The sequence below is a fragment of the Eumetopias jubatus genome, unplaced genomic scaffold (assembly GCF_037043125.1).
Source record: "Eumetopias jubatus isolate StellerSeaLion01/CBP00866 unplaced genomic scaffold, mEumJub1_p1.0 scaffold_11, whole genome shotgun sequence".
Classification (NCBI taxonomy): domain Eukaryota; kingdom Metazoa; phylum Chordata; class Mammalia; order Carnivora; family Otariidae; genus Eumetopias; species Eumetopias jubatus.
In genome coordinates, this window is record NW_028274817.1 from 94,770,344 (window position 1) to 94,914,522 (window position 144,179).

Consider the following 144,179-nt stretch of genomic DNA (forward strand, 5'->3'; position numbering starts at 1 on the left):
TGAATGGATTTGTACACATTTGATTATTTTACTGGCAATGCCCTATAGGTAGAAGGGCTCCCCTCTTGGAAATTGAGAGAAATTGCCTGGACTGGCAGCAACTTGGGTCACATGTAATGACAGTGACTTGGGCCCTGGTGTCTAATAGGGCCACAAAGGACTGTGTGTTTTTATTGTCCCAATGGACCCTCAGGGTGGTGTAGGGGCAATTGTCCTTGGGAGATGGGACAAGCTCTAGGGAGTCACCAATTTTCAAGGGCAGGGCTTAAATGGTTGCCAGTCCTTGAGGTGAGAGAAAGGGGCAGAGGGAATAGTGGAGATCGGGTTGGGGCCAGAGGGGTTAAAGGGCAGCTATGTGGCAAGAGGATGGATGGCCGAAGAAGGTTGTAGTTGGGAAATTGCTAGTTTGGGGGCCTGCAGTTTAGAAACCGGCTGTCTACAGATTAGGTGTCAGGAACCAAGAGATTTTATAACTTCCAGTAGAAATTTGCCTGTGTATTCCCCTAAGGGGCAAAATTAGATCAGAGTTCATTGGGGAAGGAGTGGGGAACCCTTTCTATTGAGGGAAATTTGTTGAGTGAGACCTTTCTGGGGCAGTGGGAGCAGAGGGGCATGAATCTGAAGTATCTGGGTGAGACTCTCCTTTAGGTCTATCAACCATGTCAGTGCCCTCAGGGCCTTTGGGATGGTTTCAGCAGTTCCAATAAAATATAGTAGTGCCATCCTGTAATTAGGGGGAGTGCCCTGTAAAAAGAATTCTCTGGACTCCGTGTCAAAGGAGGCCTCTTCATGGTGAGAAATGAAGGTGGGAAATGAAGGAGGGGGTCATGATGATCATGGAAATGATAAACCCATTGGACTGTGCCAATTTTGTACAAGAGATGAGCCTCATCTAATGTTTTCCGTTCTTTGTGAGCCTTAGCAGTGATTGCTATGATAGAAGGACGGGCATAATGCCAGGCAGTAAATAGTCCAAATGAGGAAAGGGAGAGCCCTCATACAAATATTGGTGGCTCGAGAGGCCTTTGCCTTCCTTTTCCCTCCTTCTCCTTACAAGAGGCCCCCATAACACTGTCAGCCTTTCCCTTGGTGGCAGAGATGCATTGTGAAGCACATTTCTTGGTTCTGCCCCATTCAGGGGAAAGCTGAGGGGCCTCAGGATCTGTAGTATCTCAGAGGAAATAAGCATATAGCCCAGATGGATTTTTTTTTAATTTTATTATGTTAGTCACCATACAATACATCATTAGTTTTTGATGTGCTGATCCACGATCCATTGTTTTCGTGTAACACCCAGTGCCCCATGCAGTACGTGCCCTCCTTAATATCCATCGCCGGGCTAACCCATCCCCCCACCTCTCTCCCCTCTAGAACCCTGTTCGTTTCTCAGAGTCCATAGTCTCTCATGGCTCATCTTCCCCTCCAATCCCCCCCGCTTCATTTTTCCCTTCCTTCTCCTAATGTCCTCCATGCTCTTCCTTATGTTCCACAAATAAGTGAAACCCTATGATAATTGACTTTCTCTGCTTGACTTACTTCACTTAGCATAATCCCCTCCAGTTCCATCCATTCCGATGCAAATGGTGGGTGTTCATCCTTTCTGATGGCTGAGTAATATTCCATTGTATATATGGACCACATCTTCTTTATCCATTCGTCTGTTGAAGGGCATCTCGGCTCTTTCCACAGTTTGGCTATTGCGGACATTGCTGCTATGAACATTGGGGTGCATATGGCTCTTCTTTTCACTACATCTGTGTCTTTGGGGTAAATACCCAGGAGTGCAATTGCTGGGTCATAGGGGAGCTCTATTTTTAAATTTTTGAGGAACCTCCACACTGTTCTCCAAAGTGGCTGTACCAACTTGCATTCCCACCAACGGTGTAAGAGGGTTCCCCTTTCTCCACAACCTCTCCAACATTTGTTGTTTCTTTCCCTGTCCGTTTTTGCCATTCTAACTGGTGTAAAGTGGTATCTCAATGTGGTTTTGATTTGAATTTCCCTGATGGAGAATGATGATGAACATTTTTTCATGTGTCTGTTAGCCATTTGTATGTCTTCTTCAGAGAAGTGTCTTTTCATATCTTCTGCCCACTTTTTGACTTGATTATTTGTTTTTTTGGGTGTTGAGTTTGAGAAGTTCTTTATAAATCTTGGATACCAGCCCTTTATCTATAGTGTCATTTGCAAATATCTTCTCCCATTCTGTGGGTTGTCTCTTTGTTTTGTTGACTGTTTCCTTTGCTGTGCAGAAGGTTTTTATCTTGCTAAAGTCCCAAAAGTTCATTTTTGCTTTTGTTTCACTAGCCTTTGGAGATGTATCTTGAAAGAAGTTGCTGTGGGCGATGTCAAAGAGGTTACTGCCTATGTTCTCCTCTAGGATTTTGATGGATTCCTGTCTCACATTGCGTTCTTTCATCCACTTTGAGTTTATCTTTGTGAATGGTGTTAGAGAATGGTCGAGTTTCATTCTTCTGCATGTGGCTGTCCAATTTTCCCAGCACCATTTATTGAAGAGACTGTCTTTTTTCCATTGCATGTTTTTTCCTAGTTTGTCAAAGATTATTTGACCATAGAGTTGAGGGTCCATATCTGGGTTCTCTATTCTGTTCCATTGGTCTATATGTCTGTTTTTGTGCCAGTACCATGCTGTCTTGGTGATCACAGCTTTGTAATAGAGCTTGAAATCGGGCAACGTGATGCCCCCAGCTTTGTTTTTCTTTTCCAACATTTCCTTGGTGATTCGGGGTCTTTTCTGATTCCATACACATTTTAGGATTGTTTGTTCCAGCACTTTGAAAAATGTCATTGGAATTTTGATTGGGATGGCATTGAAGGTATAGATTGCTCTGGGTAGCATAGACATTTTAACAATGTTTATTCTTCCGATCCATATGCATGGAATATTTTTCCATCTTTTTGTGTCTTCTTCAATTTCTTTTATGAGTGTTCTGTAGTTCCTAGAGTATAGATCCTTTACCTCTTTGGTTAGGTTTATTCCAAGGTATCTTATGGTTTTTGGTGCTATTGTAAATGGAATCGTTTCTCTAATTTCTCTTTCTACAGTTGCGTTGTTAGTGTATAAGAAAGCAACTGATTTCTGTGCATTGATTTTGTATCCTGCCACATTACTGAATTGCTGTATGAGTTCTAGTAATTTGGGGGTGGAATCTTTTGGGTTTTTCACATAAAGTATCATGTCGTCTGCGAAAAGAGAGAGTTTGACTTCTTCTTTGCCGATTTGAATACCTTTTATTTCTTTTTGTTGTCTGATTGCTGTTGCTAGGACTTCTAGTACTATGTTGAACAGTAGTGGCGAGAGTGGGCATCCCTGTTGTGTTCCTGATCTTAAGGGAAAGGCTCTCAGCCTTTCCCCATTGAGGATGATATTCGCTGTGGGTTTTTCATAGATGGATTTTACGAACTTGAGGAATGTTCTCTCTATCCCTATACTCTGAAGAGTTTTAATCAGGAAAGGATGTTGTATTTTGTCAAATGCTTTTTCTGCATCAATTGAGAGGACCATATGGTTCTTCTCCCTCCTGTTATTAATGTGTTCTATCACCTTGATTGATTTGTGAATGTTGAACCACCGTTGCATCCCGGGGATAAATCCCACTTGGTTGTGGTGGATGATCCTTTTAATGTGTTGTTGGATCCTATTACCTAGGATTTTGTTGAGGATTTTGGAATCCATATTCATCAGGGATATCGGTCTGAAATTCTCCTTTTTGATGGAGTCTTTGCCTGGTTTGGGGATTAAGGTAATGCTGGCCTCATAGAATGAGTTTGGAAGTTTTCCTTCTGTTTCTATTTTTTGAAACAGCTTCAGTAGAATAGGTATTATTTCTTCTTTGAATGTTTGGTAGAATTCCCCAGGGAATCCATCAGGCCCTGGACTCTTGTTTTTTGGGAGGTTCTTGATCACTGCTTCAATCTCGTTACTGGTTATTGGCCTATTCAGGTTGTCAGTTTCTTCCTGTTTCAGTCTTGGCAGCTTAGAGGTTTCCAGGAAGGCCTCCATTTCATCCAGATTGCTCAGTTTATTGGCATATAGTTGTTGATAATAATTTCTAATAATTGTTTCTATTTCCTTGGTGTTAGTCGTCGTCTCTCCCCTTTCATAATTTTATTAATTTGGGTCTTTTTTCTTTTGGATAAGTCTGGCCAGTGGTTTATCGATCTTATTAATTCTTTCAAAGAACCAACTTCGAGTTTCATTGATCTGATCTACTGTGTTTCTGGTTTCTAATTCATTGATTTCTGCTTTAATTTTAATTATTTCTCTTCTAATGCGTGGCTTAGGCATTGTTTGTTGCTTTTTCTCTAGTTCTTTAAGGTGTAGAGTTAGTTGGTAAATTTGGGATTTTTCTATTTTTTTGAGTGAGACTTGGATGGCTATGTATTTCCCCCTTAGGACTGCCTTTGCAGTATCCCATAGGTTTTGGACTGATGTGTTTTTGTTCTCACTGATTTCCATGAATTATTTAAGTTCTTCTTTGATTTCCTGGTTGACCCAAACATTCTTGAGCAGAGTGGTCTTTAGCTTCCAAGTGTTTGAATTTCTGCCAAATTTTTTCTTGTGATTGAGTTCCAGTTTTAAAGCATTGTGGTCTGAGAATATGCAGGGAATAATCTCAGTCTTTTGGTATCGGTTGAGACCTGATTTGTTACCCAGTATGTGGTCTATTCTGGAGAAAGTTCCATGTGCACTTGAGAAGAATGAGTAAATATTCTGTTGTTTTAGGGTGCAATGTTCTGTAAATATCTATGAGGTCCATCTGGTCCAGTGTATCATTCAAAGCTCTTGTTTCCTTGTTGATTTTCTGCTTAGATGATCTGTCCATTGCTGAGAGTGGAGTATTGAGGTCTCCTACAATTAACGTATTGTTATCAATAGGACTCTTTATTTTGGTGAACAGTTGGCTTATGTAGATGGCTGCTCCCATGTTGGGGGCATAGGTATTTACGATTGTTAGATCTTCTTGTTGGATAGACCCTTTAAGAATGATATAGTGTCCTACTGTGTCTCTAATTACAGACTCTAGTTTAAAATTTAATTTGTCTGATAGAAGAATTGCTACCCCAGCTTTCTTTTGAGGTCCACTGGCATGGAAGATGGATCTCCATCCCTTCACTTTCAGTCTGGATGTATCTTTAGGTTCAAAATGAGTCTCTTGGAGACACCATATGGATGGGTCCTGTCTTTTTATCCAATCGCAACCCTGTACCATTTTATGGGAGCATTTAGGCCGTTCATGTTGAGAGTGATTATTGAAAGATATGAATTAATTATCATCATGCTGCCTGTGAAGACGTTGTTTTTATAGATTGTCCCTGTAAATTTCTGTTGTATATCACTCTTGGGGTCTTTCTCCTTTAGAGAACCCTCCTTAATATTTCTTGCAGGGCTGGCTTAGTGGTCACATATTCTTCAGTGTCTGCCAGTCTTGGAAGCTCTGCGTCTCTCCATCCATTCTAAATGACAGCCTTGCCGGATAAAGTATTCTTGGCTGCATGTTCTTCTCATTTAGTACCCTGAATATGTCTTGCCAGGCCTTTCTGGCTTGCCAGGTCTCTGTGGATAGGTCTGACGTTATTCTGATGTTCCTCCCTCTGTATGTAAGGAATCTCTTCCCCCTAACTGCCCTTAAGATGGTTTCCTTTGTTCTAAGATTTGCAAGTTTTACTATTACATGCCAGGGTGTTGGCCTGTTTTCCTTGATCTTGGGAGGAGTCCTCTCTGCCTCTAGGATGTGAATGTTTGTTTCATTCCCCAGATTAGGGAAGTTCTCAGCTACGATTCGCTCAAATACATCTTCTAGTCCTCTCTCTCTCTCTCCACTCCCTCCTGGATTCCAATTATTCTGACATTGGAACGCATCATGGTGTCACTTATTTCGCTGATTCTATTTTCATGGATTCTGAGTTGTTTGTTTTTCCCTGGCCTCCTCTTTTCCCTTTTTATCTATTATATTGTCTTCCAGGTTGCTTATTCGTTCTTCTGCCTCACTTACCGTAGCTGTTAGATTATCTAGATTGGATTGGATCTCATTGATAGCATTTTTAAATTCTGCCAATTCAGCTTTCATTTCTGCCCTTAGAGACTCTATGTTGCCATTAATTGATTTCTCCATTCTAGCCATTGTCTTCACAATTGCTAGCCTGAATTCCATCTCCGACATCTTGGTTATATCTGCATCCATTTGTAAATCTGCAGCATAAGTCATAATCTCTGAGTCTTTTCTATTTTGGGGGTTCCTCCTCCTAGTCATTCTGTTGAGGGGTGGTTGAGGCAATGTATAGAGTCCAAATTATTGACCAGAACCCAAGCAAGATGCACCTGTTTTCCTGGGACCTTAGGGTTGCTGGCCTCTTGTTTTCCCAGCCTGTCTTCTGGGGGAGGGACCTGCCGCGCTGTTACTCAGGCAACCCTGTTTGGGCGGAGTTGCCCTGGCCCCCTGTGGCGGGGGATGGGCTCCGCGGGAATCAGTTTTGGGGGCTTTTGTTCTCTGGCAGCTTTCCCTGGTGGCTTTCTGCGTCTCTTCCGCGAGTCAGAGCAGAAGAGACCGTTTCCAACCCTCTGCCTCAGAGCAGAGAGACCGCAGTCTGTTCTTCAGTGAGCTCTCCAGGCCACACTGTCTCCATTTCTGTCTGTGCTGCTATAAACTGCAGCGGCCTGGGTTGTGTGCCCCTCCACAGCGCCCCCAGTCCTGCCTCCAGGTCGGGGCACGTCTCTGCCCTTTGTGCTTCTAAAACCGCCAGCCGCCCCCAGTTCGCACTCGCGACCCTGCCACTCCAGGTTTCCACCCCGGGGGCTGCCCTAAAGTCCTTTCCCTGCCGCTACTGGTCTGCGAGTCTGTGCCCCATCCCTAGCATGCGAGGCTGTCACTCACCGGCGGTGTAGGATCCCCAGGCTCCCTCCCACTGCTGTTTATCCTCCGATATCTGCCCATGGAATCAGGGCTCCCCACTTCGTACCTCGAAACCAACTGCCTGCGATATTCTGTTTGTAGAGATCCAGATCTTCTTCCATCTCAGGCTGGTTTCATGGGTGCTCAGAGTGGTCTGGTAGATATCCAGCTTGATTCCAGGGACCAGTTGAAATAGGGTCCCCTACTCCTACACCATCTTTCCTTCTCCCCAGATGGATCTTTTACGAGATTGTGGATTTTAGATCTTCAGGGATACTGGCCAGGTTAATGCATGTTGGCAACCATGAGTAACAATTCAGAGCCTGTTCTGAAGACGCAAAATGGCCTATTAGCTCCCTTCTCTCCTTCCTGCTGCATGTAAGGTTTGAATTTTTCAGATACACTTTTTTTTTTTCAGATACACTTTCTGATTGCAGTTTCTACTTTCTGATTTTCTCCTGCCACCTTAATCTTACATGTTGTTACCAGAAAAAAAAATTGTGGATGATACCCTATGAAGCCGTCTTCATAGGTGGCCACATTCCTTTCCCAGGTTATCCTAATTGACATTCCCAGGATTGGGGTCTGCCTACACTAGCACAGTATTTATAGGGTCTGTGAGAAAAGCCCCTGGGGCCTCTGGAGTGTAATGCCAGAGCCTTGGCATGTTAGTATGCATTGGCACTGAGCAATGCCCAGGAATTTTCCAGGGGGTTCTACATTTATCAAAGAGCTAGTGCACTTCCTCGAGGTTCTTAGGCGGTGCTGGCAATAGATATTCAGGACACTTACATTTGTCCATTAATTTTTTTTAGCAACATTGCCGCAGGAATTGGACCCATGATATCCTATCAGGTCAGGGTATAAAAAGTGACAGCAACGAGCGAAGTGATGACACAGACATGAGGCCTCTGTTGTATTTGTATTTCCCCTTTCACAGTGCCATTGGTTTCCTGTTACAAGGTTATGACTTTTGGGTTAAGACTTACAGTCCAGGCACAACCCACTGACACAGAGGTCTCTGGTGGGAGTTTCCTTACCTATGGAAACATCCTTACATTGTGCCTTTAGCCAAGAGCCTTTCCTGGGACAGTGACAATAGGCTTGAGATTCAGTCCATCCTCCTTAGCTCCGCTTGGCCTCGAGGTATGAAGGACCCTCAGGCACATTAATAGTCAATTAAGGCATTTATAATTAGTGGTCTAATTGTCTCATTAGACCATATGGCCTTGATCATGCTGCTCTGGGGAGATTGTTGAATTATTAGAGCAGCAGTGACATTTTAGGATGGATACTACAGGCAACACACAGCAGAGGCAATATGTGAAAGCATAGAGCAGTGTGACAGACCGGTAATAGACAGTGCTCCTTTCGCAGGTAGTGTTACCCACCTGGGTTAGTCAGTTAGTAAGCCAATTGTAGCTAATGTGCATTCCCTTCAGTTAATTGCAACAGCAATCATGCAATCCTACCAACTACTCCAATTGTTTTGTGCCAATCTCAGCCTACCAGTAGTGATGTTATGAAATGCCTGGAGGCACTCACCTGGGCCTGAGATGATCCCTCACAGACATTTCCCCTTTCAGAGCCAATGTTGTAGCTGGATCAGCCCTTGTGGTTCTTCTTATGATTATAAGGCCTACCTAGGCAACAGGCATCAGGGAACTTGGAAAAACAACACAATTTATTACTCACAAATCCTGGAGAATACATGGTATGCCTGGGACCACACAGTGGGGTTGCAGTAGAGAGAGAGAGAGAGAGAGAGCGCATGAGAGTGTGAGAGGATGCACATACAAAGATCTGGGGTTCTGCTTTTATTAGGGCTTAGGGTGCCTAGAGTTTTGCAGGTTTACTAGTGGTGAACTTATTATTTATTTATTTATTAAATTCAATTAGCCAACATATAGTACATCATTAGTTTCAGATAACTGTTCAGTAATTCATCAGTTGCGGATAACACCCAGTGCTGGTCACATCAAGTGCCCTCCTTAATGCCCATCACCCAGTTGCCCCACACCCCGACCCACCTCCCCTTCAGCAACCCTCAGTTTGTTTCCCAGAGTTAAGAGTGTCTCATGGTTTGTCTCCCTCTCTGATTTCTTCCCAGTTTTCCCTCCCTTCCCCTATTGTCCTCTGCACTATTCTTTATGTTCCACATACGAGAGAAACCATATAATTGTCTTTCTCTGATTCACTTGTTTCACTGAGCATAATCCCCTCCAGTTCCATCCACACTGATGTAAATGGTAGGTATTGATATTTTCTGATGGCTGAGTAATATTCCATTGTAGATATAAACCTCATCCTTTTTTTTTTTTTTTTTTTTGGTGCAAAATGGTGGTTTTATTAAAGCATGGGGACAGGAACCGTGGGCAGAAAGAGCTGCTGCCCCAGGGTTGTGAGCAGTGGCTGAGTATATACTACGGGGTTGGGGGAGGTAAGGACAAAGGGGGGTTTCCAAAAGGACTTTCATATGCTAAAGAGGACTCACAGGATACCGGAGGCCTCACCATTGTCAAGTTAAGGTTGTTTACCCCTCTAGTAAGGCATTAACATGAAGATAGTTGGGAACTTCCTAGAGGAACATTACACTCTGCCCACTTCAAGTGTCTGTCAGTGGGCTGCAGGTTATAACGTCTTTTATTGTATCTACATTTCCTTCTGGAAGCTAGGTTAGTATCGAATGGTTTGTTCTTGTAGATTGCTAAGACTTGTAAACTGAGGGAGACTCTATAAGTTAGTTTTTCCTTTAGGGCAGCCAGAAGTGCCTGAGGAATGTCACATATATATCCAATGGGGAGGTGGGTTGTGGGGTGTCAGTTTCTGCTTTGTCCTCAGCTTGCCTTCTGTTCCCTCATTCTCCCCTGAACAATTTGACCCTTAAATCTTTAAGATTGTTGAAGGTGGAAGGTCTCATCTTCTGTAATGTCTTCCTGCTGAACAGGGGCATAGAGATGTACCTACCTATGGGTCAATATTGGTCAGTTGGGGAATGTATAGGGGAGTTACAAAAGGGGGAGGGAGCTGAATCCAACACGGTCAACATCGTTGAACCTCCTTGAGTAGAAAGGATCATCTGTTAGCTGGAAGTTATGGCAGTGAAGAAGTCTTGACACTGAGACACTGGTGGGGAAATCTGGAGTAGGTCGTGTTAGGTCCAGGAGGTGCTCTTCTTGCTCCTTGACAGTGAAGGGAGGTGCCTGAGACACAATTTTCCACCGAAGCTCAGAGTCCAGATGTAAGGCTCAAAGTCCTATGTTTGGGCACCATATGATGGGGTTTTGAGATATAGGTGAGGTTCATTGGAGTCCGGAGCCGACGACTAAGAAAGAATTCTTGAGATGTCTGGTGCAAAATGGTGGTTTATTAAAGCATGGGGACAGGCCCCGTGGGCAGAAAGAGTTGCTGCCTAAACCACATCTTTATCCATTCAACTGTTGAAGGACATCTCGGCTCTTTCCACAGTTTGGCTATTGTGGACATTGCTGCTGTGAACATCGGGGTGCAGGTGCCCCTTCATTTCACTACATCTGTATTTTTGTGGTAAATACCCAGTGGTGCTATTGATGGGTTTGTAGGGTAGCTCCATTTTTAACTTCTTGAGGAACCCCCATACTGTCTTCCAGAGTGGCTGCACCAGCTTGCATTCCCACCAGTAGTGTAAGAAGGTTCCCCTTTCTCCACAAACTTGCCAACATTTGTTGTTCCCTGTGTTGTTAATTTTGGCCATTCTAACTGGTGTGAGGTGGTATCTCATTGTGGTTTTGATTTGTATTTCCCTGGTGGCAAGTAATGTGGAGCATTTTTTCATGTGTCTGTTGGCCATTTGGGTGTCTTCTTTGGAGAAATTTCTATTCGTGTCTTTTGCCCATTTCTTGTCTTGATTATTTGTTTTTTGGGTGTTGAGTTTGAGTTCTTTATAGATCTTGGATACCAGCCCTTTATCTGATATGTCATTTGCAAATATCTTCTCCCATTCTGTGGGTTGCCTTTTAGTTTTGTTGACCGTTTCCTTTGCTGTGCAGAAGCTTTTTATCTTGATGAAGTCCCTATAGTTCATTTTTGCTTTTGTTTCCCTTGCCTTTAGAGACATGTCTTGCCAGGAATTGCAGCGGCCAAGGTCGAAGAGGTTGCTACCTGTGTTCTCCTCTAGGATTTTGGTGGATTCCTGTCTCACATTTAGGGGTTTCATCCATCTTGGGTTTATCTTTGTGTAAGGTGTAAGAAAGTGGTCCAGTTTCATTCTTCTGCATGTGACCGTCCAATTTTCCCAGCACCATTTATTGAAGAGACTTTCTTTTTTCCATTGGATATTCTTTCCTGCTTTGTTGAAGATTAGTTTATCATAGAGTTGAGGGTCCATTTCTGGGTTCTCTACTCTGTTCCATCGATCTATGTGTCTGGTTTTGCGCCAGTATCATGCTGTCTTGGTAATCACAGCTTTGTAATATAACTTGAAGTCTGGCATTGTAATGCCACCAGCTTTGGTCTTCTTTTTCAATATTACTCTGGCTATTTGGGGTCTTTTCAGATTCCACACAAATTTTAGGATTGTTTGTTCCAGCTCTGTGAAAAATGTCAATGGTATTTTGATAGGAATTGCACTGAATGTGTAGATTGCTCTGGGTAGCATAGACATTTTAACATTCATTCTTCCAATCCAGGAGCATGGAATGTTTTTCCATTTCTTTGTGTCTTCCTCAATTTCTTTCATGAGTGTTCTATTGTTTTCTGAGTATAGGTTCTTTGCCTGTTTGTTTAGGTTTATTCCTAGGTATGTTTTTTGGTGCAATTCCTTAATTTCCCTTTCTTCAGTCTCATTGTTAGAGTATAGAGATGCCACGGATTTCTGTGCATTGATTTTGTATCCTGCCATGTTGCTGAATTCCTTTATGAGTTCTAGCAATTTTGGAGTGGAGTCTTTTGGGCTTTCCACTTAAGGTATCATGTCATCTGTGGAGAGTTTGACTTCTTTGCCAATTTGAATTCCTTTTATTTCTTTTTGTTGTCTGATTGCTGAGGCTAGGACTTCTCGTACTGTGTTGAACCACAGTGGTGAGAGGGGGCATCACTGTGTGTTCCTGGCCTTAGGAGAAAACTCTCAGGTTTTCCCCATTGATAATGATATTCAATGTGGGCTTTACATAGATGGCTTTTATGATATTGAGGTATGTTCCCTCTATCCCTACACGATGAATAGTTTTAATCAAGAAAGGATGCTGTATTTTGTCAGATGCTTTCTGCATCAATTGAGAGGATCATCTGGTTCTTTTCTTTTATTGATGTGATGTATCACATTGATTGATTTGTGAATGTTGAACCACCCTTGTATCCCTTGCTTTTTTTTGAGGTCCATTAGTTTGGTAAATGGTTCTCCACCCCCTCACTTTTCAGTCTGGAGATGTCTTTGGGTCTAAAATGAGTCTCTTGTAGACAGCATATGGATGGGTCTTGCTTTTTATCCAATCTGATACCCTGCGTCTTTTGATTGGAGCAGTTAGCCCATTTACATTCAGAGTAACTAAAAATATAAATTTAGTGCCATTGTATTGCCTGTAAAGTCCTTGTTTCTGTAGATTGTCTTTGTTTCTTTCTGATCTATGTTACTCTTGGGCTCTGTCTTTGCTTACAGGATCCCCCTTAATACTTCTTGCAAGGCTGGCTTGGTGGTCACATACTCTTTCAGTTTCTGTCTATCCTGGAAGCTCTTTATCTCTCTTTCCATTCTGAATGACAGCCTTGCTGGATAAATTATTCTAGACTGCATGTTCTTCTCATTTAGTACCTTGAATATATCATGTCAACCCTTTCTGGCCTGCCAGGTCTCTGTGGTTAGGTGTGATGTTAGTTTGATGTTCCTCCCTCTGTAGGTTAAGAAACTCTGGTCTTGAGCTGCTTTCGGGATTTTCTCTTTATCTCTGAAATTTGCAACTTCACTAGTATATGTCGGGGTGTTGATCTATTTTTATTGATTTTGGGAAGGGTCCTCTCTACCTCTTGGATTTGAATGCCTGTTTCCTTCCCCAGATTAGGGAAGTGCTCAGCTATGATTTGCTCAGATATACTTTCTGGCCCTCTCTTCACCCTCAGGCACCCCAATAATTCTGATGTTGGATCATTTTATGGCATCACTGATTTCTCAAAGCCTCTCCTTATTGGCTGTTAGTTGTTTTCCTCTCTTTTCCTCAGCTTCCTTCCTTTCCATCAACCTGTCTTGTAGATCACTTACTCTCTCTTCTGCCTAATTTACCCTTGCTGTTAGAGCATCCAATTTAGACTGCATCTCAGAGCATTTTTATTTTTGGCCTGATTAGATCTCATTTCTGCACTAAAAGATTCTCTAGTGTCTTTTATGCTTTTTTTCAAGCCCAGCTATGAACTTTATAATTGTTATCCTGAATTCCATCTCTCACAGCTTACTTATATCCATATCGATTAGATCTGTGTCAGAGAGCATTACCTCTGGTTCTTTCTTTTTTGTTAATCCTTCCTTCTAGTCATTTTGTCCAAAGAAGAATGGATGAGCGAGTGAGCAGAATCAAAAATATCACCCATGACCCAAGCAAAATACACAAGAGACAAATGTGAAGAGGTCAGAAACCAAAACAGAAAAACAAAAACGAAAGACAAAATAAAGAGGGGGGAAGGGGGAATACAATCTCACAGGGTGGACAAAACGGGGTGATCCACTTGTTCCTCAGTGCATTTTGGTCTCAGTGTTAGAAGACACTAAATCCCAAAATTGCAAAGAAAGTAAAACTTATATATATACAAAAATAAAATTGAATAGAGTGAAAGGAGGCCAAAAATAAAGAATATACCTATAAAATGTAGATATAAAAAAATCAAAGTTAAAGAGTGACTTAAGGCGTCATTTCCAGGCGGCATGGGACAGAGTGGCCAGCGGCCTGCAGAGCAACATGCCTAAATTTTATTGTGACTACTGTGACACGTACCTCACCCATGACTCTCCATCTGTGAGAAAGACACACTGCAGTGGTAGGAAACACAAAGAGAATGTGAAAGACTACTCTCAGAAGTGGATGGAAGAGCAAGCTCAGAGCCTGATTGACAAAACAACCGCTGCATTTCAGCAAGGAAAGATACCTCCTACTCCATTCTCTGCTCCTCCTCCTGTAGGGGCAATGATCCTACCTCCCCCCAGTCTCCTGGGTCTTCCTTGCCCTGGTATGATGCCAGCGCCCCATACAGGGGGCCCTCCCATGATGCCAATGATGGGCCCTCCTCCTCCTGGGATGATGCCAGTGGGACCTGCTCTTGGAATGAGGCCACCTATGGGAGGCCACATGCCAATGATGCCTGGGCCCCCAATGATGAGACCTCCTGCCCATCCCATGATGGTGCCCACTCGGCCAGGAATGACTCAACCAGACAGATTAGAGATAGGAACCTCTTTATATTCATTTGATATTACTTGTTCTACTTCACCAGGAGATCATGGTGCTGTGACTCTGGGTGTTTTCTCACAGCAGGACAAGGAAGACTTGCTCCCCCTTCCTATCAAAGAAAGAATAGTTTTTGCCGGGGAGTAGTGGGACCAAAAAAAAAAAAAAAAAAACAATTTTCATTTGTTTTGTGAAATGTGAAAATAAAATTGTCAACTGTTTTAGTTAAAAAAAAAAGTGACTTAAAAACAAGAGTTGTTAAAATAAGAAACTAGTTGAAATGGGAAAAAAGCAAAAAAAAGAAATGGAAAATTTTAGACTGAAAGATAAATGAATCATGAGAAAAAACTTCAAGTTCTATTCCCCTAGCACCAGAGTTTTACAGTCTTGTGGGATCCCTAAACTAGTTGTGCACCTGTTCTTCCAGTTGGTCTCCTGAAGGAGGGGCCTGCTGCACTGCTTCTCAGGTGTCTTTGCCAGGGCAGAATTGCTCCGCCCCTTGCCAGGGGGCCCAGGCTCAGTGTAAGCTGGTCCTCTCTGTGGCTTTTGTTCCCTGAAGGCTTTCTGTGCCTCTTTAGGGTATCAAAATAAAAATGGCCATGCCCAATCTCAAGCCCCAGAGCTGAAAGATCGCGGTCCCCTCTCTTTAGTAAATCCTCTGGGATAAATGGTCTTCACTTTTGTGCGTGCCAAACTCTGTAGACTCCCGTGGTGCATGCCCACAGCGATCCTCCCAGGGGAAGGCAGAGGGTCACCCTGTACTGTCCTTTACAGGGCCACTGCCCTGAGAGCTGTTACCCGGTCATGGGCTCACCCCTCCTGCCCCTCCCAGGGGATGGCGGAGGGTCCCACATTCCAGTCCACTGCAGGGTGCCCAGCCAGAGAGCAGTCACCTGATCAGGCCTGGCTCTTGGTTTATGGCAAACCGAGCTGAGAGCTCCCTTCTGGGCTGCTCAATTGCTTGGGAACTCTAGCGGCTCAGGCACCCCCATTAGTTCTGTGACTCCTGGGATTCTGAGACCACACTGACCCGCCTAGAATTCTACCCATTTTATCCCCTGAGCTCCTTTCAGGCAGGGATGTCTCTCACTGGAACAGATTACTAAGGGTTCCGATTTTGCCCTCTGGTGCTCTATCACTTTCCGGTAGTTGGCTTACAGAGGCTCCCTTCCCCCTCCATTTATCTTCTGATATCTCCCTTCAGATTCACTTCTTTGAACCTCTTACCTTACAAAAAGTGGTCACTTTTCTACTTGTAGAGTTCCAGATATTTTTTCTTACATCTCAGGATGAATTCATGGGTGTTTGGAATGGTTTGATAGTTATCTAGCTAAATTCAAGGGACCAGATGAAGTGAGGTCCCCTACTTTTCTGCTAGCTTGCCTCCTCCCTACTTGTGAATTTAAAACGTAAGAGCAGCAATTAAAATATGGGAAGGAACAAACAAGTGTCAAATGGACAGTTATCTCAGTCAACCAGAAATCTCTAAAACAAAGGAAACTTCAGGGGTAGGTGGCATGGCTCTTTATCAGTGTGGCTGGCAATGTGTTTATTCAAGATAGGTGTCTTTGAAGTGGATGCCTCAGCAATCAGAAGCTTGATGTGAGGCACGTGCATTACAATAAACAAGACTGGCCCTTACTTGCCACATCTTATTTTACATCCTCTAAGGCAAGGATTGGTCACAGAAATGGCTGAGGGAAGGGTATGCTTCAAATGCATAAATGCTGTATAATTTTTCCCCAGTTTTACTTATATATAATTCACATATGGCATTGTATAAGTCTAAGGTATATAGCATGATATATATATATAATGATATATGTATATAAAATATATATAATATATACATGTAATATATATAATATATATATAAAATGATACCACTATAAGTTTAGTTAACATCCATCATCTCATATAAATACAAATACCAAAAAAAAAAAAAGAAAAACATTTTTTCCTTGCGATGAGAACACTTAGGATTTACTCTTAACATCTTTCTTATATATCCTACAGCAGTGTTAGCAATAGTCATCATATTGTACATTACATCCCTAGTAATTCTTTATCTTACAACTGGAAGTTTATACCTTTTGACCCGCTTTATACAGTCCCCACTTTCCTGGCCCCCCACATCTGGCAACCACAAATCTGATGTCTTTTTTTTAGGAGTTTGTTTTTGGATTCCCCATGTAAGTGAGATCATACAGTATTTGTTTTTCTCTGACTTAGGTAATTTAGCATAATGCCCTCAAAGTCCATCCCTGTTGTCATAAATGGCAGGATTTCCCTTTTTTATGGCTGAATAATATTTCATTGTGTATATATACCAAGTCTTCTTTATCCATTCATCCATTAATGGACATTTAGGATTTTTCCATAACTTGGCTATTATAAATAATGATGCCATCAACATGGGGGGCAAATATCTCTTCAACATAGTGTTTTCATTTCCTTCAGATATATCCTCAGAAGTGGGATTGCTAATCATATTGTAGTTTTATTTTTTATTTTTTGAGGAACTTCCGTACTATATTCCACAATTGTACCAATTTATATCCCACCAATAGCGAACAAAGATTCCCTTCTCTACACATTATTGCCAGCATTTGTTATCTTTGTTAACTTTTCTCTTTGTGATGCTAGTCATTCTAACAGGCATGAGGTAATATTTTGCTGTGGATTTGATTTGCATTTTCCTAATGATTAGTGATGATGAACATCTTTTCACGTAACTGCTGGTCATTCATATATCTTCTTTGGAAAAATGCCTAAAAATGTCTACGTAGGTCCTTTCCTAATTTTAAATTAGATGATATTTTGTTTTGTTTGCTATTGAGTTGTATGAGTTATTTATATATTTTGGATATTAACCCCTTATCATATATATGGTTTGCAAATATTTTTTCCCATTCTGCACATTTTCTGCTCATTTTGTTGATTTTTTAGTATTGCTTTGCAGAAGCTTTTTAGTTTGATGTAGTCTCAGTTGTTTATTTTTTGCTTTGATTATGCTCTAGGTTTTAGAGCATTCTAAATGCTCTAGAGCATTTAGAGCAAAAATTCATTACCAAGACCCATGTTAAGGATCTTTTTCCTATGTTTATTTCTAGTAGTCTTATGGTTTCTGGGCTTATATTTAAGTCTTTAATCCATTTCTAATTCATTTTTTTGGGTGGTATAAAATAGTCTAATTTCATTCCTTTTTTTTTTTTTTTTTGGTATAGTTGCCACACAATGTTACATTAGTTTCAGGTGTACAACCTAGTGAATCAACAAGTCTATACGTTATGCTTTCCTCACCGCAAGTGTAACTACCATCTGTCACCATACAACACTATTACAATACCACTGACTAAATTCTCTATGCTGTATCTTTTATTCCATGACTTACTCATTTCATAATTGGAAGCCTGTATCACCTTCTCCCCTTCATCCATGTTGCCCATCTCCCTACCCCTCTCCCCTCTGGCAACCATCAGTTTGCTCTCTGTATTTATAGGTCTAATTCTGCTTTCTATTTGTCTATTCATTTGTTTTTTAGATTCCACCTATATTCTGCTTTCTATTTGTCTATTCATTTGTTTTTTAGATTCCACCTATATTCCACCTATATTCATTTGTTTTTTAGATTCCACCTATATATACATATTCCAAGTAAAATCATACTGTTATTTGTCTTTCTCAGTCTGACTTATTTCACTTAGCATATTACCTTCCAGGTTTACTTATGTTGTTGCAAATGGCAAGGTCTTATCCCTTTTCATGGCTGAGTAATATTCCATTGTGTATATCTACCACTTCGTTTTTTACTATCAGTGAACACTTGCTTCTGTATCTTGGCTATTGTAAATAATGCAGCAGTAATCACAGGGGTGCAGATGTCTTTTCAAATTAGTGTTTTCATTTCCTTTGGGTAAATACCCAATAGTGGAATGATCGGATCCTATGATATTTCTATTCTAAAATTTTTTGAGGAAACTCCATACAGTTTTCCACAGTGGCTGTACTAGTTTACATTACTACCAAGAGTGCATGAGGGTTCCTCCTTTCTCTTCATCCTTGTCTTTTTGATTCTACCCAATCTGACAGGTGTGAGGTGATATCTCATTTTGGTTTTGATTTGCATTTCCCTGATCACTAGTAATGCTGAGCATTTTTTTCATTTGTCTGTTGGCCATCCATATGTCTTCTTTGGAAAAATGTCTCTTCAGGTCCTCTGCTCATTTTTTAATTAATTGTTTAATTTGGTGTTGAATTGTGTAAGTTCTTTATATATTTAGGGTATTAACCCCTTATTGGATATATCATTTGAGAATATCTTCTCCCATTCAGTAGGTTGCCCTTTTGTTGATGGTTTCCTTTGCCGTGTGGAAGGAAATTTTTTGCTTCCTTTACCTTAAGAAACATATCTAGAAAAATGTTTCTATGGCTGATGTCAAAGAAATTAGTCTGTGTTCTCTTCTAAGAATTTTATGGTTTCAGGTCTCACATTTAGGTTGCTAATCCATTTTGAATTTATTTTTGTGTATGGTGGTAGGAAGTGGTCCAGTTTCATTCTTTTTCCATGTAGCTGTCCAGTTTTCCCAGCACCATTTATTGAAGAGACTGTCTTTTCCCCATTGTATGTTCTTGCCTTCTCTGTCATAGATTAATTGGCCATATATGTGTGGGATTATTTCTCTATCCTGTTCTCTTGGTCTGTGTGTCCATTTTTGTGTTAGAACCATGTTTTGATTACTACAGCTTTGTAGTATATCTTGAAATCTGGGATTGTGATACCTCTAAGTTTATTCTAGCTCAAGATAGCTTTGATTATTTGGGGTCTTTTGTGGTTTCATAAAATCTTAGTATTATTTGTTCTAGTTCTGTGAAAAATACTGTTGGTATTTTGATAGGGATTGCATTGGATCTATAGATTGCTTTAGGTAGTATGGACATTTTAACAATGTTAATTCTTCCAGTCCATGAGTATGGTATATCTTTCCATTTATTTGTGTTGTCTTTAATTTCTTTCATCAGTGTTTTATAGTTGTTAGACTACAGGTTCTTGCACCTGTTTGGTTAAATATATTCCTAGGAATTTTATTCTTTTTGGTGCAATTGTAAATGGAATGATTTTCTCACTTTCTCTTCCTGCAACTTTGTCATTAGTATATAGAAATGCAATTGATTTCTCGGTGTTAATTTTGTATTCTGTACTTTACTGAAGTAGTTTATTCTTAGTTTTTGGGTGGAGTCTTTAGTTTTCTGTGTATGGTATCATGTCACCTGCAAATAGTGACAGTTTAACTTCTTCCTTTCCAACATAGATGGCTTTTATTTCTTTTTCCTCTTTGATTGCTGTGGCTAGGACTTCCAGGACTATGTGGAATAAAAGTGGCAAGAGTGGACATCCTTGTCTTATTCCTGATCTTACAGGAAAAATCTCAGTTTTTCACCATTGTGTATGCTGTTAGCTGTGGGTTTTCATATATGGCTTTTATTATGTTGAGATATGTTCCCTCTAAACTCCCTTTGTTGAGAGTTTTTATCATGAACAGATGTTGAATTCTGTCAAGTGTTTTCATCTTTTGAAATGACTATATGATTGTTATTCTTTGTTAATGTTAATGTGTATCGTGTTCATTGATTTGTGACTATTCAACCATCTTACACCCCTGGAATAAATCCCACTTGACTGTGGTGAATGATCCTTATAATGTATTGTTGAATGCAGTTTACTAATATTCTGCTGAGAATTTTTGCATCTGTGTTCATCATGAATAATTGACCTGTAGTTTTCTTTTTTGTGGTGTCTTTGCTTTTGTTTTCAGGGTAATGATGCCCCTGTAGAATTTGGTTGGAAGCTTTCCTTCCCCTGCTATTGTTGGAATATTATGAAGAGTATAGATAAGAACTATTCTTTAGGTGTTTGGTAGAATTCACCTGTAAAGTCATCCGATTCTGGATTCATATTTTTTGGTAGATTTTTGATTACCAATTCAGTTTCATTACTAGTAATCTTTAGATTTTTTTATGTCATCCTGATTCAGTTTTTTAAGGTTGTATGATCCTAGAATTTTATCTATTTCTTCTAGGTTGTTCATTTTGTTGGCATACAATTTTTCATCGTATTCTCTTATAATCCTTTGTATTACCGTGGTGTCAGTTGTTACATCTCCTTTTTTGTTTCTGACTTTTTTGTTGAGGACTTTTGCATCTGTGTTCATCAGAGATATTGGCCTGTGGTTCTCTCTCTCTCTCTCTCTTTTTTGTTTTTGTGGTATTTCATCTGCCTTTGGTATCAGGGTAATACTAGCCTCATAGAGTGAATTTGGAACTTTTCTTTCCCCTTCTACTTTTTGGAATATTTTGAGAGGAATACACATTAACTCTTTAAATGTTGGGTAGAATTCACCTGTGAAGCCATCTGGCCCTGGACTTTTGTTTGTTGGGATTTTTGATTACTGACTGAATTTCATTGCTGGTAATTAGTTTGTTAAAATTTTCTATTCTTGATTCAGTTTTATATTTTTCTAGGAATTTATCCATTTCTTCTAGGTTGTCCAATTTGTTGGTGTATAATTTGTCATGATATTCTCTTACAATCTTTTGTTTCTTTGGTGCTGCTTGTTATTTCTCCTTTTTCATTTCTGATTTTGTGTATTTGAAGAACCAGCCCCTGGTTCTGTTGATCTCTTGTTTTTTTAGTTTCTGTGTCATTTATCTTTGCTCTAATACTTATTATTGCCTTCTGATAGTTTGGGGCTTTGTTCTTTTTCTAGCTCCTTTAGGTGAAAGTTTAGGTCGTTTATTAGAGATTTTTCTTCCTTCTTGAGGTAGCCCTGTATTGCTATAAACTTCCCTCTTAGAATCACTTTTGCTGCACCCCAAAGATTTTGGACCATTGTATTTTCATTTTCATTTGTTTCCATGTACTTTTTAATTTTTTTTCCTTTGATTTCTTGGTTGACCCATTCATTGTCTAGTAGCATATTATTTAATTTCCACGTATTTGTGCTCTTTCCAGACTTTTTCTTGTGGTTGATTTCTAATTTCATAGCATTGTGGTCAGAAAAGATGCATGGTATGACTTTGATCTTTTTGAATTTGTTGAGACTTGTTGTGGGTTTCTGGACACGTCTGCTGGTAACATCCTTGGGTAGGTGAGGCTTCCTGTCAGGGTCTATTTTTGGGTGAGAGGCCACTGCCCAAGCTCTGAGGTTGGCATGGGGGCAGGGGATGCCCCTAGCTGAGAACATTTGGACTGCTGGCTTGGTTTCCTTCCTAAGCAAGCTGTAGTCTAGGCTCTGTGGTTTCCTAGGTTCTCTGGTCAGGCTTCTAGATGTTCAGGGCTGGGTACTATTCTCAGTAGTGCATAGGGCTATGAATTAATATTATATAACGGCAACTCTGGAAAACCAATTTTCCTTTGTCTCCAGGGTTAGTTTTGCTGCCTGTTTTAGGTGTTGGTTGGTTTAATGACGTTTTTAACTCATTTTGTAGTGTGTGTTCTTTGTCACATGTGACCAGTGTGGTCTTGCTTGTGTTACTGTGGTGGTCGGCTAGTGATCTGACAGAGTTTGTTAGACGCCTGGCGCCCCCTCTCCTCAAAAGTATCCTATTTTTAGCAGATGGGCTCTCTTGGGTGTTGGGGAAAACCTTCAACTTTCAGCCAGGCAACATACAACTCCTACCATAACCTTCACTTTCTGCTTTTGGAGAATCTGAAGGTCCAAGCTGAGAGTTTAGAGCCTCTCAGATTTTTTTTTTTTTTTTTTTATGGAGCATTCCCTGAGCTCTTTAAGTGTGTTTAGCCGTCTAGATTCCTATGTGGAAGTTTTTCCCAAAGTACTTATTCTTTTTATTCCCCAGCCTTTCCTCCCAAGCTTTTCAGTTTGTTGTTTATTTCAGGTGTTAACCCTTTCCAGGTGGTAGCAGCTAATGCATTTACTTTCAAGCGTTTTTGAAAAACACCCCCAACGTAGTTGCCTCCATTTTGGGAGAGTTCCCAGTAAGAAAAAATAAAGGCAAGCCTTAGAGCTGGTACTTCAGGAAGCCAAAATACAGGACTAAACAATCAACCTCGGCTCTTTGATGATAAGGGCCATTTTCCTCCCTCTTGTACTAGGAACTTAAGCCTAGAATGTGGGCAGTTGTCTTCCAAGATGTCACTGAGAAGGGAAGCAAGGTATAAGGCGAGGCTGTTAAAGGCTTTTTTTCTTCTCTGTTTGCTATAAACTGTAATTAGTTTCTAGAACTCTGATGAAGTTGATGCTGACAGTTTTTGTCAGTTTATTTGCTGCTTTTGTGGAAGGACATGCTTTTGGAATTCCCTACTCCATACTGTTTTCATTGACAGCACTGTATGCTTATTTTTAAATATGATTTATGAATATGTTAAAACCATCATTAACCACAAATGCAACTGAGTACTGAAAATGTAGCAAAAAGTATGGTGATGTTGAAGTGATGTAAACAAAGAATCAGAACTATTAACATTCCATGGCTCTCTCTTCAAACATCATTTTTATAGATAGTGTATGTTAGTGGCCAGTGCAGTATACTTACGAATTAGCAACTGGACTAAAAAGAGCATTTTGAACCCTAAGCAGTCTGTTGGTGGAAGGGATTCTATAGATTGTGTGTGTGTGTGTGTGTGTGTGTGTGTGTGTGTGTGTGTGTGTGTGTGTAAAGATGAGCTATGAAGTTGGACATCAATAGATGTTATAGTCCAGTGGTTGTCTAATTATGTTCATAAAGTTCATGTTTTCTGTGACTTGGAGTGACTTGAAGTAAGGGGGATTGACAAGAAAAGGTCACAGATGGTGAGGTTCCAAGCTTCCCACTTCTGTAGTCAACCACCACTATAATTCTGTAGATTACAGTTCTACGAACTTTTTTGCAAGTTAGCTTCCATTGCTAAAAACTTATAAAAACAACAAATAGACTAATATACAGGACTGCATGATAAATATGCCTGGTTGCAAATACCATGGAACTTTGGGCAAAAAGAACCTCTGAGCTGGAATGGAATTAGGGTTACACTATATTAAAAATTTATCCCAGTCTTAACCTGGTTGCAAAATCCCCAGAGATGATGTCTATAGGCACCATTATTTTCTTACCACCTTAGCTTCACACAAAATAGGCACTTTGTAAATATCTATTCTTAGCTATGTAAGGAAATAAGGTTAGATAAACCTGTGAGACCAGATTATAGGGGATTTTGAAGCTTAAAAAAAAGGTAGATAAAATTACTGAGAACAAAATGTCATCATACAAAGTTTAAGGAAATGGTAGGTGATAAGAATTACAGCAGAAAGAAGCATTAAGACAGAAAACTACTGCTCTTTTGGTCAATACATAGACTTAAAAAAGCCCTCACTTTTACGTATTTGATGTATTGGTGGGGAGGGAGTTAAAAGGATTAAACATAATTCTTGACGTCAAAGAGCTTCAGGTATGTAGAAAAGGCTTAGGGAGGAGTAGGTTCAAGGAGAGCCAAGAGATGGATGGGCAGCTCTGGAACTTCTACCTTGAAGTTTTCCGAAATCATTTAAAAAGGGAGAAGAGTTGAGTCTTTTGGCTTATGGTTAAAGCTAAGTATGAAATTTAAAAACTTGCTCTCTTATGATAGATGTGAGAATAGTGTTATCTTTAGGGAGAGGTGTGTGAGGGAGCCTTCTGGGGTACTAGAAATATCTTGATCTAGGTGTTGGGTTTCATGGATGTTTAAATCCAAGTTATATCATTTTTAGAACTTGCTATATATTTTTAAAAATTATCTTTTTATGATGTTTTGGACAACTCTCTGGGATTTATGCTTACAAAATGGATACTCACAGTCAAGGAGAATTGTTTAGATTATAAGTAAATCATTTTAATTTTTATACCATAAAGATCAAGTCATATTTACATTTGCTTAGTCAATGACTCATCACATCACCTTCTAGTCTGGTGACTAAGGAAGATGTCCTGTGGTCATAAATGTTTCCATCTTATGCTTTCCTTTCTCATCTCAAATGTTAAATGCAAGGTGTTGAGGGAAAAAAGTAGCTCCTTGGTATCTGCAGACAACACTATACTCTATACTTGCCAAACTACACTACAGCAGGGAGGTCCCTTTGGAGTGAGTGTTCCCATTTTGTATCATGCCAGCATCATTCAAAAAGTTAATACAGAAAATTCTTTCTTATGCTGAGAACACCCTGAAGTTTTCACCAGATAATTTCTGATTGCTGAGCAATATTTCTTAAATTGATAAGAAAAAAAACGATTTTTCCCTTGTTGAAAAGACCATAATAAAAGCTTATGACGCATGTTTATTACCTAACCATAATATAATTAATACATGGCAGAAAAAAAATCTCTTGGGTTTAAAAATAGCTTTATTTAGCATACCAAAAACACAGAAACATAAGAAAAACCTTACCTAGTATAAACATAAAAATAGTTAAATACCATAATTTAATGTAAACCAAGTGTTTAAAAATGTGAATTGTAATAAAATACATGCTATTTACACAGAACCAAGTTATTGTATCAGATCATCAATCTTGAAGTCATTAACAATGAATCAAACACAGCATTTGTATTTGTACTGGTCAATAAAAAAAAAAAGAAATCCTTTAATTCACTTTAAACAGATAATATAATTAATTCCAAGCAGAAAGGCAAAGTGCCAGTTCTAGGATTCCAGACACAGCCACTGCATGTGGAGGCCTGGAAATCATTCCACTGGAAGACCATTAAGCCCAGTGTCTCATTTAAATGCAAACTGGTTGATTCAATTTAGTTACTGCTTAAGAAAGGTACTAAATATATCTGCAAAAATAAACCTTTACTAAAAATGACCAAAGGTGAATGTAATATCCATCATGTAAGAAAGGCAAAAGCATAAAAAATATATATTATTCCGGACAAGCCCCTTTAATTATAACAAATGTTAAGAAACTCAGTTTATAAAACCAGATGGGGCAGCAAAAGGGTTTTGAAAAATGTAAAACTAAGTCAAAATCAAACAAACCAAACCTAAGAGGATGTTTCTTGAAGAAAGTGGTATTGTTGTTTATCCTGTCATTATCTCATGAATGCTGCCATGAGATTTATGGCTGGTGTCAGTTATCACTACAGAGTGGTGTGTTTTCTTTGACCAACAGATGAAAAAGCTGTAGCCATTGATGAGATTAAGCATTTGGCTTTTGCTTCAAGAACCAACATCCATTCTCATATTGTAATGCAGCTATCTCTAAGAGGCAGCATTAAATCCAGTATCAGGACTTTAAAATATAAAATAAAGTTGCAAGAATATATACATAGTAATAGAATATCCTGCTCCTTTCTCCTGTGAAACTTTTGATTTCCAGACCCGTTTACACTCCTTAAAATTTATTAGAGACCTGGATGTTAAAGAGCTTTTGTTTATATAGTTTATATCCATCAATATTTGCCATATTAGAAAATAAAACTGAAAAAAATTTTAAGTATTCAAAAATTAAAGTTTATTACATGCTAACATAACATGTTTAAGAAAATAGCTGTATTTCCTAAAACAAAAAAGATTTGTGGGAAATGGCATCATTTTACATTTTCAACTACTTTTTGAGATACGGAGTGAAAAGACAACTAATGCCTTTGTATTATTATGAAAATAGTTTTGATCTCACAGGTGCCCTGAAAGGCTCTCAAGGACTCCCAGGGGTTTATGGGCCAGCCACAGTTTAAAAACTGCTGGTTTAATCTAAGGCCTAATGTTAATGACCAAAAAAAAAAAAATCTACACAAAAGGAACCTTAATTTTCCTTTAAAAATAAACCAAAATAGTCATGCATGCACACAGAAGTCACTGGATCAAACACTCCCACTTTTAGCTGTAAGAAGCCAAAAGTCACCATGTGCTCACAAATTCAAAATAACAGTCATTTCTACTGAGACCAGAGTCAAGATTTATTAATTTTTAGTTCATGAAAGCTACAAAACCTATTAACATATACATCTTGGTTCCCTTTCCAACATCTGCTCAGTCCTGTTTGTGTGTGTTGGACTGGCACAGCACTTGTATAGGCCGCCGAGTGACAGGAGTATAAGATAGCCCAGACACTCAGGTCAGGAGCATGTTAGCCATTAATGGAGCGGCTACTCTATTTCTCACTATGTGAACGCTCTGATAAATTTTAGGGAAACAGAGAAAATTCTCCCTTAAGCACAGTAAGAGCAATGCTATGACATCACACGTAGACAGCTCTTCACATCTTACAAATTACTTTCATACACACCACCTCATTAGATCCTTTTAAAGCCCCTGGAGACAGGCCAAATGACATTATCCGTTTCCGAGTTAAGGAATCTGAGGTGCAGATATGGGCCTTCCCCAGGGCACCATGGCAAGTACCTTTTTTACAGAACAGGATGAGAATTCAGGTCATCTGACTCCTAGTTCAGGGTTTCCCGCCAGCACTTCTCCTTTTTGGGGTTCCAGGGCAGGACTGGGGGACGGGCCTGTGGGGATGGAGATGGAGGCAGCAGGATATGGCTGACGCTTCCAGAACCTGTGTTCCTTCTGCCTCAATGAACCATTTTCTCCAACATTAAGGAGGCTTGGGAGTGGCACAGCCATTTCCCTGGCCAATATAATAAATTTTCCATCAACTTCTGAGTCAGTTTATGTTGGCAGTTAATTCATAGCCTGTTCCCTCTACTCCACGGGAAAAGAAAAATCCTGCACTTAAAAAAAAATGATGAAAATACAAAATGAAATAGCAACAATGAGATCTATGTAAAACTGTAACAGATTTATTGTGCACCTGGCACAACATAGACTTTGCAGTTTTCCTCCACCAACTGAAGAGCAATATAAAATCACAGTTCTTAATTTAATGGAAAAACGCCTCCTAACCATCTTGAGGCAAAGACTCCAGTCTATACAAAAACTTAAGAAAATAATTTCAAGAATTTTAACTAAATTCTTAGGTTCTTATAGATTCTGTGGCGGTAGGAGAGGGAGGAGACAGTAGAGTAAAAGGCAATAAAACAGCAAAAAGAAAATTTTCTCACAAATGAGCAAAGGAGAAATGTGTATCTATTCCCTGTCATTAATACATATAACTACTTTAGAAACTATTATGTTACCAGGAAATCCTCTCTACCAAGATGTTAATACAAATAGCATCAGACATTCAAAGACACTAAGCAAACACTGTTTAATTTGGGGGTGAGGGGGTGGAGAAAGGCAGTCAACAATAAAATCCTTCCTCCAAAATTAGCCAAATGTCACTAATGACCAATGATATTCTTGCTATACACTATAAATAAATAATTTTTGCCTTCCTTCTATCTCTGTTTCTGAGACGTTCCTAAAATCAAGATGGAATACATGCATTTATTTAAGGTAGTTGAAGAAAAAGGGATGTTAACAAAATCCAGTAAGAATTAGAAAACATGCTAAGTTCATCTTATTTTCAAAATTCAACAGCATGTGGCTGTTACACAAATTGTTGGTCTCTCTCCCCACCCCCAATTTTGGAGAGTGATATTTTCTTTATAAGTGATTTAGACAGAAGTTAATGGCTTTTTAAGACACTTGCACGTATACTGGGCTGATACACACACGTCTCATCACATCACGTGAAGACCTCTACTAAGATTTTTCCCTCTTCACATATTTCCATTAGAGATAATGAGCATGGATAATGATTTTATAGTAGGAAACAAAACTAATGAAAATCAAATCAGAAAATGTGAAGTGGTATGCTGTCAGAATCCAATAAGATAAGTCAATGCGCATTTATGTAGTGGTAAAGTGCTAGAAAGTTCTTTCATTAGTATTTTAAAAATGATTATAGTAAAAAGAAGGTTGCAGTTTCATTTGATGGTGGTGACCACAGGCACCATAGCAATGGCACTGGCTGAGTTGGAATTAATGATGTCCTCATACTCTGGGGGTGGGTCTAAATGAGGTTCTGTTTCACTCCTCCGGAGGTTCACCTGGCCAGTGGCTTCCTCATAGGTGGGTGGGGGATCACAGTTGGATAGGCGAGTGGAGACAGAATCGGAGCGCCCAACTACATATTCCAGAAAGCCTGGTGACAATCCACTGCTATCAAACACTTCCTCTGCTGGGGGAGGCGGAGTGATAATATTAAGGTGCTGTGGGAAAGGAATGTGGCCTTCAGTTACTGTCTGTCTGCGAGTTTTGTTTCTGAGGAAGCATCTCCAAATTAGAAAAATGACAAGAAGGATAATGAAGAGACCAAAGATTAATGGAAAGGTAAGGTAAAACTGAAACCAGTCACTTCCTCTGTTACTCTCTCCTTGTTGTGCTTTTGTGTAGGTGTTCCAAAACTCCTTCTGAAAATAAAAGATAAAATAAAAATCAGTATGATCAAAAGATGGGAAATAGCAAATGAACAAATGTCTGGGTTCTATTAACATAGTGAACCAAAAACCAAAACCAGATTTGTTGGTTTAAATGACCGACTGCCTATATTTTCCATGACAAGAAATTACAAATAAATCATGTTATGATGTTCACTCTGGATCCTTCCTAAAATGGTCAGTGAGAACCCAGGAGTCTTTTTCAAGACTTGGGAGTTATTTATATTTTCAGCTATGACATTTTAGAAGGAAAAACAAAGCGTGAGAGATTTCCTGTTTTTCAATTAAACCAAATAATATTCCCTTAAAAATGTCAAATATTTTCCATGTCCAATTATGAAGTTTCTGATCCCTAATCCCCATCATCAATGGTATGTGCTATTTTAGGCTGTCATAGGCCTTCAGTAGTCAAACGCTTTACAGATGAATGCTTTGTTTTCTAATGGTTCTGTTTGAGGTCCCCTTCCACCAGACCTTACCCCTCAACTCCCTCTACAACCCCCAAAATTTAGTACACAGATGTTCACTGAATGTCGTAATTACACATTGCCCCTAGTAGAAAGCTCAGGCTAGTGAAGAGATTGTGTTAGGTTATTTCCAAACACAGAGTATAATCCCAAAAGGCATGAGACCTAGTAGTTCAAATCTTTAATATTTGTATGGGGGGAAATACTGAAAACATAAAAAGGTCACCTGACCCAATTACTAGCTATGAGACCTGAACAGGTTACTCTTTTGAGTCTTAAATTTCCTCACTTGAAAAACAGGATAATACTAATCTGTCTTTATAGGCTATCTAAGCATCATATGAAATAACATATATAACACGTCTAATTAAATCTTTGGCATATACACAAATAGTAATTATAATTTTTGTGTATCATAATCAAGTCACTGCGTCAAATTCACTGATTAATCTATCCCATACCTTGGTATGGAGACCACCTCCAATCCCAATGCTACTGACTCTTTTTTCAATGTTTATACCTAACCAGTAAGTGCTTTTCTTACAATCCTATTTATTTGCAGGCACTACACATCACTGATAGTAAATATCTGGCACCAAGGAAGGGAACCAAGTCATTATCCAAATGGGCAAATAGAAGGAGTTGGACTAGATTGGGAATTGTAATGCCAGACATCCCATGATAGCATGGCGTTTACATAAATCTGCGAATCTGGTTAAAAGTAAGACTCTGGGCACTAAAGCTGGTTGTTTTATAGTCATATATTTTATTAGTCACACAGGCTTTTTTTTTTTTTTAAAGAAATAATATTTAGCATTTACAACATTACCAATTCCTAGTCACTATATCATTATCTATTCAGACTTAGACATACATTGCATGAGTCTTTGCTTATTACTATTTGTTCTCTTCATCTTCCCTGATTTTGAAGTTGAATAGTCCTTTTTGAAGAATTTTCCATAGGTGAGGCACATGGAAATAGTCTATAAAATTTTGCAGCTCTATGAATAATTTTCCTTCACCCTGATTGGTAAATGTCATCATAATGATATTTCAGACTTTTAGGTGGTAGCTTTTTCCCTAAGAAGTCTAGGTAGTGTTCCATGGTACTACAGTTTCCAATGTGCAACTAAGAAATCCTATACTTGTTCGTTGGACTTTATTATTTATTTCTTATTTGTGAGATTTTATTTTCATACTTCTTTTTACCAGGCTGAGGCTTTTGGTTTTTGTTTTCTATCAACTCTTATTTTTTATTAGATTATAACTGATATACAATATTATATTAGTTTCAGGTATACAATAATGAGTTGATATTTTTATATATTACAAAATGATCATTTAGATCTAGTTACCATCTGTCACCATACGAAGTTATTACAATATTATTGACTATATTCCCTCTGCTGTACACTACATCCCCATGACTTACTTTGTAACTGGAAGTTGTAAAATCTATTAATCCCCTTCACCTATTTCATCTGCTCCCCTCCCCTCTGGCAACCACCAGTTTGTTCTGTTTCTATGAGTGTTTCTGTTTCTTTCTTTCCTTGATTCCACATGTAAGTGAAATTTTATGGTATTTGTCAATCTCTGACTTAGCATACTATCATCTAGGTCCATCCATGTTGTCACAAATGGCAAGATTTCATTCTTTTCTATGGTTAATAGTCCATTGTGTGTGTGTATGTGTATACACACACCACATCTTTATCCATTCATCTATGGATGGACACTTAGGTTACTTCCACATCCTGGCTATTATAAATAATGCTGCAATGAACATAGAGGTCCGTATATGTTCTTGAATTAGTCTTCTCATTCTCTTCATATAAATCCCCAGAAGTGGAATTGCTGGATCATATGGTAGTTCTATTTGTAATTTTTTGAGAAACCTCCCTATTGTTTTCCATAGTAGCTACATCAATTTACATTCCCAACAACAGTGCATGAGGGTTCCTTTTTCTGCACATCCTCACCAATACTTGTTAACTCTTACATTTTTGATACTAGCCATTCTGGCAGGTGTGAAGTGGTATCTCATTTGTAGTTTTGATTTGCATTTCCCTGATGAAGAATGTTGTTGAACATCTTTTCATGTGTTTTTTGGCCATCTGTATATCTTTGGAAAAATGTCTATCCAGGTCATCTGCCCATTTTTTAATTGGGTTGGTTTTTCTTTGCCATTACTGAGTTTTAGGAGTTCTTTATATATTTTAGATATCAACTCCTTATCAGATTATCATTTCCATGTATCTTCTCCCATGTAGTAGGTTGCCTTTTCTTGATAGTTTCCTTCGCTGTGGGAAAGCTTTTTAGCTTGATGTAGTCCCATTTGTTTATTTTGCTTTTGTTGCTCTTGCCAGAGGAGACAGATTCCTCCCCAACCAGAAAAAACTGCTAAGACTGACGTCATAGAGCTTACTACCTATGTTTTCTTGCAGTCTTATGGTTTCAGGTCTTACATTCCATTCTTCTTTTTTAATTAAGTAGGCTCCTCACCCAGCATGGACCCCAACACAGGGCCCAAACCCATGACCCTGAGATCGAGACCAGAGCTGAGATCAAAAGTCAGACACCCAACAGACTGAGCCACCCAGGTGCCCCACACTGCATTCTTTAATCCACTTTGAGTTGACTTTTGCATGTGGTGTAAGAATGTGGCCCAGTTTCTTTCTTTTGCATGTAGCTGTCCAGTGTCCACAACACTACTTATTGAAGAGACTGTCGTCTTACCACTGTATGATCTTGCCTTCTTTGTCACAGGTTAACTGACCATGTAAGCGTGGGCTTATTTCTAGGCTGTCTGTTCTGTTCTGTTGATCTATGTGCCTGTCTTCATGCCAATTCCATACTGTTCTGATTACTATAGCTTTATAGTATAGTTTGAAATAAGAGATCATGACACTCCAGCTTTGTTCTTCTTTCTTAAGATTGGCTTTGGCTATTTGGGGTCTTTTGTGGTTCCATACAAATTTTAGGATTATTTGTCCTAGTTTCTTGAAAAATGCCATTGGCGTTCTGCTGTGGGTGGTATGGACATTTTAACAGTATTCTTCCACTCCATGAGCATAGTATATCTTTCCATTTATTTGTGTTGTCTTCACTTTCTCTCAGTTTCTTAAAGTTTTCAGAGTCTAAGTCTTTTACTTCCTTGGTTAAATTTATTCATAGGTATTTTATTCTTTTTGATGCAATTGTAAATGGGATTCTTTTCTTAATTTACTCTTTCTGCTACTTCATTAGTAGTGTATAGAAATTCAACAGACATCTGTATATTAATTTTGTATCCTGCAACTTTAGTTTTTTGGTGGAGTCTTCAGGACTTTCTATATATAGTATCATGTCCCCACTGCAAATAGTGAAAGCTTTACTTCCTCCATTCTAATTTAGATACCTTTTATTTCTTGTCTAATTGGTATGGCTAGGACTTCCAATACCATATTGAATGAAAGTGTTGACAGTGGGCATCCTTGTCTTGTTCCTGATCAAGAGGAAAAGCTTTCACCTTTTCACCATTGAGTATAATGTTTGCTGTGGATTTGTCATATATGGCCTTTATTATGTTGAAGTATATTTCCTCTATACAAACTTTGTTGAGAGTTTTAAATCATAAATGGAGTTGAATTTTGTCAAGTGCTTTTTGTCTATTTTAATAATCATATGATTTTTATCCTTCATTTTGCTAATATAGTGTATCACATTGATTTGTGAGTGATAAATCATCCTTGCATGCCTGGAATGAATCCCACTTGGTCACACTGTGTGATCTTTTTAGTGTGTTGTTGAACTTGGTTTGCTCATATGTTATTGAGGATTCTTGCATCTATGTTCATCAGAGATCTTGGTGTGTAATTTTGTGGGTTTTTTGTAGTGTCATCTGATTTTGGTATTAGGGTAATACAGGCCTTGTTAAATTAGTTTGGAAGTGTTTCTTCCGCTTCAATTTTTTGGAATATTTAAGAAGGGAAGGTATTAACTCTTCTTTAAATGTTCGCTGGAATTCACCTATGAAGCCATCTGGATATGGAATTTACTGGGAGTTTTTTGATTACTAATTCAATTTTGTTACTAAGAATCAGACTATTCAGATTTTATATTTTTTCTTGATTCAGTCTAGGAATATTGGATGTTTCTAGGAATATAGCCATTTCTTCTAGGTTGTCTAATTTGTTGGCATATAATCGTTCATAGTATTATCCTTTTTATATCTGAAGTATTGCTTGTAATTTCTCTTTTTTTGATGAGTCTGGCTAAAAGTTTATCAATTTTGTCTATCTTTTCAAAGAACCAGGTTTTAGTTTCATGGCTCTTTTCTATTATTTTTTTAAGTCTTTCATTTATGTCTGCTATGATCTTTATTTCTTTCTACTAACTGTGGGCTTAGATTAAGATTTTTCTTTGTTCTTTAGGTTAGCCTGTATTGCTGTGAACTTCCCTCTTAGAACTGCTCTTACTGAATCCCAAAGATTTTGAAACATTTTATTTCCATTTTCATTTATCTCAAGGTATTATTTTTTCCTCTTTGATTTCTCCATTGACCCATTAGTTGTTCAACAGCATGTTAAGTCTCCATGTGTTTGTGCATTTTCCACTTTTCTTCTCATAACTGATTTCTAATTTATTGAGAATGGTTTTGTGGCCCACCAGGTGACCAATCTAGAGAATGTTCCATGTTTACTTGAAAAGAATTGTGTATTCTCCTGTTTGGGGATGGAATGTTCTATATATACCTCTTAAGTCCATCTTGTCTAACATGTTATTTAAGGCCAAATGATTCCTTATTAATTTTCTATCTGGATGATGTATCCATTGATGAAAGTGAGGTATTAATGTCCCTTCCTATTATCATACTGCTATTTCCCCTTTTATTTCTGTTAAAATTTATGCATCCAACATCAAGGCACCTAAATGTATAAAGCCAATAATAACAAATGTAATATCCTGTTGTTGGATTGACTCTTTACGCTCTGTTACGCCCTTCTTTCAGTCTTTGTTTATTGTCCATTTAAGTATTGCTACCCCAGCTTTCTTTTCATTTCCACTTATATAGTAATTATATTATCCCATGCCTTCATTTTGAACCTGTGTCTTTAGGTTTGAAAGGAGTCTCTTATAGTAAAGACGGATCTTGTTTTTTATCCAGTCACCCTGTGTGTTTTGGAGAATTTAGTCCAGTTACATTTTAAGTAATGATTAATAGGCAGGTACTTACTGCTTTTTGTTGTTCCTTTCCTTCTCTTTCTCTTTTCCCTTTTGGCTTGATTATATTCACTAGGGTCATGTTTAGATTCCTTTCTCTCTTTGTGTTTTTATTTTATGTTTATTCTTTGTGGTTACCCTGAGGTTCACATAAATACATAAGATGTTCTAACAATCTCTTTTAAGTTGATAGTAACTTAATTTTGAACACATTCCAAAGCTTTATACCTTTAATTTTATGTATCCCTTAATTGCTGTTTCAAATAAATTTTACTTTTGTCTTCTATTCCTCATACAAGTGGTTGACCCACTACCTTTCCTATTTACTTTTTCAAGTGAGATTTTTACTTTTGCATATTTTATTAACATTTCTTGTAAGGCTGGTTTAGTGGTGACAAACTCCTTTAGCTTCTGCTTATCTGAACAACTCTTTTAATCTCTCCTTCAATTGTGAATAATATTGCTGGGTAGAGAATTCTTGGTTGGCAGCTTTTTCCTTTCAGCACTTGGAATATGTCATACCCCCTACCTTCTGGCCTGAAATAACCCCAGATCATCTGTTCCACCCCTGAACTAGATTTTCTAAAAGGTACATTATTACTCCAACATTCTGTGATTCTAATATAAATTTGCACGTTATAATATTGTATGATCTCCTAAAGGCTATATACAGATGCAAATATGCAAGATTCAATATTAAAATAAGCCAAAAGTAGAAATAGCACACTCAAGAATACAGCATTTATTTTAGGACAATACCAAAAACCTTATATTGTCAAGTGATTCACTTCACTAATAAAAATTTTATCACAGGTCCAAACTAATGACACTTAGAAAAAAGTAAATATGCTTCTAAAGGTGTACACTATTAACTTTTTGTATAAAATTGTCACTTTTAGGATGGCCAACTTCAAACATCTAAAAAAGAATACAAATCATTTGCAAAAATATAAAGATATAATCACTATGAACATTTGTTTTATAACTTAAAAATGTTTTACATCTACTTTTATCAACTCAGTTGAATCCTTACACAAACTAAAAATTTTATTCTAATTTAGTAATCAAATATCTGATTAGTAGTAAATTTTCTTTACCTGCAGATGACAATTTCCTGTTTCCTCCTAATCTCTCAAATCACACGTATTTGCTTTTTGTGGATAATATTAAGTGGGGCAAAAGGTGATTTCAAATAATTATATAATGCTAGCCTTAGGTGAATACAATTAAAAGTGGCTTTTTTAATATTGTCCTATCACTTTGAGATAAGCATCAACAATGCACATGAAAATAACCTCTTTTTCATGCTTGGCTTGTATAATTAAATTTTTCTGGCTTATTTGGCATCCTAGTAAATAATCCACAGACTAAAACAATCAGCTTTTATTTTGAAGTGTCACGAAGCTTAGACAAAGATGGAAGTATAAAATCAGATTTTTTTTTTTTTTTTGAGAGAGAGAGCAAACAGGGAGGGGCAGAAGGAGAGAGAGAATCTTAAGTAGGCTCCACGTCCCACACAGAGCCTGACACAGGGCTCATCTCATGACCCTGAGATCATAATCTGATCAGAAATCAAGAGTCTACACTTAACCCTCTGAACCACCCAGGTGCCCCCATAAAATCAGATTTTTACTTTATCTATAGTATAGTAACTCAATTAATCCACACCCAATAAAGGCATAATTATCCACACCTGAAGATGCGAAAATGAAGGCAGAGAGAGGTTACCTAATAATAAACCAAAGGTGGGGTGCCTGGGTGGCTTAGTTAAGCACCCGACTCTTGATGAGATTCTCAAATAATATCTTTTAAAAATAATAATAAAACCAAGGTCATTTCAAATATAAACGTTAGAACTGGGACTTGAACAGAACAGGCCAGGCATCAGAGCAAGCCAAAAGGCAATCTGCCTTGATCTATTAGATATTTTGGACCTGATTGGCATCTTCCTAGGCATCATGTTAAATGTGTAGTCAAAAGCAAGTGGGCTCATTTTATAAATTAAAGTAACATCATCTGAATAAAAGGGTAATTATCACACTTATTTCTTTGGGAACTAGACTTATTTTGTATGTGAAGCCAGAGAATCAGGTGAAAATTCACATGAAATAAAGACTAATATTATGATTGTTATTCATAAAAAGAATCAAGTTTATATCTCTGTAAGCTATTTAAGTACTCCTTTATCTCACGGAAAGCAGCCAAAAGATATCCAGAAAGAACATATGATTTCAAGCCTTGGTAAAGTAGTGCTTTTAGAGGAAATGGAAATTTGTTTAATGAATAAAATATCATTAAAGGATCTCAGTAGTTTTAGATAAGGTTAAAATTATATAATAAATGTAGACATTTTAACGATGTTTATTCTTGCTCTCATGTGGCTCCTTCCTTTTCTGATTAAGTACAGTCAATATCTTGTTGTAATGTACATTGCTTTATTAATTATTTCATAGATACTGTGTTTTTTACAAATTGAAGGTTTGTGGCAACCATGCATGGAGCAAGTTTTCAACAGCAGTTGTTTCTAACTTATTAATATATTTGTTATGGTAATCTTTGATATCACTATTGTAATTGTTTTGAGGTGCCACAGACTGTGTACAAAAAGACTGAGATTATACCATGGATATTTTCAGACCACAATGCTTTAAAACTTGAATTCAATCACAAGAGAAAATTTAGAAGGAACACAAATACATGGAGATTAAAGAACATCATACTAAAGAATGAATGGGTTAACCACAAAATTAAAGAAGAATTACAAAAATACATGGAAGCAAATGAAAATAAAAACATGACAGTTTAGAACCTCTAGGAGGCATCAAAGGCGGTCCTAAGAGGGAAGTATATAGCAATACTGGCCTTTCTCAAGAAATAAAAAAAAAAAAAAAGTCTCAAATATACAACCTAACCTTACACCTAAAGGGAACTAGAAAAGAAACAAGTAAAGCCTAAATCCAGCAGGAGGAGAGAAATTATAAAGAGCTGAAATAAAAATAAACAGTAGAACAGCTCAACAAAACTAGGAGCTGGTTCTTTGAAACAATTAACAAGATCGATAAACCCCTAGCCAGACTTATCAAAAAGAGAAAGGACCAAAATAAATAAAATCATGATCAAAGAGAGCACAACCAACACCAAAGATGTACAATTATAAGAGAATATTATGAGCAATTATGTACCAACAAATTAAGCAATCTGGAAGACATGGTCAATTCCTAGAAACATATAAAATGCCAAAACTGAAACAGGAAGAAACTGAAAATCTGAAGAGACAAATAACCAGCAAGGAAATCAAAGCAATCAAAAATCTCCCAACAAAAAAGAATCCAGGGCCAGATGGCCTCCCAGCAGAATTCTATCAAACATTTAAGGAAGAATTAATACCTATTCTTCTGAAGCTGTTTCAAAAAATAGAAATGGCAGGAAAACTTCCAAACTCATTCTACGAGGCCAGCATTACCTTGATTCCAAAACCAGACAAAGACCCCACCACAAAGGAGAATTACAGACCAATATCTCTGATGAACATGGATGCAAAAATTCTCACCAAGATACTGGATAAAAGGATCCAACAGTACATTAAAAGGATTATTCACCACGACCAAGTGAGATTTATTCCTGGGCTGCAAAGGCAGTTCAACATCTGCAAAGCAATCAGTGTAATATACCACATTAATAAAAGGAAGGACAAAAACCATGCGATCCTCTCAACAGATGCAGAAAAAGCATTTGACAAAATATAGCATCCTTTTTTTTTTTTTTAAAAGACTTTATTTATTTGACAGAGAGACACGTGAGAGAGGGAACACAAGCAGGGGGAGTGGGAGAGGGAGGAGCAGGGAGCCCGATGTGGGGCTCGATCCCAGGACCCTGGGATCATGACCTGAGCCAAAGGCAGACGCTTAACAACAGAGCCACCCAGGCGCCCCATTGATAAAAACCCTCAACAAAATAGGGATAGAAGGAACATACCTCAATTTCATAATTCACCACTGTTGTTCAACATAGTATTGTAAGTCCTAGCCTCAGCATTCAGAAAACAAAAAGAAATAAAAAGCAACCAAATCACTCTTCACAAATGACTTGATACTTTAGAAAACCAAAAGACTCCACCCCAAAATTGCTAGAACTCCTACAAGAATTCAGCAAAGTAGCAGGATATATAATCAATGCACAGAAGTCAGGTGCGTTTCTATAGACTAACAATGACGCAGAAGAAAGAGACATCAAGGAACTGATCCCACTTACAATTGCACCAAAAACCATGATACCTAGGAATAAACCTAACCAAAGAGGTAAAGGATGAAAGAAATTGAGGAAGACACAAAAGAGATGGAAAAACATTCCATGCTCCTGGATTAAAAGAAAAAAATATTGTTAAAATGCCTATGCTACCCAAAGCAATCTACACATTCAGGGCAATCCCTAGCAAAATACCATCAACTTTTTTCACAGAGCTGGAACAAACAATCCTAAAATTTGTATGGAACCAGAAAAGACCCTCAATGGCCAAAATAATGTTGAAAAAGAAAACCAAAGCTGGAGGCATCACAATTCTGGACTTAAGCTCTATTACAAAGCTGTAATCATCAAGGCAGTATGGTACTGGCACAAAAATAGACACCTAGATCAAGAGAACAGAATAGAGAACCCAGAAACGGACCCTCAACTCTATGGTCCACTAATCTTTGACAAAGCAGGAAAATAACCAATGGAAAAAAGACCATGTGTTCAACAAATGGTGTTGGGAAAACTGGACAGCACATGCAGAAGAATGAAACTGGACCACTTTCTTATACCATACACAAAAATAAACTCAAAATGGATGAAAGACCTAAATGTGAGACAGGAATCCATCAAAATCCTAGAGGAGAACACAGGCAGCAACCTCTTTGACCTCGGCCACAGCAACTTCTTGCTAGACACGTCTCCAAAGGCAAGGGAAAGAAAAGCAAAAATTGGGACTTCATCAAGATAAAAAGCTTTTGCACAGCAAAGGAAACAGTGAACAAAACTAAAAGGCAACCTACAGAATGGGAGAAGATATTTGCAAGTATCTTATCAGATACAGGGCTAGTATCCAAAATCTATAAAGAACTTTCCAAACTCAACATCCAAAAAACAAAAAAGCACAGTCAAGAAATGGGCAGAAGATATGAACAGACATTTCTCCAAAGAAGACATACCAATGGCCCATAGTCACATGAAAAAAATGCTCAAAATCACTCAGCATCACGGAAATATAAATCGAAACCACAATGAGCTACCACCTCACACCAGTCAGAATAGCTAAAATTAACAACTTAGGAAATGACAGATGTTGGAGGGGAACCTTCTTCCACTGTTAGTGGGAATGCAAACAGGTACAACTACTTTGGAAAGCAGTACGGAGGTTCCTCAAAAAGTTAAATATGGAGTTACCCTATGACCCAGCAATTGCACTACTAGGTATTTATCTAAAGGATATAAACTTAGTGAGTCGAAGGGGCATATGCACCCCAATGTTTATAGGAGCAATGTCCACAATAACCAAACTATTGAAAGAGCCCAGATGTCCATCAACAGATGAATGGATGAAGACGACACACACACACATATATATACACACATACATACAATGGAATATTAGCCATCAAAAAAAATGAAATCTTGCCATTTGCAACGACATGGATGGAACTAGAGGGTATTATGCTGAGTAAAATAAGTCAGAGAAACACAAGTATATGATTCCTTCATATGTGGAATTTAAGAAGCAAAACAAATGAACATAGGGGAAGGGATGGAAAAATAAGACAAAGTCAGAGATACAAACCATAAGAGACTCTTAACTATAGGAAACAAACTGAGGGCTGTTGGAGGGAAGGGGGATGGGGTAACTGGGTGATGGGCATTAAGGAGGGCACTGATGTAATTATATGCAACTGATGAATCACTAAACTCTACCACTGAAACTTAAAAAAAAAAATTCTGGAAAGGAATCCCCATTCTAGATGCCATTAAGAACATGTGTGATTAATGGGAAGAGGTCAGAATATCCACACTGATGGGAGTTTGGAAAAAGTAGATTCCCACCCTCATGGATAACTTTGAGGAGTTCAAGACTTCAGTGGAGGAAGTAACTGCAGATATGGTGGAAATAGAGAACTAGAATTAGGAGTGGAACCTGAAGATGTGACTGAATTGCTGCAATCTCATGATAAAACTTTTAATGGATGAGGAGTTGCTTGTTATGGATGAGCAAAAAAGTGGTTTCTGGAGATGGAATCTACTGCTGAAAGGGCTAGGAAGAGTGTTGAAATGGCAAGGGATTTAGAATATGACATAAACTTAGTTGATAAAGCAGCACTAGGGTTTGAGAGGACTGACTCCAATTTTGAAAGTAGTTCTGTGAGTAAAACACTATGAAACAGCACTGCATACTACAGAGAAACTGTTCATGAAAGGAAGAGTCAATCAGTGTGCCACAACCACCATCCTGATCAGTCAGCAGGCATCAACATCAAAACAAGACCCACCAGCAAAAAGATTATGATTCATTGAAAGCTCCAATGATGGTTAGCATTTTCTAGCAATAATGTATTTTTAAATTAAGGTATGCACATGATCTCTTTATACATAATGCTATTTCACACTTAATAATAAACTACAGTATAGTGTAAACATAATTTTTATATGGACCTGGAAACGAAAATATTCCTTTGTCTAGCTTTATTGAACAGAAGTATTCACTTTATTGTGGTGGTCTGGAACTGAACCCACAATGTCTCTGGGTTATGAAAGGGAAAGACTATCAGAGAGGTGGGACAAAAATCACAATCCTAACTCCAAAAGTTGCCTCAGGTGAGAACAAGTTGGGACATTCCAGCGAGAGATTCTTTACCTAGATGATGGATGTTCTACAGAAAACAGCTGATGTTACACAAAAGTCACTTAACATCTTTGCGTTAATTCCTTCATCAGTAGGGTAGGAATATGTGGATATAACTTCTGAGAAAAGATAGAACATTTATAAAATGTAAATTACATTATGAAAAGTAAGGCATTATCTTGAAACTGCCACTAAGGTGCAAACTGTTCAGAAACAATATTTATGCTGAGTATGGTGTCAATTCAGTTTTTTAAAAATTTATTTATTTACTTATTTGAGAGAGAGAGATTGAGAGAGAAAGCATGAGTAGGGAGAGGGAGAAGCAGGCTCCTCACGGAGTAGGGAGCCCGATGTGAGGCTCGATCCCAGGACCCTGGGCTCATGACCTGAGCCGAAGGCAGATGCTTAACCGACTGAGCCACCCAGGCACCCCAATTGAGTTTATTTTACTATGAGTTGAAAATGGTCTAGCTGAGGGAGAAAGAAGATGGTACAGTTTTGTTGTCTTTTTAATTATGGAGACTATTATTTTGCAAGGTGGCAAACAAAATAAGACCCTCTTTAATTTATATGTAATTATTTGTAAACTGTTATGGTTGAGAGTCGGGATACTTGAGGAAGAAATAAATAGTTGTCCTGGTGTATGAGGCAAGAGGAGCAATCTCAAGATCCAAAATACCCCTAATGCCCAGTATTAAAAGTTGATTGTTAAAAATTTACTCAGCGTTCTGGTTCAAGATAGCAACTTAGCAAGATTCTGAACTCACCTCCTTCCAGAGACACACTGAATCTATAGCTACATATGGAACAAACACAAATTCCTATGAAAAATACCTAAACTTGTACACATTGGGCAAATGAGAAAAAACCCACATTGAAGCACTTAGGAAAGGCTGAGACATAATCTCACCATAAACCCCACCCCTGGTGTGATGACCCACAATCAAGAGTGAGGGAACGCAAAACCATGAGCTGCTTTTCCCTGAGGAGTGAAAAGTCTGAACCCTACATCAGATACCCAATTTTTAAGACCTGAGATCTTTGAAAGCTAAAGGGACTTATATCCACAAGACCTATAAGTCTATGGAAAACTGAGAAAAGGTTTTGAAAGGGCTCATATGAATAGACTCACCACTGAGTATAGATGCAGCCAACTGAAAAGTGCCCAGACTTTCTTTGAAAGAGACCTACTTGCTTAATCTTAATGCACTGGCAGGAGGGGCAGGCATCTAATTTAAGATGCATCTAGGGGCTTACTGAAATACTCTAGGAATGGAGGATAGGAGACACCATCTTTGCATGCTCCCTCTGCCTTGTTTCAACTCATCAGTATTGCCTGAAAAGGAGACAGTCCCTTTTTCTGGTGCTCTTTGGTGGCTTCTGCCCAAATGACCCCTCTATATTGCCTGGCACTGGTGGCCAGCAGGACTTACACTTGTGGTCCCAAAGAACTATGTCTGCATACTTTAAAAGCTGCTGTCTGAGGTTCTGCTTACAGTGAGCTTTAGTCATGATCCTGGCTGACATCCTGCCCTTAGGGACACTGGCATGTCTTGGCACATCCTCAACTACTGGGAGGCACTAAAAATAGGCTGCTTGGATAACCTCAAAGATTTGAGAGGCATCAAAAGCTTGTGCAGGGTTGAATGATGTTTCAACTCCTTCACAAGGCCACTTCTTTAAGACTGGAAGGGGTGGCCATTTCATCTCATGCATAGAAATCAACATAGAGAGTAAAGCAAAAGAGAGAAAACAGAGGAGTATGTTTCAAATGAAGAAACAAACAAACAAAAAAAAACAAACCTCAGAACAAGACCTTAATAAAGCAGAGTTGAGTGGTGTACCTGATAAAGAATTCAAAATAACAGTCATAGATGCTCACAGAGCTCAGGAGAGGAATGGATGAACAAAGTGAGAACTTTGACAAAGAGGCAGAAAATAGAAGTACCAAATAGAAGTCAGAGTTAAAGATTACAATAATTGAACTGAAAAATACACTAGAGAGGTTCAAGAGCAGACTGGATAGAGCAGAAGAATGGATCAGTAAGCTGAAATATAATGGAATTCACCCCATCAGAAAAACATAAATACAAAAATATAGTCTACTATCTACAAAGAATGTGATATATGAACCTCGTGGTTACCACAAACCAAAAAAACCTGTAACAGATATGCTTGGATTCCTTTATATTTTTTTGTGTAACACTAAAGAAAGTCATCAAATCACAAGGGAAGAGAGGAAGACAAAAAGAAAGCAGAGAAGAACTCCAAAAACAACCAGAAAACAATTAGTAAGAATGCATTAAGTACATATGTATCAATAATTACTTTAAACGTAAATGGACCAAATGCTCCAATCAAAAGACATGAGGTAACTGAATGGATAAAAAAAAAAAAAAAAGATTTATCTATATTGCCTATCAGAGACTCACTTCAGATGTAATCACACACACAACGGAAAGTGTAGGGATGGAAAAAGATATTCCATGACATATTAGACCAGATGGACTTAACAGGTATATACAGAACATTCCATTCAAAAGCAATAAAATACACATTCTTCTGAAGCACACATGGAACATTCTCCAAGATCACATATTAGGCCACAAAGCAAGTTTTAATAAATTTAAGACGACAAATCATATCACCCATCTTTTCCAACTACAATGGTAAGAAACTAGAAATCAATTAAAACTGAATAATTCACAAATAGGTAGAGATTAAACATGTTCCTGAACAATCAATGGGTCAAAGAAGAAAAGAAATTAAATTTAAAAATATCTCTAGACAAATGAAAATGGAAACACAACATACCAAAAGTTATGGGATGCAGCAAAAGCAGTTCTAAGAGGGAAATTCATAGTGATAAATGTGTACATTAAGAAACAAGAAAAAAATCTAAACAACCTAACCTTATACCTCAAAGAATTAGGAAAGAAAAAGCCCAAAGTTAGTAGAAAGAAGGAAGTACCAAAGATCAGATAGGAAATAAATGAGACACTAAAGACAACAGAAAAGATCAATGAAACTTAGAGGTGGTTTTCTGAAAGGATAAAGAAGAGAAGTTAAAACCAGATAACACAAAAATACAAAAGATCATAAAAGAGTACTATGAACAATTATACATCAACAGACTGGCCAACCTAGAAGAAATGGATTATTTCCTAGAAATATACAACCTACCCAGATTGAATCATAAAGAAACAAAGTCTGAACAGATGAGTTACTAGTTAGAAGATTGAATCAGTAACCAGAACCTCCCAACAAACAAAAATCCAGGACCAGATGGTTTCACTGGTGAATTGTACCATTTAAAGAAGAATTAATACAGATCCTTCTCCAACTATTCTAAAAAACAGAAGAGAACACCTCCAAACTCATTTTACAAGACCAGCATTATCCTCATACTAAAACCAGACAAGGACATCACATGAAAAGAAAATTACAGGCCAATATCCCTAATAAGCATAGATGTAACTCCACTCAACACAGTATTAGCAAACAAGATTAAACAGTACATTAAATGGACCATACACCATAAATAAGTGGGAATCATTCCAGGGATGCAAGGATGGTTCAGCATCCGTAAATGTGTACCTCAATCAATATGATATACCACAATTAAAGAATAAAAACCTTATGTCATCTCAAGAGATGCAGAGAGCATGTGACAAAATTCAATATCCATTTATGATTAAAAACTCTCAACAAAGTAGGTACAGAGGGAACTTACCTCAACTTAATAAAGACCATATATAAAAAGCCCACAGCTAACATCATACTCAATGTTGAAAAGCTGAAAGCTTTTCCTTTAAGATCAGGACAAGGATGACCATTCTCACTATTTTTACTCAAGGTAATTTTGGAAGTCCTAGGCAGAGCAGTTAGGCAAGAAAAAGAAATAAAAAGCACCCAAAATGGAAAGGAAAAAGCAAAACTGTCAGTATTTGGGGCGCCTGGGTGGCTCAGATGGTTAAGCGTCTGCTTTCAGCTCAGGTCATGATCCCAGAGTCCTGGGATTGAGTCCCGCGTCGGGCTCCCTGCTCCTTCGGAACCTGCTTCTCCCTCTGCCTCTCTCTCTCTTTCTCATGAATAAATAAATAAAATCTTTAAAAAAAAAAAACAACTGTATTTGTAGATGACATATTATATATAGAAAACTCTAAAGACTGCCAAAAACCATTAGAACTAGCGAACAAATTCAGTGTAGTTGCAGGATACAAAATCAATATACAAAAATCTGGTGCATTTCTATACACTAATAATTATCAGAAATTAAGGAAACAATCCCATTTATAATTTCACTGAAACGAATAAAATACCTAGGAATAAATTTAACCAAGGAGGTAACCTGTACTCTGAAACCTTTAAGATATTACAGTGTAAGCCCTGACAGTTTTTCCTTTCTATGATGCAAGGATCTGACTTAAGGTTTGACTGCAGAGGGATCCCCTTTAAAGATGGCTATCTTGAATAAATATATTGCCTGCTACACAATTAGATAAAGAGCCAGGCCACCCCCACAACTCTGCTCCTGCTTTCTTTTAGAGATGTTCTCTGATTAGACAACTGACCATTTGGATGGCTTGTTTTCCACTTCCTATGCTTTAAATTCATACTCGTATGTTTTAAATTCGCAGATAAAGAGTGAACACACAAAATCCTAGTCCTGTATTCTCTCTCTCTTCCCATGACCTTGCTGTGTGCTTTCCAGAATCTGTAAGCAATAAATCTTGTTTGTTTCAAAGTTTCTTGATGGTATTGCTGAGGGCGTCTTGCAATCATAATAAAAACCACAAGGGCTGGTCCAGCCTCAATATTACTGATAGGCTGAGATCTGCACACAATTGAGGTAGTCAGCAGGACTTCGTGTTTGCCCGTGCAGTTAAGAGAATGTCCTTTAGCTGCAACTTGCTTAAAAACCACCTAACTCAAGTGGGGAATCTCATCTGAGAAAGGAACACTGCTTCCTGGAGGTCTGCTGCACTGCTCTGTGCTTTCACATATTGCCTCTGTCATGTGTCGCCTGTGGTATGAAACCCAAAATATCACAGCTGCTATAATAATTCAGTGTTCTTCCCAGAGCAGCCTGATGAAGGCCATATGGTCTAACAAGATGATCAGATCATTGATTATAAGGGCCTTAATTGACTATTAATGTGCACAAGGGTCCTCCATGCCTCAGGTCCGAGGAGAGCTAAGTTGGGTGGAGTGGACTGCAAAGCCATTGCCACTGCGCAAGGAGAGGCTGTGGAATAAAGCAGGAGGAAAGGATTCCCGTAATTGAAGAGGATGGGCAGCCTCTGCCTGTAACAGTTGAGTCAGTGGGTTGTGCTTAGAATCTAAGTCCTAACCCAGAGAGCGAAAGAGCCTTGCAACAGGAAACCAGTGGCCCTATGAAAAGGCAAATACAACAGAGGCCTATGGTCTCTATGCTGCCACTTAACACAGTGCTGTTGTTGCTCTTTGTCCTCTGACCTGATGAACTATCACGGGTCAATCCCTGGTTCAAAGTTGCTAAAAAAAAAAAAAAATTTTCCTGAACATCTATTGCCAGCACCCCCTAAGAACCTCGAGCAAGGAGGTGCATGAGCTCCTTAATAAATGTAGAACCCCATGGAAGATTCCTGGGAATTGCTCAGTGCTCCAGCATACCAACATGCCAAAGCTCTGGCATTACACTCCAGAGGCCCAGGGGCTTTTCCCAAAGACTTTGTGCATATCAGGCTAGTAGAGGTGGACCCAGTTCCTGGACAGGTTGATTGGGACACCCTGGAAAGCAACTGCCTATGAAGGGAGTGCACAGTAACATCATCCAAAACTTACTGGTTAACAACACATAAGATTAAGGGAATGGGAGAAAATGAAGAAGTGGGAACAGATCAGAAACTACCTTAACTGAAATTCAAACCTTTTAAAATATTTTATGCAGCAGGACTGCATAAGACAGAGGGAAGCTGATTGGCTCTTGCAGGTTGTCTTTTGTTTTGGAAGGGGCTATTAATTGTTATTCATGGTGGCCAAAATGTGCCAAATGCTCAGCATCTCTAAAGACCTTAAAATCCACAATCTTCTTAAAGGTCCATCTGAGCTATATGCTTGTTTCCTCTGAGATACCACAGATCCTGAGCCCCTCAGCTTTCCCATGAACGGGGCAAAAAGCAAGAAATGGGATTCATAAGGGGTCCCTAAGACCAAGGAAAAAGCTGACAGGGTTATCAAAGCCTCCAGTGAGAAGGAAAAGAGAAATGAGAAGGCAAATGTCCCTGGAGCCAGAAATTTGTACCAGGGGCCTTCCTCTCCTCACATAGATAATTTACTGCCTGGTGCTATGCCCATCCTTCCAACAGTGATCACTGCTAAGGATCACAGTGAAGGCAAAACACTAAGTGAGGTCTTGTCTCCTGTGGTGCAAAATTGGCATGATCCAATGGGCTTACCATTTCCCTGACTTTAATGACCTAAATAACCCCCTCCTTCAGTTGCAACCCTAAAGATGCCCTATTTGACCCTGAGTCCAGAGAATTCCTTTGACAAGACACTCCTCCTAATTATGGGTCTTCACTACTACATTTTATTAGGACTGCTGAGGTCATCCAAAAGGCACTAAAACTTCTCCCTTGAAGATGTAAATTTTACATGTCTTTGAAATGTAAATACCCAAGGAGGAAAATAAGACACTGCCCTCAATCACCCAAGAATGGAGAGAGTGGAGGAAAGAGGCCTTTTAAAATACAAACTGCTATAAAAGCTCCCTTGCCCAAATCTAGTCCATAGCTTCCATAAGATTGCTTGTGAAGGAAAAATACAAATCTTAATAATTTTCTCCACAGGGGCGCCTGGGTGGCTCAGATGGTTAAGTGTCTGCCTTCGGCTCTGGTCATGATCCCAGGGTCCTGGAATCGAGTCCCACTTCAGCCTCCTTGCTCAGCGAGGAGCCTGCTTCTCCCTCTCCCTCTGCCTCTCTCCCTGCTCATGCTCGCTCGCTCTGTGTCTCAAATGAATAAATAAAATCTTAAAAAATAATAATTTTCTCCACAAATATTAGTAAAAAGCTTCAGCCACTGATGCAGGTAACTTTAACTTGTTTTGTCTGCCTGAACATAATTTGCATTCAAGTGTTATTATCAGTTAGTGGAGTTTGTATTGTACCTGATTCATAGCTAAAAATTTTTTTAAAATATTTTATTTATTTATTTGACAGAGACAGACATAGCGAGAGAGGGAACACAAGCAGGGGGAGTGGGAGAGGGAGAAGCAGGCCCCCCGCTGAGCAGAGAGCCTGATGCAGGGCTTGATCCCAGGACTCTGGGATCATGACCTGAGCTGGAGACAGATGCTTAACGACTGAGCCACCCAGGTGCCCTCATAGCTAAAATTCTGAATGTAAGCTATAGGGTGTCTGTGTTTCTATCTATGTCTGTGGATGTATGATACATATGTGACATATTTTTCTTCCCCTGGATGCTATTGCTAAAATTACTTTTTAAAAAGCTTGATTTAATTGACTCAGAATAAGCAATTATCAAATTTAATATTTCTAAATTCTCCAGAATACAGAAACAAACCCAAATGCTTTAAAATTCATGTGATCTGGGATAATATTTGGTAAATAAAGGCTAGTTTAACTATATTGGTTTAATTAAAATAGAGATGTCATCAGAGTTGTCAGCACTGAATATAATGTAGTCATATTGCTTTTATTTTACCTGAGTTGGTAAGTCAAATAAGCTCACTCTGTATGTTTTGCAAACTTTGTCATGATGGCTGTTTTAATCTCTCAGGAAATTTGCATAAGTAATCTGAATATGACTGTTCAAAACTATGTTAAACATATAATTGGGATAAAAGTTTATAAGTGTACTTTCCAATAATAATGTTTTATGGTATGCCTACTGAAAAATACCCAAATATTTTTGGTAACCTGGAACTTTAGAGTTTTTCTGGGTTAAGTGATGGAAATTCATTGAATATCTAGATCATTTCCAAATAAGATAAAATACTGAAACATTAATTACTAAACATAGATGTATCTACTTTTGGCTCTTGTTACCAAAAGATACTTGGATATGTCAGCAAACATGTCTTGTGCCACATTTTGTCCTCTGAGAAACCACATGCTACCAAAAATAATGAAATCTACTTATAAATTTGCCAATCTATTAAATGTGGTATAACAGTTCACAATTTCTTCTTAGTTTTTTTAGAAGTTAAGGTTTCTAAGGGTTAAGAATTCTAATATATGTAATTAGATCTACTAAAAATAATACAAGAAACATCTCTATGCAAAGACAGTAGGATGTGTATTAGCTAAGAAATGGTATAAAGTATGGGATTAGGGGGAAGTTGGTAGAGTAGGAAGACCCTAAGCTCACCTTGTCCCATGGATACAACTAGATAACACGCATATCAGTGTAAAAACCCAGAAAATGACCCAAACGCTAGCAGAACAAACTCCACAACCAAACGTAGAGAAGAAGCCACATCAAAGAGGGTAGGAAGGGTGGAGATGTGGTAGGGAGCTAAACAGACTGCAAGTGGACCATGGGAGGGAGGGACCCCCAGGCACAGGGAAGGGAGAGAAGGTTACTATACCAGGGAGGCTGTGCAGCAAAAATGATTCTTTATTACATCTGACTTTGAAAACCAGAGGGGCCAAATTTCCTGAGTTTGTAACAATCAGTGGGACCTAAAGCCTAGAATTTTAAAAATCAGTAGGCTTGGCTCTGGGAGAGCCTGGAGGATAAGAGGAAGCTGAGTCCCCACCCTTAAAGAGACAGAACAACAAACAGCCCCCTGAAATACAGCACAGAAGAACTAGTTTGAGAAAAACACCTGAGTCATACAGGAGGGAGAGCTGTTTCCTCATCTCAGAGCATGCCTTGGAGGGGCAGGGATCCCTGAGGGACTTTTCCAAGAACAAAGGAGCTTGGCACGCACCATTTCCCTCCCTCGCCCCCTGGAATAAAACAGCAGGGAGCTGACATTCACTACCCAACTTACTTATACCATGCCCCCAACCCACAGATCCACCCCTTCAAGACAGGCCCACCTCAGTCTGGGGTCTACAAGGCCCCTCCCACAGAACACCTGGGGAGTGCAGAGCTTGCTAACATGGCTGCCCAACCAACCCCCACCTCCCCACACATTGCAGATCTGCCTCTTCCGAAATGCTCCTGGCCAGAGACCATTCAAACCAGGGCCAGAAGCCTGGCAGTGTGCAGGAAGCCCTGACAGGGGCCAATACCACTACAAAGTAACTCCTGCCCTAGGGAGAGGGAAAGACAACTACACATACCAGTCAGACTGTGGACCCAGCAGTGGGCTAGGAGCAGACAGCTGGTCTGATAAAAGCTTATAATGAAAGCTTCTCAGAGGACAATACAGGGTAAACACCCTGCAGTTTGGCGCTACTGCATCTCTGGCAAATGCTTGGTCTGACTCAACTCAAGCCCCAGGCAGCTCCAGACTGTTCCACTAACACCACAGGGACAAAACACTGTCCACAATGGGCAAAGAAAGCCACTGCAGACAACTGGACTGAAGGAGAGCACGGGTCACAAAAGCACAGCATATGCTACACACATAGGAGGCACCCCTGAAGTGTCAGGTTCCAGTAAACAGGGGACAGTGCACTGCAGGGCACTACAAGACCCCTTTTTCATAAGACCACTACTTTCACGAGCAGGAGACATAGCTAACTTTCCTAACAGAAAGAGACCCAGAAAGAGACAAAATGAGGAAACATAGGAATATATCCCAAATGAAAGAACTAGACAAAAGCATAGAGATAAGTAATATGTCTGATAATTTAACGATCATAAAGATACTACTTGATTTGAAAAAGAGTGGAAAAAAATCAGTGACACCCTTAATAAAGAGATACAAAAGAATCAATCAGAAATGAAGAACATAATAAATAAAATTTAAAATACACTAGATGGAATAAACAGATTAGAAGAAGTGAAAGAACAAATCAGGAACCTGGAGGACAGAGTAATGTGGAAAGTAATCAAGCTGAGCAGATGAGGGAAAAAAAAAACTAGGCAAAATGAGAATAGACAGGGAACTCAGTGATTCCATCAAGGGTAATAACATTCACATTACAGGGATGCCAGAAAGAAAAGAGAGAAAAGGAGGCGGAAAATTTATTTGAAGAAATAATAGCTGAAAACTTCACAAATCAGGAAGGAAACAGAAATTCAGATGCAGGAAAGAACAGAGAGCCCCCAACAAAATCAACCCAAGGAGTCCACACCAAGACATATAGTAATTAAAATGGCAAAAAGTGGTGATACAGAGAGAATTCTAAAAGCACCAAGAGAAAAGAAAATAGTTAAATACAGGGGGAACCCCATAAGACTATCAGCTGATTTGTCAGCAGAAACCTTGCAGGCCAGAATAAAGTGGCATAATATATTCAAAAAAGCTGAAAGGGAAAAATCTGCAGCCAAGAATATCCAGCAAGGCTACCATTCAGAATATAAGAAAAAGAGTTTCCCAGTCAAACAAAAACTAAAGGAATTCATGACCACTAATCTAGCCATGCAAGAAATGATAAAGGGGACTCTTTGGAAAGGAAGGACTATAAGTAAAAGAAAGGTAGGAAGTACAGAGGCAGTAAAAATAAGTATGTCTATAAAAATCAGTGAAGTGACTCACAAAAGGGTATAAGGTAGGACACCATATACCTAAAACATGGTGAGAGGGAGAGTACTAAAAAATGGGTTCAAACTCAAGCAACCACAAACTTAATACAGACTGCTACAGAAGATGTTATATACTAACCTAATGGTAACACAAATCAAAAACCAGTAATGGAGATGCAAAAAATAAAGACAAAGGAATCCAAGTCTATCATTAAAGAGAGCCAACTAATCATGAGAGAAGCAAGGGGAGAATCGGACAGAGAAGAACTACAAAAAACAACCATAAAACATGTAACAAAATGGCAATAAATACATACCTATCAGTAATTACTTTGAATGTAAATGGACTGAATGCTCAAATAAAAGACAGGGTGATGAAATGGATAAAAAAATAAGATCCATTTATACACTGCCTACAGGAGACTCATTTCAGACCTAAAGACACATGCAAACTGGAAGTGAAATGATGAAGAAATATTTACCATGCAAATGGCTGTGAAAAGAAAGCTGGGGGTAGCAATACTTATATTGGACAAAATAGACTTTAAAAAAAAGACCCTAACAAGAGACAAAGAAGAATACTATATACTCATTAAGGGGACAATCCAACGAGAAGATATAACAATTTTAAATATTCATGCCCTCAACACGGAAGCACCCAGTACATAAAATAGTTAAATATAAAGGAATTAATTGATAGTAATACAATAATAGTAGGGGACTATAACACCCCACTTATATCAATGGACAGATCATCCAAACAGAAAATCAACAAGGAAAACAGTACCTTTGAATGACACATTGGACCAGATGGATTTAACAGCTATACTGAGAATGTTTCATTCTAAAACAGCAGAATACACCTTCTCTGCAAGTGCACATGGAACATTCTCCATAATAGATCACATAATAGGCCACAAAACAAGCCTCAACAAACTCAAAAAGATCAGAGTCATACCATGCCTCTCTTATGACTACAAGGCTATGAAACTAGAAATCAACCACAAGAAAAAATCTGGAAAGAGTACAAATACATGGAGGTTAAATAACATGCTACTAAACAATCAAGGGTCAACCATGAAATCAAAGAAAAAATAAAAAAATACATGGACACAAATGAAGATGAAAACCCAACAGTCCAAAAATCTTTCAGATGCAGCAAAAACCATAATAAAAGGGAAGTTTATAGCAATACAGGCCTACCTCAAGAAGAAAAATCTCAAAAATCCTAACTTTACACCTAAAGGAGCAGAAAAAAAAAAAGAAAAAGCAAAACCCAAAACCAGTATAAGGAAGGAAATAATAATGATTAGAGCAGAAACAAATTATATAGAAACTAAAAAAAACCCCAACAGAACAGAGCAACGAAACCAGGAGCTGGTTCTTTGAAGGAAAAAAAAATCAACAAAACTGACAAACCCTTAGCCAGACTCAACAAGAGAAAGAGAGTAAAGGACTCAAATCAACAAAATCAGAAATGAAAGAGGTGAAAAAACAGACACCAGAGAAATACAAAGGGTTGTAAGAGAACATTATGAAAAATTATATCCCATCAAATTGGACAAACTACAGGAAATAAATTCCTACAAACATAAAACCTACCAAAAATGAAGTAGGAAGAAATAGAAAATTTGAACAGACCAATTACCAGCAAGGAAATTGGATCAGTAATCAAAAAACTCAACAAACAAAAGCCACAACAGATGGCTTCACAGGTGAATTCTTTTTTTTTTTTTTTAAATATTTTATTGGGCGCCTGGGTGGCTCAGTTGGTTAAGCGACTGCCTTCAGCTCAGGTCATGATCCCAGAGTTCCCAGATCGAGTCCCACATCAGGCTCCCTGCTCAGCAGGGGGAGAGGGAGAGAGAGAGAGAGAGAGAGAGAGAGAGAGAGAGAGAGAGAGAGAGAGAGAGAGACTGTGAGCAGGAGGAGGAGCAGAGGGAGAGGGAGAGACTCTCCAGCAGACTGAGCACAGAGCCCATTGATCCCACGACCACGAGATCATGACCTGAGCCGAAACCAAAAGTCGGACACTTAACCAACTGAGCCACCAAGGTGCCCTGGCTTCACAAGTGAATTCTACCAGACATTTAAGGAAGAGTTAATACCTATTCTTCTCAAACCATTCCAAAAAATCGAAGAGGAAGGAAAACTTCCAAATTCATTCTATGAGGCCAGTATTACTCTGATACCAAAACCAGATAAAGACACCACAAAAAAAGAGAACTACAGGCCAGTATCTCTGATGAACATATATGCAAAAATCCTCAACACAATATTAACAAACCGAATCCAACAATGTATTAAAAAAAATCATTCCCCATGATCATGTGGGATTTATTCCTGGGTTGCAAAAGGGTGGTTCAATATTCGCAAATCAAAGTGATACATTACATCAATAAGAGAAAAGGATAAAAACCATATGATCATTTCAATAAATGCAGAAAAAGCACTTGCCAAAGTACAACATTAATTCATGATAGAAACCGTCAACAAAGTAGGTTTAGAGGGAACATACCTCAACATAATAAAAGCCATCTATGAAAAACCCACAGCTAACATCAAACTCAATGGTGAAAAACTGAGAGTTTTTCCCCTAAGATAAAGAACAACACAGGGATGTCCACTCTCACTTTTATTCTACACTGTACTGGAAGTCCTAGCCATAGGAAGGAGACAAGAAAAAAGGAATAAAATGCATCTAAATTGGTAAGGAAGAAGTAAAGCTTTCACTATCTGCAGATGACAAGATACTATATATAGAAAACCCTAAAAACTCCACCAAAATACTACTAGAACAGACATGAATTCAGTAAGGCTGCGGGATACAAAATCAAAGTACAGAAATCCATTGCATTTCTATACATTAATAATGAAATATCAGAAAGAGAAATCAAGAATGGATAAAGAAGATGTGGTATATATATACAATGGAATATTTTGCAGCCATCAAAAGGAATGAAATCTTGCCATTTGCAATGACATGGATGGAGCTGGAGAGTGTTATGCTGAGTGAAATAAGTCAATCCGAGAAAGACATGTATCATATGACCTCACTGATATGAAGAATTCTTAATCTCAAGAAACAAACTGAGGGTTGCTGGAGTGGTCGGGGGGTGGGAGGGAGGGGGTGGCTGGGTGATAGACACTGGGGAGGGTATGTGCTACGGTGAGCACTGTGAATTGTGCAAGACTGTTGAATCACATATCTGTACCTCTGTAACAAATAATACATTATATGTTAAAAAAAAAAAAAGAGCAGGAGGGGAAGAATGAAGGGGGGGAAATTGGAGGGGGACATGAACCATGAGAGACGATGGACTCTGAAAAACAAACAGAGGATTCTAGAGGGGAGGGGGGTGGGGGGATGGGTTAGCCTGGTGATGGGTATTAAAGAGGGCACGTTCTGCATGGAGCACTGGGTGTTTTATGCAAACAATGAATCATGGAACACTACATCAAAAACTAATGATGTAATGTATGGTGATTAACATAATAAAAAAAATAAAGGGTATAAAAAAAGAAAAGAAAGAGAAATCAAAACAATCCCATTTATAATTGCACTAAAAATAGTAAAATACATAGAGATAAAGTTAAACAAGGAAGTGAAAGATTTGTGCTCTGAAAAATATAAAATATTTATGAAAGAAATTAAAGATGACACAAATGGAAGGACATTCCATGCTCATGGGTTAGAAGAACAAATATTGTTAAAATGTCCATTCTACCCAAAGCAATGTATAGATTTAATGTAATCCCTACCAAAATACCAACAGTATTTTTCACAGAACTAAAACAAACAATCCTAAAATGTTTATGGAACTAACAAAAGACCCCAAATAGCCAAAACAATCTTGAAAAGGAAGAACAAAACTGGAGGTATCACAATTACAGATTTGAAGTTATATTATATAGCTGTAGTAATCTTAACAGGATGGTACTGGCATGACAACAGATACATAGATCAATGAATAGAAAGCCCAGAAATAAACCCATGTTATGGTCAATTACTCTTTGACAAAGGATGCAAGAATATGTAATGGTTCAACAAATGGTGCTGGGAAAACTGACCACTTTCTTTCACCATATACAAAAATGAACTCAAAATGGATTAAGGACCTAAATCTGAGACCTGAAATCATAAAAATCCTAGAAGAGGGCACAGGCTGTTATTTCTCTGACATGGGCCATAACGTCTTTCTAGATATGTCTCCTGAGGCAAAGGAAATAAAAGCAAAAATAAACTATTGGGACTATGTCAAAATAAAAAGCTTTTGCACAGCAAAGCAAACAACCAACAAAACTAAAAGACAACCTACTGGATGGGAGAAGATATTCACAAATGATGTATTTGATAAAGGGGGAGTATAAAGAACTGTATAAAGAACTTACACAACTCAACACCAAAAAACCAAGTAATCCAGTTAAGACATGAACAGACATTTCTCCAAAGAAGACATCCAGATGGCCAGCAGACACATGAAAAGATGTATAACATCACTAGTTACCATGGAAATGCAAATCAAAACTACAATGAGATATTACCTCACACCTGTCAAAATGACTAAAATTAAAAATAAAAGAAACAAGTGTTGGTGAGGATGTACAGAAACAGGAACCCTCATGCACTGTTGGAAATGCAAACTATTGCAGCCACTGTAGAAAACAGTATGGAGGGTCTTCAAAAATTAAAAATAGAATTACCATATGATCCAATAATTCCACTATTGGGTATTTACAAAAACATTATTTCAAAGAGACATGCACCCCTATGTATTGCAGCATTATTTACAATAGCCAATATATGGAAAAAACCCAAGTGGTCACTGACAGATGAATGGATAAAGATGTGGTACATAAATAATAGGGTATTACTCAGCCATAAAAGAGAATGAAATCTTAGGGCACCTGGGTGGCGCTGTCAGTTGAGCATCTGACTCATGATTTCAGCTTAGGTCATGATCTCAGGGTTGTGAGATCAAGCCAAACAAAAAAAACCAGACTCTTAACTATAGAGAATAGATAGTTACCAGTGGGGAGGGGGAGGGGGAGGATGGATGGAATAGGTAAAGGGGGATTAAGAGTATACTTATCGGGATGAACACTGAGTAATGTATGAAATTGTTGAATCACTATATTATACACCTAAAAATAACATTGTATGTTAAATATACTGGAATTAAAAAAAAGTTAAAAAGTGAGTGTGTGTGCACATATCCAACATCAATGGAAATTAGATAAGGTTCTCAAGTCTTTCTAAATATTTGTTAATTCAATGATAGTTTCTGAAGTTACAGTAAGTTTTTAGTGTGTTTCTTCCAGTACGTTCATAAGGATATAACTGGGTAAGTTGTTTAAGTCTGAGCATGAGTATTATTTTCCAGCATCCCAGGTTATCCCAATGTATTGCCATAGTTGAAAACCGGGATGATAAAGCAGTGATTCAAAAACATCAGGGTGCATATTCATTACCTGCGGTCTTATTAAAATGGAGATTCTGATACTGTAGGTCTGGGATGGGGCTTGGGATTTTGCATTTGTAACAGGCTCTCAGGTGATTGCTTGCCATAGAGCATACTTTGAGGAGCAAGGTGCTCACACTGGTTTGACTGCCTGGAATGCCTAGGTACTGCCCCCAGAGGCACGCAGTTGGTCTGGGATGTAGCCTGGTGGTAATTCTAATGTGTAATGAAGCTTGAGAATCTCAATGGCAACGTGCATTATGATTTATCAGTTTTAGTTATAATTTTGTCAGTAGCTCTAATGTGATCCCCTTTGCCCACTGCCCAACCTTCCTCTTATGTCAAACTCTTTAATCCATTTTCAGTTGATTTTTGTCTCTGGTGTAATACAGAGTTCCATTTTCATTCAACCCATATGGATGTCTAATTTTCCAAACACTATTTCCCAGACTTTCCCAACACTATTTCCCAGACTATACATTCCCCACTGTGTATTTGGGCACCCCTGTTGAAGATCATTTGAGTGTGTATCTGTGGGTTTATTTCTGGGCTCTCAATTCAGTTCTATTGTTTATCTGTCTTTATGCCAGTACCATACTGTTTTTATTACTGTAAGTTTGTAAGATGTTTTTATTTCAGGAAGTATGAGGCCTCCAGCTTTGTTCTTTTTTCTCAAGATTGTTTGGCCATTGGGGCCTTTTGTGGTTCTAAATGAATTTAAGAGGAATTAATACCAATCCTTCTCAAAGTCTTCCAAGAAACTGAAGAAGAGGGGACCCTTCCAGACTCATTTTATGAGGCCAGTATTATTCTGATTGCAAAGCCAGAAAAAGACACTACAATAAAAGAAAACTACATGCCAATATTTCTGATGAATATAGATGCAACAAACCTCAACAAGTGGGATTTATCCTTGGGGCATGAGGATAGTTGAACATATGATAATCAATGTGAACAAAACATTACTGAAAAAATTAAAGAAACAAGTAAATGTAAAGACAGATCATGTTCATGGAATAGAAGGCTTAATACTGTTAAAATACCTGTGCTACCCAAAACAACCTACAGATTCAATGTTATCCCGATCAAAATCCCAAAGCCATTTTTTTACAGAAATAAAAGCATCTATCTTTAAAAAGAGAGGAGACCCAGATAATTTTAATGTGAATTCTACTAAATCTTCTTAGAACAAGAAAACCTATAATATGAAAACTATTCCAGAGCATATAAAATGAAAAAAAAAAAAAAAAAAAAAAAAAACAAACCTCTCAATTTGTTTTACAGGGCCAGAATAACCCTAATACCAAAACAGGACAAAGATGGTACTCACACACCTGAAAAGAAAACTATGTGTTAAGGTAGAGAAATGCGAAATCCTAAATAGAAATATTAGCAAGAGTGATGTCAGCATCATGGTGTAGTAAGACAGCTCTTATTTTTGTACTGCCCCACCCCAACCATCATTTGGCATCCATCCACAGACAGAAGTGCCTTTGTGGGAGCTATGGAATGATCCAGCTCCATATGCCAAATGACTCAGAAGGAATCTGGAATCTCAACCACTTGTGCACTGGGTAAAGGCATATAGACTTTGTTCCCAGCTATGGAACATGTAGTGGCCTGTAAACTGGTTCCAGTCCATCCTGGCTAGAGTTCAGGAGACCCTGGAAAACAATGATTTACATAAGCATCCACAGATTAGAAAGGCTTTGTATAAGTTCAGGTTTCCAGAGAACTTCTGTACACTACTGGTACAAAATACAAATTTGGGACACACTGGGGAGAAGTACCCAATTTTCAGCTTCATGACTGGGAATCAGGAAGAAGCTGGGAGAGCCAGCAAATAAGACTCTCAGAGGGTATTAAGGGGACATGGGTCAACCAACCATGTCTTACATTTCATCAAGAAGCCTGCCCATGAGTTGCTGATAAAACCCACAGATGACCTCAACTGGCCCATGCATACCCCTAGCACTCAGAATGCCTCCACCACAAACCTCTGCCACACTGTGGTCAGCTTCCTGTGTACGCTCCTCTCACTTTGGTCTTCCAAAAAGTGGCACTATAGCTCAAATTTGTGGTCTCTGACTTGCAGATTCTGGTGGTTTTCTGTGCCTCCTCATTAGCACATTCATGTCAGCAGTGACAAAAGTGAGCTTTGGGAAATGGCTAGTTACCACAAACTTAAGCTTTAGTACCAGTCTTTGGAAAACAAAAGTGAGAATGTCAACTCCTGGCCTGGTGCATTGCAGGATGGAGAGAAGGCATAAGAGAGAGCTTAAGAATTCTGCCACAAGAGGGAGTAAGAAGTGGAGAGCAGCTGTATCCATAGAAAGTCTGAGAAAGTCTCAGAATCACTATCAAGACTAATGGCAAGTATTTCTCTCCTGAAGGCAGTTAGTAAAGACTGTAAAAGATTGCTACTTCAAATGAGAACAGAGCAATGCAAAACTTCAAGGAACGTGACAAAAATCAAGGAAACATGACACAACCAAAGGATACAATAATCTTCCAGCAACCAACCCCAAAGACACAAAGGAAAAAACTGTATTAGATACAAAAAAAAAAAATTATGATAAGAGTCAAAGGATACCACTACAAATAGTCATCAAATTACAAAGGAACACACCAAGAGAGAAAACAAGGAACAAAGGATCTACAAAACAGAAAACAATGAACAAAATGGCAATAGTAAGACCTTACTTATCAATAATTATTTTAAATTTAAAAGGATTAAATTCTCTAATCAAAAGACACAGAATGGCTGAAGGGATAAAAAAAAAAAAACAAGGTCCAATGATAAATTGCCTATAAGAGACTTATTTTAGGGGTGCCTAGCTGGCACAGTCAGAGGAGTGTGCAAGTCTTGATCTCAGAGTCGTAAGTTTGAGCCCCACAATGGGTGTACAGATTACTTAAAAATAAAATCTTTTTTATTCTTTCATTTATTTTTGAGAAGAGAGAGCATGTGCACAAGAGTGGGGAGGAGGAGGGGCAGAGAGAGAGGGAGAGAGAATCTTAAGCAGGCTCCACGCACAGTGCAGAGACTGATGTGGGCTCGAGACCACGACCTGAGCCAAAATTAAGAGTTGGAAGCTTAATGAACCACCCAGGTGCCCCCAAAATAAAACCTTTTTTTAAAAAGGCTTATTTTAGCCTTAAGGACACATGTAGAGAGTGAATAAATGGAAAAAAGACATTTCAAGCAAAAGAAAGCAGGGACAGCTATACTTCTATCACACAAAACAGATGTGAAGCTAAAAATGATCAACACAAAGAAAGTCGTTATAAAAAGATAAAGGGATCAATCCATAAAGAAGATATATGTAAATATTTAGGCACCCAACAATAGAACACCTAAATATATAAACCAAATACTAACAACTAAAAGGAGAAATAAACAGCAATACAAAAAGCTGGGGATTTTAAGCTTCTATCAAAAATGCATAGGTCATCCAGACCAAAAAAAAAAAAAAAAAAAAAAAGATGGACTTGAACTACACTTTAGACCACATGGACCTAACAGAAATCTACAGAACATTCCATCCAAAAACAATATACATTCTTCTCAAGTGCACACAACATTCTCTGAATAGACCACGTGATAGGTCATGTAACAATTTTTAGCAAATTTAAGACCAAAATCACACCAAGTATCTTTTCTTTTTTTTTTTTAAGATTTATTTATTTATTTTAGAGAAAGAGAAAGAGAGAGAGCATGAGCAGGAAGGGGAGAGGGAGAGAGAGTCTCAAGTGGACTCCCTGTTGAGCAGAGAGCCCAATGCAGGGCGCGATCCCAGTACTCTGAGATCATGACTTAAGTCGAAACCAAAGAGTTGGCTGCTTCACCAACTGCGCCACCTAGGCGCCCCACCAAGTATCTTTTCTGAACACAACTGTATGAAGCTAGAAGTCAACAAAAGGAAAGCTGGGAAATTCACAAATATGTGGAAATTAAAAAAACATACTCCTTGGCGTGCCTGGCTAACTCAGTACGTGGAGTGTGCAACTCTTGATCTCTGGATTGTAAGTTCGAGCCCCACGTTGGGTGTAGAGATTAATTAAAAATAAAAACTTAACAACAACAAAAGAACACACTCCTGAGCAACCAGTGGGTCAAAGGAGAATTCAAAAGGGAATCAGAATAAGATCTTGAATTAAACAAAAAAGGAAACACAACATACAAAAAAAATGGGATGCAGGAAAAGCAGTTCTAAGAGGCAAGTATATACTGATAAATGCCTACATCAAGAAAAAAAATCAAGATAAAAAGATCTTAAATAAACAACTTTACATACCAAGGAACTAGAAAAAGAACACACCAAGCCCAAAGTTAGCACAAGAAAGGAAATAAAAAAACACCATAGGAGAAAAACATGAAATAGAGACCAGAAAAAAAATTTAAAAAGATCAAGAAAATTAACAGCTGGTTTTTGAAAGGATAAATAAAATCAAAGGGTCAGAAGACCTCTCTGGCATTCTTCAACCACCTTTGATTTTCTTAAAATTCACTTGCTCATTCATTCATTCATTAATTCATTCATCTATACTTGCAGTTTTCAAGCCTTTGGGGGAAAAGTGCTCATCCCTTCTGTCAGGAGATCTTCAAGCAAGAACAATTGCCCGTTGCATGGAGTCGGTGGCAACAGTTGCTGTCCGTGGTGATGCTTACTTTGAGTCCCTGCTAATACTCCTGTAGTTGGCTTCAGTTGGGCACCTTCTCACAGAAGTACTTTCTATGGATTTAGGAAAGACTGGTCCCAAGTGCAGGAAATAGGTTTTGTTGCTGGAATATTAGATGTATCTGAGATCACGAGGCCCATTTTCCACATTCAAATCAGTACTTACAGATCAACATGAACTTTGTCCTCCAATAGTTACTCGGCAGGACACTCCCAAGATACTGCTATTATTCTGAAAGTTAATAAAAATTGCCTTTTTATTTATTTTGGAATGTTATTTATTTTGGAATGTTTTTTGAAGATTTTTTAAATTTATAAATGTAGATATTACATTATAGAATGTTCAGAAAATAAAGAAATGAAAAATTTTAAAAAATCAATAAACTTTGGCTAGACTAAGAAAAAAGAAGATTCAAACAAACAAAATCAGAAATAAAAGAGAAAATTACAACAGAAATACAAATGAACTGAAGAGACCGCTCCAAACAATTACAGTTGACACTTAAACATAAGTTTGAACTGCAAAAGTCCACTTATATGTGGACTTTTTACAGTACTAAGTGTAATTTTCTCTTCCTTATGATTTTCTTAGTAACATTTTATTTTCTCTACCTTATTGTAAGAATACAGCATTATAATGCACATAGCATAAAAATATGTGTTAATCAGCTATTTATGTTATTGGTAAGGCTTCTGGTTACTAGTAGGCTATTAGTAGTAAGGTTTCTGGGGAGCCAAAAGTTATACTCAGATTTTTGACTGCACAGGGGGCTGGTGCACCTAACTCCCATTCAACTGTAGGCACCAACAAATTGGACAAACTAGAAAAACTGGATAATTTCTGAGAAACATACAACCTACCAAAACAGAAACATGACGAACTAGAAAATCCGAACAGACCAATTACTAGTAATGAAATTGAATCAGTAATCAAAAACCTCCCAACAAACAAAAGTCCAGTACCAGTTTTACCAGTGGATTCTGACAAACATTTAAAAAAGAATACAAATTCTTTTCAAACAATTCCAAAAAAATATGATAGAACACTTCCAAATTCATTTTACAAGGCCAACATTTTGATACTTAAAGCCAGACAAGGATACCACAAGAAAATTACAAGCCAATATCTCTGATAAATATAGATGTAAAACTCAACAAAATACTAGCAAACCAAATTAAACAAAACTTTAATAGGATTATATACCATTATCAAGGGGCATTTATTCCAGGGATGCAAGGATGGTTCAACACCCATAAATCAATCAATGTAATACACCACTTTAACAAAATGAAGGATAAAAATCATGATCATTTCAACAGATGCAGAAAAAAGGATCCGGCAAAATTCAACATCTATTTATGATAAAAAAACTCTCAGCAAATTGAGTATAAAAAGGTACCTCAAAATAAAGGTCACAGAGGACAAGCTGTGACATCCACAATGGTGAAAGCTTTTCCTCTAAGATCAGGAATGAGACAAAGGTGCCCACTCTCACCACTCATATTAATCATAGCACTGGAAGTCCTAGCCAGAGCATTCAGGCAAGGAACAGAAATAAAAGACATCCATATTAGAAAGGAAAAAGTCAATTTATCTTTGCAGATAATATACTTTTAGATCTAGAAAGTCTTAAAGACTCCACCAAAAACCTGTCAGAATTAATGAATTTAGAAAAGTTACAGGTTACAAAAACACAGCTGCATTTCTACATACTAATAACAAGAAAAAGAAATAAAGAAAACAATCCCATTTACATTAGCATCAAAAACAATAAAATATTAGGGATAAATTTAACCAAGATCTGTACATTGAAAACTTTAAGAATTTCATGAAAAAAATTAAAGATGACACAGATAAATAGAAAGATATCCTGTGTTCATTGATCAGAAGAATTGATATGGTTAAAATGTCTGTACTCCCCAAAGTCATCTATAGATTCACTGTAAACCCTATCAAAATTCCAATGGCATTCTTTACAGAAATAGAAAAACATTCCTAAAATTCCTATGGAGCTACAAAAGACCCTGAATATCCAAAGAAAGAACATAGCTGGAGGCATTGTACTTCCTGAATTCAAACAATAATGCAAAACCTTATAAAGCAAAACAGTGTGGTACTGGCATGAAAAAAGACACATAGTCCAATGGAACATAATCAAAAGCTCAGAAATAAACTCACACATAAATGGTCAACTAATATTTGACAGGGGAGCAAGGAATACTCAGTGGGGAAAGGATAGTGTCTTTGATAAACTGTGGTGGGAAAACTGAATAACCACATGCAGAAGAATGAAACTGTACCCCTATCTTATACCATACACAAAAATTAACTCAAAAAGGATTAAAGACTTTAACCTAAGACCTGAAGCCATAAAACTCCCAGGAGGTAACATAGGAAAAAGGTTGATATTGGTCCTGGAAATGATTTTCTGGATATGACACCCAAAGCACAAGCAACAAAAGCAAAAAATAAATCAGTGGGACTATATTAATCTAAAAAACTTCTGCAGAGCAAAAGAAACAATCAGTGAAACAAAAAGGCAAACTATGGAATAGAAGACAGTATCTGGAAAGCATATACCTGATAAGGGATTAATATCCAAAATATATAAAGAACTTACACAACCCAATTAAAAAATGGGCCGAGAACCTGAAAAGACATTTTTCCAAAGAAGACATACAGATGGCTAACAGGTATATGAAAAGGTGCTCAACATCACTAGTTATCAGGGAAATGCAAATCAAAGTCACAATGAGATATCACCTCACATGTGTTAGAATGGCTATCACTAAAAAGACAAGAAATATCAAGTGCTGGCAAGGATGTGGAGAAAAGGAAACTCTTGTGTACTGTTGGTGGGAGTATAAACTGATACAGCCAGTATGGAAAACAGTATGGACATTCCTCAAAAAATTAAAAATAGAACTGCTATATGATCCAGCAATTTATTTTCTGGGTATTTATCCCAAAGAAATGAAAACAGGATCTCAAAGAGATAACTGCTTCCCAATGTTCACTGCAACATTATTCACAATAGGCCACATATGGAAACAACCTAAGTGTTGGTCAGTGGGTAGATGGATAAAGAAGATGTGGTGTGTGTGTGTGTGTGTATAAAACAGAATATTATTCTGCAATAAGAAAGAAATGCTGCCATTTGCAACAACTTGGATGAAACTTGAGGACATTATGTGAAATAAGTCAGAAAAAGACAAATACTGTATCAATTTATCAATCAAAAATATATCAATTATATAAGGAACTCAAAAAACCCAAACTCAGCAACATAGAGTAGAATGGTAGTTACCACAGGCTGGGGGTTGGAGAAAATGGGGAGATATTGATCAAATGGTACAAACTATAGAGATCTAATGTATAGTATGGCCATTATAGTTAACAATATTATATCTTTGAATATTGCTAAGAGAATAAACCTTAAGTAATCTCACCACCAAAAAGAAATGGTAATTATATGAAGTGATGGAGGTTTTTTCTAAGGTTTTGGTGGCAATCATTTCCCAACATATAAGTGTATCAAATCAGCACGCTGTATACCTTAAAATTACACAATGTTGTATCTCTTAAATTATATCTTTAAAAAATTGTAGTAAAACAAATCAACAGTGACCAAATAAGTTTCATTCCAGGAATAAAAAAATAATTCCACACAGGAAAATCTATTAATGTAATTCAGAACATTAGTAGATTAAAGGAGAAAATATATAAAATAATAGTATTTGGATTATACTATTTTAAAAAAAATTATTTCTCGATTATTGTCTACTCTCTCTCTGAACAACCCCTTGTTTTCTCCTTCTGGAATTTCTTCTGAGAAGTTGTTATTGTACAAGGTCCTTCTATGACTATGAATTATTATTGTTATGAATTATTTCTTTCTTGGAGATTGAATCTACTTCATATTATTAAATATTTTGATGTTTAGCATCTTTGTTAAATTTTCAACTCTTATACTGAGTAGGGTCTTCTCTCTAAACCAAACTATTAGAAAGTGTACATAAAAACCCATAACTGGAGGTTTTGTATTGGCAGCATGCATACCTGGCACTGATGGCCATTTGAAATCACACCTGTGTCTCTATATAGAGACCTAAGTCTAAAACACAGTTCCATATTAACAGACTGACAAGGGTGAACCTGCCAAGCAGATAATCTACTATGCCAGTTTCCAGGGCCCCCAAGTTGTTACTGAGAAACAATAAACAATAACATTTGCATGACTTAATGAGCTAAAAACGATTCAGATAAAGTTGAAGACTCCATTTATTTTAATCCCTGCCCAATCCCATTTTTCACTTCTTTCCCAGAAGCAACTAGTATTACGAATTCTAGACCATGTTTTTTTCTATACTTTTGTCATACACATCCATCTATAGCAACCAGGGCTCCAAACCACCCATCTTACCCCATCCCACATAACCACACTATTTATAAGGGAAAGCAGAAGTTTCCTAATGACAATATGCATGTTCTGCAAAGGGGGTCCAAAGGCAATCACTCTCATATCTTGGGGAAGCCAGCCTAATATTCAGTTTCTCTTATCACTGTTGCCCATGATGAGCTTGTCAAAGAGGTATCCTGCCATGGCTTCTGGAGTCCCTTTCTTGCTATCTAGAATTAACAAACATTAGTATTTACATATTTTAACAAACTAAAAGTTTTCAGGTAAAGCTGAAGACCTCCTTTACTTTAATCCCTGCCCAAACCCATTTCCATCACTCTTTCCCCAGATCAACCCCAATCATAATTTTCAGGCCAAATTTTTATACTTTTACTATGCACAGGCTCCCACATTCATCAGGGCCCTAGATCACCCACCCCACACTGTTTATAAGGGTAAGATTAATTTTTTGTTTTCCACAGTCCCATGAAATATCTTCTCCCTCCATCTTCAGAGGTCCTGAGCTGCATGTAGATGGGGTTGGGTGGGTGGAGAGATTCCTGAATACCTGTTTTAAAACTTCAAAGGTGAGAGATATGCATACAAATCAACCAGAGACCTTTATTTATTTAAGAACCAAATAACTTTATTGAAACCAAATTAACTTTATTTATGGCAGAACTGGAAGAAAAAAACTGGAACGTTTTGCAAAGGCAATACTGCAATATGCATGCTCGGCATGGTGACCAGGGAAAGTCACCATGCACCCTGTGGCTATAAGGGAAACAGTCCCAACTCAGTTCTTTTTGTCGCTGTCGCCCAGGGTGAGCTTGTCAAAGAGGTACTCTGCCATGCCGGCTTCCGGGGCCCCCATCTTGCTCAGGTTGGTGACATAGCCCCCCAGCTCTTTGATGGACTTGACTTGCTCGTGCAGGTAGTGGCTCTCGAGGAAGTCGCACAGGTGGGCGTCGCTCTTGTCGGTGGCCAGCTGGTGCAGGTCGAGCAGGCTCTGGTTCACGCTCTTCTCCAGGTGCAGGGCGCACTCCATGGCCTTCAGGCCGCTCTCCCAGTCGTCGCGGTCCGGCTTCTTGATGTCGCGGAGGCGGATGCGGCCCCCGCGCTGGTTCTGCAGCTGCATCAGCTTCTCGGCATGCTCGGTCTCCTCGCGGGACTGGCGCAGGAAGAACTGGGCGAAGTTCTTCAAGGCCACGTCGTCGCGGTCGAAGTAGAAGGCCATGGACAGGTACACGTAGGAGGCGTAGAGCTCCAGGTTGATCTGGCTGTTAATGGCGGCCTCGCAGTCGGGGTGGTAGTTCTGGCGCACTTGTGAGAGCGGCAAGGTGGCCATGGCTGGCGGTCCGGGCACCAAGAGGAAGGTGACCGTGGTGGGAAGCGAGGGCTGCAGGGCCACAGGCAGTGGCGACAGGTCTGCAGTGTGTTTTCAAGCTATAGGCGAAGAAGAAAGCCTTGCGCAGCTCTCTGTGATGGCGCTGGAATGAGGTCCGTTACTCTGCAGTTGGGAGGTTGGATCTGTTAGGCGAGGGGGCGTGGTCACGCAATCAGGAGCGGCTTAGGGGCAGGGCGCCGCATTCAACGTTCCATCTGAGTCTGCGTGAGGCGGGAGGCGCAGGGCAATTCTGAGTGTCTTTTTGTTTTTTTTTAAGCTTTATTTATTTTAGAGAGATTGAGAGAAAGAGAGAGAGAGCAGGGTGTGGGTGGGTGGGAGTGGGGTGAGGGCCGGAGGGAGAGAGAATCTTAAGCAGACTGTGTTCAGTGCCGAGCCCGACCCGGGGCTCAGTCTCACCACCCTGAGATCAGGACCTGAGCAGAAACCAAGAATTCCCCACTTAACCAACTGGGCCACCCAGGCGCCCTGGTGCAGGGTGTCTTGAGGCCATTTTTTAAAATAACAATTCTAGGGGTGCCTGGGTGGTTCAGTTAGTTAAGCACCCAACTTTTGATTTCGGCTCAGGTTGTGATCTCAGGGTTGTGAGGTCCGACTCTGTGCTGGGCATGGAGCCTGCTTAGGATTCTCTCTTCCTCTTGCTCTGCCCCTCCCCCCCCAAAAGAAGAATGAAATAACTCTATTGAGATACAATTCATACACTATAAAATTCAACTTTTGAAAGTGAACATTTGCTTGCTTTTTAGTATATTCATAGTGTTGTGCAACCATTACCACAATCTAATTTCACATTTTCATCGCACCAAAATGAAATTGGCTACCCATAAGCAGTCATTCCCCAGACCTACCACTCATTCATTTTCTGTCTCTATAGATTTGCCTATTCTGGACATTTCAAATAAATGGAATCATGCAGTATGTGACCTTTTGTACCTGATTTCTTTACTTAGCATAATGTTCCTAATCTTCCTTTTTTAATTGCTGAATAGTATTCCATAATATCTATAAGCACATTTTATGTATCCTTTCATCAGTTGATGGACATTTGGGTTGTTTCCATTTTGTGAGTATGAAGAGTGTTGCTATGAATATTTGTTTGTAGGGATTTGTGTAGAAATAATTTTATTTTCTTGGGACTATACCTGGGAATAGAATTGCTAGGTCATATGACAACTTTATGTTTAATATTTTGAGGAATTGCCAAATATTTTCCAAAGTGGCTATACCATTTTACATTTCCACCAACGATGTGTGAAGCTGCCAACACTGTTGTTGTGTCTTTTTTTAATTTTACTCATCTTAGTGGATACAAAGTAGTATCACATTGTGGTTTTGATTTGCATTTCTCCAATGATTAATGATGTTGAGCATCTTTGTATGTACTTATTGGCCATTTGTATATCTTCTTTTTCTCTTTTCTTTTTTTAAATGTTAATTCCAGCATGGCTACCATACACTGTTATATTAGTTTCAGGTGTACAATATTGTGGTTCAACAATTCTATACATTACTCAGTGCTCATCATGATTAAGTGCACTCTTAATCCCCATCACTTATTTCCCCCATCCCCCCAACCACCTCCCCTCTGGTAACCGTCTGTTTGTTCTCTATAGTGCAGAGTCTGCTTTTTGGTTTGTCTCTTTTTTTTCCCCTTCGTTTGTTTCCTAAATTCCACATGAGTGAAATCATATGGTATTTGTCTTTCCTTGACTGACTTATTTTGCTTAGCATTATACCCTCTAGATACATCCATGTTGCTGCAAATGGCAAGATTTCATTCTTTTTTATGGCTGAGTAATGTGTGTGTGTGTGTGTGTGTGTGTGTGTGTGTGTGTGTGTGTGTGTGTGTGTGTGTGTGTATCACATCTTCTTTATCCATTCATCAGTTAATGGAGATGGGCTGTTTCCATAATTTGGCTATTGTAGATAATGTTGGTCTAAATATCAGGGTGCAGGTATTCCTTTGCATTAGTATTTTTGTATTCTTTGAGTAAATACTTAGTAGTGCAAGGGTAGGGTAGTTCATAGGGTAGTTCTATTTTTAAGTTTTTGAGGAACCTCCATTATGTTTTCCAGAGTGGCTGCATCAGTTTGCATTCCCACCAACAATGCAAGAGGGTAGCCCTTTCTCCACATCCTCACTAACACCGGTTGTTTCTTGTATTCTTGATTTTAGCCATTCTGACAGGTGTGGTATCTCATTGTGGTTTTGATTTGTTTTAACCTGATGATCACCGATGTTGAGCATCTTTTCATATGTCTTTTGGCCATCTATATATCTTCTTTGGAAAAACGTCTATCCATGTCTTCTGCCCATTTCTTAACTGGATTATGTGAGGTTTTTTGGTGCTGAGTTGTATATGTTCTTTATATATTTTGGATACTAACCCTTTATCAGATAATGTCATTTGCAAATATCTTCTCCAGTTTAGTAGGTTGTCTTTTAGTTTTGCTGATTGTTTCCTTTGCTCAGCTTTTTATTTTGATGTAGTCCCAATAGTTTGTTTTTGTTTTGGTTTCCCTTCCATCAAGAGACATATCAAGAAAAATGTTGCCATGTCCAATGTCAGAGAAATTACTGCCTATGCTCCTCTCTGGGATTTTTGTGGTTTCAGGTCTCACATTTAGGTCTTTAATTCATTTTGAGTTTATTTTTGTGCAAGGTGTAAAAAAGTGGTCCAGTTTCATTCTTTTGCATGTAGCTGACTAGTTTTCCCAGCACTGTTTGTTGAAGAGACTGTCTTTTTCCCATCGCATATTCTTGTTTCCTTTGTTGAAGATTAATTGACCATATAATCACAGTTTAATTTCTGGGCTCCCTGTCCTCTTCCATTGATCTATATGTCTGTTTTTGTGTCAGTACCATACTGTTTTGATTACTGTAGCTTTGTAGTATATCTTAAAATCTGAGATTGTAATACCTCCAGTTTTCTTCTTCTATTTCAAGATTGCTTTGGCTATTTGGGGTCTTTTGTGGTTCCATACAAACTTTAGGATTGTTTGTTCTAGTTCTGTGAAAAATCCTGTTGGTATTTTGACAGGGATGGCATTAAATCTATAGATTGCTTTGGGTAGTATGGACATTTTAACACTATTTGTCCTTCTAATCCATTAGCATGGAATATCTTTCCATTTGTTTGTGTCGTCTCTGATTTCTTTCTTCCTTTTTTTTATGTAGGCTCCATACCCAGAGTGGAGCCCAATGCGGGGCTTGAGCTCAGGATCCTGAGATCAAGGTCTGAGTTGAAATCAAGAGTTGGACGCTTAACCAACCAAGCCACCCAGGCACCCCTTGTCTCTGATTTCCTTCATTAGTGTTTTATAGTTTTCAGAGTACACAAAGAGATACTCTGCCAAGCTGGCTTCTGGTGTCCCCATCATGCCACCCAGTTAACAAAATTTAACATTTGCATATACCAGTAAACTAAAAATTTTCAAGTAAAATTTAAGAACCCTTTATTTTAATGCCTGCCCGATCCCATTCCCTCCACTTTCTCCAGAGGCAACCCCAATTGTGACTGTCAGGTCATGTTTTTATACTTTTACCATGCACTGGCTCCCACATTCACCAGGGCTCCACCTCACCCCACCCCACCCCATTCCACCCCACCCCCATATGCCTACATCATTTATAAAGGGAAGATTGATTTTGTGTTTTCCAGGATCCCATAGAATACCTTCTCCCTCCATCTCTGGAGATCCTGAGCTGTGTGTGGTTGGGGCATGGGTGGGTGGAGGGACTGCTGGAAAGGCGAGAGATTTGGACACGAATCAACCAGAGAACTTTAACAAATAATTTTATTGGAAGAAATGGCAAAACTGGAAGAAAAAACCTGGAACGTTTTGCAAAGGCAATACTGCAATATGCAGGCTCGGCATGGTGATCAGGGAAAGTCACCACGCACCCTGTGGCTATAGGGGAAACAGTCCCAACTCAGTTCTTTTTGTCGCTGTCGCCCAGGGTGAGCTTGTCAAAGAGGTACTCTGCCATGCCGGCTTCCGGGGCCCCCATCTTGCTCAGGTTGGTGACATAGCCCCCCAGCTCTTTGATGGACTTGACTTGCTCGTGCACTCCATGGCCTTCAGGCCGCTCTCCCAGTCGTCGTGGTCCGGCTTCTTGATGTCACGGTGACAGATGCGGCCCCCGCGCTGGTTCTGCAGCTGCATCAGCTTCTCGGTCTCCTCGCGGGACTGGCGCAGGAAGAACTGGGTGAAGTTCTTCAAGGCCACGTCGTCACGGTCGAAGTAGAAGGCCATGGACAGGTACACGTAGGAGGTGTAGAGCTCCAGGTTGATCTGGCTGTTGATGGCGGCCTCGCAGTCGGGGTGGTAGTTCTGGTGCACTTGTAAGACAGGCGCAGTGGCCATGGCTGATGGCCCAGGCACCAAGGCGAAGGCAAAGACCGCCCGGAAGCGAGGGCTGCAGAGCAGGCAGCGGCGGGGCCGAGGGTGGTGGCGGCCTCGGAGATTTCCCAGCCTGAGTGGCTAGGGAGGCTGGAGGCAGAATCAGTGACAGTTGGAGACCTCAGGAAACTGTCAGTTGGAATGTTGTGCGAGCTCTGGGATGGGACCTGAAATGGGGTCCAGGGAAGGGGGGGCGGCGAGCTTCCGGTTGGGGGGTGGGGTTGGGGGTGGGGCCTGAGTGATGTGTTCCAGGTTCTGCTGTAGCCTAAGTGAGGCAGGGCAACCCTACGCTGGGCACTTGGCATTTATTAAGTTTTTAATTATGTGATAATGTGTCTATTTTCCAAGTACTTTATTTTGTTCTCTAACTGATCCCCTCTATTACAGTCTGTTCTTATTCAAACTCAAATACATACTCTTACTCAAATTCAGTCTTATTCAATTCAAATTCATAGTCTTATTCAATTCATATTCATACTTTTTTTAAAAAGATTTTTTATTTATTTATTTGACACAGAGAGAGAGACAGTGAGAGAGAGAGCACAAGCAGGGGGAGCGGCAGGCAGGCAGAGGGAGAGGGTGAAGCAGGCTCCGCGCTGAGCAAGGAGCCCGATGCGGGGCTTGATCCTAGGACGCTAGGATCATGACCTGAGCCGAAGGCAGCCGCCCAACTGACTGAGCCACCCAGGCGTCCCCTTATTCATATTCTTAATTCAAATTCATATTCTCAAAATTCTGGGTATGAATTTTAATTTTTTGGTAAAGTTTTCTTCTGTTTCCTGTATTTTTTTTTTAACCTCAGGAATTGTTCTGTTTGTTCATCATGACCTTCTCTTTCACTTTCCTCAAATATTTTGCAAAACTTTTTCCATGCATACTTAGGAATAAAGGGCACATTTGATTAACCTATGTAATTAGCATGTATCTGATCCACAGTTGTGATGTCCATTACACTAACAGGCTTTTCCTTGAACAGGAAGGCAAAGTACATCAATAAGGGAGTGGTCTCCTTCTTGACACATGCATCATTGGTCTTTTTGGCATTCACAATATTGGTCCAGAGATGGAAAGAATATTACCTGATTTGCCTGTCCCACGTGGTATTGTTCTTAAGCATTTTAAAACAGTAAAATTAAAATTCCAGCTAAGAGTAAGTACCAGCCACCAATTTTTCCATTTCAATCATATCTGAACTTGAATAAGTATATTGTGATGTGTCTTTATGGCCTAATAATGGCCTAATAAGAACCAACATAAGAAACCTAGAGGTAAGTTGTTTCATTGTAAAACTCCTGGCATAACCATCACCAATTAAATTAGGAGGGAACTGTGTTCAATGCAAAGCAAGGGAAGGGGAAGGAGGGGTGGAGAAGACACTGAATTAGGAGATCTGGGTCCTATTTTGGGCTGCACCAATTGCTATGGAAAAGGAGTAAATTGACTTCTTTGGGGCTATTATTTGAAAAATGAAGAGCTTGACCTATTTGGTTTTCATGGACCCTATCAATTATAAATATTACTGGAGCCTATTCCATGAATCTTTCTTCAGCCGTGGAATGGAAAGAAAAATCAGCCTATAGTCTATTCATGACAAGCAGTGACTGGTATCAAATATTAGCTTTGGGAATGGGACAATACCTTAACCTTCAAATAATAATGCTGTTTCAATTTGTGGCATTCATGCAAGTCTTTAAAGCATACACTTGAAGAAAAGGTACAGCCATCTTCGCTCAGTTGGTTGTTTTATGTGCATTGGGAGAATAAATTGTCTGTTTCAGCTTGATAGTACCCAAGACCTAGGGCCAACAATATAGGGCTATCGCAAAGTTCCAATTCCCTTTGCCACTGATTTTATTGTACTTTGGAAGTAGCTAGACGAAATCTTATTTCTACAGTTACTGATATTCCAACTATGAGAGCCGCTGTCAGTCTTGTCCTAGGGAGACTATGCCCCAATGTGGGGGTGGGGAGGGGGAACAGTGACAACTCCCAATATTAAAGGAATCAGCAGTTACCTACTATAACAGAAAGTGATTTACAGTGGTGGTTGTACCCAATGGGAATCTCTGAGTGGGCATGAGTGGTGATTCATTGCTGTATTTTATCAAATATACCATGAACTGAAAAGCACACTATTTTTTTATGTATTAAAAAAGAAAAAAAAAGCTTTCAACTAATCCATGACATCATCGATCTTAAGCTGCACTTCAATTTTTCAGAGATTTTAAAATGTGAATAAGTGATTCATCAATGAAATATGGTAATTTTTTTCATCAGCTTGTTTGAATACATTTATCAAAGTAGCTACCTTTTAAAATATTCATAATTGTTTATACTTCTTGGTAATTTATTTGTGGCCCTAATAGTCTACAGTATTATGTACAGACAGAAAACATTAATAATAAAGAAAAAATACGCATTTTGTCTTGGATATTGTATCATTTTACATTTCAGTCTCATCCTAGAATGGGTGGTTTCTGACTTTTCTTTTCTTTTTGTGGAGGGAAAGGCTTAGTGTATTAAACAGGTAAACCCCTGTTCTTTGAATTCATGGCTAACCTCCTCCTAGCATGCTATGGGAGGCATGTGACATCATCTTTCAAATGAAATAATAGATAATAACGATTTAACAAGCAAAATTGCTGACCTAGGTTTCTACTCAAATCCCAATTTGAATGTGAAAGTTTTATTCTCATCAATTTCACTGACTGATTGCAGCTCACTGTTACATAATGTGAGCCATTTCTAACAAGGACAGTACCACCTATCAAGCAATTACCCATCCCAAAGCAGCAGCACAGTAGCCAACAAGGCCACTAGGATCACTGCTGCACATGCTAGGTTAGCATGTCACATTTCAGAGTCACAGTTACTGTTTAGAACTTAAGACTTTGAACTACTGAGGGGAGCTCTAAGAAAGCCAGGGTTAGGTTATGTGTATGAAGAGTTAGGATATGTGTATGAAGAGAACACAGACATTTCACCCCCTGAGTGGACATATGCTTAAGCAGTGGAATGGCTGATGTACCCCACTCCTGCCCCCTGTGCCCATATGAAGGGCAGGGTGGATCTGAGGAAAGTAGGGTAGAGAACAGGGTCAGTGATGCTACAGACCTTTCCCAAAGATTAAAATAAGGGTGTAAGAATTTCCCACCAGTTAGGTGGATACTGTGGAAAATCTGAGCCATGTTGCAGCTATTCTGTCCCAGAGAGCTAAAGGCCCCAACAAGGATGTGAGGCATACATACTAGGATAGAAGCCAGCTGGGAAAGGGGGTAGAAGAGGCCAACAAGGAGTCATAACTCCTATTCCTGGAACTATGTTGTACAGAGGTTTCTTTTAGGGACCCCTTGAAGAACACTGTTCACCTCCCATCCAATTTTAATTAGGCCCACCAAAGAATTAGTGACAACCAAAAAGGGGATAGAGCAATACCAGTTAAGTTAGAGACATCTGTCCCCTTTCCCCTTCCTTTCCCCCGAAAATACTTAAGGAGAGAGATGGGAAGGGTAAGGGTTAAAGAGCAGATCATGCTTCTCTCCTCACTCCATGATCTTAAGGTCAAAGTCTAGCCGGAGATGAAGGAGCAAAGGAGAAAAAAGTGGGCATAAAGGAAATCCAACACTGAAGTTTCATCTGGAAGAGAATGGGTAGGAGATCTGCCTATCACTAAGGAATGGGAGTTTAGACTGTCAAACTAGAGTGCCTACACAAAGCAGGGTCTTTTTAGACACCTGACTCATCATTTATGTGACCCCAAACTCTGGTGCAATATTGTCATGGAATCCTTGGATTTCCACCATATCCATCAGAAGAACACCTTCTGGCAAATTAATTCTAATAATAAGCACTGATGAGTTCTCAAATTCTATATGTGTCTTTAGTATAATCCTAGGTGAATAGCATATCTGGAGGTTAAACAGGGCATCACTAACTAGACACTGTTGCCTACAATAATATGCAGAGTTACATTAAATCTGTGATGCAAATGATTGTACAAGTGACAAAAAATTGGGCCCATTACTCCCACCAGTACCCAATCTATGAGGGCAGGTCTGAAAAAGAGTAACTGGTAGTGGGAGAGGAAACCTGTTGAGGTAACTTCAGGTCAAGGTTAACAGACTCCTGGCATGGAGAGACCCACACTGTTTTGGTAATACAGATTCTGAAACCCTCCAAATTAAGTTCTCACTGTAACCTGAAAAGGATAACTACGACTTCAAAGGATTTATAATCTAAAAAAGGGCCCAAATGCCAGAGAATAAAACACCACTAATTTAAAAAATATCAACAATTTAATGAATAAAAACTTACTTTAATTGGTCATATAAGGTTTTTCAAAGTGTCCAAGATGGTGACATAGGAAGACCTTGAACTCACTCCTCCACGGACACACCAAATCTAAACCTACATATAAAGCAATTCCTCCTAATGAACTGAGGACTGACTGAACAGCTTCTGAACAACAAAGGATAGAGGGGCAGCATATAAAACAGCAGGAAAGAAAAAGACCAGAACTCCCACCTCCTACACTGTGAACTACAGTGGGGAGGGATAGTACTGAGGGATCAGAAACAGATTTGTCTGCCCTAGGGCACAGAAAAGAAGGCACAATTTAAACGAGCAACTAGAATATAAAGGAACCAGTCCTAGAACTCTGCCAAACAGCAGGAAGCTTCCCAGCTGTTTGGGTTGAAGGGGCTGGTGAGCACCACAATTTATATTCCCTCTCCACCTTGACTGCACATATGGGAGTAGTGTCTGGGTGCCCTAGCCAGCAAGCCACCTTAGTGAGCCCTGAGCCCCTAGCCCACACCAACCCCAGCCTTCCCACTAAAGTGGCCCCAGCATCACACGTACGTGGACACTGCTGGACAATGTCTACAATAGCTCTAGTAATCTCACCAAGGCAACACAGGTATCAAGCATCCCAGGATACTCCAGCCTTGCACCCACTTTAGCTCCAGGGGACTCGCCAGGGCACCCCCTATGCAGAGTGCCCCAGGACCTCCCAGACCACACCTGTTATAGCTCCCGCTGTACTGCCAGGTTGCCCTCTATCCAGAGAGCCCCAAGGCCCTCTGGAGCCTATTCCATGAATCTTTCTTCAGCCGTGGAATGGAAAGAAAAATCAGCCTATAGTCTATTCATGACAAGCAGTGACTGGTATCAAATATTGTGCCCACTTCAGTTCCAGCTGTCCAAGCAGGGTAGCGCCAGCCGAGTGCCCTGGGACTTCCAGCCCATGCCTGTTAAAACTCCAGCCAGCCAGCCAAAGCTGCCAGGGACATGCGGTCTAAACAGGGGCTGTCCCTACACAAGGCCATTATAGGTAGATATTCTGCCTCATTCATAGACACAAACACAGAAAGTCAAACAAAATGAGGAAACAGAGAAATATGCTCCAAATGAAAGAATGAGACAAAACTTTAGAACAAGAAAGAAATGAAACAGATAAGCAATCTACCTGATAAAAAGTTCAAAGTAATGGTCATAAAGATGCTCCCTAGACTAGAGAAGAATGGATATACTAAATGACTCATTGAGAACTTCAACAAAGACATAGAAAATATAAAAAAGTATCAATCCATTGAATACAATAAATGAAACGTAAAATACACTAAAAGGAATCAACAGCAGATTAGAAGATGGAGAATAACAGAGCAGCAATCTGGAAGACAGTGTAGTGTTAAGCACCCTGCTGAACAGCAAAATGAAAAAATAATTCTAAAAAATGAGAATATGTAAAGGGCTCTTTAGGACGACATCAAGCATAGTAACATTTGCATGAGAGAGATCCCAGAAGAAGAGAGAAAGGGGCAGAAACTTATGTGAAGAAGTAATAGTTGAAAACTTCCCTAACCTGGGGAAGGCAATGGACATCCAAGTCCAGGAATAAAAGAGAGCACCAAACAAGATGAACTCAAGGAGGTCTACACCAAGACATATAATAATTAAAATGTAAAAGATTAAAGGTAAGTTGGGAATCTTAAAAGCACCAAGAGAGAAGCAACCAGTTATGTAATAGGGAAACCCCATGAGGCTGTCAGCTAATTTTTCAGCAGACACTTGACAGGCCAGAAGGGAATGGCATGATATATTCAAAGTGCTAAAAGGAAAAAAAAAAAAAAAAAAACACAACCAAGAGTACTCTACCCAGCAAGGTTATCATTCAGAATTGTGGAGATAAAGAGTTTCCCAGACAAATGAGTTAAAGTTTATCACCACTAAAATGGCCTTACAAGAAAGGTTAAAGGGACTTTAAGCAGAAAAGAAAAGGCCATAATTAGAAGAAAATCATGAAAGGAAAAAAATTTCACAAGTAAAAGCAAACATACAGTAAAGGTAGTAGATCAATCACTTATAAAGCTAGTAGGAAGGTTAAAGACAAAAATAGTAAAAATCAATTATCTAAAAAATAGGGGATTCACAAAATAAAGATATAAAATATGACAACATATACATAAAACATGGAAGAGGAAGTAAAAATAAAGTTCCTCTTAGAATGTGCTCCAATTTAAGCAACCATCAACATAATATAGACTGCTATATACTTAGGATATATGAATCTTACGGTAACCACAAACCAAAAACCTATAATAGATACACTAAAAATAAAGAGAAAGGAATCCAAGCATAACACTAAATAAAGTCATCAATTACAAGGGAAGACAGCAAGAGAATAAGAAATGAATAGAGTAGTACTAAAACAACCAGAAAAAAATTAACAAATGGCAATAAGTATGTATCTATCAATAATTACTTGAAGTATAAATGGTCTAAATGCTTTAATCAAAAGACACAGGGTAAATGAATGGATAAAAAGGGAAAAGATCCATCTATGTACTGCCTATAAGAGACTCACTTCAGGGGCACCTGGGTGGCTCAGTCGGTTAAGCGCCCCATTCTTGATTTCAGCTCAGGTCATGATCTCAGGGTCGTGAGATCGAGCCCTGCCTCAGGCTCCATGATTGGTATGGAGCCGGCTTAAGATTCTCTCTCTCCCTCTGCCCCTCCCTACTTGTGAACTCTCTCTCTCTAAAAAAGAGACTCGCTTCAGACCTAAAGACACATACAGACTGAAAGTGAAGGGATGGAAAAAGATTCTCCATGGAAATGGAAGCAAAAAAGAAGCCAGAACAGCAATACTTATATTGGACAAAAAAGACTATAGCCAGAGACAAAGAAGGGCATTACACAATGATAAGAGGATCAATCCAACAGGAGGATATAACAATTGTAAATATGTATGCATCCAACAGGAGAGCACCTAAATACATAAAGCAAATATTAGCAGACAAAAAGAGAGAAATCGACAGTAATGTAATTAATCGTAGGGCATTTTAACAACCCACTTACATCAATGCAGAGATCATCCAGAAAGAAAAGTAACAAGGAAATAGTGATGCTGAATGACACACTAGACCAGATTGACCTAACAGATACATAGAAAACATTCCATCCAAAAACAGTAGAATATACATTCTTTTCAAGTTCACGTGAAAAATTCTCCAGGACAGATCATAGGCTAGGCCACAGAACAAGTCTCAATAAGTTTAACAAGACTGAAATCATATCAAACATCTTTTTTTGACCATAATAGTATGAAACTAGAAAGCATATGCAAGAAGAAAACTGGAAAAAAACACAAACATATGGAGGCTAAACAAAATGCTACTAAACAACCAATTGGTCAATGAAGAAATCAAAAAGGAAATAAAAAAATACATGGAGACTAATGAAAATAAAAACACAACAGTCTCTCGGCACACCTGGGTGGTTCAGTTGGTTAAGTCTGCAACACTTGATTTCAGCTCAGGTCATGGTCTCAGGGTTATGAGATTGAGTCCCGCATTGAGCTCTGCGTTTAGTGTGTCTGCTTGAGATCCTTTCTCTCCCTCTGCCCCTCCTCTCTCTTTCAAATAAGTAAATAAAGTCTTCAAAAAAAAAAAAAAAAAACCCCACACAACAGTCCATATTTGGGACACAATGAAAGTATTTCTAAGAGGAAAGTTTATAGCAATAGAGGCCTACCTCAAGAAACAAGAAAAATCTCAAACAATCTAACTTTACACCTAAAGGAACTAGAAAAAGAACAAAGCCCAAAGTTAGTAGAATAAAGGAAATAATAAAGATCAGAGTGGAAGTACATGACATGGAGACTAAAAAGAAAGAGAAAAAAAAGAAAAGATCAACGAAACCAAGCACTGGTTCTTTGGAAAAAATAAACAAAACTGATAAACTTTCAGCCAGACTCATCAAGGAAAAAAAAAGGACACAAATAAAATCAGAAATGAAAGAGAAGTAACTGACAGCACAGAAATACAATGATTGTAACACACTGCTATGAAAAATTTATGCCAACAAAGTGAACATAAAGAAAATGGATAAATATCTAGAAATATACAATCTTCCAAAACTGAATCAGAAAGAAAGAAAAAAATCTGAACAGACTGATTACTAGTGAGGAAACTGAATTTTGTAGCCAAAACACTCCCAACAACAAAAGTCCAGGGCCAGATGGCTTCACAGGTGAATTTTACCAAACATTTAAAATAGAGTCAATCCTTATTCTCCTCAAATTATTCCAAAAATTGAAGAGGAAGTAACACTTCCAAATTCATTCCATGAGGCCAGCATTACCCTGATATGATAATCCTGACAAAGACACTAAAAAAACAAACAAACAAACAAACAAAAAAAAAACCACACACACCAAAAAAACAAAACCACACCTACAGGCCAATATCCCTGATGAACACGGATACAAAAATCCTCAACAAAATATTAGCAAACTAAATTCAACAGGACATTAAAAGGATCATTCACCATGACCAAGTGGGATTTACTCCAAGGATGTAAGGATGGTTCAGTATTTGCAAATCAACTGATATGATACACCACATTAATAAAACAAAGGATAAAAATTATATGATCATCTCGGGGCGCCTGGGTGGCTCAGTCGGTTAAGCGGCTGCCTTCAGCTCAGGTTGTGATCCCAGAGTCCTGGGATTGAGCTTCGCATCAGGCTCCCTGCTCAGCGGGGAGTCTGCTTCTTCCTCTCCCTCTGCCCCTCCCCCTACTCATGTGCATACATGCACGCATTCTCTCTCTCAAATAAATAAAATCTACATCTCAATAGATGCAGAAAAAGCATCTGACAAAATTCAACACCGTTCATGATAAAAACTCTCAACAAAGTGGGCTTAAAGGGAACATACCTCAACATAATAAAGGCCATGTATGACAGACCCACAGCTAAAATCATACTCAGTGGTGAAAAACTGAGACTTTTCCTCTAAGATCAGGAACAAGATGAGGATTTTCAAAATACACACAAAATAACATACTTTGGCCCTGCCTAACTTACTATCTTATTCTCAAGAGATCCCAAAAGAAGTAGTGAGGATGCCTGTAGGAGCCCCAGGAAACAATTCTCATGTGGTTGAAGGGAAACTTCATATTTGGCTCCCCCAGGAGGGGCTTGGGATGGGCCTAGGGAACATGTGGGAAGATGTGGATGAATATGCAGAGTATGGCTGGGAGATGGTGGCAGTAATGCTCCATGTTTGCCCCTACATGTCTATGCCCAGACTCAACTCCTACCTCCTTTCCTTCCTGAAGTCCCTCATCCCTCAAAGGGCAAAGTTCTGAATCAGCGGCTCAAGTGCCATCAGAGGCTAAGTGAAATAGGAGTTTCCTTAACAATGCCAAAGAATCTGAGTTTCTGCCTGCAAGTGTGATGAGAAATCTCTGGGGAACTAGTAACCAAGTCTAAAATACCTCAGACACCGAACACTTCTTGTAATTGCTATCTCCACACAAAAGTGTCTACATGCTACCTCTTGCCGTGTGCTCCAAATTCAGAGAGTTCCAGTGTTGCTTTTGTTAACAACATCTAGCACTAAAGGGCACTGCATAGTTCTTTCTTCAATTTCTCTTTCAACAATTTCCACATAAAACCAATTTAAATAGCAACATTTTGGAATGATAGGTATTATCTGAAACACAATCAATCATTGGACCTAGATCTAAAAGCCCTGGATATTACTGACTCAGTTTCTAAAATGCAACCACAGCTTGGGGGTAGAGTGGAGCATGGAGGACACAGGGAATGGGATAAAAAATTGGGATGATGCACCCAGACAGGACACCCCAGTCATCCGCACCCCTGAGAATACCACACACTGTAAAGCTTTTTGAGTATTCCAACTACATGGTTTTAGTTGAACAACTTGCTTTACAATCTTATAAAATGTTAGTGCTGATCATGTACATTAGAATCCCCAAGGCTGCTCCTTAAAGCATGTTCCCTGGTCCCGTGGAGACCTGTGGACCCTGAACCGTGAATTTTAAAACTAAACATTTTTATTTTGCAGTAATTTTATATTTATAGCAAAGTTGCAAAGATAGTACAGAGCATTCTCCTATACTCTTCAGCCAGTATCCACTAACATTAGCATCTTACAATGGAATGGTACATTTGTTAGAAATAGTGAACCAATACTGGTCCATTACTATTAACAACAGATTTGCATTTCACTAGTTTTCCCACTAATGACCTTTTGACCAATATTGCATTTAGTCATCATGTCTAGTCTCCTCTGGTCTGTGACAGTTTCTCAGTCTTCTTTTTTATGATCTTGTTTTGAGGAGTCAGGTATTTTGTACAATGTCTCTCAATTTGGATGTCTTTGGTAATTTTCTCATGATCCCACTGGGGTTATGCATTGGGGGGAAAACTCCACAGAAGTGAAGTCCCTTGTCATCACATGCTATATATGACTTATCACTGATGATGCTAACCTTGATCACATGGTCAAGGCAATGTTCGCCAGGTTTCACCATGGTAAAGTTATTTCCCAGCACTACCCATACTCTATTCTTTGGAAGCAGATCGTTAAGTCCAAACCACAAACAAGAAAGGCAGAGAATTAAGTTCCACCTCCTGGAAAGGGGAGTATCTGCATGTATAATTTGGAATTCTTGTGTACTGTATATTTTTCTCAGCTATTTATTTTTTCATTCATTCATTTATATCATTGTGGACATATGTGTATTTACTGTATGCTTTGGGTTATAATCCAATATTGCATTACTTATTCTGTGACTCAAATTGTTCCAGCTTTGACCACTGAGACCTCCTTCAGGTTGGCTCCTGTGTCCCGGTGACATGCTCCCATTCTTTGTTTTTAGCACTTCCTCACTTTCTAGTACTGCAGTATACTCCAGTTCATCTTGTATTCTCCCTGCCCCAGCCCTAGAATTGGCCATTTCCCTAAATAGTCATGGTTCCTTTTACTGTGGAATGGTATTAGAAACGCAGATCTAGATGCTAAGTGGAACTATGCAGTTCTGACAAGTAGCCAACCTGATTCTTATGCAATCTAGTAAAGTTTGAGGATAACCATTTTGAAAAGTCAAGCACAAATAAACTAGAATACGTGAAGTTCTGAAATAGCTGTTTTAAAAAATTACTTATATTTTATTCATGTTAGTTCAAAATTTAAAATTCTAACATGCAAAGCACCCTGATGCACCAAGAGAGAGGAAAAAAGAAAATAATGGAAGAGATCAAATAATGATTCCTAAATAAAGTGACTGTAATGGAGCACCTAAAAACTAGAACAGAATTTATTTATTGAGAGCATCCTCTATGCCAAGTACTAAGCTAAGTGCACAGCCTCAAACCTAATGCTGTAGGTATAATTTCTACTTTTTGAAAGATACAGAAATTGATGCCTAGAAAGGTAAAATGTTTGCACAAAGCAATACAGTCAGCAGGTGGCAAAGTTGAGACACCAAATCAGGTCCACTGGTCATTCTCAAGGCAAAGGATTGTGGCACAGAATTCTGGTTATGTGAGATTCTGTGTATATGTATGCTGTCTCCATCATATCTCAAATGCCATGATGGTCAGCTTATTCACTGTTTTATGTCCCATGTCTGTTATATAGCAGGTACTTAGCAGATAAATCTGATTAAATCTGACCAAATTTTTACACGATGAGAATGAGAACCATGAACTACGTTTTCTTCCACTATATGTTATAATTAGACTTGTGTTCCAATTAGGTAAAAAATTACAAAAAAGAAAAAAAAACCCCACCCCATCCTACTGAAAGCATACTTCTAAATTAACACAGTTCAGATTTGGGGATGATGAAAATATGTATGAATAAACCTGAGTGATAAATTTTAGTAAACAAAAAGATAGTTAATAAGTAGTCTAAGTATAGAAAGCAAATCCCAAAAGTCAATCATTTTCTTCACTGCCAGAATTAATCAGTCATGAACTTCAAAGATGAAACTGGGTTGTTCAGTACTTCTTAACACAGAGCAGATCCTTCTTAACATATAACAAACACTATTCTGAAACAGATCAGGGATCAGAATGCTATTTCTATTACACTTATTAAACCAAAAGACTTTGGGCACACCTTATTGTGAATGGTATGGTTTTAACGACATAAACTAAGTCAGATGACAAGCTCTAAACCATAAAGGAAAGGAACCTAATACCAGTATAATAATAAAAAAGTTTTTAAAATTAAGTCCACATCTATCATCTATTTTGTGAATAAGTTTTAAATCACTACTTCCTATGAAATAAATGTACCTCATAATATGCCAATCCAGTCGTTCATTCTTCATTCATGCTTCAAATATTTAATTAATTCCTATTATGTGCCAGCACTGTTTTATATGCTAAGGACCATAGCTATGACCAAGCAATGCAGCTGTTGTAGAGCTAATAGTTCTCGAGGGAGAGCAACAATAAATAAAATTAACAGATGTCAGAGGTGAGAAGTGCCGGAAAGAAAAATAATACAGAGAAGGGGCAAGAGGTTACAAGTTAAGGTAAGATTCATTCTTGCTGAGAAAGTGAACTTGACCTCAAGTGGTGAGGGAGCTCAGGCATGTCTGTCTGGAAGAGAAAAGCCCAAAGCGCCAAAGTCATGCACTGTGACTACACCGGCAGGACGTGCACTGTGTATTTCTAAGGAGCCACAAGAAAGCCACAGCAAAGTGAATGAGAGGCAAAGTGTCAGAGGAGATGCGAAGGAGTGGAGAGGAGAGGGCCTGGGACTGCCAGTATAGTGCCCTGTGGGTGATTCCAAGCACTCTGACGTTAAGTGAGGAAGACATTACAGAGAAGACACTTTAAAGGATCACTCTGGCCTGTTTTGAGAATCAACTATGGGGAGGGGGGCAAGAAATCATACAGATAAGAGAGTGATGGTGGCTTGGATGTAAGGTGTTAACAAGTAGAGAGATGTGAAAGGTGGTTAGATTCTGAATGTATTTTCATGTTAGAACCAACACTATCAGCAGATGGGATGTGCATATGAAACAAAGAGAAAAGTCAGGGATAACAACGAGGTTTGGGGGCTTAGCAAAGAGATGGATAGAGTTACCACTCAAATCAGAAGGGCTGTGGTAGAAGCAGATTTGGGGGGAAGGGGCGTGAATATTTTATGTTGAGTTTAAGAAACATATTCAATTCCAAGAGGAGATGCTAAGTAAGCAGTGAGTCACATAGTTCTGCAGTGCAGGGTGGCCCTCCAGGATAAAAATTTGGGAGTCGTTAGCATTTCAAACCATGACACTAGGAAACCTCACCAGGGGAGGTGAGTACAGACAGAACAGAGTTTCAAGCCGTGAGGTAGTTGTTGGAGCGGGATGAGGGGTGAAGAGAGTTCTTTTTAAAGGTGTGTAGACTAATGAGAATGAATCTACAGAGAAGAAAAGGTGATGCTGGAGAGGGCAGAGCACTGCTTAAGCAATTGCTGAAGGAGTTTCTTCTTCTATTTGCTTCAAAGATGGCTGAAATGCAGCATCCTATCTCTGTGGGCAGGAACGGATACATAGAAGCACTGAGATGCATAAGGGTAACTAAAATCACTGAAGCAAAGATGGATTTTATAAGAAATGGTCTCTGGACAACTCTAGAGCCAGATGAAAAGAAATCATATCCATAACTCACACCATACTCAAGAATAAACTAGTGAGTGAATCAGAGATCTAAATGTAAAAGCTCAAGTATATTAGAAGAAACTATGTGAATTGCTCTCTAATAGGGTGTAGAAGATTTTCCACTATGATCAAAAATCCACATTCAATAACATGTCTTTAATTTATGGCTACAATGAAAATTTAAAAAACAATTGCAGGAACACCTGGGTGGCTCAGTCAGTAGAGCATTTGACTCTTGATCCCAGGGTCGAAATTTCAAACCCCACATTGCATGTGGAGCCCACCTAAAAAAAAAAAAAATTTGCATTTAAAAAAACCCATAAGCAGGGGTGCCTGAGTGGCTCAGTGGGTTAAGCATCCAACTTGATTTCAGCTCAGGTCACGATCTCATTGTTGTGAGATCAAGCCCCAAGTCAGGCTTCTTGCTGGGCGTGCAGCCTGCATAAGATTCTCTCACTCCCTCTCCCTCTGCCTCTCCCCCAACCTGTGTGCACGTGCATGTGCGCTCCCTCTCAAATAAACAAATAAATAAAATGATAATGTGAAAAAGACACAGAAGCCAGTTTGAAGTTAAAGAAACTTCCATTAGCCAAATTTGGGACAATTTGATCAAAACATTGACAGTAAGGGATTACAGTTCATTGATAAAAGTAATCTTTGAGTCTGTACTAAAAGATAGATAGATAGATAATGGGAAAGTTCCTGCCCTGGAACTTTCCTGAATGCCAAACAACAAATGTACATATGATGAAGTTAGAAATCATCATTTAGCAACTATAATTGATTCAGTCAAGAATCATAAACAGATGTTAAAACTAGTGGGTAATAGGCTGATGAAGAACAGAAGATTTACATAATTTCAAAGTATCTTTCCACTAAAGTTCTTACCTTTCCATTAAAGAAGAATGATAAAGCAGGATGAAAAGTCATTGGGCTTTATGAAAATGATGGTAGAATATCTAAAATTTGTATTTTTTGAAAAACGGTAATATCAAAAACTAAGCTTTGCTTGTTTTAACCAGTTTTTATTAAAAGCTGCATGCTATAAAGCACTATTTATATTACCATCTTACTGTTATTTAAAAATTATCTATGCATTAAAAATAGGCCGGAATAATATATACCAAAATCTGAAAACTGATGGTGCTAAAAATTGAAATGATTTTATTCATTTCATGTTTTAGTGTAGTTTAAATTTCTCTATAATGACCATATATTGATTTCATAACAAAAATATGTGTATAATAAAATGAGGACTAAGCAGGTGCACAGCAAAAAAGCTGGAAAGAAACTAAAAGGTCAACAGTGCTTTGTGATTGCACGATGGGACTGTAGATGATTTTTTTTTTCATTTTTAACTGTGGAATTTAAGATTTAAAAAACACTTTAGGGGCATCTGGGGGGCTCAGTTAAACATCCGGCTCTGGATTTTGGCTCAGGTCATGATCTCAAGGTCATGAGTTTGTGCCCTGAGTCAGGCTCCTCACTCAGTGTGGAGTCTGCTTGAGATTCTCTCTCCTTGTCGCTCTGCCCCTCTCCCCACTTGTGCTCTCTGTCTCTAAAAAAATAAATAAATTTGATTTAAAACAAAAAAATAAAAACCACTTTAAACAAACACACAATCAAATTTTAAAAGTGGGCTGAGAACCTGAAAAGACGTTTTGCCAAAAAAGACCTACAGATAGGCAACAGACACATGAAAAGATGCCCAAATTCACTCATCATGAGGGAAATGCAAATCGGAACCGCAATGAGCACCTGTCAAATTGGCTAGTATCAAAAAGACAAGAAATAATGTTTTGACAAAGATGTGGAGAGAAGGAAGCCTCGTGCACTGTTGGTGGGAATGTAAATTGGTGCAACCACTGTGGAAAACAATAGAGGCTCCTCAAAAAATTAAAACCAGGCTCAGTTGATTAAGCATCTGCCTTTGGCTCAGGTCGTGATCTCAGGGTCCTGGGATGGAGCCCCACGTCATGCTCCATGCTCAGTGGGGAGTCTGCTTCTCCCTCTGCCTCTGTCTCCACCCCTTCCCCCACTCGTACTCTCTCTCTCTAATAAAATCTTTAAAAAAAATTAAACAAGAAATATCATATGACCCAGTAATTCCACTACTGGGTGTTTATCCAAAGAACACAAAAACACTAATTCAAAAAGATATATGCACACTGATGTTTACTGTAACATTATTTACAATAGCCAAGATACAGAAGCAACCTATGTGTCCAAGGATAAACAAAGAGGTAAAGAAGATATGGTACACATGTACACACACACACACACACACACACACACACACACATACACACAATAGAATACTGCTCAGCCATAAAACAGAATGAGATCTTGTCATCTGCAACAACACGAACAGGCCTAGAGGGTATTATGCTAAGTGAGAAAGACAAATACTATATGATTTCACTTTTATGTGGAATCTAAAAAACAAACAAACAGATCCTTAAATACAGACAACAAACTGGTGGTTGCCTGAGGGGCGGTGGGTAGGGGATGGGTAAAATAGATAAAAGGGATTAAGAGGTACGAACTTCCAGTTATAAACTAAGTCACAGTGATGAAAAGTAGAGCAGAGGGAATACAGCCAATAATATTGTAATAACATTGGATGGTGACAGAAGATGACTACACCATTAAGTAATGTATGCAATTGTCCAACTGATATGTTATATACGTGAAACTAATAGAGTATGTCAATTATACTTCAATAAAAAAATAAAAATATAAAAACTGATGCTTACAGCTTATCAATTTATACACTGACTTTGTGATGCTTCCCTCATCATCTCTCCTTGAGCTCCTTCCTCTTAACTTCTGGCTCCTTTTCTATCTAACAAAAGATCAGAACCCCTTTCTCTGGGGCGCCTGGGGGGGCTCAGTGAGTTAAGCATCCAACTTGTGATTTTGGCTTAGGTCGTGATCTCATGAGTTGTGGGATCAAACCCTGCGTCAGGCTCCATGCTCAGCGGGGAGTCTGCTTGAGATTCTCCCTCTGCCCCCGCCCCACTCACAGTCTAATAAATGAGTAAATCTTTAAAAGCAAACAAACAAACCCCTTTCTTTAAAACTTCTCTATCTGCTACTTCTGAGACATAATTGATATCCCTCCAAGCACATCTGACATCACTTGTTTCGCATCTAGTGTTATTTTCGTGGTCGGTGCACAGAAATGGATCTTTCTATAATGGCTACCCCTGGTAATGTCATCTCCAACTGCAGAGCAGTTCCACAGAATTTATACCACTGCCTTTTGCTTTCCCAACCCTGCTCTCCTTGAATGGCTTGCCATCTAGAGTAAAGAGAGGTTAAGGAGTATTCTTAGAGTGGGGAGGAGAGTTCAAATATGGATATGTCTTTTCTTTTGTACAAGAAGTAAATGATTTTAAAACAGTGTCAATATCTATTAGGTTCCTCCACACTTTCTCACTGATAAGGCAGAGTAAGGTGATGATATTTATAACTTTCCCCATCAGAGCCTCGTGTGAAACAAGCGCTTCCCCCTTGCTAGGATGATCAATCTCTGCGCAGCACAGTCCTGTGGAAACAGGGCCCTCAAAGACGGGGAAGTGAAGGTGGCTCTCCTATCCACAGAGTATTCTTAGTTAGATGCCACTTCCAGAGTTCTTCACAAATGTAATTTGTGATCTATTTGTAACTGATAAAAATGCACACATTTGGGAATGCAGATTGCAAACATACATCCAAAAGGTAGGCAAAACTGTGAATGTTTCTTAAAAATTGCCAATATACTTACAGTTTTCTCAGTATTTTCAAAAGCCTCTCTTGCTTCTTCAAATGTGCAGATTTCTTCTTTGCATTCACGATCAATGTTGCCCTGTCTTATCTCTTCAAAAAGTCCATTCGCTCTTGGATAGCGTTTCAATACTGAATTGGCTTTTTCTCCTGTGAGGAAAACTAAGAAGAGATAAAATCATAAGCATAAAGTTATAATTTGAAAAACATGCAGAAGCTTAATTACACAAGGTGAAAACTGCTAGGTGCTCTTTAGGAAACACAGCCAACATCCTACACCTCTTCCCTGGAGTTAGCAATGAAGTAATATTTAGCTCCAAACCACCACCTCTGCTGTCTTCCTCCTCAGATGAGCATGTCTTTTCAGTAGCAGTTGCCCTGGGCAGGGACAGGGACAAAATTCACAGTTAGATTCAAACTTTAGCATATTCCTGCCAACTATCGGTATTTAAATATAGTAATAATGATTCCACCACTTATACTCGGTGTTACAAGTGGATGCCTCCAGGCATTCTGCTGTTGGACACCAGCAACCAAATCAAAATCCAGTCTCCAGACTACCAGTCTTTGTCCCCCTGAATAAAAGTAAATAAAGCTCCAACTGACCTAGTAATATAAACCCAGGGAACCCTTACTTCTATGAAAAGTGTTGACAAGACAGTATCAAGAAATTAAGATGAATTTGGCCATAACTCATTCCAAGGGACACTAATAATTTTGTCCTAAATACACTTAAGTTAAATATATTGTGATATTTTAATATATCAACCCAATTTCACTGTCCTACAGAAAAAGAAAATTCTTCTGTATGACTTATAGAGGCATTTCATATAAACACTCAAAATGCACATTTATGATACCCATAAAATAAATAAGGCTCTAGTTATAGGCACACTTACAGGGAATCATTTTTAATTTTACATACTGATTCATTTTAAACTACAATTTCATTTTTCTCAAAGTGTCATTCATACTTCTTTGTATAGATAAATACAATGCTACAAGAACTTAGTCTCTGCTAATGCAAGGAAATCAGAAAAATCTCTAATTTTATTGACTTCTAACATAAGAAAGGGCACATTAAAGATCCTTTTAAGATGTTAAAGAAAAGTCTACATTTTACAAAGAACATTTTAAGGTAAATGAAAACCAGTAAGTGCTCTTTTTAAAAAAAAAGGCAACAGTAGCAATGAATTTAAGGTTTACTTCATTATAGAAATGATTATTTCACTTCACAGAAGATATGGATTCACTACTTAGGATTCTTTATAGTATCCAAATTGATACCACCTGGATGGCACCTACAGTAGGATGAAAACTATGGTAGGCCTTTCATAAGAGTTTCCTTCCTTCTATACCTCAGAGGGATAACCATCTATAAAAAAAATGAGCTGAGTCAAAGAATATCATCAGAAGAAATTGTAAAAAATAAAAATTGTGGCAAGTAGTACAAAAGAAATGAAAAGGGTGCTGTTGAGTTGGAAAAAAAAAAAAACAGTCAAGTTTTCTAGCAGTACTTCTCACAGCTGCAGCATCGGAATCCCCTTGAGGACTTATTATCACTGAGGTTACTGGGCCCAGCTCCCACAGTTTCCGATTCTATAGGTCTGGGGTAGAGCTAAGATGCATTTCTTTCTTTTTTTTTTTTTTAAGATTTTATTTATTTATTTGACAGAGAGAGAGAGACAACGAGAGAGGAAACCCAAGCAGGGGGAGTGCGAGAGGGAGAAGCAGGCTTCCCACTGAGCAGGGAGCCCTATGCAGCACTCAATGCCAGGACCCTGGGATCATGACCTGAGCCCAAGGCAGAAGCTTAATGAATGGGCCACCCAGGCGCCCCGAAGATGCATTTCTAATAAGTTTCCAGGTAATGCTGGTGTTGCTGGTCTAACTACCACAGTTTGAGAACCACTACCTAAATGTGAGCTCCTTAGAAAACCAGTTCTGACATTAACAAATTTAACAAGATCTTTTACTGCATGACTTTTTAGGGGCCTTAACATATATTTAATCTCTATGTGCAAACTTCCAGAACAGGAATATGATACATACATTTGTCATAATTATTTGATTACAGAGCCCTTTATCAAAGAACATTTCACTGAATTAACAACTTTCTAGCCATTGGTCTTATTTTTGTCCTCTGAAATGACATACAATTCCCTTCCATAAATAGACCACCTGATACATGAAGACAGTAACTGATTTCTGCTAAGGCTTCTCTTCTCCAGGATAAGCATGTCTAGATTATTCATCTGTGGCCATATAAAATAGACAGGAGTCTGCACTATCTTTATCTCATAAAATACAGTGTCCTACACTCAGTGCATTACTCTGAGTGGTCTGACAAGTGTAAAACTGATTAGGACTATCTGCTTCCTTGTTTTTAATCACAATAGATATATTAATATAGTCTAAGATACCCCTAGATTTTGGGACAGTTTTCTTGAAAACAAACCAATCAACAACAATGTTATTTTAAGATTTTAAGAGAAAAAACTAAATTCGCCTCAGAAATCATTTTCATATATACCATCTACATGGAAAAGGGGGTCAAGGAAAGCAGCTAACTCTTGTAACCAGAAAGCAGGCTAATTCAAAAAGTTAAGCAACTCTAAGGTAACGTATAGCAGGACACGGCTCTCTAATGCCAGCCTAATCAAATTACCAAGAGCATTCCACAAACACAGTGTTTGTATTCCTTGCACTGGGCGGCAAGGTAATAGAATACTGAGAAGTCTAGGTAGAATATACTTGCAAGTAGATTTTATCTCATTTGCCCAACAAATCTGGTCAATTAGAAGATACCACCCAGACAGTTATGATGGCAGAGTGGTAGGGGGACCCCAAGCTTGCCTCGTCCCTTGAATGTAGCTAGATCAACATCAAATCATTTTGAAAAACTAGGAAATCGATCTAAGGATTAAGAAAACAGTCTGCACAATTGGAGGAAGAGAACGTGGCAGATGCGAGGTTCCAAGACATGAACTGAGAGAGAGAAAAGCCGCAGTGCCTCAAGGGGGAGGGAGCCCTTTTCAGGGAGTGGAAGTCAAGGAGAGAGGGAGAGAGCGGAGAGAAAACAACGTGTAGGGTTCCTGCAAAACACTGTGGTGTGGGGATCCCCTGGGTCACAGTGAGAGAGAATGCTCCCCTCCTTGCAGTACATTTGGAAGAGTGTATATCGCCTCTCCAAGGACAAAAGGCCCACCGGGCGCCATACAGCGGCCATTAAACAGCAGGGGACAACTTTTTGCTGTGCTTCACCATAGACTCCAGGAACCTGCGCAGCCATGGGACTGTTTTTATGGGGCAGAATGGTGCTGGGTGCAGTGCTGTAAGGCTCTCCTCCAGGGAAGGGCAGCGGGTCTGCGCCTTGCCAGGTCATTTAAGATTTGGAATTTTGAATCCCAGCCACTGGCTAGAGATAAAACACAGAAGTGCCAGCAGTGCTGACGGTCCAGACACAGGTTGAAGGCAGGGATCTGACAAAAGCCTGGAACAAAGGAGGAGAGATCGTTCACTTTTCTGTGAGGGCCTCCTGTACGCAGCAGCTGTGAATTCCCCCACCATTTTCCACCCCCGCCCCCACCAGCAAGGTTGGACTTCAGAGAGAAAAACACAGCACTTCCAGTGGAGGCTGGAGTTGCTTACACCAAACCCCATGCCCCTGCACCAGGCCGGGGCATCTATACTAGGGCAGGTCTGACTGGGAGCCAGCATAGCTGGCCTCTCCCTCAGAAGACCAACACAGGTCCCCTGCATGTACCAGGTCTACTGATCACAGAGTGCTCCAAAGCATCAGCTTCAGTTGTGGTGGAAATAGGACCAGACTTTTTTTTGTTCAATTGTTGTTTTGTTTATTGACTTTTTTCATTTTTTGGATCAGGCTTCTTTTTTTTAAAGATTTTATTTATTTATTTAACAGAGAGACAGTGAGAAAGAGAGAGAGTGCATGAGAGGGGGTAGGGTCAGAGGGAGAAGCAGACTCCCCGCTGAGCAGAGAGCCCAATGGCGGGACTCGACCCTGGGACTCCAGGATCATGACCTGAGCCGAAGGCAGCCGCTTAACCAACTGAGCCACCCAGGTGTCCTCAGGCTTCTTTTCTTTCTTTATTTCTTTTTTGTTTGGAATCAGGCTTATAGTTTTTTGTTTGTTTGCTTTTTTGTTTCTTTTCCTTTACTCTTTTCTTGGATCAGGCTTCTTCTTCTCTTCTTTTTTTAAATCAGGCTTATCTTAACAAACAAATAAAAGCACACCTAGACAAAAGCCCAAACACTCCCCACTGCAAGCAAGGAGGAACTCTGCAAAGGACTGACCTGTGGGAGATAGCAACCAAAACACAACAGCTGAGTGCACACAGCATACACAGGAAACACTTCCTGAAGCACCAGGCCCTAGACAGTGTATGACCCCTTCTTAATTACAGTACTACTCTAAGGAACAAGAAACATAACAAAATGCAAAAGACAGAAACCTAGATATAACAAGACGGAGGAAATCTCTCCAAAAGAAAGATCAAGAATAAATCACAGCCAGGGATTTGCTCCAAACAGATATAAGCAATGTATCTAAACAAGAATTTAGAACAACACTAGCTGGGCTTAGAGGAGCCCGAGCTGCCATGGCTGCTAGAGAGGAGCAAGTCTTCAACTTGCACAAGAAAGTGAAGATGGTCACCAAGTCATGCACCTAGTGCGACCAACAGGTTCCTGCTGCATGTAAATCTTGTCCCTGTGGTTATGTATTTAACAGGAAACTTCTAAAAGTAAAACACTCAGAGAAATCATCATCTTTTACAGAAGTGAACAGTACCATATCTTTGAAATTTTTGTGAATACTGTTTTTATATGAATTTAAACTAGGACATAGTGGAACCACACCAAGTAGAAACATCAATTCTGTCTTTGGAGAAGGCTCTGCTAGTGAAAGGACTATATGGTGGTGGTGTGAAAAATTTTATTCTGGGGATATGAGTCTGAAAAAGGAGCCTCGAGCCAAATCTGTTTTAAATAAAGATCAGTTGAGAACCATGGTAGAAGCTAACCCCAAAAGAGCAATTTGAGGCCTCGAACCAGACTTAGTTTCTGCTACAACTTCTCAACACCTGGCTGCAATAGGAAAGGTAAGACAGTTGGACAAGTGGGTAGGTAACACACCAACTGACGGTTGATCATAAACTAAGATGATTAGAGATGTATACATTATACACATGACATATCTAAAGAGAATCAGGAGTAGCTACAGAATACACTGAATAAATTATTTTCTATTCATTTTTAGGTTATCTGATAGTTCAGGTAGCTATTCAATATTTTATATGATCATTGTGGATATTGATAGTAATATATCATTTATGCAGAAAACACTCAAATAAACCCTATCTCATGAACTTAGAAACAAGAGATGACCAAGGTCTTGCATTACAATTTATCTTATGCTTTACCTACAGGAGCCCCAGCTCCCTTAGATTCATCAAGGATCAATCTATGCAACCCTCATCTACGAGCCTGGCTATGAAACTTGAAAGCCTCACTGCACATTACAGCTGAAAAGTAGAAGGGGCAGGATGGGCTGAACTACTTCAACACACTGAGAGAAAGAAGAAGCGAAAGCTGATTAATCTGAAGGCAAGGGAAAAGAGAGACAGAAGGCCCTTTGAGGGTTATTTGAAATAGGCTTTAACCTCCCCGCTTCCCCCATACTAACCAAAGCTGTAGGTATCAGTGATTATGTTTATAATGATGAATCTGAGTCATCAAGAAAGGACCATGATGTTCAGGATACTGTTTAGGAAGGAAGTAGATTATATGATCTGTTTTAGAACTATTTCCATAAAAAATACTTTTTAAAAAGCTTTTTTCAACACTTATTAAAAAGGTAAACATCAGCAATCTGCAAAACGTATTTATTCAAATGGAAAGTTTGTCCCTAGAGAATGCTGTGTAAATGTTGGTACAGCAATAACTGAATCTATAATGGGTTCACACACTAACCAGGAAGCTGTTTTTCTTTTCTGAATAAATCTCTAATATCTTGTTTAGTTGTGAATTTCTCATAAGACTGCAGAATATGCTAAGCTATCCATTTATATGAGCCTCCTGTTTGTCACATGAACACTGACTTCTGAAACCATCTTTCTGAAGCCAGTATCTGTTCACCACTTTCACAACCCTGAATTAAGACCAGTGAAACTGCAGGACAAGAGAGGAGTGTAATATGGTGAAAAGGTCCTGAATTTGTAGTCACAATATGCAGATTCCTGTTCCAGCTCTGGCACTAAACTGGCTGCATGGTTCTTTACTGCTTAATTTATCTAGGCCTGTGTCCTAAGCTAAGGTGTTGTATATGATTTCTTAGGCCCTTTCAGTTGTAACTGTGAAGTTTTTTAACTGGAAAGATTTTTGTTGAGTAGGCGTAGCGTATCTTATCCAAAACCTTTTGAGATATGAATACACTATTTTCCAGCCAAGCAACCACCATCCCCCAAACCAACAGCAAATAAAGAGAAAATCAACAAGGCACACCCTCCCCACCCAACCTATGCTCAGATTTATATAAAAAGAATCTATGACATGTCATATTCATAATTCCTTGTTTTCTTGCTTCTAAGCCATTTTGATACTATTATTTACTCAGTTAGTCAGGCATACAATGCCTTCAAGGTTTTTTCTGGCTGAAAAAGGTATTAAGTAGGTATTTCTTATCACAGACTGATGGAAATAACTTTCCCTAGAAAAACAAATTCTCACATTCCAAAGTGACACTTCAGTTACTAAAAAACAAAATTATGCAAACTAAAAAGATGCCATTTGGACCATCTTCCTATTTCTTGATAAGGTGGAAAAAAATAAAGTATTTCCCAATTGTATTTCACCTCTGTGACCTATTTGTAGAACTTAAAGGTTAATTTTTTCATAGGGGGTAGGTTTTCTAATTCAGAAATTTGTTGTATAGTGGTGTTCAGATACCCAATCAAGATGTTACAAATGTACAGCTTAGGATGGCATGTAGTATATATATGTTTTCATGGGAATTAGGGAGCTGAAGCCCATATAAGAACTCAAGATATTTAAAAAATTAATTTGAAGTTACAGGACTGAGCTAGTGAGAGTGGGAAGCCTTAGGGTTTGAGAGAAGAAATAATCCTGAAGCTGTTTCTTAAGGACAATATGGTGGTTATGATCACTACCTAACACTTAAAAAAATATATCTTTGTGCCCCCGGAGGTATGTAACAAAATGCCAGATGATAACAGGCAGGTTTACAGGAAAAAGGGTGGAGCAAATGCCAGAAATGGATTTCTATGAGAGAGAAAACAACAGAGGTAATGTACGTCTATAAAGTCAATATTCTCTAAAAACAAAAACATGATTCCCCCAAAAGTGAGTCTTACTAACTCAAAATGGTTTTCTTTAAAACCAAATTTTACAACATATATTCATTCAGATGTCTCTTGTCCACTGATTTTATGCTTAATAAGGAATAATGAGATACAGAGAAATGGTCTCATAGATTGTCTCATAAAAAAAGGTAGAAGGCCAAATTTTCTTTTGGAGGAATTTTACAATTCATAACTCCTTATTAAGGAATTTTTCTGAGATGGTAGATGGCAGCAATCAAGTTACTAATGATCATAAGAATTGATTTAAAGGTAGGATACTCTAATACATGATATTTATGGATGAGGGGGTACACTTTACCCAAAGGAAACAAATACAGAATTAGAAAATGGTCTAATTTATACAAAATTAAGCACATAATCAGGTGGAATCATCAGAACAGAAGAATTCCAAAGATGGGTATTTCTCCTGTCACTAGTACCTCAATTATATCAGCAAGAGTATCATTTGTCTTAGTGTTTACAGTTCTTAGAACCATAAAAGTTCCTTTTTAGTTTACGTATTCTGTCTACACTGATTATAGTTCTGACCCGCATGGAAGAATATGGAAATAACTGTAAATGATAATGGCCATTTAATGGGAAACAAGGCAGGTAGACAGAACTCACCAAATACGAAATATGGTTTTAAATACCTAACTCTATGTTATAGTGAATGCTTTACAACTTGTCAACATAGACAGTATCATATTACCCATGTGACAGCTGTAATCTAGACTCTAGGAGTGAATAATTGTCCTAATAGAACATGTTCTACAGTTAATCAAAAAGCCACATTCCAAGGTGGCTATTCAGATAGCACTCAAAAGAGAGCACTCAGTTACCTTTTTCTCCTGCCAACAGCAGCAGAGCATAATGGATCTAGAAAATAGAGTCTCACTGACAAATTAGTGCCTTTGTTAATTAGCACATGGACTTCAGAAATGACTTTTTACTGGTGGAATTAATATTGTTTATATGTGAATTTTCTCTAGGAGTGATAGCAGAATGCAAACTTTTGCTTGCTCTGCCTAAAGTGGAGGTGCTAATTATCAGGAATACTTCGTTTTCTTCCTTTCCCTCATGGTGGCTCCTCAGGGATCCCTTTAAAAAAGCTGGGGATTCACTGAGCACACTGGAAACCACTGATCCATCTCAATCCCTTCATTTTACTGACGAGAAAACTGAAATCCAGAAGTTAAGTGACTCACCCAAGGACACAACTGCTTGATTACAGAACCATGGCTATACCTTGGTTTCCAAAACCATATAACATTCCCCTTTAGACTCAAATTACTTCTATGAAAAACATCATAATATGTGTATTATGGCTTGTCTCTAAAGATTTACTTTCCTTTATTCTAAATCAGTGGTTCTCAGCCCAGGGCAATTTTGCACCCCTAAGGAACATTTAGCACTGTCTGGATACATTTTTGGTTGTCACAACTTGGAGAGGAAGGAACCACTAGCATCTAGTGTGGAGAGGCCAACGATGTTTCTAAACATCTTAGAACACACAGGACAGCACCCCCCACCACATACAAAGAATTATCCAGCCAAAAATGTCAACAGTCACTCCTAGAAAACATCTCAAAGAACTGAAAACAGATATTCAAACAAAAACTTGTACAGCAATGTTCACAGCAGCATTACCTACAATAGCCAAAGGGTGGAAACAACCCAAATGTCCATCAACTGGTGAACAGATAATCAAAATGTGGTATATTTATACAATGGGATATTATTCAGCCATAAAAGGGATAAGGTACTAATACAAATACAACATGGAGGGGCACCTGGGTGGCTCAGTCATTAAGTGTCTGCCTTCGGCTCAGGTCACGATCCCAGGGTCCTGGGATGGAGCCCCGCATCGGGCTCCCTGCTCCGTGAGAAGCCTGCTTCTCCCTCTCCCGCTCCCCCTGCTTGTGTTCCCTCTCTCGCTGTGTCTCTCTCTGTCAAATAAATAAATAAAATCTTTAAAACAAAACAAAACAAATACAACATGGATAAACCAAAAAAAAAAAAAAAAGGGAAAAAAGCCAGACACAAAAGGTCTTATGGCATATGAAATATCCAGAATAGGTAAACCCATAGAGAAAGAAAGCAGATTACAGGTTGCCAGAGCCTAGGGAGAGGGAGGAATGGAGACTGACTGCTTAATGGGTCTGGAGTCTCCTCTGGAGGTAATGAACATTTTTGGAAATAGTCGCGTAACATTGAGAATGATGAAGTGTCACTGAATTGTACACTTTAACATGGTGAATTCTGTTACAAGAAATTTTGCCTCAAGTGAAAAAAAAATATGTCAACAGTGCAAACCTAACCTAAGTACCAAAGGTTATTTTCTTGTTAAATAGGTAAAAGGCAGAGAGGACTGTATCAAAGGCAAAAAGCACCAAGCACTATAATGAGTTTGTTTGTTTGTTTTTAAAGTAGCTTGACCCTTAAATAGTTACCTCATTTTCCTAGTGAAAAAGACTTGCTAGGAAAAAGTAACGGCTGCTGTCAACTCCAAGCAGATTTGTATTACTGTTATAAAATTATGAAGATAAGGGTTTACGATAAATTGGTGACATCATCTAAACTGCAGAGGCATGAATATGCTACTGTGATAAAGAAACTCTGAAATTTAATACAGGCCGGAAAATGAAATAATTAATTGGCTTTAAACGTGTGCCTTTACTTGAACTATAAACCAGGGAGCTGTCAAATAAAATTAGACATTACATTAAGAGAAAGTCGCTTTACAAGGCTTGTCAGTTTGAATGTTCATTCCCTGTTTGAAAATACAGAGCTGTATGCTCAGAGTTAAAGTTTAGGATTGGCCTCAACTGAGCAGTAGTTCAGCAGTGAATCAAAGAGGTTACAGATTTACTGTGGTAGCTCTAAACCATCTTTCCTTCCACTAAGTCTTGATAAGTGGGGTAACATGTTTGCATTTCTTGGGCTAAAGGAGCCAAGTACGTCCAGTGACCCAAAGAAATTATGCTGCTACGTTTTAATAAAAAACAAAGACTGTAACTGGCACACTGCCACTGTTTTTTTATATGTTCGTGGATATAACAACATCAAGGGCATTAAGTTACCATTAGGTATAGAAAATGAAGATAGAAACTCATTTTTCAGACTTAGATCTTAGAGACCTAGGATTTTCTTCTAGGCTAGGTAAATTTCTAAAGACTAAATAAGGGAAGAGGAAAAACAAAAAATGCTAAGCTACATTATTTTAATTATTCTCCACAAATAAGCCTTGTCTGCTTGCCATCATTCAGCTATTCCCAATATTGTTTTCTATACAATGAAGCAAAATTAATCCTTTCGAAGATTCATGGCTAAATATTATTCCCATTTTGTAAAACAGGTGTAGCCGCATCTTGTGGCTAGCTATCATTAAGCCAACAAAATGAATTTCTTCCAGAAGCTCTGTTCTTAAGGTAAAGACAGTGGAATTCACAATCCATAACTGTATATTAGGCTGATAAAAACCATGAATTGCTGCTCTAGCACTTAGAACATGCAGTAAGAGAAGTGTGTTCTGATATAAAAAAATTCACATGGAAAGCAAGTATGACTTAAAAATCAAATTCTACTCGTAACAAAACAGGGGTGCTTGAGTAGCTCAGTCGGTTGGGTGACCAACTCTTGATTTCGGCTCCGGTCATGATCTCAGGGTTGTGGGACTGAGCCCTGCAATGGGCTCTGCACTCAGAAGGGAGTCTGCTTGGATTCTCTCTCCCTTCTCCCTCTGCCCCTCCCCACCCTGTGCTCTTGCTCACATTCTCTCTCTCCCAAATAAATCTTAAAAACAAACAAACAAACAAAAACATTGTAACAAAACAACTCCCAAAATTTTAGCAAGAAAAATCTCAAGGAATTGCTTTGTGGAGTATTGAGACTTTTGTCATGAATATACCAGTTGCTCAGGGGGTGGGGGGATGAAAACATAGAATAAAGTTTTAATTTCCATCTGAAGATGATAAAGATAAATACTCTAGCATTATATACATAACATTTTGTGAGCCTATACATACACATTTATAAAATCTTCACATTTTCTTGTGAAAACGTTCATTCTCCAGTGAAATCTTATACATGATTTTATTTATACATGCTGTTCCTTTTTGTAACAGCATCTCCCTTTGTTGTCTCCTACTATTCTGGTGTTCCATAATGTATTATATTCTTCCTGTTAAGAAAAACTGCAAAGACAAAAACCTATTGAACAGGAATGGTGGCTTTCACCACATAAGTGGTATTTTAGACCCCTTACTTTAGGCACCTTGCACTATGGGTTGTGTCCCCCGCTGCTCAGAAGACTTTGATATTTGAGGCACTCCACTATCTGATACACGTGTTTTAGCTGTTATCATAAATGGTGATAAACAGTGAGCCATTTCTCTTTGCCCATCTGTCCAGTCCCGCATGGAATATATGAACATCCTCGTAGATCTGAGAAAATATTTTCTTCCCTACCTATCAAATCAACAGATAGCACCTAGGTTTTTAATTGACTTTATATACTACTAATGACTACGGTATTCAGAACATGGTCTATTGGAAAAAAAAGAAAAACTGCATAGGACCTAAGGAAACCTAGGTTTGCATTATGGCTCTCCATTTTATAGGCTGTGGAATTTAGATAAGACCTTCTCTCATTACCTTCAGTTTTATAATACATAAAATAAAGATAATATCCCATCAATATTACATCAAAGGGTTCTCTTACAACTCAAATAAGATTATGTATGAGAAATATTTGTAAGTTATGAAGTGTTCCATAGATACCTGTTGATATAATTATATATTCTTAAAGTCCTAAATACAAAGCTCTAGCTCAGAATTCATATATATGTAGTAAATGGGATTTCAATGACACATAAAATGGACACTGATGGTGGTCTAATAAAAAATTAAATACACAAGGGCGCCTGGGTGGCTCAGTTGGTTGGGTGTCTGCCTTCGGCTCGGGTCGTGATCCCAGGGTCCTGGGATCGAGTCCCACATCGGGCTCCCTGCTCTGTGGGGAGCCTGCTTCTCCCTCTTCTCCCCACTTGTGCTATCTCTGTCTCTCTCTCTCAAATAAATAAAATTGAAAAAAAAATTAAATACACAAGCGTATTCTCATCCTCCCACCACCATTTTTAAGACTTGGCTCACACTTTTTTTTCATGTTACATATAAGAATGATTCATCTAACACATTTTAATATATAATTTCTTCATCCAGTATCCAAAAATAATAAAGAAATTCACGCCAATATTAATTTTAACTTTTCACCTACACCACATGGTTTTCCAGCTGTGTTCTTTGTTTTCTGGCCTCCTCATTAATGAGGCTAGTGCCATGTCTTTGTGATATTTTCCTCTGCTGTCCCTTTGTATGACACACTGAGCTATGTTTGTGAGAATCTTTGCCAAATCCAGTAAAAAACTTCATTGTATGTTGCCAGAAGAGAAAAAAATTACCACATAGTAGCATCTTTTTTTCCCCACTAACAGTGACAGCAATTAGCAAGTGAAATCATGCAAGCTAAGTAAAGCTTAGGGAGAAAAGGATAGAGTCTTTGAGATTCAGGATGTGAAGGATGCTTTTAAAGTGGTCAACACAAACAGTCAAAATGCTATTATAAGCTTCCATGTGTTTGTAAAGTAGCATTTTTTGGAGCACTTCCCTTATCTAATTTCCAGATTGGAAATATGCCCATCCTTGCAGATAACATTACCATGTCCTATCCTTTACAAGAACTCCTTTTAACTGCCTGACCATTTAAACAAAGACTTGCTGAAGCACCTTTTAAAGTAAGCTCCTAAAGATCTCCTTGCTAATGACCTGATGATCATTCTGAAAAGGAAGAGTGGAAACAATAAGGAATGTGTTGCTCTGCCTCAGTGTATCTTCTCTATGTGGTCATGATGAAATCCAACAATCCAAACATTCTCCAAATCCGCCTGAAGCTTGAGATTAGGTGAGGACCAAGCCACAGTGAGTTACTTTGAAAACTTCTGTTGATAGCTGACTTGGGAGTTAGGACCTGGCATGGATTAGTCCCAGAACTTCCACCAGTTCTTTTCAAATTTACTCATGTCTTTTACATTTCTAAAATATCAGGAGATTGGTATATTTTGTGGAGGTTGGGAAAGAACCAGAATCCCGGGGGGCTAATCAATCCCCCAAGAAATCACTGGAGAAAACAGGCAAAATCTGACTCAACAAGGTTCAGGAAGAAATTTTTCATGATTGATCCATAATCCCTGGGGCTGCCAACCTGGGCCCATACTAAGGTATGGCAAGCAAAGTGCCTAGAGCACAAAACATAAGGAGGCACTCTTTGTCCCTTACACAACCCTGATCCCAGCCCTGCTGCCTACACAAGCATCTGATCAAATAACTTCATTTTAACTGTTAAAAGAAGCAATGGGGGTGCCTGAGTAGCTCAACCAGTTAAGCAGCTGGCTCTTGATTTAGGCTCAGGTCATGATCTCAGGGTCACGGATCAAGCCCTGCATCAAGATTTGCACTCAGCACAGAGTCTGCTTAGGATTCTCTCTCTCCTTCTCCCTCCCCTCTCCTCGCCCCTCCTCCTGCTCATGTGCACACTCTTTCTCTAAAATAAATAAGTCTTTAAAAAAAAGGCAGAACCAATGAAAATAAGGACAGCAATGAGCAGATTACACTGCTCTCTTCTATATACTTTAGTTTTTTTTTTTTAAGATTTTATTTATTCATTTGACAGAGACAGAAACAGCAAGAAAGCGAACACAAGCAGGGGGAGTGGGAGAGGGAGAAGCAGGCTCCCCGCCCAGCAGGGAGCCCGATGTGGGGCTCGATCCCCAGACCCCGGGATCATGACCTGAGCCAAAGGCAGACGCTTAATGACTGAGCCACCCAGGCGCCCCTATACTTTAGAGCTCTTCACACACTTTTATATGTATCATTACCTTATGCCAACCACAACTTTCCGCGGCTAGAAGTGCAGAATATATAAATCCCACTTGAGAGATGGACAAGCAAATGTAGGGGAACTCTAGGATATGATCAAGGCAGTAGAAGTAGAATTTGAATTCAGGCCTCTAACTTCATGACCAATACTCTTCTCATTATACTACACAACACCAAGTCTCCCTCTGAGGTCCTTTATGCATCTGGTTTTATGGTCTATGTTGATTAGGATTATTTACGGAGTCACTGGTGGCTAGTTAATATTAACAACAAAATGACCTTGAATTTGTCTACTGTCTACTGCCCATAAATAGCCTCATGAGAAAGGAAAAATCAAAGGAATTCATCTAGTGGTTCTTAATGCCAGGCTTTAACATTTTAGGGGAAATCAAAACCATTAATAAATCAACCTCACAGATGACTTTTTTAATACTGTCACTAGCTGTACAGCAGAATCTTTTTGTTTGTTTGTTTGTTTATGTCATTATCAACAAGGCTTTGAAACCATTGGAAGCATATGGGTAACTTTGCTAAGAGTTGTCAAGAAGCTGGGATTATGACAGGTCTATATATAGGGAGCCTTCTCTCCCTATACTGGGAGATGTTCAGAAAAGAGCAGAAGGAAGGAAAATAAAAGACCCTAGCCAATGAGCAGCATGTGGTCTGATGGTCTTTCCCTGCACTGCCCTGCTTTAGACAAAAACTCTCTAACACTAACCAGAAATACAAGTTAGATGTCCACAAAAAAAACTCTGAGTTGCAAATTTAATTTCCTGGATACACAGATTAATATGGAGAAAGTATGAATTATTAAAAAGCAAAGAGACACTTACTCCTCCCCATGTTTTCTTGTGGTCTCTGGCAGGTCCCTGGATGATGATTCCCTGTATAAAACACAGCACATACACACAGTCAGACTGTGAGTACATCAAGTAAGTTCCATTAAAGCTAATGTGGTCAACATGAGCCATTTCATTTTAGTGCATTCCAATTTTGCCCCCTTACACAAATGTATTCTTCATCACAAACAGGTATCTAACTTCAGAGGACAGAAACACAGCATTCTGAAAGCACGGACTCCATCTGTATCAACTTACTATGTCCTTGTTTATCCAGCATTAGTTTCTGCCCTTTCCAAATAAAAGTCATCAAACTGGTCACCTGCTTATTTCTTACAAAGGCAGTGATATAAACAAAAAATGTTGGACAAATGTTGGCCCAGTTTTAATAAGCAAGTGGCATGTTATTAGTTTGCCTATCCCTGGCTTCTCTTCAGTGTCATTCTGTGACAAATCCAATATACCCTTTACAGTGTAACATTTTCCTGAATGGTGTCAAATAGCAGTACCCCTAATTAAATTATCCCTGAAGCAAAGCAGCCCACAGAGCTATTACCAATAAACAGTATGAATCAATAACCATGAATTACTGACAACAGAAATTTAGTAGGGAAAAAACCACGTAATCCAAATGCAGGTATGCATGGAGGAATAGCAATTCTGTTTTTAAAAGATGAAAATACATACACAGAAGCTAATTCACACCATAATGCTTCATTTTCTTACAGGGTTCAATCATAGAATTACTACACATTTATTACTCACCTGCCACATTCCCAACATGGAGCTAAGGACCAGAGGCAAAATTTTAAGACATAATCTAGCCATCCATTAAGGAATGTATAACCTACTTGAAGTTAAGCATATAGGGGTGATTGATATCATGAAGATGGCCGTATAGGTGATTCCCAACTATAGTCCCCCTCACAAGAAGACCAACTGGCAACTATCCATAGAAAAAAACATCACTGTGAAAATCCGACATTAGAAGAGTAAAAGGACGGGACACACTCTGACCCCATTGCCCATCCCCTACAGTGCCACACTGAGAGGGCTTCCCCCCACCACCTCTGCCCAGGGACTATGGTTTCTACAGTGGGAAGAGAGAGCCCAAGGCAGACACCTAGCTCCTTCAGCACATGGGACCCCTTTGCAGGAAGCCCACTCATATCTTGCCTCACAGGGGTCAGTGGAAGAATCTGCAGGGCTTGACCACTGGGGATCAGCTAGAGATGGAGAAGGGGATAGAGCTTACAGCAGGTCTTGGCAGATGGCATTCCTGCTTGCAGCAACACTGCTGAGCAGAGATCCCAGCCAGCAGATCCAGCCATCTGCAGAGTTGAGCCAGTGGCCCCCTTTGGCTAGGGAACTTGGTTGGCAGTTTTGCATGATTTGGATCCCCAGTCAATGGGCCATACTGGTAGGGGAGCCTGTTCTACCACCCTGCCCAAGGGAAGCAAATTCCCAGCCACACCCTAGTGCTGAGCAAAGCCTCCAGCTCTGCCCATCCAGGAGGCCCAGCCAGAGAACTAGAGCAGCCACAGAGCTCATCCTATAGCCCTGGCTCAGTCAGGGAGTAAAGCCAGCAGCCATGCCCAACAATTTAGCATAGCCTCTGGCCCCACATAACCAAGGAGCCTGAGCAGTGACCTGGGAAACATGGGGGCACAGCCTATTGTACTGTGAGACACAGCCCAGCCTACAATCCCATCCAGTCATGGAGCTCAGCCTACAACCCTGATAAGCAGAGGAGCCCAGACTACTGGCCCTGCCCAATTGTTGAACATAGCCTGTAGCCTTGCCAAGGCAGGAAACCAAGCCAGTAACCCTACCCAATCAAGGAGCATTGCCTGTGACCCCACCAAACAAGGAAGTCTAGCCAATGACCCTGCCTACCAGGTGAGCACAGCCCATGGATTACATGATCAGGAAGATGAGCATGCAGCCCCATTCAACTTCAGGGCACAAACTGTGTCTGTTTACATAAGTCTGTGTAAACACAGACTTCAGCCAGTGGCACCATCTGGTTGTGGAGCACAATCCAAGGCCCTATACAACGAGGGGTGATTGTGGAGCCCAGCCTGTAGCCCTGTCCAATCAAGGAGTTCGACCAGTGGCGCCACCCTGCCAGGGAACACAGCCTGGGACTTTGACCAACCAGAGGTGATTGCAGAGCCCAGCTAGTGGCCCCACCTGATTTCAGAGCACAATTAACAGCCCCACCCAAAGAGATGGTTGCCCACTGATCCTGCTTGAACATGGACCCAGTCAATAGGCCCACCCAACTGTGAAGCCCAGCCAGCAGCATCCCCCCAACCTCAGAGCATGGACAATGGCCTCACCCAACTAGAAACCCCAATAGCAAGCCCTGCCTTCCCACAGAGGCTACCAGATGACCTGTCCAGCACCTCCAAGCTATAGTGACTGGTGAAGGTCTTTCCCTCCTAAAGTGAACAGGTAAAGTCTGAAAGAGGAGACTGCTTAAGCAAATGCAGAGACACCAATGCAAAGAATCAGGAATCGTGAAGAAACAGGTAAACATGACACCACCAAAGGAAACTATAAAGCTTCAATAAGTGACCCTAACAGAACAGAGATCTATAGATTGCCTGAAAAAGAATTCAGAATAATCCTCTTAAAGAACTGTAGTAAACTTTAAGAAAACAGACAGCTAAATGAAATTAGGAAAACAATGCCATGAACAAAATGAGAAGTGCAACAAAGAAAGAGAAACCATCAAAATCAGAAATCTTAGAGCTAAAAATACAACTGCACAATTCAACAGAACAAAACGGCTTACCTATCAATAATTACTTTTAATGTAAATGGATTAAATTCAACAATTAAAAAACAGAGAATGGCTGAATGGATAAAAAACAGGATCCAAAAGACATACTGTCTACGAAAGACTTACTTTAGCTTTAAGGACACATATAAAATGAAGTGAAGAGATAGAAACAGATATTTCAAGCAAATGGTAACCAAAACAAAGTATGAATAGCTATACTTGTTAACATACAAGATAGACTTTAAGCTAAAAATGGTCACAAGAGACAAAGAAGGTCATTATATAGTGAAAAACGATCAATTCGTTAAAAAGTTGTAACAATTGTAAATATTTACTCACCCAACGTTGAAACATGTAAATACATAAAGCAAATGCTAACACAACTAAAAGGAGAAATAAACAGCAATACAATAATAGCTGGGGATTTTAATATCCACTGTCAGTGATTGATAGATCATATAGACAGAGAATCAATGAGGAAACAGCAGACTTAAACAACACTATAGACCAAAGGGACCAAACAGACATAAACAGGACATTCCATCTAACAGTAGAATACACATTCCTCAAGTACACATGGAATGTTTTCTATGATAGATCATATGGCAGGCCACAAGTCTCAACAAATTCAAGGAAACAAATGTATCAACTACCTTTTACAACCACAGTGGTATGAAACCAGAAATAAAAAAATGGGAGGAAAGCTGAAAAATTCTCATACATGGGAGTTAAATAACATACCCCTGACCAACAATGGACCAAAGAAGAAAGCAAAAGGAAAATTAAAAAAAAAAAATCTTGAGACATAAAAAAATAGAAACACAACATAAGAAAAACAATGGGATGCAGGAAAAGCAGTTCTAAGAGGGAACTTTATAGCGGTGAACTTTCAAGGAAAAAAAAAAACAAGCCCAAAGTTAGAAGAAATAAATACTAAGTATTAGAGCAGAAATGAAAGATAGGAAAATAGAAAAGATTAACAAAACTAAGAGTTGGTTCATTAAAAAGGTGAACAAAATGGACAAATCTTTAGCTAGACCAAGAAAAAATAAGATCAGAAACGAAACAGGATGCATTACAAGTAATACCACAAATACAAATGAAAATGAGACTATCACAAACAATTATACACCAACAAATTGGACAACCTAGAAAAAGTTGATACATTCCTAGAAACATATGAACCTACCAGCTAAATCATGAAGAAACAGAAATCTGAACAGACTAATAATGAGTAAGTAGATAGAATCAGTAGTCAAAAACCTCCCAACAAATAAAAAGTCCTGGGCTAGATGGTTTCCCTGGTGAATTCTAACATTTAAAGTTAAGAATTAATGCCAGTCCTGTTCCAATTCTACAAAAAAAAGAAGGATAAAAATCATATAATCATCTCAGTAGATGCAGAAAAAGCATTTGATAAAATTCAACATTCATTCATGATAAAAAAAAAAAAACCTCTCAAGGAATTGGGTACAGAAGGACTACACCTCAACATAATAAAGGCCATATAAGAGAAGCCCACATCACAACATCATACTTAATGATGAAAGGTTGAATGCTTTTCCTCTAAGATCAGGAATGGTCTTAGATTCCCAAGGATGCCCACATTCCCCACTCCTACCCAACATAGTACTAAAGTCCTAGCCAGAGCAATCAGGCAAGAAAAAAAAAAGGCATCTAACTCAGAAAGGAATAAGTAAAATTCTCCCTGGGTGCAGATGATATGATCTTATATACAGAAAAATCCTAAAAATTCTACTAAAAAAAAAAAAAAACTATCAGAATAAAAGATTTCAGTAAAATTGCAGGATACAAAATCAACATACAAAAATAAGTTGTTTAGAGCCTGACAATGAACTGTCTGAAAAATAAAGAATAACCCCACTTATAATAGCATCAAAAAAAAAAATACTAGGAATAAATTTAACCAAGGAAGTGAACAATCTATGCACTGAAAACTGTGTAAGATGTTCATGAAAGTAATAGAAAAACAAATAAATGGAAAAATATCCCATGCTCATGGATTGGAAGAACTAATGTTGTTAAAAATGTCCATACTACCAAAAGCCATCTATAGATTCAACACAATCCCTATCAAGATTCCAATGGCAATTTTTACAGAAATAGAAAAAACAATCCTAAAATTTGTATGGAACCACAAAAGACCCTGAATAGCCAAAGCAGTCCTGAGAAAGAACTAAGCTGGAGACATCACATTTCCTGATTGCAAACTATATTACAAAACTACAGTGATCAAAACAGTATGATACTGGCATAAAAAAAAAAAAAAAACAGACCAAAGAACAGAATCCCAAAGGCAGAAATAAACCCAGGCATATAAAATCAACTAATATTCACTTGACAAGGGAGCTGAGAAAACTCAATGGGGAGAAGACAGTCTCTTCAATAAACAGTGCTGGGAAAACTAGATATTCACATGTTAAAGAATGAAATTGGACCCCCGTCTTAGACCACTGACAAAAATTAACTCAAAATGGATTAAAGACTGAAATGTAAGACCTGGAACAATAAAACTCCTAGAAGAGCAAAGGGAAAAAAAGCTCCCTGAAACTGGTCTTGGAAATGATTTTTTGGATATGACAACCAAAAACACAAGCAACAAAAGCACAAATAAATGAGATTACACCAAACTAAAACGCTTCTGCACAGCAAAAGAAATGATCAACAAAATGAAAAGGCAACCTAGGGAATGGGAGAGTATATTTGCAAACCACATATCTGATAAGGGGTTAATATCCAAAATACAGAATGAACTCATGCAACTCAATAGCAAAAAGAACAACCAAATTTAAACATGGGCAATGGACCCAAGTACACATTTTTCAAAATAAGACATACAAATGGCTAAGAGGCACATGAAAAGATGCTTAAGATAACTAATCATCAGGGAAATGCAAATCAAAACCAAAATGGTATACCACCTCACACCTGTTAGGATGTCTGTCTATCATCAAAAAGACAAAAGATAACAAAATCTAGCAAGGATGGGAGGAAAGGGAATCCTTGTCCCATGCTGATGGTAATGTAACCTGGTACAGCCACTATAGAAAACAGTAAGGAAGTTGCTCAAGAAATTAAAAAAATAGGGCACCTGGGTGGCTCAGTTGGTTAAGCGACTGCCTTCGGCTCAGGTCATGATCCTGGAGTCCTGGGATCGAGTCCCGCATCGGGCTCCCTGCTCAGCAGGGAGTCTGCTTCTCCCTTTGACCCTCTTCCCTCTCGTGCTTTCTATCTCTCATTCTCTCTCTCTCTCAAATAAATAAATAAAATCTTTAAAAAAAAAAAAGAAATTAAAAAAATAGAACTGCTGGAGAACCTGGGTGGTTCAGTCAGTTAAATATCTGCCTTTGGCTCAGGACATGATCTCAGGGTCCCGGGATTGAGCCCTATATCGGGCTCTCTGCTCAGCGGGGAGTCTGCTTCTACCTCTGTCTCTCCCCCTGCTTGTGCTCTCTCTCTCTCTCAAGTAAATAAATAAAATCTTTTAAAAAAGTAGACCTGCTATATGATCCATCAATTTCACTTTAGAATACATCAATTTCACTTTAGAATATATATCTGAAAGAAATGAAATCCGTATCTGGAAGAGATTTCTACACCACCATGTTCACTGCAGCATTATTTACAATAGTCAAGACATAGACAAACATCCACTGATAGATGAATGAAGAAAATGTGATATATATACACACCCAATGGAATATTATTCAGCCACAGAAAAGGAAATTCTGCCATTTGCAACAACACAGATGAACCCTGAAGGCATTATGCTGAGTGAAATACGTCAGACATTGAAAGACAAATACTGTGTGATCTCATTCATATGTGGAAGCTTGAAAAAAAAAAACCATAAAAACAGACAGTAGACGGTTGTTGCCAGGGGCAGGGGGAAGAGGGGTATGGTCAAAAGGTACCAACTTCCAGTTTTAAGATGAATACGTTCTGGGGTATAAAGTACAGCACGGTGACTACAGTTATCAATGCTGTACTGTATATTTGAAAAACACTAAGTGGGTAGATATTAAAAGTTCTCGACAAACACAATTTTTTTTTTTCAGTGAGTAAAGTGATAGAAGTTTATTAAGTGAAGATACATAAAAAGCTCTCAAGAGTGAGAGGGGTCCCTACAGGGTTGCCAACGAGAGCTTTTAGGGTTGGTCTTTTATAGAAAGCTAACCAGGGAACTTAAATCCTTTTAACATCTCTATTGATAACACCTTCAATGGCTTACTTCCGTTTTAGGGGCTGGTTATTCTTTGTTGGTCACAGGTGATTATCATAAAGACACCCACCCTACCTACCTAGGGCAGGGACACACACAAAAAATTAAAACTATGTGAGGTGATCTGTTAACTAATCTTTTGTGTTAATCACTTCACAACATACGTGCATCAAATCAACACATCATATACCTTAAACTTACACAACGCTTTATGTCAGTTATATCTCAAAAAAGCCATGAAAAAAAAAGTTAAGCATATATGAAACAGAGACAATTAGAGAATATATATGAAACTGAGACCTGATAACTAGTTGTGTGACACTGGAAAATAATTTTCTATCTCAAATTCCTTACAAATGAAGGGCACTGAACTACATGTGTTTCCCAAATTGTCCTCCACAGGATGTTAAAAAGTACATTATTCGAAACCAGGGCTCTGATCAAATAAATGTAAGAAATGCTGTGTTAAAGTTAAATGGGTTTATTATAAGACTCTTCAGAGCCTTAAAAATGCTAATTAGCAATGTGATCAAAGTACAGTCTCTCAGCGTATTTGGCTACGTAATCCTTTTTGTAAGTAATCAATATTTCTCAGGAGTCCTATTCTTTGGAGCTCAGTTTGGGAAACTGGACAAGGTAACTACTACACCCTGTTGCAGCTCTGAAATTTCATCATTTTCTAACAAGGTAGTGATTGTATGGAACAAAATTAACATAAAGTGAATGAAGAAAGAAGTCAGGGGGGTTAGATTCTCAGAGAATTTTTGAACCAAAAGGAACTTTAGAAATCATCTAATGGTTTCTCTCATTACCCCTCCCCCCTTTTATTTAAAGCTGAAAACCACCGTCAAAAAATCTTATACAGAACACCAATACATAAAATGGGCTAGGGCCAAACTCTGCAGGTTCACTTGAGGAGGATGGCTGTAGTCCCACTCACTGGGATTTCTCCTTGAGGCAGCCTAGATATACCTCATCAGAAAGCCAGCACCACAGGAAGCAGAGTCTGAAATCTAGTGACCCCCTGACCCTTCAGATGAAGCTATTCGTGGAAGGCTCTAGGAAAGAGCTGGAACTCTTATACATATTCATAGGAAGGTCTTTTACCCTTCCCAAGTATCATCTTAACTTTCACTGTAAACCCTCCAAGTCAGAAAACAAGTATTATGTAAAGAGAACTAAAAAACTGTCCTCAGTCCAGGAAAAATCATATGAAAGTTAATGTACTAAAATGTAATCCCTGTATGAGAAATCATGAAAGAGTTAAGCAGAGGAGTCTTATGGCTAAATTTGGATTTTGAGAAGATATCTCTGATGGCAGTAGGGAAAGGAGATCTGACTGGTGAGAGTACAGTGATATCAGAGATGCTAGGTAAATCTGGCAGGACTTCTTGTATTTTATTTCTTCTTTCTTTAATATTTAATAAAGCCTTTTTGAAAAGAATCCAGCCCCCTGCATTTGTGTCGGAGGAACCACAAAGGAAAGGTTTGTCAGGCATGGGCCAGGACTTTCAAAGAGGACTTGCCTCTCTAGAGGTCAACAACACAGTGGAGGACAGGCATCAAAAAGCAGCCCTCTTCCAGGGCAAGATGAAACTAAGGAGGCAAAAATCAGTATCACCTGTCAGTTGCCTCACCTAGTGTTCCAGGAACAAACCTCCAAAGATCAGAATCTTGTTTTAAAAAAGACAACTTCCTTACAGAGATAAGAGGTTCAAGGCCTACTGTCCACATTACTCCCAAACCCTGAACTCCCCCAGTCGCAGGTTACCACCATGCTTCTGATGCCAGGGTGTAGCCTGCTCTTTCCACCGGATTCTCTTTTTTCAGCCGTGCGCGTGTGTGTGTCAGCCGTGTGTGTGTGTGTGTGTGTGTGTGTTTTCTAGTTTTTATACCTCTCTAAGTAGGAGTATTTGTCAAACTTGATTCTCAGGTCCCCATCCCAAACTAAAGCATCACTTCTAGAGTAATGGCAACACGCTTTAAAAACAAACAAAAACAACTACAGCAGAGCAGCTGTTAGCCAGACATTAGAAAATAAAAATCACTGTTCCGTGGATTTACCCAGCCTGGCATTAAACATTCTCTATAACCAGGTTCCACCCTTCTTAACAGTTACACCACACTCTGGCCAAATCGGCCTCCACCCATCCCTTAAATATGCTTTAACCTGTTCCAACTCTATGCCTCTGCTCTTTTCTTCTGCATTATTGACACCTACTAAAATCCCATTCATCCTTCAGTATCAGTGAAGCCTTTCTTCATTACCTGAACAGGAAGTAATCTTTTTCCTTTATACTTTTATACAATATGGAATTTAGGTGCTATCTCATACAGATGTGCATATATTACAGTATCTCTCAGACTGTCCAATTCTCAGAGGGTAAGCAATTTGTCTTCTACATCTTGTCTAGTTTGTGCAGGGCACTAGATCATTCCCGATGAGGGTTCTAGTGGCCTACACAAACCAGGCTTAGGGGAAGCTCTCATATCAAGTGTATTTAGGACACATCATGCTTCCCTAAGTTTTCCTTAGTATAGATCACTGCATCAAATTACAGTCATTTACATACCACCTTAATCAATTTCATGATTTTTGCTAGATGCATTTATCATCTATGCTTCCTTCCTGGTTTTTTACTTCAGTATCCACTTTAGCCCTGTCCTATAAAACAGTATAGGAAAGCATGGGTTCGATTATGTTTTATTTTTCTAAAGCATATGAAATGTGTAACTATTAAAATTCTCAAACTTTTTCAGGATTTCCTACAGTTATTTTGCACATCACCAGCAGTACACATTGTGGAACAATGTTCATTCCTGTCGTTAATTTAAAAGTACTTATTGTCTTTTACTTGCCAGGCACTGCTCTACTCTTTAGGACAGTTGTTCTAAACTAAGGGTAATTTTCTCCCCACAGGACATTTGGCAATGTCTAGAGATATTTTCATTTGTCACAACTGGGGAGGAGTGCTACTAGCATCTAGTGCGCTGAGGCCAGGGATACTGCTAGACATCCTATAAGACACAGAACAGCCCTCCCACAACAAAGAATTATTCAGTCCAAAATATCAATAGTGTCAAGGATGAGAAACCTTGCTTTAGAGAAACAGTGGCAAAGAAAAGAGACAAATGCTTTTCTAGAACTTACAATCCAGTAAGAGAATATTACAGATTACTCTCTTCCAGTATGTTCAAGTAAGATTCCTTAGTCTACAATTGACAGGGCTTCTTCTCTGTATTTCTTATATATGGAAGGCATGCTGGCGCTAAGCTGATTTCTAGTATCAGAGCCTCTTAAATAATGGTAGGTTATACATCCTGATGTAGGTTCCACCAAGAGGTCAGAGTATGGGCTTTGCCACCACACATACCAGGGTTTGAGGTCTGCCCTGCCAATTACTATCTGACCTTGGGCAAGTTATTTAAACCTCTTTAAGCCTCAGGTTCTTCATCCATAATGGGGTTATTAATGGTAGCCCTAATTTCATAGGCTTTAAAAGAACATTAAATGATACCAGAACAGTTCTTGATAACAATAAATGCACATTTAGCAGGACTAACAAGAATGATAACTATGATTTTCTTCTCCCAAAGTGTCTTGGTTCAGTCTAGTTCTGGTAGTTTAATTTCTAGTTGATCCATCTGGTTCAATACATTAAGTAGAACTACAACTACTTAAGATAGAGAATAATGTATATTTTATGAGCTGAATTTTTAACAATAAAATCTGATTTAAAGTTGCAGCTCCAGCTGCATGTACTATTTAAATTTGGAATGTGTACCATCAGTTCTTTAAGAGCTTCCCTTCCCATCTTCTATGTCCCTTACATGCACTTACCCCTCTTTTCCCAGCCTTCCAGTGACAATCGTAGTCTGGAAACGCCTAACCCTGGTAGTGATTCTTCTTCTAGTGATCCTTTGAGACTCAATTATGTCTAACTCTTGATTAGTTTTGAAACACTGCAAGCTACATTTTAATTTGTAGAGAAGCACTTCAGTGCTGGTTTTATTTTTCAGCCACATGGCTCTCTCATGACTGATTAGGTAGGCAATCACTTCCCTATCCTCCCCAGTACTCAGATACACCGTTACATTAATTTCTGGCCATGCTACTAAAGGCTTTGCCAGTCCTAGTCTCCTGCTCTTCCCTAAGTCCCAAAGCCCCTTCTCATTTTTAAGGCTAAAAGGGCCTAAGGGTCCTGTTGCATAGGACCAGTCTTTCTAGAGATGAGATGGAGTCCATTCTTTCCTCAGTGTCTTTTAAAGCCTCAGCTCTGGACAGCTGCCTAAGGGCTCTTCTGTAAGAGATAGGTTTCTACGAGGTTTCTGAGTGCGTCCCTACTGCATCTTCTCCACTTGAAATAATAACGATTCAAATGGTAATATATTATATTTCCACAACCATAAGGCAGTTTCACATAATCATCTTATCAGTGCTTGCAACAACCTCATGAGGTAAGTACAATATCTATTGATAAAAGATAAAACTAAATTTCAGAGGAATTGACTCACTCATGTTCACATAATTAGTAAGTAGGGGTGTCCGAGGCTTGTTGTCTTTAACTTAACATACTCACATCAAAAGTGCTCACATTGTAACTGTATACCTCAATGACTTCACAAACATATCTGTGTAACTGGCATCTAGATCAACACTCAGAACACAATCCAGGATTTTAATCTAGAGTTCCTGACACCAAGTCCAGTGCTCTTTCAATCATGTATGTAGTCATTCCACACATATTTATTTACTGCTTACAACATTTCAGTAATTTTGCTAAGCACTGGGGATTTGATGGTAAATAAAACAGATGTGCCCTAATAAAGCTTACAGGCTCTGGGGAAGTCAAAATAATTTTTTCAATATACATAAAGGAACATAAGGTATTAGAGGAACTGAAAGAAGTTTAGTATGGCTTTAGCACGACCCGTAAGAGAGAAGTTGGGAGTCAGAGACAAAAGATCAAATTATAAAAAGCTTTACTGGGGGAAAAGTTCGGATTTTATTCTAAATGTATTGGGAAACCACTAAATAATACCTCTGCATTCATAAAGAAAGCTATTCCCCAAAAGCCTGCTTAATTAATTCTTCAATTACCCTAACCTTTAGGTACTTACTATGTGCCATTCACTTTCCTAGGTCCATTAACCTCAATGTATAACAAATGACATAAAGGTCTGAGAAATATATAAGTAGTATGTACTAATATATGATAAAATTAATAAATTATAAAATCATAATATATAAAATAATATTTGAATCAATATATGCAATGTATTAATATTTATAGATGCTGTTCCTTCCAGTGATATACACAAGGCAGCAGCATCAAAAGTGCTGTCAGATATTATGGAATTCCTTGGACACTTATCTTTTAGACTCTAGAAAACAAAATTAAGAAAATTATGCAAATGAAGAAAATAACATTTTGTTTCCATCTGCTTCCAAGTTACCCTCAGATTTGGGTAAAGTAGTATATAGCAGATTCAGCACAGTCATCTTTTCAGTTCAACATATACTGGGTGACGACTCAAACACACACTGTATTTCTCCTACTTGCCTAGGTGCTGGGGATACAGCAGTAAACCAAAGACAAAAAAAATCCCTGCTCTCGTGAAAGTTACAATCTAGATGGAAAGAACTAATTAACCTGTGCTTGTTTATTTAAACAAGAAAAATGTCCCACATGTTAAATCATGACAAATAGTGGTACATACCAAGGAGAAAAAAATAGGAAAGGAAAGCAAAAATTATTTAAAGATGATTGTCTATGTAAGACAAGTACTTTCTTAAAAAGATTTTATTTATCTATTTGAGAGGGAGAGAGAGGGAGAAAGAGAACACAAGTAGGCCAGAGGAGCAGAGGGAGAAGGAGAAGCAGGCTCCCCGCTGAGCAGGGAATCAATCCCAGGACTCCAGGATCATGACCTGAGCTGAAGGCAGACGCTTAACTGACTGAGCCACCCATGCACCCCTCTATTTTTAACTATTTGAGGAACCTCTATACTGTTTTCCAGAGTAGCTGTACCAGCTTGCATTCTCACCAACAGTTTAAGAAGGTTCCCCTTTCTCCACAAACTTGCCAACATCTGTTGTTTCCTGACTTGTTAATTTTAGCCATTCTGACTGGTGTGAGGTGGTATCTCATTGTGGTTTTGATTTGTATTTCCCAGATGCCAAGTGATGTGGAGTATTTTTTCATGTGTCTGTTGGCCATTTGTATGTCTTCATTGGAGAAATATCTGTTCATATCGTCTGCCCATTTCTTGACTGGATTCTTTGTTTTTTTGGGTGTTGAGTTTGATAAGCTCTTTACAGATCTTGGATACTAGTCCTTTATCAGATAGGTCATTTGCAAATACCTTCTCCCATTCCATTGGTTGCCTTTTAGTTTTGTTGACTGTTTCCTGCTGGGCAGAAGCTTTTTATCTTGATGAAGTCCCACTGGTTCATTTTTGCTCTTCTTTCCCTTACCTTTGGAGACGTGTCTAGCATGAAGTTGCTGAGGTTGAGGTCACAGAGGTTGCTGCCTGTGTTCTCCTCTAGGATTTTGATGGATTCCTGTCTCAGTTTAGGTCTTTCACCCATTTTCAGTTTATCTTTGTATTTGTTGTAAGAAAATGGTCCAGTTTCATTCTTCTATATATGGCTATCCAATTTTCCTAGCACCATTTATTGAAGACACTGTCCTTTTTCCACTGGGTATTCTTTCCTGCTTTGTCAAAGATTAGTCAGCCATAGAGTTAAGGGTTCATTTCTGGGGTCTCTATTCTGTTCCATTGACTTATGTGTCTGTTTTTGTGCCAGTACCACACTTTCTTGATGATTACAGCTTTTTTTTTTTTTAAAGATTTTATTTATTTATTAGACAGAGAGAGACACAGCGAGAGAGGGAACACAAGCGGGGGAGTGGGAGAGGGAGAAGCAGGCTTCCCGCTGAACAGGGAGCCTGATGTGGGGCTCAATCCCAGGACCCTGGGATCATGACCTGAGCTAAAGGCAGATGCTTAACGACTGAGCAACCCAGGTGCCCCGATGATTACAGCTTTGTAATAGAGCTTGCATTCTGGCACTGTGATGCCCCCAGCTTTGGTTTTCTTTTTCAACATTCCTCTGGCTATTCAGGGTCTTTTCTGATTCCATACAAATTTTAGGATGGTTTGTTCCAGCTCTGTGAAAAATGTCAATGTTATTTTAGTAGAGATTGCACTGAATGTGTAGATTGCTCTGGGTAGCATAGACATTTTAACAATATTTATTCTTCCAATCCAGGAGTATGGAATGTTTTTCCATCTTTTTGTGTCTTCCTCAATTCCTTTCATTAGTGTTAGTAGTTTTTAGAATACAGCTCCTTTACCTCTTCGGTTAGGTTTATTTCTAGGTATTTTATGGTTTCTGGTGCAATTGTAAATGGGACCGATTCCTTAATTTCCCTTTCTTTTGCCTCATTGTTAATGTATACAAATGCAACAGATTTCTGTGCATTGATTTTATATCCTGCCACATTGCTGAATCCCTGTATGAGTTCTAGCAATTTTGGGGTGGAGCCTTTTGGGTTTTCCACATAAAGTATCATGTCATCTGTGAAGAGTGACAGTTTGACTTCTTTACCAATTTGAATGCTTTTTATTTTTATTTTTTGTTTTCTTATATATTTTTTAAGATCTTATTTATTTGAGGGGCGCCTGGGTGGCTCAGTCATTAAGCATCTGCCTTCGGCTCAGGTCATGATCCCAGGGTCCTGGGATCGAGCCCTGCATGGGGCTCCCTGCTCAGCAGGAAGCCTGCTTCTCCCTCTCCCACTCCCCCTGCTTGTGTTCCCTCTCTCGCTGTCTCTCTGTCAAATAAATAAATAAATAAATCTTAAAAAAAAAAAAAAAACTTATTTGAGAGAGAGTAAAGGCCTGGGACAGAGGCAGAGGGAGATGGAGAAGCAGACTCTCTACTGAGCAGGGAGCCTGATGCGGGGCTTGATCCCAGGACTCTGGGATCAGGGCCTGAACCAAAGGAAAATGCTTAACCGAGCCACCCAGGTGCCCCTCTTTTTGTTTTCTGATTGCTGAGGGTAGGACTTCTAGTACTATGTTGAACAACAGTAGTGAGAGTGGGCATCCTTGTCACGTTCTTGACCTTAGGGGAAAAGCTCTTTTTTTTCCCCAATGAGAATGATACTCGCTCTGGGTTTTTCATAGATGGCTTTTATGATATTGAATTATGTTCCCTCTATCCCTACACTGTGGACAGTTTTAATCAAGAAAGGATGCTAGAGGGCGCCTGGGTGGTTCAGTTGGTTAAGCGACTGCCTTCGGCTCAGGTCATGATCCTGGAGTCCCAGGATCAAGTCCCGCATTGGGCTCCCTGCTCAGCAGGGAGTCTGCTTCTCCCTCGGACCCTCCCCCTCTCATGCTCTATCTAATTCTGTCTCTCAAATAAATAAAATCTTTAAAAAAAAAAGGATGCTATATTTTGTCAAGTGCTTTTTCTGCATCTATTGAGATGATCAATCATATGTTTATCCTTTCTTTTATTAATGTCATGGATCACACTGATCGATTTGTGAATGCTGAACTACCCTTGCAGCCAAGGAGCAAATCCCAATTGGTCGTGGTGAATAATCCTTTTAATGTACTGTTGGATCCTATTTGCTACTATCTTGGTGAGTATTTTGGCATCCATGTTCATCGGGGAAATTGCTCTGTGATTCTTCTTTTTGGTGGAGTCTTTGGTTGTAGGATCAAGGTAATGCTGGCCTCATAGAATGAGTTTGGAAGTTTTCTTTCCCTTTCTATTTTTTGAAACAGCTTCAGAAAAATAGGTATTCTTCTTTAAATGTTTGATAGAATTCTGCTGGGAAGCCATCTGGCCCTGGACTGTTTGTTGGGAGATTTTTGATTACTGCTTCGATTTCCCTGCTGGTTATTTGTTCAGATTTTCAACTTCTTCATGTTTCAGTTTTGGTAGTTTATAAGTAAAATGCGTCCATTTCTTCCAGATTGCCTAATTTGTTGGCATACAGTTGCTCATAATATGTTCCTAAAATTGTTTGTATTTCCTTAGTGTTGGCCGTGATCTCTCCTCCTTCATTCATGATTTTATTAATTTCAGTCCTTTCTCTTTTCTTTTTGTTAAGTCTGGCCGGAGCTTATTGATCTTATTCTTTCAAAGAACCAGCTTCTGGTTTCGTTGATCTGTTCTACTGTTCTATTGGTTTCTATTTCACTGATTTCTGCTCTAATCTTTATTAGTTCTCTTCTCCTGCTTGGTTTAGGTTTTATTTGTTCTTTCTCCAGATCCTTTAGGTGTAAGGTGAGCTTGTGTATTTGAGACTTTTCTAATTTTTTGAGAAAGTCTTGTATTTCTATATACTTCCCTCTTAGGACCACCTTTGCTGTATCCCAAAGGTTTTGAACAGTTGTGCTTTCATTTGTTTCCAATAATTTTTTAATTCTCCTTTAATTTCCTGGTTGACCCATTCATTATTTAGTAGGATGCTCTTTAACCTCCATGTGTTTTGAGTTCCTTCCAAATTTCCTCTTGTGATTGAGTTCTAGTTTCAAAGCACTGTGGTCTGAAAATAGGCACGGAATAATTCCAATCTTTTGCTATCAGCTGAGACCTGATTTGTGACCCAGTATGTGATCTATTCTGGAGAATGTTCCATGTGCACTCAAGAAAATGTGTATTCTGTTGCTTTAGGCTGGAATGCTCTGTATATATCTGTGAAGTCCATCTGGTCCAGTTTGTCATTCAACGCCCTTGTTTCCTTCTTGCTCTTCTGCTTAGATGGTTTGTCCATTGCTGTGAGGGGGGTGTTGAAGTCCCCTACTATTATTGTATTATCATCAATGTTTCTTTAATTTGGTTGTTAATTGGTTGATATAATTGGCTGTTCCCAAGTTAGGAGCATAAATATTTATAATTGTTAGATCTTCTTGTTGGATGGATCCTTTAAGTATGATATAGTGTCCCTCTTCATCACTTAACTACAATCTTTGGTTTAAAATCTAATTTGTCTGATATGAGGATTGCTACCCCAGCTTTCTTTTGAGGTCTATTAGCATGGTAAATGGTTCTCCACACCCTCACTTTCAATCTGGAGGTATCTTTAGGTCTAAAATGAACTCCTGCAGCCAGCATATGGATGGGTCTTGTTTTTGTTTTTTGTTTTTTTTTAATCTAATCTGATATCCTGTGTCCTGATGGGAGCATTTAGCCCACTTACCTTCAGAGTAACTATTGAAAGAAATGAATTTAGTGCCATTGTATTACCTGTAAAGTCCCTATTTCTGTAGGTTGTCTGTTTCTTTCTGGTCTATGTTACTTTTGGGCTCTCTTTTCACTTACAGGATCCCCTTTAATATTTCTTGCAGGGCTCATTTAGTGATCATAAAGTCTTTTGGTTTCTGTTTGTCCTGGAAGCTCTTTATCTCTCCTTCCATTCTGAATGACAGCCTTGCTGGATAAAGTATTCTTGGCTGCACATTTTTCTCATTTAGTACCCTGAATAAATCATGCCAGCCCTTTCTGGTCTGCCAGGTCTCTGTGGATAGGTCTGCTGCCAGTCTAATGTTCCTACCCCTGTAGGTTAGGAACCTCTTGTCTTGGGCTGCTTAGAGAATTTTCTATGTATCTGAAATTTGCAAGCTTTATTATTATACGTCAGGGTGATGATCTATTTTAATTGATTTTTGAGGGGGGTTCTCTCTACCTCTTACACTTGAATGCCTGTTTCCTTCCGCAGATTAGGTAAGTTCTCAGCTATTATTTGCTCAAATATACCTTCTGCAGCCCCCCTATCTTTCTTCTTCTTCTGGGACCCCAATAATTCTAATATTGCTTCGCTTTGTGGTATAACTGATTTCTCGAAGACTCCCTTCATGGTCTATTAGTTTTTTTCCTCTCTCTTTCCCTCTGCTTCCTTCCTTTGCATCACCTTGTCTTCTATGTCACTGAGTCTCTTCTGCCTCATTTACCCCAGCTGTTACAGCATCCATTTAAAATGCATCTCAGTTACAGCATTTTTAATTTTGGCCTGATTAGATCTCATTTCTGCACTAAGAGATTCTCTAGTGTCTTTTATACTTTTTTCAAGCCCAGCTAGTAACTTTATAATCGTTATCCTGAATTCCAGCTCTGACATTTTACTTATATCCATATCGATTAGATCTGTGACAAGAGTATTAGCTCTGGTTCCTTCTTTTTTTGTGACTTTCTCCTTCTAGTCATTTTGCCTAGAGAAGAATGGAGGAATGAGACAACAAAATAAAAAATATCAACCATGACCCAAGTGAAATACACACTAGACAAATCCAAAGGGGTCAGAAACCAGGAAAGGAAAAAAAAAAAAAAAAAAGGAAAAAAGAGAATAATCTCCCAGGTGGACAAAACTGGATTATCTGGGTGTATTTTGGTCTGTAGGTTAGAATACACTAAATCTAAAATTGTAAAGACAGCAAAATTTATATACATATATACAAAAATAAAACTGAATACAGCAAAAGGAAGCCAAAAATGAAGAATATATCTATAAAATGTAAATGTAAAAATGAAAGTTTAAAAAAGACTTAAAAACAAGGAGTTGATAAGAAACTAGTTAAGGAAAATTTTAAACTGAAAGGTCAAAGAATCATGAGAAAAAACCTCAAATTCTATATACTATTTTCCCCTAGCGCTGGAGTTCTGCAGTTCTGTGTGCTCCGTAAACTTGGTATCCGCCTGATGTTCCAGCTGGTCTTCTTGGGGAGGGGCCTGCTGTGCTGAGTCACAGGTGTCTTTGCCTGGGTAGAGTTGCACTGCCCCTTGCCAGGGGGCCAGGCTCAGTGTAAGCTTCTTAGGGTTGCTCTGTGTGGCTTGTGTTCCCTGAAGGCTTTCTGTGCTACTTTAGAGGATGAAAATTTAAAAAATGGCCCTGCCCCAATCTCCATCCCCAGAGCCGAAAGATCGGGGCCCCCTCTCTTCAGTAAACCGTCAGGGAAAAGCACTCTTCACTTTTATGTGCACCAAACTCTGCAGACTCCTGTGCTGCGTAACCACACGGATCCTGGGGTCGGGGCTAGGGGGAGTTGCCACGGTTCTGCCGCTTGGCAGAAAGCTGTCATTTGATCCTGCCGCAGTTGTGGTTTCTTGCAAACTGAGTTGAGAGCCCACTCCTGGGCTCAATGACCATAGCCAGTTTCCCTGCTCCAATCCCTGGGAACTCTGCCGGCTCAGGCACCCCCTGGCCCCTTTCTTTCTGTGACCCTGGAGATCCTGAGACCACACTATCCATCCTAGGATTCTGCCCTGCTTTGCCACCTGAGCACCTTTCAGGCAGGTAAGTATCTCACTGGGGCAGACTTCTAAAAGTTCCAGTTTTGCACTCCAGGGCTAGCTATATCACTTTCTGCAAGCTGGCTTACTGAGGTTCCCTCCAGCACCATTTATCTCCCGACATATCCCCTCAGATTCACTTCTCCACACCTCCTACCTTGCAAAGAGTGGGTGCTTTTCTATTTGTAGGATTCCAGCAATTCTTTTCTTATATCTCAGTTTGAATTCATAGGTGTTCAGAATGATTTGAGAGTTATCTTGCTAAATTCAAGGGACCAGCTGAAATGAGGTCCCCTACTCCTCTGCCATCTTGCCTCCCCCCTCCTTAGCTCAATCTAACATAACCAATCAGTAAGGCCTACTCAGTCTTCCTTTATTGTATCTCTAATAACTGATCCCAGTCTTTCCATACTCATCACTACAAAATCTAATCATATTTCTTCAAATTAATAGTAGCTTTCCAAAGACAGAAAATATCTTAATTCTCTGAATCTTTCATAGAATACATAGTTTGTATAAAAGGAACAGCTATTATACATGTGTAATCACTATTATCTAAGTGATCACTAATGACTTTCAATGTAGACACATAAGTGGCATTTTAACATCTTACTGTCTTGCAATTTTTTTTAAACATCCTATTTTAGGTAGTTCTCAGCATATAAAATGTCCTAAAGATATCACCTAAATACGAAAAGATCCTAATATTAAGTACATACCTCTCCTCACCTTTAGTAAGGAGCTCACAGGGATATGATACAGGAGCAAAAGGAAGAGGTAAGTGCTGGTAGGATATTAGAACACAGGGCCCTATCAACTCACAGTTTTGATATTATCAGGAGAAGCTTGACAACCTGAGCTTTTAGCAGTAACAACCCATGAAAATAATAACAGCAGACAATAACATAGTGCCTGGTTGGTTATCACATTAGTACATACATCAATTCCTTTAATCTTTGCAATCTTATGAGTTAGGTATAGTACTATCATTAGTACTAGAGGTACAGATAAAAAATTTGATGCAAAGTAGTTAAGCAATTTGCTCCAAGTCATACGGTTTTAAAGTGCCAGAGCTAAGATTATAACCCAGGCAATCTCACTTGCACGTTCTTAACTGGGGAGGGGGAGATTTCTTTCTCCAAATGGGGTGAGACTTTTACAATCTAAACAAAAAATGAGACCTATCTGCGAGAAACTTGTACATATGGATTTTAAAGACATTTTACACATGTAAATAAAGCTTTTCAGCCATTAAAAAGGGTGAGACGAGGAAACTTTAGAGTGACAGATTACTCATTACCTTGACTGTGATGACAATTTCATGGGTGTATACATATGCAAAACCTTATCCAATTTTACACTTTAAATATGTGCATGTATGTCAATTTTGTATGTCAATTATACCCCAAAAAAGCTATACACCAAAAGGATGAAATAGAACTACAGATGAGCCAATCGTTAGGAAAAAAAAGGATGCCCATAATATATTGAGTGGAGAAAACAATTATGAGAATGTTTGTGATATAATTTGCTAAATACATGTAAACACATGTAAAAACATACTTTATACATATATACACACACTGTTACCTGTGGATTTTTTTAGTCTGTGGTAAAAGAATAGAATATAGGTAATATTTTTTTAGTCTGAGGTTTTCTGTCAACAGAAAGGTGACAGAGCCACCTTGAAAGAGATCCTCCAGCCCCATTCAAGCCTTCACGTGACTGCAGGCCTGCAGGCCATCTTAAGAGCAACCTCATGAAACACCCTGACCCAAAACCACCCAGCTTATCGGCTCCTCCACTGCTGACTCTCAGAAACTATTTGAGATAATAAATGTTCATAATTTTAAGCTGCCAGGTTGGGGTGTAATTTGTTATATAGCCATAGATAAGTAATAAAGTATTTATCACTCTTTTATATAAAATATAATCAAGATATACATACAGAAAGGTGTACAAATTATAAGTATACTCCAAATTGAATTTTCATAAAGTGAGCACACCCATTTAACTAGTACCCACATCATGACACAAAGCAGAACATTACCAGCACCCCAAAGAAGAACTCCTTGTGCCCATCTGGTCACTATCTCCCAAAAAGGGTAGCCACTAGCCTGATTTCTTGTATCATAAATAGATTTGGGGTGCTGAGGGTGGCACAGTCAGTTAAGCTCTGACTCTTGTTTTCAGCTTAGATCATGATCTCAGGGTCCTGGGATCAAGCCCCTTGTCGGGCTCCACGCTCAGTGCAGAGTCTGCTTGAGATTTTCTCTCCCTCTCCTTCTGCCCCTCCCACTCATGCTCTTTCTCACTCTTTAAAATAAATCTTTTTTAAAAAATAAATAAAATGAGGTTTGCATGTTTGTGAACTTCATATGAATGGAATCATAGTATATACTCTTGGATCTAGCTTCTTCTGCTCAACATGATGTTGGTAAGGTTCATCCATATCTCTGCATTAATTATAATTCACTCATTCTTGCGACTGATTCCATATTAGGTATATATCCCCATCAATGTATTCATTTTATCATTTGATGGACATATCGGTTGTCTCGGGCTTAGGTTTATTAGAAACAATGCTGTGAATATTCCTGTACGTATCTTTTTATGAACCTATATCCCTATTTCTATTGTGTATATTCCTAGCAGTGGAATTATTGGGTCAAAGGGATGCCTATATTCAGCTCTACTTATTACTTGATAAACACATTTCCAATGTGGTTGTACCAGTATACATTCCCAACAGCAGTACAATGGAGTTCTAGTTGCTCCACATTCTTACACTCTTGGTATTGTCTTTTTTGTCTTTGCTATTCTGATGGGTGTTAATGATATTTTGTGCAATTTCCTAATGAGTGAAGTTGAAAATCTTTTTGTACATTAACTGGCCATTGGACATCTTTTTTTGAAATGCCTGTTCCAGGTCTTTTGTTCATTTAAAAAAATATTACTTTTAAGATCAGCAAAATGCGAGAAGGAAGGAAAGATGGCAGAGGAGTAGGGGACCCTATTTCAACTGGTCCCCGTAACTGAGCTGGATATCTACCAGACCGCTCTGAGCACCCATGAAACCAACCTGAGATGTAGGAAGATCTGGATCTCTACAAACAGAATATCGCAGGCGGTTGGTTTCGAAGTATGAAGCGGGGAGCCGTGATTTAGCAGGCAGATATTGGAGGACAAACGGCAGCGGGAGGGTGCCTAGCCATGGGGATCCTACACCTCCGGTGAGTGACAGCCTCACGCACTGGGAACGGGGCACAGACTCGCAGACCGGTAGCAGCAGGGAAAGGACTTTAGGGCAGCCTCCTGGGTGGAAACCTGGAGCGGGGGCGGGGGGTGGTTCACGCTTGTGAACTGGGGGCAGCTGGCAGATTTAGAAGCACAAAGAGCAGAGACGTGCCCTGACCTGGAGGCAGGAAAGGAGCGCTGCGGAGGGGTGCACAACCCAGGACGCTGCAGTTTATAGCAGCACGGACAGAAACGGAGACAGTGTGGCCTGCAGAGCTCACTGAAGAACAGACTGCAGACTCTCTGCTCTGAGGCAGAGGGTTGGAAACGGTCTCTTCTGCTCTGACTCACGGAAGAGAGGTGGAAAGCTGCCAGGGAAAGCCACCAGAGAACAAAAGCTCCCAAAACTGATTCCCGTGGAGCCCATCCCCCACCACAGCGGGGCAGGGCAACTCCGCCCAAACAGGGTTGCCTGAGTAACAGCACGGCAGGCCCCTCCCCCAGAAGACAGGCTGGGAAAACAAGAAGCCAGCAACCCTAAGGTCTCAGGAAAACAGGTGCATCTTGCTTGGGTTCTGGTCAATAATTTGGACTCTATACATTCCCTCAACCACCCCTCAACAGAATGACTAGGAGGAGGAACCCCCAAAATAGAAAAGACTCAGAGATCATGACTTATGCTGCAGATTTACAAATGGATGCAGATATAACCAAGATATCGGAGATGGAATTCAGGCTAGCAATTGTGAAGACAATGGCTAGAATGGAGAAATCAATTAATGGCAACATAGAGTCTCTAAGGGCAGAAATGAAAGCTGAATTGGCAGAACTTAAAAATGCTATCAATGAGATCCAATCCAATCTAGATAATCTAACAGCTAGGTTAAGTGTGGCAGAAGAACGAATAAGCGACCTGGAAGACAATATAATAGATAAAAAGGGAAAAGAGGAGGCCAGGGAAAAACAACTCAGAATCCATGAAAATAGAATCAGAGAAATAAGTGAAACCATGATGCGTTCCAATGTCAGAATAATTGGAATCCAGGAGGGAGTGGAGAGAGAGAGAGAGGACTAGAAGATGTATTTGAGTGAATCGTAGCTGAGAACTTCGCTAATCTGGGGAATGAAACAAACATTCACGTCCTAGAGGCAGAGAGGACCCCTCCCAAGATCAAGGAAAACAGGCCAACACCCTGACATGTAATAGTAAAACTTGCAAATCTTAGAACCAAGGAAACCATCTTAAGGGCAGTTAGGGGGAAGAGATTCCTTACGTACAGAGCAAGGAACATCAGAATAACGTCAGACCTATCCACAGAGACCTGGCAAGCCAGAAAGGCCTGGCAAGACATATTCAGGGTACTAAATGAGAAGAACATGCAGCCAAGAATACTTTATCCGGCAAGGCTGTCATTTAGAATGGATGGAGAGATGCAGAACTTCCAAGACTGGCAGACACTGAAAGAATGTGTGACCACTAAGCCGGCCCTGCAAGAAATATTAAGGAGGGTTCTCTAAAAGGAGAAAGACCCCAAGAGTGATATACAACAGAAATTTACAGGGACAATCTATAAAAACAACGTCTTCACAGGCAGCATGACAATTAATTCATATCTTTCAATAATCACTCTCAACGTGAACAGCATAAATGCTCCCATAAAATGGCACAGGGTTGCAGATTGGATAAAAAGACAGGACCCATCCATATGGTGTCTCCAAGAGACTCATTTTGAACCTAAAGATACATCCAGACTGAAAGTGAAGGGATGGAGATCCATCTTCCATGCCAGCGGACCTCAAAAGAAAGCTGGGGTAGCAATTCTTCTATCAGACAAATTAGATTTTAAACTAAAGTCTGTAATTAGCTACACAGTAGGACACTATATCATTCTTAAAGGGTCTATCCAACAAGAAGATCTAACAATTGTAAATACCTATGCCCCCAACATGGGAGCAGCCATCTACATAAGCCAACTGTTCACCAAAATAAAGAGTCCTATTGATAACAATACGTTAATTGTAGGAGACCTCAATACTCCACTCTCAGCAATGGACAGATCATCTAAGCAGAAAATCAACAAGGAAACAAGAGCTTTGAATGATACACTGGACCAGATGGACCTCATAGATATTTACAGAACATTGCACCCTAAAACAACAGAATACTCATTCTTCTCGAGTGCACATGGAACTTTCTCCAGAACAGACCACATACTGGGTCACAAATCAGGTCCCAACCGATACCAAAAGACTGAGATTATTCCCTGCATATTCTCAGACCACAATGCTTTAAAACTGGAACTCAATCATAAGAAAAAATTTGGCAGAAATTCAAACACTTGGAAGCTAAAAACCACTCTGCTCAGGAATGTTTGGGTCAAACAGGAAATCAAAGAAGAACTTAAACAATTCATGGAAATCAATGAGAACAAAAACACATCAGTCCAAAACCTATGGGATACTGCAAAGGCAGTCCTAAGGGGGAAATACATAGCCATCCAAGCCTCACTCAAAAAAATAGAAAAATCCCGAATTCACCAACTAACTCCACACCTTAAAACAATACAGAAAAAGCAACAAACGATGCCTAAGCCATGCATTAGGAGAGAAACAATTAAAATTAAAGCAAAGATCAATGAATTAGAAACCAGAAACACAGTAGATCAGATCAATGAAACTACAAGTTGGTTCTTTGAAAGAATTAATAAGATCGATAAATCACTGGCCAGACTTATCCAAAAGAAAAGAGAAAGGACCCAAATTAATAAAATTATGAATGAAAGGGGAGAGATCACGACTAACACCAAGAAAATAGAAACAATTATTAGAAATTATTATCAACAACTATATGCCAATAAACTGAGCAATCTGGATGAAATGGAGGCCTTCCTGGAAACCTCTAAGCTGCCAAGACTGAAACAGGAAGAAATTGACAACCTGAATAGGCCAATAACCAGTAACGAGATTGAAGCAGTGATCAAAAACCTCCCAAAAAACAAGAGTCCAGGGCCTGATGGATTCCCTGGGGAATTCTACCAAACATTCAAAGAAGAAATAATACCTATTCTACTGAAGCTGTTTCAAAAAATAGAAACAGAAGGAAAACTTCCAAACTCATTCTATGAGGCCAGCATTACCTTAATCCCCAAACCAGGCAAAGACTCCATCAAAAAGGAGAATTTCAGACCGATATCCCTGATGAATATGGATTCCAAAATCCTCAACAAAATCCCAGGTAATAGGATCCAACAACACATTAAAAGGATGACCCACCACGACCAAGTGGGATTTATCCCCGGGATGCAAGGGTGGTTCAACATTCGCAAATCAATCACTGTGATAGAACACATTAATAAGAGGAGGAGGAAGAACCATATGGTCCTCTCAGTTGATGCAGAAAAAGCATTTGACAAAATACAACATCCTTTCCTGATTAAAACTCTTCAGAGTATAGGGATAGAGGGAACATTCCTCAAATTCATAAAGTCCATCTATGAAAAACCACAGCGAATAACATCCTCAATGGGGAAAAGCTGAGAGCCTTTCCCTTAAGATCAGGAACACGACAAGGATGCCCACTCTCACCACTATTGTTCAACATAGTACTAGAAGTCCTAGCAACAGCAATCAGACAACAAAAAGAAATAAAAGGTATTCAAATTGGCAAAGAAGAAGTCAAACTCTCTTTTCGCAGACGACATGATACTTTATGTGGAAAACCCAAAAGACTCCACCCCCAAATTGCTAGAACTCATACAGCAATTCAGTAATGTGGCAGGATACAAAATCAATGCACAGAAATCAGTTGCTTTCTTATACACTAACCACGCAACTGTAGAAAGAGAAATTAGAGAAACGATTCCATTTACAATAGCACCAAAAACTGTAAGATACCTTGGAATAAACCTAACCAAAGAGGTAAAGAATCTATACTCTAGGAACTACAAAACACTCATGGAAGAAATTGAAGAACACACAAAAAGATGGAAAAATATTCCATGCACATGGATCAGAAGAATAAACATTGTTAAAATGTCTATGCTACCCAGAGCAATCTATACCTTCAACACCAACCAGATCAAAATTCCAATGGTATTTTTCAAAGTGCTGGAACGAACAGTCCTAAAAATTTGTATGGAATCAGAAGAGATCCCGAATCGCCAAGGAAATGTTGAAAAAGAAAAATAAAGCTGGGGGCATCACGTTGCCCGATTTCAAGCTCTATTACAAAGCTGTGATCACCAAGACAGCATGGTACTGGCACAAAAACAGACATATAGACCAATCGAACAGAACAGAGAACCCAGATATGGACCCTCAACTCTAAGGTCAAATAATCTTTGACAAAGCAGGAAAAAACATGCAATGGAAAAAAGACAGTCTCTTCAATAAATGGTGCTGGGAAAATTGGACAGCCACATGCAGAAGAATGAAACTCGACCATTCTCTAACACCATTCACAAAGATAAACTCAAAGTGGATGAAAGAACTCAATGTGAGACAGGAATCCATCAAAATCCTAGAGGAGAACATAGGCAGTAACCTCTTTGACATCACCCACAGCAGCTTCTTTCAAGATACATCTCCAAAAGCTAGTGAAACAAAAGCAAAAATGAGCTTTTGGGACTTCATCAAAATAAAAAGCTTCTGCACAGCAAAGGAAACAGTCAACAAAACAAAGAGGCAACCCACAGAATGGGAGAAGATATTTGCAAATGACACTACAGATAAAGGGCTGGTATCCAAGATCTATAAAGAGCTTCTCAAACTCAACACTCAAAAAACAAATAATCAAGTCAAAAAGTGGGCAGAAGATATGAAAAGACACTTCTCTGAAGAGGACATACAAATGGCTAACAGACACATGAAAAAATGTTCATCATCATTAGCCATCAGGGAAATTGAAATCAAAACCACATTGAGATACCACCTTACACCAGTTAGAATGGCAAAAACGGATAGGGAAAGAAACAACAAATGTTGGAGAGGTTGTGGAGAAAGGGGAACCCTCTTACACTGTTGGTGGGAATGCAAGTTGGTATAGCCACTTTGGAAAACAGTGTGGAGGTTCCTCAAAAATTTAAAAATAGAGCTCCCCTATGACCCAGCAATTGCACTCCTGGGTATGTATCCCAAAGACACAGATGTAGTGAAAAGAAGGGCCATATGCACCCCAATGTTCATAGCAGCAATGTCTGCAATAGCCAAATTGTGGAAAGAGCCAAGATGCCCTTCAACAGATGAATGGATAAAGAAGATGTGGTCCATATGTACAATGGAATATTACTCAGCCATCAGAAAGGATGAATACCCACCTTTTACATCAACATGGATGGGACTGGAGGAGATTATGCTAAGTGAAACAAGTGAAGCAGAGAAAGTCAATTATCATTATGGTTTCACTTATTTGTGGAACATAAGGAACAGCATGGAGGACATTAGGAGAAGGAAGGGAAAAATGAGGGGGGGGAATTGGAGGGAGAGATGAACCATGAGAGACTATGCGCTCTGAGAAACAAACAGGGTTCTAGAGGGGAGGGGGGAGGGGGGATAGGTTATCCCCGTGATGGGTATTAAGGAGGGCAAGTGCATAGAGCACTCGGTGTTATACGAAAACAATGGATCGTGGATCACCACATCAAAAACTAATGATGTATTATATGGTGACTAACATAATAAAATTTAAAAAAAAGATCAGCAAAATGCCATGACAATTTTCTAAAATAATGAATTCTTTGTATTATTATGAAAACAAGTACTTCTGAGCAGAACAGAGTCATCAAAAAGAAAGACAAATCTAATAGAGCAGGAATATGGTTAGGTACCCCTTCTAAATTTAGAAATGTTTTGAGAAGAGAAACAAGAAAAGCAGTAAAGCAAAAGGAACCCTTAATGTAAGAATGAGACAAAAAGCGAGAGGCCATTATGAAGATGATGCATGTGGGTAGGGTTTGCTTCATTTTGCTGGATGGGAAGGAAGTACAGAGCACACAGAACATAGCTCAAGAATCATGCTAGCCATGTAGCTACTATCTACAAAAGCTTTTCTGAGGAAAACAAGGGGGCACAAATGGGCTTTAACCGTATTATGTAGTGTCATAATTCAGGGCAGTTCAGTGCTAGTACAGGGAAAACAGTAAATATTCTGCAAATGAAAATGTGTTAATCACCTGTAAGTGTGGTCCCATTACATCATACTTCTGAAAAAAAGGAAAAATGGTAATTTACATATATCATTGAACAGCCAATAATATATACACTCACCTTCCTTTAACCTCACGTTACATTAGGCTTTACCTTTTTTTTTTCCTTTATGAGTTACCAGAATGCAATATGGCATTAGCTGCTTATTTTTAGTTTACCGATTAAATTTTAATAAGACTCTTCAGATAGCAGAACAATCAGTTAAAGAAAGTTAATATTGCTGGACAAGATCAATGCATAATGGACACCATGTGTGAGTGAAAAAGTAGAATAAACAATGTGGCTTTGGTTGTATTATCTTCAGCATACCACAGCACAGAATCTTAGCCCCTAATGTAACAAACTGGTGCTTTATGGTGATCATATAAGAAGTTCCACTATTCCAGTTTTTTTTAAATGAGATCAGATATACTTAAATAACTTCAAGAGCTTAATATTTACAATTCAACTAAAAAAATAGGTTCTCACATTTTTAATAATCCCACTGTCCTGTGTATGCACATCACAAAAAAATGGCACTGAAAAATAATCATAAATAGTATATGGAACAAATGTGATACAGCTCTGAGGCTTTAGAAGAGTTATTTCTATAACATGTAATACTGTTGCATCATTAACAAAACATATCACTGTCGTTAATATGTTCAAGGATATTATAAGAAAGCTGCTGAGAGAACCAAAATTTAATGGTTTAACACAGACAAAACATTAACCTCAACTCTGAAGAAGGTATATTTTGTAGGATGAAGTTCTTAAATAAACAGTATTGATAGCTTTCTTCAATAAAAATTATTCCTGAGTAAAGGTCCATTTCCTATAAATATCACTCAAATTTTTTAAAGGAAATTTGTCTCAAGAACAAAATTAAGTTGATAATGCTACATAACAATAAGAATTATTCTATAAAAGCATGAGTATGGGTTTCTTTGTAAGGTAAAATAAAAAGGCCCATGCAGAAATGCTTTTATCCTTCATTACTTAATACCTTCTCCTATAGGAGCAGCCGAGACAAAATCTCAATAATGGATTCCTTTGAGAAGCTGTTTCACTGATGTTGTTGTGCAACAGTGACCACGTAGGTAGGGGAAAAAAAATCTAAAGATGACGGAGAATGCTAGGCTTGAATTGTCTGTTGCTACTGTTTTTAAACTCCACTGCTCAATCTAATTGAACTGGAGAGCTCTGAATTCTCAGACAAAAAGCAGAAGAGAAATGAAACCAAGGTCCTGGAGCATCCACAAACTAGAAAATGAGCTTAATCACATTTGACTAGAACTCACCAATCCCAAAGGAAGATTTAATTTCATAATGATGTCCTATTTTGTTTAATGCTGAGCAGGGATCATGCATATCTTGTTTGATGCTATATTCCCATACTCATCACTACACTTGACATATACTAGACATGCAAAATTTATTGAATAAATAAAATACTGTATTTTAACAAGTTGAGTTCATATGATATTCCATTTTGTATCAAACTTGTTTTATTCATATATTGTAATAATCGTTCTATAAAATACTTCATGAACATAATTCTTAATAACTCCATTATATTCATGTACCATAACTTAACCATTTCCTAAATATTCTGTCATTGAGAAATAAACTTTGTTCCATCTGATACAATAAAAAATGATGCATCTATTAAGAATTTATTCTATTTTTTGCTGTCATAAAGTAACAGTGTATTTTTTAAATATAAACTGTTATTTTCATTTTTTATATTTCCTTGGGACAGATCTAAGTGGGAGAAGATGGATTTATCCATCTAGAGACAGAGCTATCTTATCCTTTGGGGCAAAGAGAGGAGGTTATCAGCTCTTCACACATATGTAAATTAATTTAATCAGCTTACTTCTTAATACCTAGCTGAAATAGACTACAAAAATTGGAGTTTTCCTATGGTGGCGATGGTCTGGCAGTGAAAGAGTTGGATTATATAGGGTGGGTATGGGAGAATTGATCCTGACCTGGGATTATGCACTGGACTTAATTTTTGTTCTGTTACTTCATCAGCTGTGACGCATTTCTGGGATCTTGTTCACTCTCCTATAAGAGGTTTCCTGGCAAAATGAACTTACTTTGGAGAAGTCTGAGAGGAAAGGGCCAAGATACAACTTGGGCACACCTTGAGGTATTCGCAGGGGTTACTGTAGGCATATGATCACTTCTTGCTTTACCTCTCATGCCAGCTTATCTAAAGGTTCAGTTGTTAGATACTTCTGGACACCACCTTATTTGGCACCGAAGGTCATGACCAAATCACAATAAACAAAAGAAGTAAAACAGATACCAATTCAACACATTAAACTTAACATTTCAGTATCAAATTCACTTTATTTACTCGTACCCTACCCAGTTCTGGAAAGAATTAAGGATGATTTATATAAAATGTCATAAGATAAAATAAAATTTAAATTTAAAAAGGATTTGAGGAATATGTAACAGAGGAAAAAAAATCAAGAGATTCAGAGGAATAGAGAGAACTCAAGTTTGTATATAAAAAGCTTGCTGGAAGGTTGAATCTTTTTTTTTTTTTTTGGTTGAATCTTTGTTAAAGAAGAGATAAACCTCCGAGCAGCCAATGCCAAAAGAAAAACACAATAGTTACATGAGCCACAGTATCCCTAAGATTAAAACAAAGCAGTAAAGCAGTTGCCCAGAAGCCTCATTACTTATGATTTTTGAGATTAAATAGAAAAATTATTCCTAATGTCTTCAAAAGAAGAAATGTAAATGAGTATCTTCAACATTCATGTTGTAAATACAAGGTATTTTATAGCACAATTTCTTGTAGCTTCTCTAAGTAGACCAATGACAAGATAGCACAGAAGCAGTGTACCCTACATTGTATAATATATTTAGAAACTGACCCATTCAAATGGCTTCCTAAAACTGCCTAGGTACAACTGCAAACACCCCAGGCCCAGTGGGATACCTATGCCAAAGGAAACTCATTGCATCTAGCTGATCCAGACAAATATCCTGATGGCCACTCTATACACAAAACCTACATGATCTGACTCACTGTGCTGGCCCTTCAAAACACAGCAGCAGCCCTGAAAGAAATGCTTATAAGCAACCCCAGGGGCCAAGAGAATTCAGAATATCATTCTATTCTAAATAATTAAGAGAGAGGGACTATAGTTCATCTGTGGGTAGCCTTGGGTCCCTAAGAATTACTACTCCAGGCAAGTACGTTGTGGAAAGCTTGCTTAAGTTGGTTTACCAAATAAGTAATCAATCAAAACAAAAAGATGTTTGTTATAATATAGTAATGGCTGAAAAGTAAACCCAAAACCTTGTAATACTGGAGTCCAACTGGGGACAATGCACTAAAGGTTCTGGTACTAGGTGAGGGGCACATTTTTCTGGACTATCATCACTTTAGTATTCAATTTTCGGGTGGGTTCAAATTTCTTTATCATTCGTTTATTTCTCCTAGCTACACATCTTTTCATCAAAGTTGAGATGAGGAAGCAGAGGGTACAGAGGGGGCTCTATCTGAAGTTTTTTTGCTCCACCGGCACTACAACTAGAAGAACTCACAGGGTTCCTAATATACAGATCGAGTAGGAACCCTGTGAGTCCAGTAAGGTGAATAATATCATCCCGGTCTTACAGATGAGGAAATCAAGCTTTGGTTTGGTTACACTATCACTACTTGGTAGAACCTGTAGCACATTCCAGGTCTGATTCTCACTCTAATACTTTCCCCACTGTAGTAATGAACCAAGAATGTATGTTTTGAACTTATCAGCTTAATTTCATGAGCCCTTTCTAATACTAAAATGGCTGTTTTTGCAACTTACAATTAAAAGCAACAAATACAACTGCATGTAAACCTGAGTGAGAGGTCCTAAGACAAACAAGGTTGACATTTAGGTTGAGTTGTAGTCTCTTTTATTTGCTTTTTCACTCCAACAGGAATCCTACAAATCAAATCAAGTTGGCTCTCTACACATTACTATATATTTTCCCACTTCCAAGGCTTTGTTCACACCATTCCCCTTAATTTAAATATGATGTGCCCCTGGGGCACCTGGTTGGCTCAGTTGGAGGAGTGTGTGACTCTTAATACTGGGGTTGTGAGTTTGAACCCCATGTGGGGTAGAGAGATTAAACATAAATAAACAAATCAATATGATGTCCCTTCCTTTTGGCTTATTTTTACCCTAAAGCCATTATTAATGACAGTATACCCCCACCTCCTTAGAAATATAGCTCTATCAGCTTAACAGGATATAATCTCTCTGTCCTCTAAATTTCTACAGCATTCAAATCTGTAGTACTCATTGGCTAAATACTACTCTCACTTGTTTACTCACTGGTTTTCTGTGTATTATCTCTTCCCAGATTGTAAGCTGCCTGACAGATGAGGCCATCACTTGACCTTTCTAGAGTGATGATAGTATCTAGCACCCAGGTGACACAGAGAAAACACTCAATAACTGATGGCTAAGACAGCAAGTCCCCTGAACAGCCTAAACAACCAGCTGCCTACTTCACTATCTTTCACTATAAGCTCAACCAGTCTTTTAATCTCCCAATTTCACTTTTACCTTTCTTTTTCTAATTTTAACTGTCCAGAACACAAAACCAAATTACATGCTTTTTTAACACTGGATTGACTACAGATTCTTGCATGACATCTATGGGGAATATTTTCTATTCACCAAACTGAAGTTTCCTTAAAGCAAACAACTTGGAACAAATATAAAGCAGTCATTACTGCTTTGTAATCCATCATATAATTTTTTTCATCAACAGTCCTCTATTGATGTCCATTTAGGATGGTTCCATTTCTTTATCATAAATAATGCTGGTAAATGTACCTACCTATATTTGTATGCATATCTCTTATTATTTTCTAATATTAAATTCCAAGGGTGATATGTATTACTAACTTGCTCTCCAGAAAGTCTGAAGCAATTTCATTTTCCCTACCAATGTATGAGGGTGCTTGTTTACAGAAAGTGGTTGCCTGATGTTGCCTTCAGGGGGAATAACAGTGAAGGAAAGAGGAAGAATCAGATTAGGGAGGGTCAGGTCTTTTTAAAAAAAAGATCTGAAAAAAAAGGTAGATATATAAGTTTTTATTATATTGGCCTATTTTTTGTATGTTTATTTTCCTTAATTACAAAAAAACTTTTAAAGACTGTCTATTCTCTACTTGTCAACAATGAGTATGAACATTTTTTTTTTTCAAATCTGTGAATTCAATGAATTAAAAATGCTATCTCAGTGCTTTAGTTTACAATTCCTTGATCACCAGTCAGGTTGAATATGTATGTATGCATCGAACTATCTATCCATCCATCCATCCACCCATCCACCCACCCATCCATCCACCCATCCATCCACCCATCCATCCATCCTTCCAACCTATAGCTTTTAGTTAAGATTTTGTGCTCTCTGGGGCCCCTGGCTGACTCAGTCAGTAGAGCATGAAACTCTTGATCTTGGGGTCGTGAGCTCAAGCCCCACACTGGGCATGGAGTTTACTTAAGAAAATTTTGTGCTCTCTGTTCTTTATGGGTGTGTGCACTCTCTGTTTCTAATCTTGAAAGCACACATGAGGAACATTTTCTCTCAAAAATTAAGCTTCCACCCAAAAGAACTAACCTCTAAGTAAGATCTTTACATGTGTGGCCCTTATTTGATCTCTTCCTTTTTATGTATGTGGCCCTCAAAGGAAAAAAAAAATTCTCCACTACCAAATTGGACATAAATTTCCTAGATGTAATTCAAAAATAAAGAAACCTGCAGAAAAGCTCCTTTCTTAGAATAGTTAAATGGAAGAACTGTGGAGGAAAGCTTGGTCTCTGAGGAAAGGGATCTAATATATATGACTGTAGAGTTTTCCTATCACTGTGGTAAGAAGAGAATTTATGGCTGAAAACAAATGTTCTATATTTGGATTACAGAGGGCACGTACTGCATGGAGCACCTGGTGTTATATCAAAACAATCAATCATGGATCACTACACATCAAAAACTAATGATGTATGGTGACTAACAACATAATAAAATAAAATAAACTTTAAAAAAAGAGACATTAAAATTCACAACTATCTAGAGAACACAGTAAAGGACACATGTAAACTCATGAATCACAGGGAAGGAGGACCCGAAGAAGGAAACATAGAGTAACAGCAGGGGGAAGCAGCAAGGATTAGAGCCCTAATGGTTCCCAGCTGCCCTCAACTTCATTCTTAAAGCTTAAGAGGACACCCAGAGACTCTTTGTTGATAAGGAAATTACATAAACTCACACTACAAATAAGGGGACACAACAAGGGCTGCAGCCTCTCCCTCTATAAAATGGAATTCACAGAAGGAGGAAGAAATTGAGAGCTGAAGGACATCTAAAAAAAAAAAATCATAGAATCCTAGGAAGTAGACACATTATTTATGGAGTCCATCACTTACAGAATTAAATGGTTTCCATGCTGCTGGGGCCAAATTCCTGGAACTACATTCTCTTGTACTACTGCTTGTTTCCATCCCTTACCATACCCTTCACTTTGGAAATGGCCAAAGTAAGTTTAACTTGAAACCACAAGCCAGGCCATACTTTTAAAACAGATAACAAATGGGGCACCTGGGTGGCTCAGTCGGCTAAGCATCTACCTTCGGCTCAGGCCATGATCCCCGGGTCCTGGAATCGAGCCCCACATCAGGATCCTTGCTCAATGGGGAGTCTGCTTCTCCCTCTCCCTCTCCTGCTCCCCCTGCTTCTGTACACTCTCTGTCAAATGAAGAAATAAAATCTTTAAAACAAACAAAAAAACAGATAACAAAGAGTCTGAAGAAATAGCAGAGAAAGAGACTTTCTCCTTGACATTTAAGATGGTAAACTTACTGCTAAATTATGTTCAATATGTGACATAATTGATTGGACACGTACCAAAACTTTTTTTTTAAGTTTTCTTTATTTATTTGAGAGAGAGAGAGAGAGAGCAAGAGATCGAGCAAGCATGAGCAGGGGTAGGGGCAGAGGGAGAAGCAGACTCCCTGCTGAGCAGGAAGCCCAACGAGGGTCTGAGATCATGACCTGAGCCAAAGGCAGATGCTTAACTGACTGAGCCACCTAGGTGTCCCTGTACCAAAACATTTTTGAGGGAGATCTCAATCCTGAATATGGCATTGTAGACTACCTACACAAAAGCCATCCATAATGCCTTTGCCCCGACTTTCTCCAATATAAGTACTAGAAAAGTTCTCAGACTACCTTGAACTAAGTGTGGCCATGTACCCCAGTTCTAGCCAATGTGATATAAGGGGAAAGTCTTTTTTTCAAGAGGACATATTTCTGGCAAACCTTCTGCCATTTTCCCTCTTTCTTCTGCTTGGGATACAGATATGAGATGTGGAGCATAGCCATTGTACGAACATGAGAATGAGAACCATATGCTAAGCCTGGTGGGCTAGAAAAACAGAAAGATATGTGCCCTCAAAGACACCTAACCTTGAATTGTCTACCTCCAAAACTTATAAATACACCCTTATCTAAACTTCCATTAACTGCATCTCCTGCTAATTGCAGCCAAATTCATTCCTACTAATATATTAGGAACAGATAGTAATTGAGTTCTCCACTATGATAGAAAGAGACAGATACACACCAAAAATGCAATAAAAATGTCATCGCTGCTGTAAAAGAAGCAAAGTATATGTTAAGGGAAAAGTGGTCAGGTCAACTGTACCCAGAAACATATGAAGGCTTCACAGACAAAGCAACATTTGAGTCTTGAAATATGAAGACTTGTTTGCTCGGAGCAGAAGAGACAGAATATCCTACCTTGTCTTCTGTCCACATGGCCACCTCTTTTCCTATGCTAAAACAAGTAAAGACACCCAGCACATTGCAATACAGTATACTTCTCATTCTTCCCTACCACAGCCAAGCATTGTGCCAGGACTCAATGATTACCAAAATGACATAAAACCTACTCTTATGTTGCTCAGTCTAATAGACAGTTTCAAGGCTATCTCAATAAAACAAATAGTGACAACTTAGTGGCTACATAACTATAGCTTAGATATACCACTATGTTTGGCCTCTAAGAAGTCTGATCTTCCCAAGTCTTCCAAACTAAAACTTACTCCTGTTTCCTTATCATCTAGGAATCACCTCTCTCTTAAAGTAAAAGGAAGAACATCATGTTGTCATTTGTGAGTATTAAAAATCTCAGTGCAACTACTAATCTGGCAAAAATCCCAGGAGATCAAATCAGTCTATTTTGTAACTCATGGCTTCAAAGCCTCTGGAGATAACCAGGATCCAAGTACTTAAGAGAGCTGAAGGACATCTAAAAAAAAAAAAAAATCATAGAATCCTAGGAAGCAGAGACATTATTTATGGAGTCCATCACTTACAGAATTAAATGGTGTCCATGCTGCTGGGGCCAAGTTCCTGGAACTACCTTACCATCTGTTCACCTCCATGGAAGCTGCTTCTGAAATGTCTAGCTGCTGTTTTAGCTACCAAGGAAAGTCAATCTTAGGGAAGGTTCCTTCCATAAACCAATTTAGTTATTACTTTGAAGAGAAAATTCCCTTTGGAAAAGCATTTCACCAAATTTCATATAAGCATTATAGGATTCTAATACCTCATGCAGCTTATTCCAAAACAGACTTCCTCCCTGTCCTCATCACACAGACACCATGAAACATGAGGAATAGTTTCTTAAAAATACACCTCCTTATCTCCCATTCAACTGAAGCATTCATCTACCTCAGAGATATGAGAGTAAGACAAAGGGTAGTAATGAAGGTGGTCTGGTACAGAACAGAAATGCAATGGGGTGCTCAAAAGAATCACACATAAATTCATTAAATTATAAATGATCTCTGAGAATCATTTGGAAAAAAATGGAATCCTGTTGGCAACATTCATGAGTATCCATAAAAAGGTTCTTTGGCTTTACTTACCTGTTATTCTGGTCTATGATTATTTTCACATTTTTAGTGCTCACTCATGCAATTAGGGCCTTCAAGCAGCTTGGGGGGCAGTGGATTTCACCCCAGGTTAAGTGAGGAACAAAGGAGCTGCAAGCAGGGGGATCTGTAGTTATGGGTCATTGGAGCCAAAAGCAAAGCAGCTACCACAGCCCCTTAGGAGTCCTAAGCCTTCTCAGGACTCACCAGTCTGCCTACAGCACTGGGTAAATAGAAACCTGGGGCAGAGAACTAAAGGGAGTTTCTTTCTTTCTTTTTTTTTTTTTAAGATATTTATTTGAGAGAGAGAGATAGAATGAGAGATAGAGAGCACGAGAGGGAAGAGGGTCAAAGGGAGAAGCAGACTCCCTGCTGAGCAGGGAGCCCGATGTGGGACTCGATCCCGGGACTGCAGGATCATGACCTGAGCTGAAGGCAGTCGTTTAACCAAATGAGCCACCCAGGCGCCCCTAAAGGGAGTTTCTGACTTAGGATACTGAATACTTGGATTAATCTCAGGAAACAGTTCCCACTACATCTCTTATACAATAATCACAATGACAAGTCAGTGCCAACCTCTGATTTTAATGACAGACCAATGTGGCTGCTTTGATCTTCCCATTAAATAGTGAGTAGCACCTATAGTACAGCTTGTGATTTATCATGATATCAAGACTCTACATAATTTCTTACATGTAAATTAACAAGAAGGTATTGAGCCAAAAGGTTGCCAGTTGTATTTTGATGAATTCTATACTTTGTATGTGTGTACCCTCATGCTCCAGAACACTTTAACCCCAACAGTACAGAAAATTTAATCCTTAGCTATTCTATAACTTAAATTCCTGGATGATTTCTATAAACCTACTTGCTATATGCATTCTTAAGGTGTTCAAGTTCATAATCTCATTTACTGTGGTTGACATATCAGGTAGAAACTATAAAATGAACTTTATTTAATTACTTAGCTCACTATTCCCTACAGTCCTTCAACAAATGAATTAAGACAGAAGAAATACCCATCACAGGGATTTTCCCCCAAATAATTCATATATATAACACTATATAGCAAAGTATATCATAGACAAATTCATCTTTTAAAAGGCTTGAAATATTACTAGCTATGTATCCACATGAGTACAAGAAGAAACATATACAGAAGCAATTGGGTGGCTCAGCTGGTTGGGCATCTGACTCTTGATTTCGGCTCAGGTCATGTCTCAGGGGCATGGGATCGAGCCCTGCATCAGGCTCTGCACTGGGCACGGAGCCTGCTTGGGATTCTCTCTCCCTCTGCCTCTCCCTGCCCCCCTTCACTCCCTCT

The 144,179-nt window shown here is 38.8% G+C and overlaps 1 protein-coding gene and 4 pseudogenes across 1 annotated transcript; 2 read left to right on the forward strand and 3 right to left on the reverse strand.

Moving 5' to 3' along the window:
- The first annotated feature begins 13,837 nt into the window (after window positions 1–13,837).
- On the forward strand, window positions 13,838–14,470 carry LOC114216751 (U1 small nuclear ribonucleoprotein C pseudogene; annotated as a pseudogene).
- An 11,385-nt stretch (window positions 14,471–25,855) lies between these two features.
- On the reverse strand, window positions 25,856–105,165 carry PRRG1 (proline rich and Gla domain 1). The gene is made up of 3 exons (XM_028113325.2): window positions 105,120–105,165; window positions 89,970–90,130; window positions 25,856–28,654 (listed from the first exon to the last, which is right to left on the reverse strand). Exons 1-3 carry the CDS (start codon window positions 105,127–105,129, stop codon window positions 28,169–28,171), a joined length of 657 nt encoding a protein of 218 aa, XP_027969126.1. The 5' UTR covers window positions 105,130–105,165; the 3' UTR covers window positions 25,856–28,168.
- Window positions 67,211–67,765, reverse strand: LOC114216695 (ferritin heavy chain pseudogene; annotated as a pseudogene).
- On the reverse strand, window positions 71,754–72,187 carry LOC114216696 (ferritin heavy chain pseudogene; annotated as a pseudogene).
- LOC148163117 (histone-lysine N-methyltransferase SETMAR-like) lies at window positions 94,591–95,139 on the forward strand (annotated as a pseudogene).
- Window positions 105,166–144,179: the final 39,014 nt, after the last annotated feature.

What these genes read in the sequence shown, in the direction of transcription:
- PRRG1 (XM_028113325.2), bottom strand. An exon ending in TTGAAAATACTGAGAAAACT is followed by an intron (nt 28,655 to 89,969) that starts GTAAGTATATTG and finishes TTTTATTTTCAG; the next exon opens with AAGGAGTTTTGGAACACCTA.